The sequence below is a fragment of the Marmota flaviventris genome, chromosome 9 (assembly GCF_047511675.1).
Source record: "Marmota flaviventris isolate mMarFla1 chromosome 9, mMarFla1.hap1, whole genome shotgun sequence".
NCBI classification, from domain to species: domain Eukaryota; kingdom Metazoa; phylum Chordata; class Mammalia; order Rodentia; family Sciuridae; genus Marmota; species Marmota flaviventris.
This window is the reverse complement of record NC_092506.1, coordinates 12,621,164-12,764,311: the sequence shown is the minus strand read 5'-3', so window position 1 is coordinate 12,764,311 and position 143,148 is coordinate 12,621,164. Positions and strand designations below refer to the sequence as shown.

General features: G+C 41.8%; 6 protein-coding genes, 1 long non-coding RNA gene and 1 pseudogene across 10 annotated transcripts; 3 read left to right on the top strand and 5 right to left on the bottom strand.

Moving 5' to 3' along the window:
• Positions 1 to 6,983: 6,983 nt before the first annotated feature.
• Positions 6,984 to 7,913, bottom strand: LOC114099641 (olfactory receptor 10V1). Its single transcript, XM_027944001.2, has one exon. It carries the CDS (start codon positions 7,911 to 7,913, stop codon positions 6,984 to 6,986), a length of 930 nt encoding a protein of 309 aa, XP_027799802.1.
• A 26,098-nt stretch (positions 7,914 to 34,011) lies between these two features.
• On the top strand, positions 34,012 to 34,950 carry LOC114099804 (olfactory receptor 10V1-like). Its single transcript, XM_027944315.2, has one exon. It carries the CDS (start codon positions 34,012 to 34,014, stop codon positions 34,948 to 34,950), a length of 939 nt encoding a protein of 312 aa, XP_027800116.2.
• Positions 34,951 to 46,736: 11,786 nt separating this feature from the next.
• LOC114099806 (uncharacterized) lies at positions 46,737 to 58,492 on the bottom strand. Its single transcript, XR_003583955.2, has 3 exons — positions 58,272 to 58,492; positions 56,916 to 57,140; positions 46,737 to 48,216 (listed from the first exon to the last, which is right to left on the bottom strand). It is a non-coding gene; the product is annotated as an uncharacterized lncRNA (long non-coding RNA).
• On the top strand, positions 49,186 to 50,126 carry LOC114099803 (olfactory receptor 10V1-like; annotated as a pseudogene).
• On the top strand, positions 57,897 to 98,205 carry Stx3 (syntaxin 3). Its single transcript, XM_027944317.2, has 11 exons — positions 57,897 to 58,341; positions 73,839 to 73,922; positions 84,425 to 84,524; positions 86,207 to 86,281; positions 87,631 to 87,698; positions 88,755 to 88,863; positions 89,717 to 89,790; positions 89,961 to 90,095; positions 91,930 to 92,040; positions 93,814 to 93,925; positions 96,450 to 98,205. The coding sequence occupies exons 1-10, from the start codon at positions 58,312 to 58,314 to the stop codon at positions 93,892 to 93,894; spliced, it is 867 nt and encodes a 288-aa protein (XP_027800118.1). The 5' UTR covers positions 57,897 to 58,311; the 3' UTR covers positions 93,895 to 93,925; positions 96,450 to 98,205.
• Positions 98,206 to 101,060: 2,855 nt separating this feature from the next.
• On the bottom strand, positions 101,061 to 105,273 carry Mrpl16 (mitochondrial ribosomal protein L16). The gene is made up of 4 exons (XM_027944391.2): positions 105,091 to 105,273; positions 104,721 to 104,786; positions 102,978 to 103,126; positions 101,061 to 101,811 (listed from the first exon to the last, which is right to left on the bottom strand). Exons 1-4 carry the CDS (start codon positions 105,143 to 105,145, stop codon positions 101,326 to 101,328), a joined length of 756 nt encoding a protein of 251 aa, XP_027800192.1. The 5' UTR covers positions 105,146 to 105,273; the 3' UTR covers positions 101,061 to 101,325.
• A 6,343-nt stretch (positions 105,274 to 111,616) lies between these two features.
• Positions 111,617 to 125,459, bottom strand: Cblif (cobalamin binding intrinsic factor). 4 transcript variants are annotated; one of them, XM_027944736.2, is made up of 9 exons: positions 125,356 to 125,459; positions 123,441 to 123,617; positions 122,400 to 122,513; positions 121,854 to 121,994; positions 120,144 to 120,325; positions 116,659 to 116,836; positions 115,343 to 115,544; positions 113,406 to 113,524; positions 111,617 to 111,832 (listed from the first exon to the last, which is right to left on the bottom strand). In XM_027944736.2, exons 2-9 carry the CDS (start codon positions 123,568 to 123,570, stop codon positions 111,771 to 111,773), a joined length of 1,128 nt encoding a protein of 375 aa, XP_027800537.1. In that variant the 5' UTR covers positions 123,571 to 123,617; positions 125,356 to 125,459; the 3' UTR covers positions 111,617 to 111,770. The 4 variants fall into 4 exon arrangements, with proteins under 4 accessions (XP_027800537.1, XP_027800536.1, XP_027800538.1 ...); XM_027944735.2 differs by lacking the exon at positions 125,356 to 125,459 and adding an exon at positions 124,299 to 124,412; XM_027944737.2 differs by lacking the exon at positions 125,356 to 125,459 and adding an exon at positions 124,171 to 124,246.
• A 1,772-nt stretch (positions 125,460 to 127,231) lies between these two features.
• On the bottom strand, positions 127,232 to 139,153 carry Tcn1 (transcobalamin 1). The gene is made up of 9 exons (XM_027944593.2): positions 138,981 to 139,153; positions 136,431 to 136,598; positions 135,456 to 135,596; positions 134,432 to 134,584; positions 132,641 to 132,828; positions 130,117 to 130,303; positions 128,916 to 129,099; positions 127,568 to 127,686; positions 127,232 to 127,404 (listed from the first exon to the last, which is right to left on the bottom strand). Exons 1-9 carry the CDS (start codon positions 139,057 to 139,059, stop codon positions 127,343 to 127,345), a joined length of 1,281 nt encoding a protein of 426 aa, XP_027800394.2. The 5' UTR covers positions 139,060 to 139,153; the 3' UTR covers positions 127,232 to 127,342.
• Between the last annotated feature and the right edge of the window lie 3,995 nt (positions 139,154 to 143,148).

Below are 143,148 nucleotides of genomic sequence, written 5' to 3'. Positions count from 1 at the left end.
CACACACACACACACCCTGGCCATCTTTCTGTTGTCACCTCAGAATGGACCCACTTTGGGAGGGAGTGTCTTTCCAAGTCAGATGCCTAAGCCATTACTTATGAGAAGGGAAGGGTTACTGCTGCCCCTTTTGTTCATACCCAAGTTGTTCTCTTTTGTGTTTTGCTTGCTGATTAAGAAGGAGCTAAGGAGCTATTGCATCAGAGTTGGTGACACCATAGAAGCCTCCTTAGAACTGGCCAACACCTGGACAAAAGTAAATAAAAAGTGGGAGTTAAGTTAATAAATCAATGTCAGTGCTGGGAGATAAGCTTAAGTATTAGCAAACACAACCCTCTCATTTCCTAGTTACTGAGACTGAGGCTTTGTTATGGGCTGAACAGTGACCCCCGATGCATATGCTGAGGTCCTAACCCTCACTATATGAGAAGGTGTTTTTGAGATAGGGCCTTTAAAGAGGTAATAAAGATTACGTGAGATCATTAGGGTGAGCCCTCATCCAATAAGACCCGTCTTAGAAAAAGAGGAGAGTAGGGCACAGAAGTACAGCAGAAAGGCAGTGTGAAGACAGAGGGGGAACACAGCTGAAGGACAAGTGAAAGACAGAGACATCAGGAGGAACCAACCCTGCCAGCACCTTGATCTTGGACTTATAGCCTCCAGGACGGTGGAAAATAAATTTTTGTTGTTTAAGCCACTCAGTCTGGGGCACCCTGTTATGATTTGGATATGGTTTGAGTGTGTTCCCAGAGGTTCTTGGGTCAGAAGGTTGGTCCCCAGTGTGGTCACATGGGGCATGTGGCATGGACCCTTGCTCAGAGTAATTAGGACATGAGGGCATCACCTTTGGAAGAGATTAATGCAGTTCCTATGGGATCCCCAAGACTGGGCTGTTATAAAACATCAAGACTGGTCCCTTCTTGGTCTTTGGCTTCTTGCCTTGCTGTGTAATCTGCCCACCTTCCGTGCACTCCCTCAATGATGTCACCTGCCATGTTGTGATGTAGCAAGGAGGAACCGCATAGGTAGCCAAATAGATGGGGTTACCCTATCTTGACCCTATCATGAGTTAAATAAACCTCTTTTCTTTATAAAGTACCTAGACTCAGGTATTTTTAATAGCAAAAGAAAACAGACCAATATACAAAACAGACCTAGCAACCATAAAGAATAAAAGTGACTTTCCCAGCATTATGGTTCCTACAAACCATTTCTCCTGCATCTTAGTCCTATATTGTCCCATCCAGAGAAGCAATGGTAGATGAATCAGATGCTGTAGTGTCCAATAAAATCCAAGCTGAACTAAAAAATAATAAAATCATGGCATTTGCAGGCAAATGGATGGCATTAGAGCAGATAATGCTAAGTGAAGTTAGCCAGTCCCTAAAAAACAAATGACGACTGTCTTCTCTGATATAAGGGGGGTGACTCAAAATGGGATAGGGAGGAAGAGCATGAGAAGAAGACTACCACTAAATAGGGAAGAGAGGTGGGAGGGAAAAAGAGGGAGAAGGGGAGTTGCACAGAAGATGGAAGGAGAACCTCATTGTTATACAGAATACATATATGATGTTGTAATGAGAAAAAGAAAAAAAAGTGTGTCACATTAGATTGGATACAGAGAAAGGATGGGAGAGGAGGGGAAAAGTAGGGAGGATAGGAAGGGCAGCAGAATAGAATAGACAATATGATTGATGTATGTACATTCCATGTATGTATTATATATCAAAATGCATTCTACTGTCATGTATGACTAAAAAAATAAATAAAAATTAAAAAAAAGAATAAATATTATCTCCTGTGAAAAAAATAATAAAATAAAATCCAAGCTGACTCTTGGAATAACCCATAACTCTTTCATTTTGTCGTGCCTCATCCATTTCCACTGCTATAACAAAATACCTGAGACTGGGTATTTATGAAAGTAGAAATTTTTTTTATACTGTACTGGAGTCTGGAAAGTTCATGACCAAGACACCAGCAGACTGGTGTCTGGCAAGAGCCTGGTCTTCCCTTCCAAGATGATGTCTCACATGGTAGAAGGGATGGGAGGGCAAGGATTCAAGCTAGTTCCCTCCAGTTTTTTTTTTTTTAAATATAGCTCTAATCCATTCCTGAGAATCCTCATGATTAATCATTTTCCCCAAAGACACCCACTTGGGGTGGGGGGACACACACATTTAAACCATAGCAGTTACGTATCAGAGATTCCCCAAACATCTGCTTTCCTCTATCACCCTATATCCATCCATCTCTTTACCAAATTTATTCTTTCGAGTATCTTTTGACTCATCTCTTTACCATTGTTCCTTCCCATCCTGCTTAGTAGAATTTCTGTTTCCTCTCTTCTCCCTCCAAATACTTCAGTCCCAGGAAGGAGAGGATGTCTGTTTCAGACGGTTTTTCTTGGCGGTGACAGCATAGCGTGCGTGTCGACCTAGTTTTCTAGAATTAGTGGAATAGAGTGTGGCATATATATGACAGTAGCTCCAAAGCAGCTCTGAATTACAAATTCTCAAAACTTTCTGAGTGACTGAAGTTTTAAAAATCCTGCTAAAATTGGGTTAAATGTGTAATGGGTTCACTTGATGCTTTCACTGTATACTTTGTGGCTTTGAATCTTACATTTTTTTTTTCTTTTTCCCAATCTTGTTTTCCCTAAACTTCTCCTTGATCTTCTTTTCCCTAATTTATCCTCCCTGATCTTTTCCCTAAACAACTTCTTCCTGATCTCCTCTCTGATCTTCTCCTTCTTGATCTCTCCTCCCTAATCTCATTTTCTCTGATCAGCTCTATAAAAGCCCCCTGTTCCTGCAGATGGGCAGAATCACAGCCTTTGGGACAGAAGTTCCTTGTGTTTCTCCTTTGCTAACAAAGCAACAAACCTTCTTTTTCCCTTTTTTAACCTCATCTTTATTATTAGGTTGGTGCTGAGGACAAGGACTGAGCTTTTGATTACAAAGGTAGCAGCATACATGATCTTCCTTTAATATGTGACAATGATATTAATGTGATATATGATATATAAGACCCAATACTCTTAAATAGTTTATTGTTCCTCTTTGTATTTTCCACTAAATTTCTTAGGGAACAAAGCATTTATAGATACTAGACTCAAATAACACATTAAAAATTAGTACTAAAATGTTTATTTATTTTTATATGTGAGGCAAGTGCTCTGCCACTGAGCCACAACCCAAGCCCCTAAAATTGTTATTTTTAATGAAAATATGTTTTTTTTTTTTTTTTTTGACAAAAAGGAAAAAGAAGTTTATTGCTTAGCTAGCAAAGGAGAAACACAGGGGATTCCTGTCCCAGAGCCTGATTCTGTCATTAGGGGACACACGGGTTTTTAAAGAGGTGATTCAAAGGCTACACTCCCTGGTTCTCTGTCCAGAGTTGTAAATTGGGGAGATAGTAATGTCTGAGATCTTCTGGTGCCATTCCCAAATCTGAATTACTTTATTCCTGTGGTGGGTGTGCACTTAAGGACAGAGAACTCTGCCTGTTTTCCCTAAGATTAGGGAGGAGCAGGGAAAGAGGAAGAGAAAGAAACATATCTGTTTTGGGGGCCATAGTTACAACAATCTATCGCAGGTGGCATGGAGCAGATGTCTGTCTAACTGAACGATTCTCAAAGAGGTGGACAACCAGGTTACTCTACCTTCACCCTGTCCCACTCTACAATTTTTTTTTCCTCCATGATTTGGACAAAGGAAATAAAATACCATTGCTATTTTTTACAGAGCTAGGGTGAATAAAATCCATCATAAAGATAACTTTGGCAATTTTCATTACTTCACCCAAACCATAGAAGATCCAATTTATCAATGTTAAATAATAAGTCCTAAATTTATGCTACTAAAAAGCAAATTATGGTCAGGCAAAACAGAAAGTTATTTAAAAACACTGTATGGAATTTCAGTTGAGACCAAATTTATGAGTCTAAAGTGATCAAAATGAATTAAGAAAAATTAAGTTTAAGATCATGAACAGTGATGTTTCCCCAGAACAAAATGTTCTGCACATTATGGCTATTTTCTGGTGAAAACGTAGAAGGGTATGAAACTAGAGAATCCAGAAGTCGACTACAATAGTAAACAGGGTTCAAATATATGAGTTGGAGTACTTGCTCTGGAGAAGAAGATGAAGACTTGTAGAAGATACAAAATATGTTCTAATACATTTGAAAAGATTTTCTGTAGAAGAGAATTCTGGAGGGTAAATAGGACCAGTGGAAGAAAGTTGTTTGCAGGTAGATTTTGGCTCAAGGTAAAGCAGAGTACTTTAACAACTTGAATGGGCTAACAAGGAATGGACATCTTATGAGTTAATGACCTCTCCACCTGAAAGTCCAAGAGGAGTCTGGGTGACTATCCAAGAAGCCGAAAAAGAGATTCTTGACAAATATTCAATTGAATGATACCAACTTTCATCTTTTCCTATATCTTCACTTATTAAATGACATTTTCCTTTGTTATCATCTTTTTATGACTGCAGCATTCTTTAAAAGCTATGAATACTGTCATGAGTTTTTATTTTGGTTATTGAAACAAAATGTGTAAAGAATAGTTCCCCTTCCTGTTGCTAACTCTAAAGCTCTTTTGAAATTATACTAGTTATCATGTATTAATTGTACAAATCGGTGGGATTCACAGTGGTGTTTCTATACATATATATTGAGGATAGTGAGGGTTAATCATGTCCAACCTCACTACTCTTCTACTCTCAAACCCCTCTTCCTCAGCAGCCTTTCCAGGGCTTGAGTCCTTCTTAATTTCCTTCTGTCCCCCCTCACTCTTCCCCATCTCTAGTGACCACTGTTTCATTCCACACTTCTACCAGGTTGACTTTTTGGTTTCCTTAGATGAATGATGGTATGTGTTGCATTTCTCTTTCAGCCTCTGGCTTGTTTCACTCAACATCACGTTTCCCAGTTGCATACACATTACTGTAGATGACAGGATTTCATTCATATTTATGGCTGAGTAGTATTCCATTGTGTAAATTATATCATTCACCTGTTAAAGGGCATCCCAGTGGATTCCATATTTTGGCTATTGTGAATAGTGCTGCAATAAAGATGGAGGTGCAAGTGTCTTTTTGGTATAAAGATTTCAATTCCTTTGGTTATATATCCAGTAGTGAAATTTCTGTTATGTGATAGTTCTGTTTTCAGAAATCTCCATAATTTTTAATAATGCTGTACTAGTTTACTTTCCTACTAGTGGTGTGTAAAAGTTCACTTTTATTTACGTCCTGGCCAGCATTTATTTTATTATTTATTCTCTCTCTCTCTCTCTCTCTCTCTCTCTCTCTCTCTGGAATAAACTCAGGGTACACTGAGCTACATCTCCAGACCTTTTTATTTTTTGTTTTGACACAGGGTCTTGCCAACTTGAGGTTGGTCTTGAACTTGTGATCCACTGAGATGATATGATATCTCATTTAACTATCTCTAATGATTAGTGAAATTGAGTATTTTTGTGTGTGTGTGTGTGTGATTATTGGCCTTTTTTATGTCTTCTTTTGAGAGGTGTCTGTTTAGGGACAGTCTCTTCAATATATGGTGCTGGTAATGTTGGATAGACATATGCAGAGGAATGAAACTAGACTCCCCTTTTTCTCACCATGCTCAAAAATCAACTCAAAATAGATCAAAGACCTGAACCTTAAACCAGAAACTGCCAGATTTCTACAAGAAAGGAGGTGGAACACTTCAAGATGTTGGTGTTGGCAATGATTGTTTAGACAGAACTCCAAAAGTACAGGCAACAAAAATAAAAACAGACAAATGGGATTACATCATGCCAAGAAGCTTTTGCACAGCAAAGGGAATAATCAACAGGATTCCGACAACCTACTGAGTGGGAGAAAATATTTGCAAATGGTACTTCTGACATCTAGAATGTATAAGGAATTCAAAAAGATGAGCACCCCCCACCCCAAAAAAATCAAACAACCTAATTTAAAAATGGGCTAAAAACTCTTCTTTGCCACCTATGACCTTGAAAGGAACCCTTGGAATCTTCTAGTTCAGCCTGCTGCTTCAGATACAAGGGAGCTGGAGCCCAGAGCGATAGAGACACTTGCCTGAGGGTCGGTGCACTCCCACAGGTGGACAAGCCAGAGCAAGGAGAACAGGATGACGCAGAGAAAGCTCGGCCTTGAGATTGCCAAATGCTCCTGTTCTTACCCTTGAAATAGCTTTCGTTAGCCACTTCAGTTTTCTTTTCTCAAAAACAACGACGATGCTTGTTTTAGTTAGCTTTCTATCTCTATGACCAAAATGACTCTAAGAACAACTTAGAGGAGCGAACGTTGATTGGGGGCTCGTGGTTTCAGAGGTTCAGTCCACAGACAGTGGGCTCCACTGCTCTGGGGCTATGGTGAGGCAGGATTCATGGAGGAAGGGCTCACTGCAGGAAAGGTGCTCACGGCATGAGATTCAGGAAGCAGGAAAAGAGGAGAAGGAGCCACGAGGAAGATGCACCCTTCTAGGTCACACTCCCCAACTCCTCCAGCCACACCCACCTGCCTACAGTTACTACCCAATGCATTCAAACTAGGATGAGCTGATTAGGTTACCACTCTCATAATCTAGTCATTTCACCTCTGAATAACCCTGCATTAGTAGAAGTGTTGGGGGGGGGACACCTCATATTCAAACCATAATACTTACTCTGGATTATGTTGAGATTAGTCTATAAAGTGCAGGGTATGCACTAGCTTTCAAACAAATGTTGGACATCATGTTGGACATCTTGGACATCAGGCTGGCTTTGTTTTCAATAAGACAGTGGTATGAGTTTTTTTTTTTTTTTTTTCTGAAAGTCCCAGCATAACAGGTCATAAGTCTTAAGAGGACATTGCTGGCTTACACACATCATCCCAGCATAATTATTGATAACATCCCATTTCACTCTCAAAAGTATCTCTATTTTAAGTGAATCATAGAGTTTGCTTAAGAACGAAAGTTCTACCTAGGACTTTCTCAGTGTCTTCCTTAGGGCATCTTTCAGTTCCTTGTTCCTCATACTGTAGATCAACGGGTTTAAAATGGGGGTGATAAAAGTATAGACCACAGACACCACCCGGCCCATCTCAGGAGAGTAACTGGAACTGGGGGACAAATAGACAAAGCTGGTGCAGCCGTACTGCAGGAGGACCACGAGGATGTGAGAGGAGCAGGTGGAGAAGGCTCGGTGGCGCCCTTCTGTGGACCCGATCCGTAGAATAGCTGCCACGATGAAGACGTAGGAGACGGAGATCAGTGACAGTGGGATGCTTAGGACCATGAAGCTGATGACGTACAGGGCCGTCTGGTGAACACGTGTGTCGGCACAAGCCAGGCGCAGGACTGCGGGCATGTCACAGTAGAAGTGGTAGATCTCGTTTTTGTGGCAGAATGGGAGATGGAAGATTAAGATGGTCAGTGGCAGTGACAGCAGGAATCCCAGCACCAGGGACCCCACCATCAGCTCCACACACAAGGACCAGCTCATGATGAGGGTGTATCTCAGGGGGTAGCAGATTGCTATAAACCGATCATAAGCCATGACCGCAAGTAGGACACAATCAGCTCCTCCCAAGAAGACAAAGAAAAACATCTGAGTGCCACAGCCAGTGACGGAAACGGGGGTTTTGCCCATTGAAAGAAGGTTGGCCAAAGCCAGGGGGGCAATGGAAGATGTGTAGAGGATTTCCAGGAGAGCCAGGTTAGCCAGGAAGAAGTACATGGGGGTGTGGAGGGAGTGCTTGATCTGGACAGTGAGAGCAATTGTGGCATTTCCACCGAGGCTGGTCAGGTACATGGCTAAGAAAGCCACAAAAATCACCATCTGCACTTTGGGGTCAGGTGAGAACGGGCGAAAGAAGAATTCTATTCCTGCTGTTTTATTTATCCCTTCCATGGGTAGTGTGTGGGACCTACCTAAGGGAGGATGGCACGAGTGTCAAGGCGTCCCTTGTTTCAGAGTTTTCTCAGCTGTTCCATGTCAGAGCACTTGCTGAAGGGACCCTGGCAACGACAGGCAAACCTTCATGTTAGAGGAGGTCATTTCACCTTAGGATCCACACATTTGTCATTTCCTCATCTTTCCATTCCCCGCCCCAAGTCCCACAGATTGAAAAATCCTTCCTTATCTGTCCTGAGAGTGAAAAAAATTATTTTTACATTTCTACATTACCTCATACATCAGAATTCCTCTAGATTTCCTCTTTAAGTCAGGTGAAGTGTGGCGATTCTCATCTAATTTGTAAGCTAGTTGTGACTGCTAAAAGATGGTTCATGAAAAACATCTTGACTATAGATGCATCTGCATGGCCTGATGGACCCATGTGGTATAACTGTTTGGCTTGCCTGAAGAACCGAATAAAATCTTAATTTGGGGATTTTGATTATGGGATAAACAGAGAAAGAAGAACAGTGTTATAATTCACAGGCAGAGGCTCTGCCTGGAGCACAGGTATCTGTGATTTCTGGAGATGTTCACACTGGTTGTAGCAGAACCAGGGAGGACCTGTTGATACCTAGTCAAAGAACAGACTCCAATATCAGATGCATGCAAACAAAAACCATTTTTCCTTACAAGTCATTCTTTAAAAAAATTTTGTTTTTTAGTTGTAGATGAACACGGTACCTTTATTCTCTTTATTTATTTTTTTATCTGGTGTTGAAGATCGAATCCAGTGCTTCACACATGCTAGGCGAGTGCTCTACCACTGAATCACAACCCCAGCCCCACAAGTCATTCTTGAATAACTTTTTATACATGTGTAAAGTGACTCTCCTGGGTACTTTTTGGAAGAAACTCCTGTGAACATTTTTGGGCAACGGCATCCAGAAAAAAAAAAAAAAAAGAGCCAAAGCTGGATCCCTTTACTGTTAATATGTTAAATCATCAGAAGTTTCTTTTTTCCAAAGGCCAACAATGGCAACACACAGGGGATTTCACATGGTTCAACAGGAGACTTCTACAAGTGAACTCTGAGTGTATCATGTGAAACATTCAGATGTTCAAAAAAGTTACCACACTCCTACAGCAATAATAATGGTCATTTTTATTGTGCCCTCACTAGCATTGGTACAGTGTGCCAATCATTTACAGGCACAATCTCCCTTAAGGTGGCTCTTCAGTTCTACAAAACAGGTACTTCCATTATTCATATTTTTTTTTCAGACGAAGTTTTAGTGTTTAAAGACAGAGAAGGAGTTAATTTCTAAGTCAGTCTGAAATCAAGTCCGTTTCTTTTAAAAATTAATTTCTAAAGAAGTGCATTATAGTCATACATAATAGTGGGATTAAATGTGACATATTTATATGTGCACACAACACAGTCTTGTCCCTGTCTTTCCTCCCCTCTGCCTCCTCTTCCTCTACTCTCATGGTCTCCCTCATATTGTTATGACATCTAACCTGATCTTTTCTCCAATTTTTTCTCTCTAGACAAGTCTTTTAATCACTAAAATAAACTGTCTCACTAAGCAATGCACCAGGTGCAAGGCTGAATAATACATGTCTGAGGGAGAGAAAATTCTTTAATTGCAATTGTCCTTTATGGACAAACTGTCACTACAAATGGGGTGGGCCACCAACAACCCTGAATCACTATGAAGTCACCCCAATTTGTAATATCTTTTTTTTTGTTCCTTTTTCTTCCTTTCTCATCACATACGCAATCAATGACATTTATTTTAATATATACCTTTGACAAAGCTTTATGAAGGCCCTACTCTATACAAAGCATATCCTTTGTTTCTGGGAGAAGAGGGAGAAATGTGGAAAATCAGAAGGCTCCAACTTGAATGAGAAATACGGTAATAAAGTTGAATTCAGTTAAGTGCTGCCATAAAACAAAGATGTACTAGGAGAACATGGGCAATAATGCCTTTTGAAAAATCATATAACATTACAATTATTTTTTTACCTTTATATTTATTTGTTTATTTTTATGTGGTGCTGAGGATCAAACCCAGTGCCTCATACCTGCCAGGCAAGTGCTCTACCACTAATAACCATCACCCCAGCCCTACAATCATCATCATTATTATTATCTTTTAGTTGCCAATGGACCTTTATTTTCTTTATTTATATGAAGTGCTGAGGATTGAACCCAGTGCCTTACACATGCTAGAAAAGCGCTCTACCACTGAGCCACAACCCCAGCCCTACAATTATTTTTAATGCATAGAGTTTCCTACGTGAAGGAAACTTCTGGTCCTTCCTTTTATAACAGAAGTAGATAGTGTTTTTTTTTTTAAACATCTACAAAGTTGAAATTTGGAATGATGGTTACATTTTAAAAAGTTGAAGAGTCCTTAGAATCATATCTCTGTATCAGAGCTGATTAGTATTGAGCTCTGGTTATCTGATTTAGAATGTGATTCTTCTGACCTTTCTGAACAGACTTTTCTCTGCCTCACGTCCCTTTACTGTTAATATGTTAATAGTTTGAAGATCAAGTTGGAAGAGGGTTTCACAGTATGTATTCTTGAATTTCCCTTGAACTCTCTGGATCAAACTCTGGTCCTAAATAGGAGCTGGACTTTGACTCTTACTACAAAAATTCCAACTTAGCCTCTGCTATCTGCCTACCCCAAACCTTGGCCTAATTACAGAGGATTTTTCTAATATGATCTGAGGTCTAGGAGTAAATTCTTACCTTTGGATGGGTCCACATGAACTTCAAGCCATTGCAGATTTACATTTATCCTTTGCTGAATGCAGGCCTCCAGGGACCTGCCTCAAGGTCCTACTGTCCTTAGGAGATGTCCAGGTTGAGCATGTTGATTACTGTTAGATCTCACATGGCTGATTCAGGGTACTATGTTGAAATGCTTCTTCAACCAGATCTGATTCCTACTAGATCAATTCTACCCTTTTCTTCTTTGTACAAAGTGACAGGCAGGTTTTACTTATCATCTCTCTGTAGCTTGGAACTTAACCTTTAAAGTTGCACTGCTATTCAGACTTAAAATTATCATCAAATAATGACATTTGTAACTAACCTGAACAATGAGTCATTGTTGGTCCCCTGAGGTGACTGAGCTCTGTTTGGGAAGTGTAAATCAACAAGATTAAATACAGTGTACCTAAGAGTGAAAATTGCATCAGGATTATTCCATTGGTACATCTTCCCTAGGGGCTGTATTTTAGTAAGTTCTTCATGTTTTCAGTGATAAGGTCAGTTGGGGGAAAGAAAAAATATTGTTTTCATTTGACTTATCTAGAAATAATTTTAAAAAGGAAATTTCCACACATAGCCTTATTTTATTTTATTTTGTCATAACCACAGTATCTCCCACACTCTGGGAAATAATTTCCTCCTAATTTTACTTCTGTCCCTCTGATATTCTTTCTTAGTCTGCTTTGCTGGCTTGTTCTACTTTCGTAATTTCTACCCAAGCTGGGGCTTGGTCCAGGGTCTTTCTTTCTACTTGCATATGTTTGTAGGTGATTCAACTTAGTTTTTTTTTGGCTTAAAATATAACTAATACATGTTTCTTCTGCCAACCTCATACATGGACTCCAGCTTGTATGTGAACTTGTCCATCTGACATCCTACTTGGGTTACTAATCAGTATCTCCCATTTAACAGACTAAAGTAGAATTTTAAATCCATTATTCCCTTGAGAGTTAGGTATTGGGCCATTCAAATCCCGACAGTCATCTCCAAATAAATTTGTTAGTTAAAATTAATGAATACTAATGCTTCATTCAATTTCATAGAATTTTATGGAAAAGATTCGGAGAGGCAGTTTTTCTTTCAGTATTTCTTGGAGAAATGATAGATCATCTTAATCTCCCCCCCCCTTTCCTAAGTCATTCATGAAATCATAGAATTAGAAGGAATTTTAGAGGTCATCTAGTGATTGCCACCTTGGATCTCCAAATTTTACAAGATCTTTAATATTATTAAGAATTTATTAGGCTCTTCAAGGTAATTTTAGTTCAAAAACTACTAATAAAGTCATACATTTTCCTGAGATAAAGATATAAGTATGTACAATACTTATTATTATTTGCTTTTTTGTTTGTTTGTTTGTTTAAGAGATTCTATTAGAGCTGGGTGCGGTGATGCACACCTATAATTCCATTGGCTTGGGAGGCTGAGGCAGGAGGATCATGATTTCAAAGCCAGCCTCAGCAAAAGCGAGGCAATAAGCAATTCAGTGAGACCCTGTCTCTAAATAAAATACAAAATAGGGCTGGGGATGTGGCTCAGTGATCGAGTGCCCCTGAGTTCAATCCCTGGTACTACCCCTGACCAAAAAAAGATTCTATTAGGAAGACCAATTTTCAAGAACACAGAGGTTTGAAGCAATGTAGAAGAATGGCAAAAATCCCTGGTCTGAATTCAGGATGATTTAAATTCAGACCTTGTCTCAGTCACTCAGTGGATGTATGCTTTTAAATTAATTAACCTCGGTATCCTGATCTGCAAAATGAGAGTAATAGTACTGTTTTTCACTCATGGGGCAGTTGTGGAGGTTGAGTGAGATGATACATGTGCAGTGTTTATCACAGTATTTCACAGTTTCTTAGCTGGATCACTATTAATGTGGGGTTCACAGAGAAGCTACCGTCAAGTCTGAATGGTGCAGAGAATGCTGATAGGTGCTGATATAGTTTAACATCAGTAACAATAAGTCTCTTCATTCCCAATATTTTTGACAGGTAGAAATCAACTACACTAGATCATTAACCACAGAGAAAAAACTAGGAGGAAGCAAAGACTTCATCCTATGGAAGTAAAAATACAACTTCGGGTATACATTTAATTGTCTCTGACACATTAGGTTTAATTTATCAATATGCAAATTTGTTTGAATCAGGAAATCAATCCATCAAAATGTATTATATCAACAAACTCTCAGAATAAAATATTGAAGAGATATGGAAAAATCTATTTCAGTGAAGATTCTTTACAAAAGCTCTGAATAAAATAGAAATAGAAATAAACCATTTAAGTATATAATGGTTGACTTATAGTCAATTCTGTAAATTATTTATCCAGTGCTTATTATATGCCCCAAACTGGAAATGCAATGGTGAGTACTTACAAAAAGATTTCTGCTCTTCTATTGTTGTTGTTGTTGTTATTATTATTATTATTATTATTATTATACTGGGGATTGAATCCAGGGGCACTTGACCACTGAGCCACATCCCTAGCTCTTTGAAATATTTTATTTAGAGATATGGTCTTGTTAAGTTGCTTAAGTTATTTCTAAGTTGCTTAGGGCCTTCCTAAGTTGCTGTGACTGGTTTTGAACGGGAGATCCTCCTGCCTCAGCCTCCTCAGCCACTGGGATTAAAGGCCTACACCACCACACCTGGCTTGTGTTTATGTTATTGATGGCTTCTCCTAAACAAGGACTCATCTCAGGACTTCATTATCATCCAGTATTCATGATTACATTGTGAAGTAGGTACTTACCCTCATCCTCCTGATGAGGGAGTTGAGGATGCCGAGGTTAACTTGTCCAGAGTCACACAACTTACAAATAGTGGCACCAAAATTAAAAGCTACACCATCCACTCTGAAGAAGGAGTGAGCTTCCTACAGCCCCCAGGCCAGATCTGCAGACTGCTTGCATGTTAGGTAAGGTTTTAACATAACCTCAGTCGTTTCTGGACCTGTTGTCTGGGGCTGCTTTCATTTACAACAGAGCTGAGTACCTGTGACAGAGACGGTATTGCCTATGAAGCTTAAAATCTTTACTCTCTGGGACTTTGCAGAAAAGTTTGCTGACCCCTGCTGTAGAGTCAACCCTCTGTTATGTGTGGACTCTTCATCCTGGAAAGACTGTGTTAAAATCTCAGGATAGGCCTTGCTTTCAATGGGGAAATAACCAAACCATACTTGTAATACATCAGGTACTAGATAGGACACCCTTCATTACCATGATTAGTCCACACGTTTTTAGAGAATCTAAACAATACAGTAAGCCAAGAAAAGGGAATCACTGGTCTCAGATGATATGATTTTATACTTAGAAAGAAATAAGGAATTTTAATCAAGAACCATTTTATTTATTAATTAGGTAGGTTTTGGGTGAGGACTGAGACTCTGCATCTGTATCAAGCTCCCAGCTGATGACAATACTGCTGGTCCTTGTAGCATAATTTGAATAGAAAGTGTGTCCATTGCAAAAATGTGGTCTAGAGTGTAGCTTTGAATTTCATCATAGAATTCTCTATTGCTTTTTTTTTTTCCTACTTTACTATTTTTGATCAAGTAGTTTGACTCTGGAAGCCCCAGTTTCATAAATGATAATAAGTACATGGAATTAATAATGAATAATACAGGTGGCATGTTACACAGATCTGCCTATAATAAATAGCACCCAGTAGCTGTCAGCTCTATTAATACCTCTGACAGGTCAAATTTCCTTTGGATTTCTCTGTTGGCAATCAGAGGAAATGAAGAATTCAGTAGAAAACACCCAAACTACCTGCATTTTTTACAACCCCAGTTAGACAGCAATCTGTTATAGAGGAGCATCACATATATTTTTTCTTGCCTGTATGCAGACCTCCATATAATTGAACTTCGATGGGGAGGTGGAAAGGTGGGTGTGAGGAGCAGGCCAAGTCTGATTCTGGGGCCACCAATCTTCCCTATGGTGTCAGGCCTCCTGTTTCCTTGCCTCACTTCTTCTGGGAGCCATTAGCCAAGTAGGTATGACAATTTCCTTGCCAGCGTACCCCATGTTGCTTAGTGGAAGGACTCGTGGAAATAGGACATTTTGCAGTGACATTGCATGTAGTGACCTTGCTCAAGGACCAGGGCGGATCCGGGTTTAGGGCGTTCCCGGTTTAGGTTCCAGGTTTAAGGTTTAAGGTTATTCCTGCTGGGAATAGGGCGTATCCTGCTGCCTGTGTTCCCCTTGAGTTCTCACGGGATTCAGACAGTATTTTTTGGGAGACAGAAGCCAAGTGGATGTGGATTTGGGCAGAGAACGTGGATTTCCCCAGAACGTGATTGTAGACGGCTGGTGTGAGTTCGGGAATAAAGAGTTGCTGTTTGAATCTACAAGCTGTGTGGTGGCTCGTGATTGTGTGCCCAGCCAGACTGCGGCACACTTCTGTTCTGCTCTCTTCTCTGCACCATAGTTGAGTGGTCTCCTTACACCACAGGCGCTAATGTATTGCTCTTCTTAAAACTTCTGGTGGTTTGCATAACACTTAATAATGGATTCCTGAATTCTAATTATGGCCCTCAATGTCCTGCATGACCTCTGCTGCCCTCCTCTCTTTCATCTCTCCCCATTGCCTGCTCTCTTCCATCTACCTTGCTCTTCCCCTGGTTCGTGAAACTGCCAACCAATGACTGATTTCCTCAAGACCATTGCACAGGCTGGTCCCTCTCCAGCTCTTTTTTGGCTCTTTTATTTTGTATTTTTCATGTCTCTGTTCAAAGTCATGCTCCTCCACAGGTATCCCCCAACTCCTTTTGCTAAGGTGGCCCCCACTCCATCCCATCACTGTTCATTCTATTGCTCTGCTTTATTTTCTACACCATCCTTATTGCCTAGAATTATGTTATTAATTTATTTTTCTTACGTATTATCAGTTCTCTCTCACTGGGATGTAAATTGGCTTCATCAGGTCCAGGACTTTTTATGTACTTCTTTATCTCCATTCCCAAGATCATACCAGGAACATGAAGTCTCAATGAATTAATGTTAAGTAAATGAACGCAGTGGAGATTCCTGTGAAGGGAAAATAAGATGTGGCTAACAGCAGGCTGCAGCAGCCCTCAGCAAGGATATGTTTCAGGAGACTCCAGGTCCCCTAGATAGTGTGTAATGTGCTAAGCTCTGAGGGAAATAAATGTGTAAAAAAACCACCTGGCAACTTAACCTCCTTGTGATGCTCAACCAGCCTGAGACAAGGTTCGGTTTCTGTTTGGAAAAAGCCTCTCTGATAATAGGCAGCCAATTTTTTTTTTTTTTAAATTAGGCTATCCAACAAATTTACAAAAAATTACTAAAATACATGCAAAGAATTTGTACAACCACTCTGGAAAGCAGGGTGGAGATTACTCAAAAAACTAGACATGTAACTACCCTGTGACCTAGCTATCTCACTCCTTGGTGTTTATGCAAAAGATCTAAAATTGGTATACTATAGCGATACAGCCACCGCAGTATTAATAGCAGCACAATTCACAATAACCAAGTTATGGAATCAACCCAGATGCCCATCAACAGAAGGATGGATCTAGAAAATGTGGTATATATACACATGGACTTTTACTCAGTCATCAAGAAGAATGAAATAATGGCATTTGCTGGTAAATGGATAGAAATAGAGAACATCATGCTAAGGTGAAATAAGTCACACTCAAACTCAAAGGTCGAATGTTTTCTCTTATATGTGGAAGCTGGAGCAGAGTAAGGGAAAGAAGCCAGTGGGGGAGGGGTCGGATATCATAAAGATATAGGGAAGATCAATGGAGTAGAAATAGGAGAAGGAGAGGGCAGAAGGAAGGGAAAGGGGAAGAAAGATGCAATGAATTTAGCAAGATCATGGGAGATTCTATATAAAGGTACCCAAGGGAGTTCCACCTTTATGTATATGTAGAAGAAAGGAAGTTCAGTAGAGCAAAGGAAGGAAAATAGGGGGAAGGAAGTGGGGACTGAAGTCAAATTCCTGGCAATTATGAGTTTGTCCAAATGAACCCAATTACTATATATAATTATGATACAAAGGTAAGTACATGCATAGGTACTTACTTCTCTTAACAACACATACTCATAACTGTCTGTGGCCTCTTACATCCTTGACTTAGTTACAAAGATGTTTCACATCATTATGACAGTGGTTAGTATTCAGCTTTCCTGGCTTGTTCCTAAACTGAAATTCCTTCACTTACACTTCCCATGTCTCATTCTGTCTTCTTTTTTCTTTTCTTTGTGATTGCCTTTTCATTCACTGAATTAAGGCACCATGTATATTTAATTTTTCCTTAGCATTTGGATATTTTAGTTTTTTCTGTGTCATACGACTTGCTTCTTTCTTTTAGATATAGAATTGCAGCTAGAAATAGCCTTATATAAATACTTTTTATTCTCTTCACTTGCTTTTTTAGAATTGGTTCCCAGACATAGGAACATTCAATGCATGAATTTTTTTTTTTTTTTTTTTTTTTTAGATTTCTTGTTCCCAGCTGGTAGGTGATGTGTTTTTTCTTGTAGACAAAATGTGCTAAGTAAGTCATTGCTCTTCTGCAAGTCCATGTGCATGAGGCTGAACCTTGCCTAGGTGACAGATGTGGGGATGTGATTATGTCAAACCAATGTGGAGTAGTCACAATCTGCAGTCTGTGGCTGGAGTGAGAATCTGTGACTTGGTTTTCTCACCTGTAAAATGAGGGTAATAATAACACCTACCTCATGAGTTCATTATGAGAAGTGAATGAGTTAAGTGGCAGAAATGGTGTCTGATATCCATAAACATTAGCACTAAATTTGTAATGCATGAAACATCAGCAGACACTCAATATGTAAGTTAGTAGAATTTTTCACATTTTTTTCCCCTACTGGTTTTTGTTGAGCTGATATAACTATTGAAAGAAAATTGAGTCGCACTTAGTATATGCAAACAGTGTGTGATCGTGTATAAAGGCAAAATACAAAAGCATTTCTTAAGGAATGTAAAAGTGTAAAATATAGCTGGGGAGATGTAGACGTATACAATGACTCAAGCATGCATGAGTGACAGGGAGAGTGACAGGGACATGCTGACCGTGTGCCAAGTGTCAAATAGCCAGTTTTAAGTTTCCATGTCAGTTTCTTATATGAGGTGCATGGTGCTATGGTGGCTTTGGTCTGGCAGTTTCCCTGAAAGAGTTGGAATGTAAGGGTTATTGCTCTGTAGTGGTTATTCAGGGAAAGTAGGCTGTCTCGAAAATAAACTTCAATTCCATGTCAGGTATAATTGGTGATAAACTACTTGAATGAAGAACCAGCTGTACATTCCAACAGTGACACTTCTCTCACTGAAAATAGAGTGGTTAATTGTGGAGTAGAAGAATGCTTTTTAAAATAGATTCTGCATATTCACAATAGCCAAGCTAAGGAACAAACCTAGGTGCTCTTCAATGGATGAATGGTGTAGAAAATGTGGTACATATGCACAATAGAGTATTACTCAGCCATAAAGTTGGTAGACTATCAAGCTAAGTGAAATAAGCCAGTCCCCAAAAGTCAGAAATCAAATATTTTCTCTGATATATGGAAGCTAATCTAAAATAAGGGGAGGGAGATAAAAAATAGCAGAAAGGGGGCTGTAGCTCAGGGGCAGAGCACTTGCCTAGCATGTGTGAGGCCCTGGCTTTGATCCTTAACACCACATATAAATAAACAAATAAAATAAAGGCATTCTGTTCAACTACAACTGCGATTCTTTTTAAATTTAAAGATTAAAAAAAAATAGAAGAAAGATCAGTGGAGTAAGGGATAAGGAAAGAACAGTGGAATGAATCTGACTTAACTTTCCTATGTAGATATACGAGTATACCACACTGAATCGCACCATCATGTTCATCCACAAGACACGAATTATTAAAAAAAAAAACAACTAAGTAAATAGCAGAAAGATCAGCAGAGTAGAGGGAAGAGAACAAGGGAAGGAAGGGGAAGGGGAGGCACTGGGACTGAATTAGAACAAACTGTATTTCATGCTTTTATAATTTTGTCAAAATGAATCCTAATGTTAAATTAATCCTAAATAATATAAAGGATTCTGTATAATTTGTTTACTTTGTTCTAAAAATTTGCAAAATGCCATACTTCATAGTTTGAGGATAATACTTCTTATCTTTTTATCATATGTTTGTAGTGAATTAAAATTATAAAAGTATTGATATTTATTAAAGAATATTGAAAAATACCAAACAGGGAAATATCTATCAGGCTTATCATTTGAAGTCTGGAGTCTTGTGACAGTGTGATTATAATCTCACTTTTTGCTTCCTATCATGTCATACATTTTCATGTTTTGTGTTGTCAAAATTTTTAAGTATAATTTTAAACAATTACACAGTATTTAATCAACTTATTCCAGTATATTGGTTTGTTTTCATTATTCCCTACTAAAGTCATGGTGTGCTTTTTACCTTGGGTGTAATGCTTTTGTTGTCTTGTCATCATTGTTATATTTTGGATTCATATCTAAGCTTAGACTTCTGACTTGTAATGGCCAAATTTAAAGTCAAAATGCTAACTTCTTATTTGGGAAGATCTCAAACCTACATGAACAAAAGCTCAACATTTGTTAAAGGGTGGTATACTGAATGCAATCATTTCCTAACTTAAAATCGCCAGTCTATTGACAAAATAGGAGTGTTTAACAAAGTAATTTTCCTAAAGCCTTGATCCTTCCCCCTCTACCAGTGAGCTTATGAATGCTTGTTTCTCCTCAGCTTCACCAGCACTGAGGATCTGTATTTCTAAAGGTGCACAGAATTAAAACTTGGCTTACTTGGTCAATAAACAAAAATGGTGCTTTTATGCTTTATTTGTGGCTGCTACAAATCATGTCCCTCTATTTCAGCACAATAAAGCTTTTGGACTGGCCTGGTCTCAGCATCCTCTGAAAATACCAATACAAAGACCACTGTGGATACCACCTTTGTCCATTTGACCCTAACAGAGAAGGTGACCCATAAACATAGGATAGTGTTTGCATTCACAGACAAGTCTATCTTGCCTCAGATTAAAGCTCAATCACATTTAAAGATCAACAGAGGTGTGGCTAGTGACCTGAGGCAGTGAGTCATTTCCTGAAGTCATACCCCCAGCAGGTTGTGCTACTTTCACTTATAACATTGTTTTGTGAATCAGACTTTAATCATTGAAGGTGATGCTGGCTGAATAAGAGACTCCTTTGCTTTTTAAGCTTTTGGTCAGTGTGCGTCATGTGACTTAAAGGAGCATCCAAGGGAGATTAAGGGATGGTAGGCCTGGTTGGTGAGAGGGGAGCCATGCATGAGGGGGATGAAAATCCTAAATTGGATACTGTGATTGCACAAATGAAGGGAAGGTGTACATACAAAGAAGGTGAAATAAGGTAGGGTTCATATCTGACATAACAATAGAAAACAAAGCAAAACTGGATTATTGAGGTTTAACAAAAAAATGAAGCTGGTCATTGTGGCGCATGTCTGTAATCCCAGCGGTTGGGGAGCCTGGGACGGAGGCTCATGAGTTCAAAGGCTAGGCACTAAGCAACTCAGTGAGATCCTGTCTCTAAATAAAATACAAAATAGGGCTGGGGATGCGGCTCAGTGGTTGAGTGCTCCTGAGTTCGATCCTTAGTATCAAAAAAAAAAAAAAAAAAATCCCCCCAAACAAACAAACAAACAAACAAACCCAAAAAACCTAAATTCTGAGTTTGAAGAGTGTGGAGGACAACAGTGGGAGCTGTGCAACTTCTCGGGGGCTTTCTGCTTCCACATTTGTAACGTGGGGAAAGAGGAGCCGTGTGGGCTGTTTCTGGACTCACCATGAGAATCATATGACTTTTGCAAAAATGCCTCAGCTGTTCTTAGCGTCAGTGGGTAATCATAATAAAGAAGGGATACAAGCATGATCAGGGGAATTTGCTATTGAAAAAAGGAATGAAGATCCAGGAAAGAATGGAAATAGGAAGGAAACATGGGAAACTACAGTGTTCCTGACACTGGGCTTGCTGCTTTCAGACATGGGTTCTCATGTTGTTCTAACCACCACCCCGAGGAGGGTGCTACCCTCTTCCCACCATTACAGGGAGAATGCTGAAGTCCATAACTTCTCCAAGGTCACATGGCTAGTAGATTAAGCAGGGTGGGTAACAAAGTAACATTGACTGAACTCCCACAGAAGCCTGAGGAGAAGACCTCAGTGACTGCGGATTGTGTTTTAACACAGTGGACCTGTTCCAGGCTCAGACACAGGAGGGTGACTTTGCCCAGGACCTCTTTCCTTATACCAGGTCTACTGGAAGAGGAAAACTAGATAGGGGTGCTGCACTTCCTCTTCTTGCCCTTTTCAACAGATCTGACAGTGGAATCCCTTGTATTTGTGGCATTCTTGCTGTGGCCTGGGAAGCCCCATTGGAAACCTCACCATTGGGCTCACAGTTTGGCAAGACCCCTCCCTCCATACCTCAATGCACGTCTTCCTTTTGAAGCCAGATTTAAAGTTAGGTAGTCAGTGTAGTTAGATAAATCGGGTCTAATGCCGAGTGAAATCTAAAATGGAGGCCATGCGGAGAATGACTCAGGGAAAACACAGGACAACTCATGGAATGTTAATGAAGTCCCGGAAAGGCCCTAGGCCAAAGTCCACCCCAAAGAAATGTTAATGAACAGCCCCCAGCAAAAAGGTGCTGACTCAGAAGTCCTTCCAGACCAGATTACTTCTTTGGCCCACCTGTGTCCCACCCCTCGGGCCTTCCCACCTACATTCCAACACTGAAAGAACTATAAAAAGGGGAGACAACATCCCTTCCACGGATTCCACCTCTTGGGTCCCCTTCTTCCTCCGGGAGAAGTCTTTTCTGCTGTCCTTTAATAAACTTCTAATTTCTACTCTGACCTTGCCTCGGCGTGCTTCTTTGGTGTTATTTTTCAACATTGGGGAAGCAAGAACTCGTCACCGGTCAACAGCGGTAACACTTTTTGCATGGGCCGAGTTGGCAATTAGCTACTCCGTCAACATTGCTTCATTTACTCTGGCTTTTTGTGGGGAAGATGTTTGTTTCTCTCTCTCTGGCTCTGGGGCCCAGATGATGTTCTTCGTCCTTCTGGGGAGAGTTGAATGTGTCTGGCTTGCTCTCATGGCCACTGACAGGTATGTGGCTGGCTGTCATTCATTGCATTACAACCTCATCTTGAGTTGGCTGGGATTCCTGTTGTCATTGCCTATGACCATTCTAATCGGCCGCCTTCCATTCTGCGGTCACAACAGAATTTGTCACCTCTGTGTCATACCCACAGTCATGTGACTGGCCTTTGCAGACACCCCACATGCACGAGGCAGCTCTCTTTGCCATTTGTGTGGCCACTGTGGCCGACACTTTCTCCTTACCTGCTTCTCATGGTTGCACCGTGGCCACCTTCCTGAGGATGAATTCTGCAGATGGAAAGTGCTAGAACTTTTCTACCAGTTCCTCTCACCTCCTTGCAGTTCTCCTTCAGTAAGGATATTGCACCCTCATCTACATTTCCCCCCTCTATAGCTACTCCCCAAAAGAATCCCCAACTTCTGTTGTCTCCTTTTCTTCCCAGTGCAGAACCCCTTAATCTACAGCATAAGGAACCAAGAGGTAACTAACGCAGTAGAGACTTGTGGCAAAAATTTTCTGGGTCAGGAATCCAAAAATGTCACTTCCTTGAAAAAATAATCCTCAAACCAGGAGGAGGGACATGATCTGATGGAGAGGAAACTCAAAAGATTAAGGAAGGAGCGGAGCAGTGACCATCTTCATGTCTACCTCAACTGGTGGAATGCTCATCAGCGCTAATTCCTCCATTTTTAATGAGATTCTAGTGATGAAGACCTGAGTTGATTACTTCCACCTTAACCAGCCTCCTTTGCTCCCTTTGGGCTTAGAATAAGGAGTGGCGCAGGAAAATCAGCGAAGAAAAGAAGGGACAAATGTATGATGGTGATGGCAGGTAAGGCACGTAGACCCAACGGACTCACCTTTCTCTTTGTCATGTAAGGCCAGCTCAAGTCCAACCATCTTTGTAAAATCCGTCTGACCACTCTGCCCAACAGTGAACTTTTTCTTTTCAGTGAAATCATTCTTCTTTTTTATGCAACAGAGTTTCATACGTTTTGGTATTACCTCATTCTTTCTTTGCATCTTCCGACACAATGCTAGGCAAAGAGTAAGTGTTTAGCCTTAGGATCTGGGGCATGAACATGAGCCTTAATGTTTTCTTTGTGTTGAAAGGGGATGATAATGATATTGACAGATCTCCGAATTCAAGGGATTGGAATGATAGTCAAATGAGATAAAGGATATGCAAAACTATAATAGGAAAGTACACAAAAAGCCATAATACATTTCTGCAAATGTGCAAATGTATATATGTTTCCTTGGAACCAGGAAAAATGCACTTGCTTGTAGTCTCAGATACTTGGGAGGCTGAGGCAGAAGCATTGCTTGAGCCTAGGAGTTTGAGGCCAGCCTGGGTATAGTGAGACCCTGTCTCAAAACACACACACACACACACACACACACACACATATATTTCTTGGAGGTCCTCAGTCATTGCAACAGAGCAGCTCTCACTGAGTTTTTCAGGTCCGATTTCTTTAATAGTCATATCAGCTGTTCCCCAAAAAAGATAGTAGAGTCAGCTGCTTCTCATTGCAAGACCTCGGGTCCTGTGATCCTTGCAGGGGAGTCCCCAAATCACAAGAGGCAATGAGCGGTACCATTGGAGGTTGGTGGAGAGGACTGAATGGAAGATTGTGAGCAGGGAAAGGTATTTCCAAGATATTTTTCTTAAAAAGATAAAAGTGAAGAATCTCATTCTCTTTTAGATGTTGCAAATGCAATGGTATAGTAGGTACCAAAAGACACTCTGTCACTTATTTGATTGTGCAACATATAAGAAAGTGGAAGAATGAAGAACAATATGGAAACTCAATGGGAATAACTTTTGGGGTCTTTAGCCAGGCCGTAACATTAAGAATTACAGGACCATACAACTATTTTCATTAGTGTTACTATGCAGGAGATCTAGTAAATATTTTATTGGTAGCAATGGTATTTGTTGAAATTAATAAATTATTTGTTTTAATTTACTCTAACGCAATATCCTTACACAGAAGATTTGAAACAACTTAAAAATACATCTAGTACAAAATTTAAAAACACAGAGTCAAGAAGATTGGGGTAAATAAAAAATTCAGACAGGACTATAAAAATATAGTAACAAGATTGCTATGCAAAAATGCTTCTCGGGATGGGGTTGTAGCTCAGAGGTACAGTGCTTGCTTCCTATATGTGAGGCAGTGGGTTCAATCCTCAGTACCACCTAAAATAAATAAAAAAACAAAGGTATTATGCTCATCTACAACTAAAAATTATAATTTTTTAAAAAAGCTTCTCTGCAGTTTTGTAGAAATCACCTGTCTGCTGGTGTCTGAGCTTTCTAGTAGTCAAGGGCAATATAATTAAATTTACAGAGTACAGAGTTCATGTAACAATACACAACCATATTTTTCTTGGTTAGGGCTTATATTTAAAAGGATCTTTTCCCTATAATTTTCAAAAGAGGATACAGCATATGTATTAACACACTGACAATTATAATGACATTAGATATCATTTGTTAAGCATTAAACTATGTACCAGACATTGTTTTAGCTGCTTAGTACATGGTATCTCACTTGATAACCACAAAATCTTATGGGGTAGGTGCCATCGTTATCATCAATTTAGACACAAAGAATTGAAGCTCAGAGTGGTTAAATAATTTTGCGACATTACCTATCTATTGAAGTGCTGGTGCAGACATTGCACCCTAGAGCCTGTGACCTTAATCACCACAAAGCACAGAAAATATGAAAGGAATTTTTTGGGGGCGAATTCAATATAGGCTGATGGTGTGACATTGATATGCGAGCCACTTCAAGTAGTTCTCATGTCCCATCACAATCAATAAAAGGATAAAATTCTTTGATATTCTAAAGAGATATTAAGTAATAAAACTAAACCATGAGCACCTAATTAGACAGCATGTCTTCCAGAATTGCTCAACAAATATTATTTTACCCAAGAGGCATTTCATAGGAATCAAAGTAGAGAAAGTTTCCATCTGAGAATTGGAATACAAATATTTTGTAAAAATAACAAGTCATGTTATTTCACACTTACTGTACAAGACTTGGACAGGATTGGTTTTTATTATTTCATTACACATCCATTAGCATGCTCCAACTCATAATGGAATCATAATGGAATTACACTTGAACAATGCAAAATAATGTCATTATGTACTGATTCAATTTACTCATAAATAAAATTATTATTTGAGCCTGATGGAATGACTCTCAGTGGCATTAGCTTTGTGAAGGAAATAACATACTGGCTAACTGGTTTATAGGAGATAGATATTTATCAAAACTGTTTAAACAAAAGGCATCAGGCAGGCTGTAACTCAGCATTAAGTAGGCCCTCGTTGACACCCAAGGTCTCTTCTTGCTAGTCATCCATATTGCTGGAGAAGGATGAAATATAAAGCCAAAGGCTTGGTTTCAAATCCCGGATTAGCTACCCACCAGCTGTGCAAATATGGACAAGCTGATTTACTTCTGTGAATTGTGGTTTCATCATCTGAAGAATTATTAATTATTAATATCAATTATCAATCACTGCCCAATGTATTCATTACAGTATTATAAAATTAACATGAAATATAAATGAAACTTTGTAAGCATTAAGTTATCAAGCAAATTATATGATCAGTGTCACCACCGTCACCATCTCTTCCTGCTCGTCACTTTGTCCTATGTCTCCATCGTGGCTGCCATCCTGAAGATCCATTCTACAGAGGGAGACACAAGACCTTCACCCGTTCCTCCTGCCTGACTCTGCTCCTCCTCCAGTTTGGATGTACAGTCGCATCAGCTTTTGCCCTGGTTCCAGCTACTCTCCTGAGAGGGGTCTGTAGTGTCTGGTTTACACATTCAACACCCCAGGCTGAACCCCTTGATCTACAGCATGTGGAATAGAGAGCTTAAGGATGCTCTTAGAAAAAGAAGAAATTGCAAGATTCTTGCTGCTCAGAACACAATGGCTGTTTCTGGAGAGTGTTGATCAAGCAGCTACTTTTCCACCGAAAAGAAAAATGGATGGATTATACAAAAGTCTAGAAGCCAAGGGGTAAAAAAACTGCTAAGTTTCAGGAGTTGTTGCAAATTCTGTCTCTCCTCTTTTTCTGCTGTGGTTGCGTTTTCTGGCTGTGCAAACTCAGTCCTTCATTGCTAAAAGTGCCTGCTTGTGGGGTTTGTTTAAAGGATCATGAAGTGAGATTGTGATGCAGCTGACATCAGGTGCTATGTCAACTGCAGCATTTGATCTTTGATAATCTGGATCTCCTTTTGATAATATTTCTCCCTAGAAACCAAATCTGTTTCTTGCTTTTCCTAAAATTTATTTACATTCTTTAGATGGCTACAAGCTAAGATAACCAGTGTGCCAAGTTCCAATGACACAAAGATTGCAGAGTTCTCAAAGGCTGATCACGTGAGATGGTGTCATTTCTTCTACAATAGCAGACACCAGCATTTCCTAAAATAATGGCTGATTTTCAAAGACTACTTCGTTTGGATGTCATGAAAAAATGAATTCCATGGTTAAGAGTTGAATAGGCGACGGCTCCACTGTGTTCTTGAAGACGTGCAGGTGCACTACCTTGGAGGTTCTAAAGTGGAACAATCTTAGGAAGGCGTTTGATCACGTGGAAGTTTTCTTTCTTTAATACTTACTGTCTTAACCCAATGAAGACAACCTTCTGGAAACACTCACAGGAAGGACAACAGAGAAGACCTGTGGGGGTGGCACTAGGTTGAATGATCTGTCAGATGAGTTGTGTCCCAGCTAACTTTGACCTAGAAACTAAAAACACATGCAAAAAACATAGCAAAATTCCAATGATGTAATCATTTTTGTAGTGAAATTAAGGGCTCATTATTCCTGATTTTTGCTTTTAGGAAGGGGACCAAAGAGCTTTGGGGAACATGGCATTCTATGGAGCATCTCAGCCTACAGAGGTAGGTAGGTGCTCAAGGCCTCAAGGAGCAACAGAAACATTGGCCAGCCTCCTTGGGTCATAGAGATACAGCACACACCTATCTACTCTGCCCACTGTGCCAAGCGTGGTTTGCAGTTTGCATTTGAGAGAACCAGATTGAAATACTGGGATTGGCCAGAAGCACACAGTGAACCAGTGGGCAATGTGGAGACTGCATCCTGGGGGAGAAGGATGCATTGGTTATAGGAAGAGCCTCATGGCCTCCTAGGACACTGTCACTGTCTCTTGCAAATCCTTTGGAGTCTGATTCTAGAAGATCCACCAAAAGATAGCTATAGGCTGCTACTACCTGCTAGGGAGTCAGCAGATTTTTCTCCCCAAAGCTTTTAAAAATGAATATTTACTCAGCATCAATAAGGTATGAGGTAAACAACCTAGCTGCACTTAATAGATGAATGGATAAAGAAACTCTGTTACATATACACAATGGAATATTACTCAGCAATAAAAGAGAATAAAATCATGACATTTGCAGTAAGTGGATGGAGGTGGAGAAGATAATGCTAAGTGAAGTTAGCCAGTCTGAAAAAACCAAAGACCGAATGTTCCCTCTGATAAGTGGATGCTTATCCATAATTCATATCCATAATAAGGGTGGGGGAGGAGCATGGGAAGAATGGAGGAACTTTGGATAGGGCAAATGGGAGGGAGGGTATGGGAGGGGATTATGGGGGTAGGAAAGATGGTGGAATGAGATGGACATCGTTACCCTAGGTACATGTATGCAGACAGGAATGGTGTGACTCTACTTTGTGTACAGCTAGAGACATGAAAAGTTGTGCTCCGTTTGTGTACTGTGAACTGAAATGCATTCTGCTGTCATGTAGAACAAATTAGGACAAATAAAAAAATTAATTAAAAAAAGAAGGTACGAGGCAATTAAGTTCAACAAATGTAAAACCATACTTAGTGGTATGAGAACTAGGAAAGAAAAACAAAGAAATGGGAGGGGGAGAGAGATAGCATTCCTGGGAGAGAAAAAGTGAAGGACTTAAAGAAGAGAAAGCACACCCCCCCACACACCCACACACACTTGTGTTGGAATAAATAAAGTACTGTCAATATTCATTCACAAACAACTGTTACTATCTTGCCAAACGACCTTAAATTTAGAAAATAAAAATGTGAGCAATGATTAAAGTACAGCTAAGGCTAGTGGCAATTAAAACAGCTTAGACTATCACGTCCCCAAACAATTCCTGTTTGTGTTCAAAGTCCAACTGGGGATGGTCCAGTTGAAAGCCAAGTCAGCCTCCTGGGGCTTGGTGGAGTCGGAGTGGGCAGGGAATTCACAGCAAGGAGATGCAGGGTGAGGCCCAGAGTTCCCAGCCTGCAGGTCCCCAGTCCGGCCCTCTTCCCTTGTGCAGAGGCCACAGGGAAGGGGTGACTGTGCCTAAACGTGTGCTGTTCCCAGGGAAGGGGGTTTCTCAGAGAGTCAGCTCCAGGGTTCCCTAGGTGGTAAGAAGATGATCACAGCTCGGGCTTTGCTCAGTCTCAGGTAAGATGTGGCTGCAGCCCCTGTGGGCAGGAGGGAGGAAAGGCATGAGGAAGACCTGCCCATGGAGTGCTGTGTGCTTTGGAGCCTGGGGCATGGCCTGGGATGCTACCACCTGGGGATTCCTGATCCTGGGAGGGGCTCCTGGCACTGAGTCCCACAGGGAGTGGGGCAGCAGGTTAGCTCTGGAGCCAGTGAGGTGTCACTACTTATGCCAATGATACTCACACTAGCAGACGTTCCCCCTGCTGAGGATGAGGACAGCTCTGTCTCTCCCTGGAAAGGTGACCAGTTTTCTAGGTTGCCTGTGGGTAGTGAGAAAGGGGTGTGTACCATCTCTTGCAGGGGTTAGGACACCCAGCAAATATCCTGTAAGATAATCAGTTTCTAAGTTAGACACCCCAGCACTTTCTGGGTTGGGAAGGGGTCCCTGCACAGATGTTGACCAAGTCTTTGGAGGTAATCCAGAACCACAAAAGTGACCTATCAGAGGATGACACCTTCCTGAGGCCTGCCATTTCCTGGGTAAGAAGAGACCTGGAGCTGACCCACCCAATCTTGAAGTAGCAAGCAATTGCACAGCAGCAGAGGCAGCCTAGGTGCACAGGGAAGGGACCGCTGGCTGCATCAGAAGCTGTCAGCATTGGCACTTTATCCCACTGAGAAGAACTCAGAGGAGGAGCATGCTTGAGAGTGGACAGTGGGGAGAGTTCTCACTCACTCATCAATGCCTTGGATGAAGACCAAAATGGCAAGAAGAAGTACAATATCTTATAATAAAACCCTAAGAGCCAAATCAACTGCATAGAATAAAATGGACAAATTAAATACAAATGGTGACATCTATTTAATTTTTAAATTGAGGCTGAGGATTATTCATTAATTAAGTATCAAGCTTACTGTTGGGCTTCCTAGCAGCTAAGGCATAAAGGGAAACATGTAGCATTCATGGTCAAGAAGGATGATATCCATGTCTTCACTCAGAGACAGGAACATATATGTGTGGGGGCTGAAGTTGGAGGCAGTGTGTTAAGAACTCAGGATCACATCCCTTCTGTAAACAATGCACTGGTTTAAACAAATGGAATTCACTGAGGTTTTCAAGCATTTCAGACATATTCTACACAGAATTTTTTTTTAAAATTTGAAACATACTTGAAAACTTGTCGATGTTCTAAAGAAAATCTGGTTGACTCTCTAGAGAAGTACGTGTAAGGAATGTGGCTTCCTGGGGCAATAGTCCAATATGCACAGTGAGCTTTGAGACACAGGTTCATTGTATTTAAAGATGACCATGGACAGACACTGGTATTTTAGAGTGATGAATTAGAATTCTTCGCAAGATCTCAAAAGGCTGGAGTGGTGAATCAAACCTCAAAAAAGTTCATTTAAAGAAGAGGTAAGGCTAAAGAAAAAAGAGAGAGGGAAAGAAGGAAGGGAGGGGGGAGGGAGGGACATTATAAGCAGCAGCTTGGATGGCATCATTTTCTCATCATCATCCAGGTTGTGTGGCCATATCTCCATGTTAATTCTGGTTCTGACAATTAATGGTTCTGCAATTACTGGGACGTTTGTGTCCCTTGCTCAAATGGGAGTTTAAAATGTCAATAACATTTTTATGACTTAAAAAAATAAACAAATGTTCTTTACAGAAAATTTGAACAATAGAGAAAAGTATAAAGAAAATATCAATCTCCTAATTCTCTCTAAAATGCTAAGCGTGGAGGGTGGGTTTCCTTTTGGAGGGATGACCTCATTGCCGACACCCTATGTGCCACTTTGTTTCCTCGTTCAGCATTACGTTATCAGCACTTACTTCATTAAACCTCTTAAGTGGAACAATTTTAATGGGAAGGTAGGAGCTGATCATATGAATACCCCACCATTGCCTTGAACTTTAACTCACCGTAAAAACTGTTAAACCATCTTGGACGCATCTTAATGCATTTGGGTCCATGTTCTGGTCTGTTTTGTTGGGACAACTTTTAATGTGGAGCGTTGGTTTAATCATGGAACATTCAAAAACTCTTCTTGGAAGTTGCCAATTCTCTCCTCAGAAAGGGTATGCTCTAATAGTTTCAGAGGTAGAAAATAAAGATGACCTTTTCTATTTTGAACTTACTGATGTGAGTCACCGGTACTACTAATCTCAATAAAACCTCAGTGTTTGCGTCAGAGCATAATTATCAAGTGCCGGGCACTGATGTGGGTGGGTCCTGGGTATTAGTGAGGGTGAAGTGGAGTCGGTGGCTACCCCATGGAGCTTGGAGACCATGGAGGGGACAATTACAAAGAAGTGAGCCCAGAGGTGAACGCAGCACTGTGTTAGAGATAACGATTCTCTTTCTAGTCCCCGACTTCCCCCTTCATGTTGAACTCATGGAAGTCAAATGTTTGGGGTAAAGGGTCTGCTGGGCTTCTTTACTTACCCTGGAGACAGAGACAGTAAGAGATAGAGATAGAGATAGAGAGAGAGAGATAGAGATAGAGATAGAGAGGGAGAGAGAGGAGGGGGAGGGGGAATGTGCTCCTGCCATTGCTCGCAGGAATGCAATTTCACCTCTTCAGGAACAACGTACTCTTACAAACTTCCATATGGAAATTGACCAGCCATGAAGGAGCCGATATTCTATCCCACTTGCCCAGGTAAGGCTGTGCCAAAACACTGCATCATCAGATGAGAGCACAGAGTTAGAAGCACTTCGGAAAAAAATAAAAATAAACATTTTACTTGCAAACTGGGCATCGAGAGCTAGTATTTAGAGGAAAAGCTGCCATCAGCAGGAATACCAAGCATGACTTATTCTGTGTGAGAAGAAGCAACAAAGAGGTTAAGGGATCATTATGTGTACAAAGGTCACGGCGTATCTTCAGACAGGAGTAGAGCAAAATTCAGTCTTTTGGGGATGATCTGGTCACTGCAGGGTGCTAAGTGCCAAGTAACATTTTTCCACCTTTCATGTCATGTGAGGTATGTTGCGGTCTCTCCTGCTCAAACTCACGTTAAAACTGTAGCTCCCTTTGTGATGGTCTTAGGAAGTGGGGCATGTGGGGAGTAATCAGTTTCAGGGGATTCAGCATGCATGTCCCTTGAAGGGTTTAGTGTCCTCATAGAAGGGGAAGAGACACTACAGCTTCCTCTCACTGCCATAAGAGCATACAGTGAGAAGGCAGCATCTGCTGTCCAGGATGAGGGCCCTCACTAAGAGCCAGTTTTGTAGCACCCTGAACTTGGAGTTACCAGCCTCCAGAACTGTGAGCAATGAAAGTCTTGTCTAAGCCACTCAGTCTGTGCTATTTTAAAATAACACTCTGAACTGTTTAAAACAAGTGTTTACTCTTTAGAACAAGGATAAGTGTCAGGTTAGTTTTCTCCAGGGGATATGGTGTGTGCTTGTCTGTATGTTTGTTTTTGTGTGTGAGTGAGTGTGTGTGTGTGTGAGTCTAATTGTTTTAGATCCCATAAAAACTTGCTTAGAAATGCATTTCTATTGATCATAAGTGGTGCAAAGAAAAAAAATAAGAGATTTTATCTTTTTGGAATTGGGGAATGAACACAGGGATATTATCACTGAGCTACATGCACAGCCCTTTTTGTTTTATCTTATTTTATTTTGGGGGGTACCAGCACTGAACCCAGGGGCACTTGGCCATTGAGCCACATCCCCACCCCTATTTTGTATTTTATTTAGAGAAAAGGTCTCACTGAATTGCTTAGCAAAGCCTTGCTTTTTTTTTTTTTTTTTGAGTTTTTTAATATTTATTTTTTAGTTTTCGGCGGACACAACATCTTTGTTTGTATGTGGTGCTGAGGATCGAACCCGGGCCGCATGCATGCCAGGCGAGCGCGCTACCGCTTGAGCCACATCCCCAGCCCCAAAGCCTTGCTTTTGCTGAGGCTGGCTTTGATCCTCCTGCATCAGCCTCCTGGGGTGTTGGGATTACAGGCATGCACGACCCTGCCTAGTGCTCTTTTTATTTTTTAGTTTGAGATAGAGTCTCTCTTTGTTGCCCAGGCTGGTCTTGAACTTGTGATCCTCTGGCCTCAGCTTCTGGGATATAGGTGTAAACCACTATACACAAGAGACTCTAGAATGAATTAAAACACAATATTTTTTTCCCTTTAAGCATTAAATAACTATTGTTAAAACCAACTGTATGTAACAAGTTGTGGACAGGCATCAGTTTGGGACCATTTACGGGGGTAAGGGCAGAATTCCTGGAATATACAAGGGGTGATGAGGCACTCAGGGCTAGCAGTGGTGGAAGTGACACTGTGAGGGAACTGAGCCCAGCTGTACCTGGTGCTATGGGGGTCAGGCCACCCACCCAGAACTGCTATCGTAGAACCAATAGGGAAGAGGGAGGAGGAGGTGGCATGGAATGCATGGGATAAATACCCTGCCATACTGTTCTTCATTCTTCTGCCTGTTTCTGTCCTACCAGAAGCCAGAGAGTGAAGGAGCCCTGATGACGTAATGCATGGGGACCAGCCTTTCAAGGGGCAGAGCCGGGCAGAGAATGGATCCGGGGGTGAGTGGTACATAACCAGCAAAACCTTCCTTTGGTGAATCACCAACAGGAACAGCAACCTCTCCAAATTTGGGGAATAGAGTGTCTAGAGGGTAGAATAGCATCTCAGAGCCAAGGACTGAGGAATTTTCAGGAAAAGGGAGCGCCACTAGGTATATATGCAACAGATTATTGGATTCAGGAACTTGGAAGTCCTTGGTGGTCTTCTTTAAAGTGGTCTAGGGAGCTGGAGGGGTGAGGTGGAAGCTCACGGCCCATGATGAAGGAAGGACAGCAGATGTCCATTCTGGGAGGAGCCAGGAGGGTGACATAACCCTGAGGGCAGTTTCTTTATACTGGGGGAGCTGAGGGTGCTCTAGAGTGGGGGGGCAGAGGTAGGTGTTGGAGCTTGAGCAGTGGATCTGTGGAGCAAGACCCCAGAGAGCCCAGCAGGAGGCCAATATTTAGGCCAAGGAGGAGGGACGTTCCCACTGAGGCAGGTGGGAGTGTGTGATGGGCAGCCGGGTCAGCAGACACTGCTGCAGGCCCAGAGCTGGTGAGCATGAAAGGAGAGCTGCCTCGGGGGCTTCTGTTCCTTCTTTGTGTGTGTGTGAAGTTGGAGCCGGAGCATGAGGGAAGGGGGCGGGTAGAAGAGAAGGGCAACGAGGTGAGGGACTAGCCTTGGTGAGGACTGGAAAGAGGGGCTGACTCGGGGGCTTGGGGAGGGTGCTGGGGTTGAGAATGCCAATCTCTGCTGTGGCACCAGGGGACAGAGTTTTGTGGTCTTTTTCAGTCACGATCAGTTAGGATTAGAGACAGGGGACATTACAGTATGTGTTAGGGCTCACAGAAGGACGTGAAAATGGCAAGCATTGGTGGAAGACTAGTGGAAAAGAAGCATCAGACATCTTTGTAAGATGAGAGAGAATAGAGCCCAAAGGGGAGTTCTTTGGGGAAGCTGGAAGCATCAAGGTGATCTGGAAGAGGTGGAAGAAGAGTGGTTTTCAGGATTACTAGCATTCATGAGAGCTTACTAGGGAGCCGCCACATTTAGTCTCCTGAGGCTCTTGAGAATGATACTGTCCTGTCTTTATAGATGAAGAAGCATCTGATTGACATTGATCTGTCCTCAGGGGCAGCGCCTGGGCTATCAGCAGGCCCAATGCAGAGGACACATGGAGGAAGCAAACCAAACTGGGATGATCCACTTCCACTTCCGCCCCTTCTCCCGACTCCCCGAGGTGCAGGTGCTGATTTTCGTGACCTTTCTCGGGATGTACCTGGTCAGCATCACTGGAAACCTCTCCATTTTCCTCACCATCTGGATGAACCGCTGTCTCCACACCCCCATGTACTTCTTCCTGGCAAACCTGGCAGCTCTGGAGGTCTTCTACTCCTCCACCATCGCCCCTCTGACCCTGGCCAGCGTCCTGTCCACAGAGAGCACCCTCATCTCCCTGCCAGGCTGCGGCACCCAGATGTTCTTCTTCATCTTCCTGGGCAGTGCGGACTGCATTCTGCTGGCCGTCATGGCCTATGACCGGTTTGTGGCCATCTGTCACCCTCTGCGCTACACCCTCATCATGAGCTGGCGCGTGTGTGTGCAGCTGGCTGTGGGGTCCCTCGTGCTGGGGTTCGCCTTGGCCCTGCAGCTGACTGTGCTCATCTTCCGGCTGCCCTTCTGCAGCAGCAAGGAGATCAGCCTGTTCTACTGCGACGTCCTCCCTGTCATGAGGCTGGCCTGTGCCGACACCCACGTCCACGAGGTCACCCTGTTTGCGGTCAGTGTCATTGTGCTCACCATCCCCTCCCTGCTCATCACCCTGTCCTATGTCTTCATTGTGGCTGCCATCCTGAAGATGCGCTCTGCAGAGGGGAGGCACAAGGCCTTCTCCACCTGCTCCTCCCACCTGACTGTGGTCCTCCTGCAGTATGGGTGCACAAGTGTCATCTACCTGTGCCCCAGCTCCAGGTACTCTCCAGACAGGGGCCAGGTGGTGTCTGTGGTTTACACATTTGTCACCCCTGTGCTGAACCCCTTGATCTACAGCATGAGGAACAGGGAGCTTAAGGAGGCTTTGAAGAGAGCATTGATGAGGTTCCTTGTGCTCTAGCACAGTGAGCACTCTGACTGTTCTTCCCCAAAACCTCCCAGGGAAGATTGACAGGTGACCAGCACCCCTGCAGGGTAGATTCCTGCTGAGGAGGCAGGAGCTGCCTGGGAAATAAAAAATCTGAAATAGTTAGTAAGAAATAAAGACAGAGCCAGAAATTAGATTCAAAGAGGAGTGCCTGATGGGTCCTCTAGTCCTGATGGGAGATGGAACTGAACAACTAAAAAAAGGTTCTGATTACTTAAGGGGGAGTACACCAAAGGCAGGGAGAAGGTTTCAGGGGGAGGAGTCTTGGCTAGGTGATTGCTTTCCCGCCGGCAGGGGTCTTGCTGTAAAAAGGTTGATTGGCATTTGGCAAGCCACACCCATCTCTGGGAGGCTCCATGGGGGCACTCCCATCTCCTGGGCTATGCAAGAATTTGAGCTGGAGCTAGGCAGGATGCTACATGAACCAGGCATTCTCAAACCAGCAGGATTCCTACTGGGAGTTCCTGATACCAGGCTTTCCTGCCTAATGGCTTCAACATAGCTTTAGTTCATGCACAGTTCACCATGGCTTCCCGCAGAAGACCACAAGTCAACTGCAAGAGGAGGAGATGGGGGCTGACGGGGCAATGATTTCATACTGTTAGGCTTCCTGATTGCAGTACTTTGAAATATCATTTTTTTTTTTTGTCGCCTTCAGTTTCTTCATCTCCAGAATGAGGACTAATAACCTCCCGGTATGTAGCTATGTTAGGAGAATCCCCAGATACATTAAGTGAAAATACTTCATGACTTTTAAAGGGAGAGATTGCAGTGAATGTGGTTATTACCACCCCATATAAAATCTTGTCCTTTCTTGGACTTATCTCCTGTTGTGGTACTCAGGTTCTCAGCAATCTCAAACACACACTTTTTGAAAATTTATTTATTTTTATTTACTCTAATTTGTTATATATGACCATAGAATGCATTAATATTCATAGTACACATATAGTGCACTTTTTTTTATATCTCTGATTGTATACCAAGTAGAGTTACACCATTCGTGTCTTCATACATGTACTTGCAAATTGGTGCAGCCAATATGGAAAGCAATATGGAGGTTTCTTGGAAAATTGGGAATGGAACCACCATTTGACCCAGCTGTCTCTCTCCTCACTCTAAAACAGCATACTACAGGGACACAGCTATATCAATATTTTATAGCAGCACAATTCACAATAGCTAAACTGTGGAACCAACCTAGATGCCCTTCAGTAGATGAATGGATAAAGAAACTGTGTTACATATACACAATGGAATATTACTCAGCAATAAAAGAGAATAAAATCATGGCATTTGCAGGTAAATTGATGGAGTTGGAGAATATAATGCTAAGTGAAGTTAGCCAATCCCAAAAAAACCAAATGCTGAATGTTTTTTTCTGATATAAGGATGGTGATTCATGATGGGATTGGGGGGCAGGTATTGGAGGTTTAGATTAACACTAGATAGGGCTAAGGGGTGGGAGATAAAGGGAGAGGGAATGGGGGTAGGAAAGACAGTGGAAACATCACACTGTTGAACAGAGCAAAACCAGGAATAATATGTAAATCAATAAATCAATCTGGGAACATTTCCACAATCCTCTTATGATTACTGAGTTTGTTTTTCAATTATTAATCTTGAATCTTAATTTATCTTTCAGAAAGATGTTCTAGGGGACGCACTAGAGTTTAACAGTTTTATAGATTCTGATTTTTGATCTTTACTCTGGAAATAATGTGTGTCCATGTTCATCTCTATCACTCTGCTTCTCAAATTCTCTGCATGTGTGCTTCTCCTCCTCCTCCTCCTCCTCCTCCTCCTTCCTTTTTCCTTCTCCTCATTCTTCTTTCTCTGTCTCATAAAACATCTCATGGGCCTATCCTTTCTCCTGATGAGTGTGCCTGACATGGCAATGTTGCTTTGGTAATGGAGCCTCTGTGGGTAGCAGAAGGAGCGTGTGGTTTGGTCTGGATTCAGGTCTGCCAGAGTTAATTCTGGGATGACACCGACTAAAGTGCGAGGCAGGGAAAGGACTCCCTACCATGGCTCTGTGTGGCCTGAATAGAACGATGCTTGCTGTTTGAGTCTTATTTGCCTCCCAACATGGATGGCTTAACAACATTTCCTAAGGTGGGGCAAGATCATTCATTCTTCCACCTACTGGTATTTAGTGATCTATTCTTTCAGCAAGGTTTGGCAAAGCAGCAATCATGTATTTATTGGACTCCACTCTGTATTATGTACCATGTACCCAGGTGGGATGAGTGGAGCAGGAAGTGGGGACATAAGCCAGTAGCAACCCTGTTTAAAGGAATTAGAGGTCTGGAGGAGTTTGTGGACTCAGCGATCAATTACCAATAATAAATTTTGTGATGCCACAGAGGAGAGACAGGGCATTGAGGTGATTTTGATGGTGGGAGGTTGTATCTGAGCAGTGCCGTCACAGGTCTCCAAGCCTCTGGACTTGCAAAGAGGAGAGGGAAGGGCATTCTGCAGAAGGGAACCGGAAGGACACAGAAATAGGAAATTCTCTCCCTGGGTCTCTAATTCTTTATCTGTTAAAGTATAAAAAATATGGTGCCAGTGAAGGGAACAATTAAGAATTTGAAAAGAAAACCTACAGAATGGGGAATATCCTTGCAAGTTACTCTTCTTACAGAGCATTATGACCTAGGAGATAGATATATATATATCAAAAAAATAACACCCAAACCCCAAAATAACCTATTTATTTATGAGCAAAGGAACTAAACAGAGAAGATTTAGAGAAATGGTACTATAGATGCTCCTCAACTTAAAACGTGTTTGCATTACAATAAACCCATTGAAGTTGAAAATATCACAGTTGAAAATGCTGAAATACACCTAACGTACAAAACAGCATCTATTAGCAACAGTACATTGTAGAGCTGCGGTGGGTTACCTTCTGGGTCATGTGGCTAGCTCAGAGCTGAGGCTTGCTGCTGCTGCCCATCTTTCTCAGAGAGTGCTGTATTGCACATCAGTGGCCCCAGAAAAGATCAAAATTCAAAACTAGAAGTAGGGTGTCTCCCAGATGCATGGAGCTCTAGCATTCCTCATGCAATCATAAAATTGTAAGTGGAGCCATGGTTAAGTGCGGATCATCTATAGATAGGATAAAACTTTTGTTTCCAAATGAAATGAGTCTGTTGTTATAGAAACCAGACTGTAACAGTCAACATGTAAGCCATTTGAAAATGCAGCCCTTTAGATTCTGGTCTTCTTCCCCTTCCTGAACAGAAATCCTTTCATATATATTTAAGGGTTCAAAGAAAGATAGTAAAAATGTAATGATTTGCTGATTTTCTTTTTCATGGCAGGGATTGAACCTAGAGTGTCCTGCATGTTAAATACACACTTTACCACTAAGTGATTCTCCCAGCCCTCATGTTTTTTTTTTTTTTGTAATGAAATTCTGCACTCACTACTCTGATCTATCCTCTTAGCAAGGAAAACAAGGATCTTTGTGGACGCACAACATTTACTGCAGCATCTCTCTGTTTACTGTTCCTAGAGAAGAGAGAAGTGGGTTTTGGTTAAGGCTTCATCTGTCAACACCAAGACAGGCTGATCCTGCCCAGGCCACAGGGACTCAGCACATACATGCCTACTGTGCACAATGTGGTCTGCAGACGAACTTGGGAGAACCAGGTTGAAATGCTGGGGTCAGTCAGAAGCATACAGTGAGCCAGTGGACAATGTGGAGATAGCATCCTGGGAGAACAATGGTGCATTGTTCTAGAAACATCCTCACGTTCTCCTTGGGCACCATCACTTTCTCTTGCAAACTCATTAGAACCTGGTACTAGAAGATAGACCAGAAGATGACTGTAGGTTGGTGCCACCTGCTAAAGAGTCAGTAGATTTTTCTTCCTGAAGCTATAAAAAATGATGTCGCAGTCCGGCTGCAGCAAAATAACCAGGGGGGTTACGAACAACTTGTGTACGTTGATACAGCAGGAGTGGGAGCCTTTTATTGTAGGACAACAGAGGTATTTATCCATTCCACACAACTTATCTTAATTAGCATAAACTAGATACAGCAGTCAACCAATAAGAAATCTCCACACTTAATGGCTCGCTGGTGTTACTTCACAAACCACTCCCTCTGGCATTTTGCCAGGCACCATCCAGACTTGTTTACAGACTCTAACAAAATGATATTTACCTAGCACCTATAACTTATGAGGCATATGAAATTCAGTGAAAAATCATAATCAGGGATGTGGGAAAAAGAAGAGAGAAAGAAATGGATAGAAAGAGGGAGGGGAAATGGAAGTGGTAGGAGAAAACTGAAGACCTTAAAGAGAAAGGTTAAAAACATTTTGTTTGGATGAAATCAGTAAAATACTGCATGTTACTGCAACTGGTGTCACTCAGAGGAGACTTGGTCTTGCTGTAGTGAAAACGTTCTAGAGTCCATATAAATGGAGTCCCAACTCAAGCCCATCAGCTGCTATACATAGCATCTTACAGCTCTGGGAATGACCATCAGTCTGCTAACAAACCATCTGAAAACCCATCCACAGTTTCTTTGTAATGTGTGAACGTGTGGACCAGCAGTTTGCAACTACTACTCTAGGGCAATACAACCATTGTTTCTGGTCTTTCTACATGGACATCTGACTACCTGTATTTTCCTGAAGTATGTTCCAGATCAGGATACACATAATTAGACTCTCATATGGCTGGTAACTATTTCTTCAGTAAAAGGGCTGTGTTTTTCTTTCAAGATGACTCTGACAAACTGCCAAGTTCTCACACACACACACACACACACACACACACACACACACACACATATACACACACACACCCTGAAGGCCTTCTCTTCAACAAAGATTCCAGAGTTTTCAGTAAGTAAATATACTGAAATTGAGTTTTAGGCGATAGATGAATGAGCATTTCAACATTTTTTTTGTAGTTATATAAAAGTGACTGATAAAGATATATGACTAGTACAAGAATTATACACATTACCATGTCATATAAAGTGAGTGAGCTGAATTTAAGTCAATAAACATATTAGGTAAATGTATATCCATTACTCAGATGAAATATAAATCATGAAGTTTGTTTATGGATAATCAAAGTTTTGGTACTGAGGATTGAACTCAGGGACACTCTGCCACTGAGCCACACCCCAGCCCTATTTTGTATTTTATTTAGAGACAGGGTCTCACTGAGCTGCTTAGCACCTTGCGGTTGCTGAGGCTGGCTTTGAACTCAAGATCCTCCTGCCTCAGCCCCCCAAGCAGCTGGGATTACAGGTGTGTGCCACCTGTAATCCCAAGTCCAGCTGGAAAAATTTATTTTGTCTGTTTTAGACCATCCTTGGCCAGAATCAATATCAGCAGTTTGCCTACCTTGCTGAGGCTGGCTTTGAACTTGCGATCCTCCTGCCTCAGCCCCCCAAGCAGCTGGGATTACCGGTGTGTGCTACCATGCCCAGCTGGAAAAAATTATTTTGTCCATTTTAGACCATCCTTGGCCAGAATCAATATCAGCAGTTTGCCTATGCACTGCTGGGGAGTGAGCTGGGGAGGCAGCTCGGTGGTAGAGGGCAGGCTTAGGATGTGCAAGGCTCTAGACGCTCTCCCCAGTGATTTTTCCTTGCCAAACAAAATTCCCCACAAATAACCAAACCTAAATCACTTCATTTATAAGGGATGTGGTTGGGTTTGGAACAACATTTGGTGAATGAATAAAGGAGTACAATCAATGAATACTGGAGATATGCCCTGTGCTCAGCATCACACGAGGAGCTTTGATGCAATACCTGTCTGGACCAGTCACTCAGGACCCCTCCTACTAGGGGTGGAAGAAGAGATGCACAGTAAACACCCCAGAGAGTGATGACTGCTGTAATTGGGATAGCAGAAAACCACCATGAAGCATGAAGTATGGAGTGATTTTTCCTTTCTAGAGGTAAGTGGGAGAAGTAAGGTATCAGAGTAAGGCTTCATCAAACAGGTGGCAGCTAAAATTTGGAGGATTATAAGGATTTGCCTAGGTGCAAAACTTAGTCTTTACTTGAATAAATTAAGATGCCTATCTTAGCTCGGTTCTTTGATGCCCACCTGTAACTGCAGCTACTTGAGAGGCTGAGACAGGAGGATTGTCTATTTGAGGTCAGCCTCAGCAACTTAGCAAGAACTTGTCTTAAAATAAAAAAATAGAAAGGACTCCTCTGACAGAGGATTAATGTCTAGAATAGATAAAGAGTGCAAAAAACTTTATAACAAAAAATCAAATAACCCAATTAAAACATGGGCAAATGAATTCAACAGACACTTCTCAAAAGAAGAAATACAAATGGAAAAAAATACATGAAAAAATGTTCAGCATCATTAGCAATTAAGGCAAATGTAAATCAAAACTACACTGAGATTTCATCTCACCCTATTCAGAATGGCAGTCATCAAGGATACAAGAAATAATAAATGCTGTAGAGGATGTGGAGAAAAAGGAACACTTGGTGGGACTGTAAATTAGTACAACCACTGTGGAAATCAATATGGAGGCTCCTCAAAAGACTAGGTATGGAACCACCATAGGACTCAGCTATACCTCTCCTCAGTATTTACCCTGAAGAATTAAAGTCCCCATAGTACAATGATACATGCCTACCCATGTTTACAGCTGCACAATTCACAATAGCCAAACTATGGAACCAGCCTAGGTATCCATCAATGGATGGATAAAGAAAATGTGGTGTATATGCACAATGGAGTTTTATTTAGCCATAAAGAAAAATGAAATCATGGCATTTACAGGAAAATGGATGGAACTAGAGACCATCATGTTAATCAAAATAAGTCAAACTCAGAAGGCTAAGGATCCTATATTTTCTCTTATGTGCAGAAGCTAGAGGGGATAAAAGAAAACAAAGTTGGGGTGGATCTCCTAAAAATCAAAGGGGGATCAGTAGCAGAAAGAGACCAAGAGGTGGGAGGGGAGGAAAGAGGGCGGAAGTGCTGGGGAGTGATACTGGACAAATTGTATTGCTATATTGTGTGGGTGTACAAATATGTAGCAACAAAGCCCCTCAACATGTACAACTATAATGCACCAATAAAAATGTCGAAAAAAATTGAAAGAACTTGGGATACAGTTCAGTGATAAAGTCCCCTGCGCTCAATCCCCAGTGCCAAAATAAATAAATAAATAAATAAATAGTATCTTGTTAACTTCAGTTAAACTTGGAGAATAAAATTTTAAGCAATGATTAAAATACAGCTACAGCTAGTAACAATGAAAACAGCTTAGAATATCATGTCCCCTTGTGTTCAAAGTCCTACTGGGGATGGTCCAGTTGAAAGCCAAGTCAGCCTCCTGGGACTTGGTGGAGTCGGAGTGGGCAGGGAATTCACAGCAAGGAGATGCAGGGTGAGGCCCAGAGTTCCCAGCCTGCAGGTCCCCAGGTCTGGCCCTTTTCCCTTGTGCAGAGGCCGCAGGGAAGGGATGAGGTGTCTAAACGTGTGCTGTTCCCAGGGAAGGGGGTTTCTCAGAGAGTCAGCTCCAGGGTTCCCTAGGTGGTAAGAAGATGATCACAGCTCGGGCTTTGCTCAGTCTCAGGTAAGATATGGCTGCAGCCCCTGTGGGCAGGAGGGAGGAAAGGCATGAGGAAGACCTGCCCATGGAGTGCTGTGTGCTTTGGAGCCTGGGGCATGGCCTGGGATGCTACCACCTGGGGATTCCTGATCCTGGGAGGGGCTCCTGGCACTGAGTCCCACAGGGAGTGGGGCAGCAGGTTAGCTCTGGAGCCAGTGAGGTGTCACTACTTATGCCAATGATACTCACACTAGCAGACGTTCCCCCTGCTGAGGATGAGGACAGCTCTGTCTCCCTGGAAAGGTGACCGGTTTTCTAGGTTGCCTGTGGGTAGTGAGAAAGGAGTGTCTTATAGGAAGAATATTTGTTTTGTTGGAACCACCAGAAAATACTCTGTGATCGTCTCAATTTCTAAGTTACACACCCAGTGCACACATAGTAGCAGATGCTCAATAAGCATTCCCCAGATGACTGAATGTATGAACAACTGTACTGTTTTCCCCCCTTGAGGGAAGGAAGAAGGAAAGGAGAAATGGGAAGGTCCTTCTGGGAAAAGAAGGGCTCTCTGCACAGATGTTGGTCAAGTCTTTGCAGGTAATTCTGGAACCACAAAAGTGACTAATCAGAAGATGTCACCTTCCTGAGGCCTGACATTTCCTGGGTAAGAAGAGACCTGGAGTTGACCCACCCAAGTATCAAGCAAGTGCACAGCAGCAGAGGCAGCCTAGGTGCACAGGGAAGGGACCGCTGGCTGCATCAGAAGTTCCCAGCATTGTCACTTTATCCACTGAGGAGAACTCAGAGGAGGAGCACGCTTGAGAGTGGACAGTGGGGAGAGTTCTCACTCACTCATCAATGCCTTGGATGAAGACCAAAAAGGCAAGAAGAACTTTTTTTTTTTTGTTTAATATATTTATTATGCTTTGAATGCTACTAAAAACAGAATACCTTGCACTAAAGCTTGAGTCACAATGAGATCAACATTAACTGCACAGGATAAAAGGCAAAAGTTAAATAGAAATGGAGATACTGGAGCTGAGCATAAAGCTGTGTTGGGCTTCCCAGCAGCTAAGGCAAAAAGGGAAGCAGGGACTGTGTATCATGCCTGGTCAGGTAGGATGACATTTGTGTGTCCATTCAGAGAGAAGAATGTGTGTTTCTGGGGTGGAGAGTGTGTTGAGAACTCTGCACTCTTCAAATAATTCAGACATATTCCACACAGAGAGCCTTCTCCCTCATTTTGAATGTTGTGTGAAACCTCATTGCTGTTCCAAAGAAACTTGGTAGAATGTTTGAGGGATGTGCTTTCTTGGAGCTATGGTGCAATGCACTGATTTAACTTTGGGAAACATGTTCATTAAATCAACAGACCCAATGGGAAGAAAACTGCTATTTGCTAGAATAAAGGTTTAGAATTCTTTACAAGATTGGAAGGATCTGGAATAGTAAGCTAAACGTTGAGGGTTCATTGTAAGGAGAAGTAAAGGTAAAGAAAAAAGTTAGAAGGGAAGGGAAAGGGAAAATAGGAAGAAACAAGACCACAACTACAATCTTATCCAAAGCCAAGATCAACTTGTATCCATAAATAAATACAAATATCAAAATTATCTAGATTTAGTTTGCTCATGGATGGCCTGATTGCCAACTACAGGGACTCTGTGGCCATATCTAGGTGTTAAATCTGACTCCAACTATAACAGCTTGTACACCTGGTGGTGTATATATTGCACTAGCCTAGGCTCTCAATGGGAATCGTAAGCCAATGACGTTTTCATAATTTCAATAATAAATACGTTCCTGACAAGAAATTTAAAAAGAAAAACAGGGAAAAGCATGAAGACAATCAAAATCTCATTTTTCTCTCAAAAGCGTTATAATTTTAAATATTTATTTTAATTTTTTTTTAGGTGGACACCATATCTGTATTTTTACGTGGTGCTGAGGATTGAACCCAGTGCCTCATGCATGCTAGGCGAGCATGCTACCACTTGAGCCACATCCCCAACCAAAAAAAGCGTTATAATTTTAATTATCATTTCAATGGTAATATAATAATCGATGATATGAATACTTGATTATTTCCCTTTAGAAAATGTTGAACAGTACCGCACATATCCTTTATATATTTGGTTTCACGTTTCAGATTCTTTCTTTTTTTGGGGGAGCGTGGTTGGGTACTGGGGATTGAACTCAGGGGCACTTGACCACGGAGCCACATCCTCTGCCCTATTTTGTATTTTCTTTAGAGACAGAATCTCACTGAGCTGCTTAGCACCTCGCGGTTGCTGAGGCAGGCTTTGAACTGGCGATCCCCCTGCCTCAACCTCCTGAGCCCTGGGATTACAGGCGTGTGCCATTGCGCCCAATTCCAGATTATTCCTTTAGAATAACTTCTCTAATGTGGAGTGGATATTCAGTGCATTTAACATTTTAAAACTATTCCAGAAAATTGCTGATTTTCTCTTGAGAAGGGAGATGCCCCACTGGTATCAGAGCTCTAAAATGGTCTTTTCCACTTTGAAAGGACTGAATGTGAGTCACTGGTCCTATCAGTCTCACTTAGTAGAACCTAAAATTACTGCATATCAATTACATAGGACGGTGGGTTTCATTGTGGCATACGTGTGTCCATAAAAACATAATCTGATCAATTTCACTTCCTAACACCTCAACGCCCCCCTTCCACCCTCCTGGTCCCCTCCTCTACTCTCATGTCTTCTCTTTACTTTCATGGAACCCCTTTTCCTTTATTTCTTTATTCTGTCTTTCCCATGTGAGTGAAAACACAATAATTTTCTTAGTCTGACTTAATTTACTCAAAAGTATGGTCTCTAGTTTCATCCATTTTCCTGAAAATGGTGAATTTTTTTCTTCTTATATAATAATATTTTTTTTTAATATTTATTTTTTAGTTTTCGGCGGACACAACATCTTTGTTTGTATGTGGTGCTGAGGATCGAACCCGGGCCGCACGCATGCTAGGTGAGCGCGCTACCGCTTGAGCCACATCCCCAGCCCCAATAATTATTTATTCTTGGCTGAATAAAACTCCACTGTGTATTTAGACCTCATGTTCTTTATCCATTCATCTGCTGATGGACACCTAGGCTGATTCTGCAAACCAGCTATTGTGGATTGTGCTGTAGTAAGTAAACGTGGGTATGCATGTACCTCTAAAATAAGCTGACTTCAGTTCTTTTGGATAAACACCAAGGAGTGGTATAGCTGGATTTTTAGCTTTTTTAGGAACTATTAAACTACTATTAAACTACTATTTTTAGCTTTTTGAGGAACTTTATACTGATTTCCAAGATGGTATTAATTTATATAAATGTTCCTTTCACCCTCATTCTTGCCAGCATTTATTGGTGTTTGTATCTTTGGCGATGATCATTCTAAGTGGAATGAGATGGAATTTTAGTGTAGCTTTGATTTGCATTTCCTTAGTGGCTAAAGATATTGGACAATTTTTTTTCATATAATTGTTGGCCATTTGTATTTCTTTTGAGAAGTGTCTGTTGAGTTCATTTGCCCACTTATTTGTTTTTTTTAAATTTTGAGTTTTTTTAAAACTCTCTATATTCTGACAGTTTATCTTTGTGCATGTCAGAGCATGATTTTATAATTCTAGCCACTGTTTTCAGTCCTGGGTATCAATGAGGGTGAAGTCAGAGGCTGCCTGAAGGGAGCCTGGAGACCATGGAGGTCACAGTAATGAACACTGAGCATAGGAGTGAATGCAGCTCTGAAGGAGCAGTAAGGGTCCTATTAGAGGCAACAGTTCTCTTTCTAGTCCTTGAATTTGCTCTTCATATTTAACTCATGGAGGTCAAATATTAGGGGTTAAGGGCATGCTGGGTTTCCTTACTTACTTCTACACACATGCATGAGAGAGATAGAGATAGAGAGAGAGAGAGAGGGAGAAAGAGAGAGAGAGAGAGAGAGAGAGAGAGAGAGAGAGAGAGAGAGAGATCCTGCTATTACTCCCAGGAAGGCAATTTCAACAATAAAGGAACAATGTACTCTTAGAAACTTCCAGATCGAAATTGACCATCCATGAAGGAGCCTATGTTCTAAAACCCTCTGTGTTATCAGACAATAGCACAGAGGTAGAAGCATTTAGAAAAGGAAAGGAAAATATTTACTTGCAAATTAGGCAAGAGTCAAACACTAGAAGGACTGGCTTGCTGGACACAAAAGTATAGCAAGTGTTTAATGGAAAAACTGCAACCAGCAGAAATACTGTTTGCCTCATTCTGAAAGGCAACAATGCCCTTATGTGATTATCCTGTGCACACAGGTTCTGCAGACATCCACATGGAAAAAAATAAACAAAGGTGCATTCTACTGGAGGTGATTGTTTTGGTTTGCTGGGTGACCTCAGAAGCAAAGTCCAAAGTAGTATTTCCCCTTCTACGTGCAAAGTGTTTTATGACTGAATGTTTGCCTTCCCCTCCTTTAATCATATGTAAAAATTGTAGCCCTCCAATGAGACGGATGTAGGAAGTGGGGCCTATGGGAAGTAATCAGGTTCAGACCAGGTCATGAGCATGAATGTCCCATGAAGGGGTTAGTGTCCTCATAGAAGCGGAAGAAGCACCACAGCTTCCTCTTCTTGCCATATAAGGACATAGTGAGGAGGCAGCCAGTGCTTGGGGACCACCCTTCCAAAGGGCAGAGCTGGGCAGAGAATGGATCTGGGGGTAACTGTTGCATAACCAGCAAAACCTTCCTTTGGTGAATCACCAACAGGAACAGCAACCTCTCCAAATTTGGGGAATAGGGTGTCTAGAGGGTAGAATAGCATCTCAGAGCCAAGGACTGAGGAATTTTCAGGAAAAGGGAGCGGCCACTAGGCGTAAATGTAACAGAGATGAAGTCAAATTATTGGATTCAGGAACTTGGAAGTCCTTGGTGGTCTTCTTTAAAGTGGTCTAGGGAGCTGGAGGGGTGAGGTGGAAGCTCACGGCCCATGATGAAGGAAGGACAGCAGATGTCCATTCTGGGAGGAGCCAGGAGGGTGACAAAACCCTGAAGGCAGTTTCTTTATACTGGGGGAGCTGAGGGCGCTCTTGAGTGGGGGGCAGAGGTAGGTGTTGGAGCTTGAGCAGTGGATCTGTGGAGCAAGACCCCAGAGGACCCAGCAGGAGACTGAGGCCAGTATTTAGGCCAAGGAGGAGGGACGCTCCCACTGAGGCAGGTGGGAGTGTGTGATGGGCAGCCGGGTCGGCAGACACCGCTGCAGGCCCAGAGCTGGTGAGCATGAAGGAGAGCTGCCTCGGGGGCTTCTGTTCCTTCTTTGTGTGTGTGAAGTTGGAGCCGGAGCATGAGGGAAGGGGGCGGGTAGAAGAGAAGGGCAACGAGGTGAGGGACTAGCCTTGGTGAGGACTGGAAAGAGGGGCTGACTCGGGGGCTTGGGGAGGGTGCTGGGGTTGAGAATGCCAATCTCTGCTGTGGCACCAGGGGACAGAGTTTCGTGGTCTTTTTCAGTCATGATCAGTTAGGATTAGAGACAGGGGACATTACAGCAGGTGTTAGGGCTGAGGGAAGTCCAAGGAACTAAAAATGGTGGGCACTGGTGGAAGACTAGTGGAAGAGATGTCGGATGTCTTGGTGAGAAGGGATGAGGATATCATCCAAAGGAGACTTCTTTGGGGAAGCTGGAAGCATCAAGGTGATCTGGAAGAGGGGAAAGAAGAGTGGTTTTCAGGATTACTAGCATTCATCAGAGTTTGAAAGGGGTCAGGCACTTACATTCTACTGACAATGTCAAGTGGTGTCTTACTGTCATCTTTACAGATGAATTCAGTGAAACAGAAAGCTTCAAAGGGCTGCCCAAGGTCATAGAATTGGCCAATTAGATCAGGAATTAGAACCTAGATTCTCCAACCCCAATAGTGTGACCAGAGAAAAGGTTTCAAGGAAACAGAGGGACTGTGGCTTAGGAGTGGTATACTATGGTTTAGGATATACAATAGCCGAAAGTAGAAACGCTACATTGTCCATGAACTGATAAGTGTATATACAAAATGCAGCATATACAGACAATGGAATATAATTCAGCCATAAAAATGACATAATTTTAATATGTACTAAGACATGGATGTACCTAGAAAGCATTATGCACACTCAAAAGAGCCAGTCAGAGAAGGACATAAATCATCTGATTTCACTTACACGAGGTACCCAGAATGGGAATGTGCACAGAGACAGAAATAGAAGTAGAGATGAGTAAGGGGGTGGGAGAAGGGCATAATGGGGTTATAGTATAACGGGCACAGAATTTTGGATGGTGAGGAGAAGAAGAGGCCATGGTTGTATGACATTGTCACTTAATACAATGGGACTGTACACCTACAAATCCCTAATGTGATAATCATGTTATATTTCTATTGTTATTATATATACTCCCGATACAAAGGTGAATCATCCAGACATAGTTCAGGAGTCAAGTACTTCTGGGTGATGACAACAGAAAAGCTATATAGGAGAGTTACTAATTTCAGATTGGTTGTAAAGACAGTCAGACCTGTGATCCAGGATGGTGAGGCCGAGATTTGGGTGAATCATGCAGCAGTAGCTTCTGTCCTGACATTGATCTGTCCTCAGGGGCAGCGCCTGGGCTATCAGCAGGCCCAATGCAGAGGACACATGGAGGAAGCAAACCAAACTGGGATGATCCACTTCCACTTCCGCCCCTTCTCCCGACTCCCCGAGGTGCAGGTGCTGATTTTCGTGACCTTTCTCGGGATGTACCTGGTCAGCATCACTGGCAACCTCTCCATTTTCCTCACCATCTGGATGAGCCGCTGTCTCCACACCCCCATGTACTTCTTCCTGGCAAACCTGGCAGCTCTGGAGGTCTTCTACTCCTCCACCATCGCCCCTCTGACCCTGGCCAGCGTCCTGTCCACAGAGAGCACCCTCATCTCCCTGCCAGGCTGCGGCACCCAGATGTTCTTCTTCATCTTCCTGGGCAGCGCGGACTGCATTCTGCTGGCCGTCATGGCCTATGACCGGTTTGTGGCCATCTGTCACCCTCTGCGCTACGCCCTCATCATGAGCTGGCGCGTGTGTGTGCAGCTGGCCGTGGGGTCCCTCGTGCTGGGGTTCGCCTTGGCCCTGCAGCTGACTGTGCTCATCTTCCGGCTGCCCTTCTGCAGCAGCAAGGAGATCAGCCTGTTCTACTGCGACGTCCTCCCTGTCATGAGGCTGGCTTGTGCCGACACCCACGTCCACGAGGTCACCCTGTTTGTGGTCAGTGTCATTGTGCTCACCATCCCCTCCCTGCTCATCACCCTGTCCTATGTCTTCATTGTGGCTGCCATCCTGAAGATGCGCTCTGCAGAGGGGAGGCACAAGGCCTTCTCCACCTGCTCCTCCCACCTGACTGTGGTCCTCCTGCAGTTGGGTGCACAAGTGTCATCTACCTGTGCCCCAGCTCCAGGTACTCTCCAGACAGGGGCCAGGTGGTGTCTGTGGTTTACACATTTGTCACCCCTGTGCTGAACCCCTTGATCTACAGCATGAGGAGCAGGGAGCTTAAGGAGGCTTTGAAGAGAGCAATGATGAGGTTCCTTGTGCTCTAGCACAGCGAGCACTCTGACTGTTCCTCCACAACACCCCCCAGGGAAGACCACAAGTCGACTGCAAGAGGAGGAGATGGGGGCTGACAGGGCAGTGGTTTCATACTGTTAGGCTTCCTGATTGCAGTACTTTGAAATATCTTTTTTATTTTTTTGTCGTCCTCAGTTTCTTCATCTCCAGAATGAGGACTAATAACCCCACAGTATGTAGCTATGTTGAAGAATCCCCAGATACATTAAGTGAAAATACTTCATGACTTTTAAAGGGAGAGATTGCCGTGAATGTGGTTATTAGCATCCCATGTCTAGCCCTACCTTGGACTTATCTTCATATCCAGTTATTAGGTTGTCAACAATCTCAAACGCTGTACATCCTGGGAGGGATGTACAACCAGCAATAAGATGCAAATCACACTGGGAACATCGTAGCCCCTTTCTCTTGATGTGGCATAAACTCTGAACTGTTAAAAAATATTAATTTTCACCCAATTTATTTTCCAGGGAACGATGCTGGGGAAAGCTCTGGAATTTCAGTGCTAGCAGTTTCACTTTGCTTCTTTTAATCCTGGAGCCAAGCTGCTCATCCCCGTCTCTAACTCTGTTAGTCGCCCTTTGGATGCTGTCCTCTGAGTTGTTCAGTACCATCTCTAGTCTCTTTCTCTCATATTCCATATTCTCCTTTCTTTTTGTTTCTCCCTAGCTATGTATGCACAATAGGATAAATTTGTTTTATTAACTGAACCTCTCTGGGGGTAGAAGAAGGGAAATATTGATTCAAATAGATTCACATAGAGCAAAGATAATTTTTGAAGAGAAACAGACTGGACACATTGAGGAGGGAGAGGAGCTCTTTGGTGTGTCTCTTTATGGGGTGGTAGTCATTTACCAGATGACCACTTGTCTCAAGACAACAGTGTCAGAACACAGATGTATCAGAACATCTTTTTCATAGTTAAGGGGCATGCATTCCTTCCCCTACTCTTTGATGATTTTTTTTTTTTTCATGCAACAAGGCAGTAACCGACTGTTTATTGCTCTCTAGAATATACTATGCATCCACTTGTGGCAAGTAGAGCAGGAAATGGAAAGGTAAGTAAGAAGCAGCTTCTGTCTCAAAGCAAATCTAATGTGATTGAAGAACTCAAGGGACAGTTACACCAAGGGTCAAGTAATACACTACTTTGAGACTTCAGAATAGGGACAGGAGGGAGAAACGGCAATAATGGTGGGAGGTGGTGTTTGAACTGCATCATGACAAGTTTCTAGATCTCTGGAGTAGGAAATGCATTTCTGAAGGAGGGAACTGGCAGGGCACAAGGATGGGAAATCATCTCCCTGGGTCTCTGTTTCCTTATCTGGAAAAGTATAAAAAATGTGCTGCAACATTTTATTTTTTGTAACAGGTTCATAAGCTTGATCAATAAAAAACAATGACCAGAATTCATTTTACATGGAACTGAGATTTTGCTTTCTTCCTTTGATAGACACGAACCCTAAAGGATCTCCTTTTGTTTCATTTGTAGTCATTTGCTGCTTCTTTTAAGGTCTTAATATATACTTATATATACTTAATATATAATATACTCTGCTAGGACACTAGTTCTTTGGCTATTAGGTTTTTAGGTGGAATAAATGTTATGTGTTCAACTAGTGTGAAGGACATTGTGCTTATCAAACTACTATTAGGGGTTTGCTGCAGGTTTTCTCAGAGACTGCAGCATGAAAACCTGAGTCATGACTCTCAAAGATGAAGGATGAGAGGTGGGCTCAGTGGCACAGGCCTGTAATCCCAGCAGCTCAGGTAGCTGAGGCAGGAGGATCATGAGTTCAAAGCCAGCCTCAGCAAAAGGGAGACACTAGTGATACCCTGTCTCTAAATAAAATACCAAATAGGGCTGGGGATGTTGCTCAATGGTCTAGTGCCCGGGAGTTCAATCTCTGGTACCAAAAAAAAAAAAAAAAAAAAAAAAGATGAAGGATGCATTTCACCTTATTTTTTTACTTTCTTTGAGTGCCTTTTTAAGTGTATTATCCTGTTGAAACCTCTTATGAAAAGTGCTTTAGTAGCTGCTGTTGACTTTTCAATACTAAGAAGGTTATTTCATACTTGATTGAAGTATTACAGGCATTTCTCAATTCCTCATGTTCTTTGAGAAAGTAGTGCAGTTATAATGGGTTAGTTAGTGTGGTCTATTCCAGGGATTGAATAAGGGAAGTGATGATTTCCAACTGTTCACACATTTGTCTTCAAAAAACCCCATGAGATGTGTATAACTATTATCTTTGCTTACAGATGAGGAACATGAGGCCTAGGAAAGTTAAATAAATCCAAGATCACAGAGCAAGTAATAACAGAACTGAGATTTGACCTGGGCAGTTTGGTCCCACAGCCTGGGCACGCAATCACAAACTCTCATGGCATGCTATAAGTACCTTATGTGAGCTTGGAAAAACCATCTTATTTCTCCATACTTAATTTAATTCACAATAAAATGGGGACAACATCCACTCTACCTCACCCCCAAGTTATTGGGAGATATCAAGAGAACTAAAAGTAAAGTAAAAGATTCAGCATAGCTATTCAAATTTCCAAGTTGAGAAGTACTCACACTATGTGACTTACCCTTTTAATTAGTAAAATTATCCCAGTGCCTCTTTCCTGTGCTTCATTACGATTATCCTGCTAGTCTTGACATCTATTCAAAGTGCTATAAGAAACAATCTTGTCTTCAGCAGGTCAGAAATAACTATAGGCTTTTTGTTCAGAGTCTTCCTCACCAAGTCTTCACATTTTCCCTACCAACCTCTTTGGTGTAGTACTTTGTGGCTTTATGGATGCAGGGTCTGAGGATTTTATGTAAAAACACAAAGCAAATTGTGGCACAAATAATTTACATTGAAATTCATAGACACAGACCTATAGTATATGATGTTTTATGTAAGGGAAACATCTGAACAACATGATATAAAACATCTTTGTCAATAAAGCATATTATTTTAAATCTAGAATTCAATTCAGCAACACCAAATTCATCCTTTAAGTTGTGTGGAGTTGCAATTGCATTTGGTTTTAAGAGCCAGAATCCAGGAAGGGTTTTTCTTTCCTCCTTAGGGAGAGGGGAAGGATCCCCAGACCTATTTCATGAGAGCTATGGAGGAAAAATATCCAGTTGTTACTCACAGTCAGTTCACGGTCAATCTAGAGAAATGGTTATGTGAAAAACTAGGTTCAAGACAACATAAGATTTTTTTTTTTTTTTTTTTAAAGAGACTTGAACAAGTTGGGAGGTTGTGTACAGAGACAAGTATGGAAACCACCTGGGTAAAATGCAGAGAGCCTCTGTCTTGGAGGAGTAGGAATTTGTCAGACTTGACGTGGAAGAAGGACATAAGAGGCAGAGAGAAGTGGGACCTCATGGAAGGATGAGTTAGGTTAAGAGAAGAGGTGATGGTTTGCTGAGGCTGATGGTGGAGCTGTGTGTCTGGGGTGACCTTATGCAAGGCCTTGGCCAAATTGGGCAAGACCTTGAATGCAATTCCAAGAAGAGTATGGACTCTCTCTTGGTAATGAGAACACAATGGTTTTTAATATGAAAGATGAGAACCACATTTTAAGAAGTTTCATTTAATAAGTTTAGTAAACATTTACTGAGTGTCTAGTACGTTTTGGTCCTCTGTTCAGGTCAGATTCCACATCAGTGAACAAGAAAGACAAGTTGCTCTCCTGTGGACACAAGTGGCCAGGTTATTATCCAATATGGAAGGGTGCAATGGAGGAATCTAGGGTGCCAGAGAAGCACATTCGAGGGACACCTAACTTCCTCCTGGGGAGTAAGGTGTTTTTTCTTTAGAGCATTCTACTCTGAGGTCTGGGGACTGGGTTGGAGTTGTCCAGGTTAGATATGGGGGAGAAGAGAGCTCTAAGAGGTGAAGTTGCAAAACTCTGGCATTCATTTGGGATTTGAACTATGTCAGGCAGCCACTGAATTGGCTCCTGGTCTTCATGCCCTTGTATGTTCCCCTTGCCTTGAGTGTGTGCTGAAGCTAGTGACTCAGTTCTAATAATAGAATGCAGCAAAAGTAATGGAATGTCACATCTGAGAGTAGGTCTCAACAACTCTGGGGCTTCTCTTTCTTTCTCTTTATCCCTCTTACTTTCCTACTCTGGTAGAAAGAAGCTAGCTGCCATGTTGTGAGCTGCTCTATGGAGAGGACCATGTATCAAGGAACTGAGGGACTCCTCCAACCAATCACCAGCAAGGCCTTCTGTCCAACAGCACTTAAGGAACTGAATTCTGCCAACAACCATATGAATAACCTTGGAAACAGGTCCTTGACCTTGAGGCTGAGCCATCCTGCCAAGCTGGACCTGGATTTCTCAATTGCAGAAAATATGAGATAATAAATGTTTGTTGTTTTAAACAGCTAGGTTTTAGAGCAAATTCTTAGGTAGCATCTGACAACTAATACAAACTGTAAGAAGGAGGAGACTGTCAATCAGGAGGTTTATTCTTCCTCTCTACAGTGGGGAAGAGAAAGGACCTTCTTCTTCAATTCTCCAGCTCCCTTTATCTCTTTCTACTCAGCACCAAACCCTGCAGACACTGCCTCAGGACACCCCAGACAGAAATGGTCTCACCTGTCTCACAGCAGCTGTGGCTGTACAGGTAGGGTTAGGTTCAGTCCTTTTCTTCAGTGGGAAAGACACTGGCTCAGCAGGAAGAGAAGAGAGGAAAGTGGAGCCCCCAAACTCAAGAGGCTCTCTTGGGTTTGTTTGTAAATGTGAAATTAAATATTGATGGTTTATGAATCAAAATGCAAACACTTGAATTAATCCTGACTATTTTTTTTTCCAGTGGGGAAACAGCTGCACTAAGACCCAGTAGGTGGGAGACCAAGTACCATCATAGGGCAGAAAAATACAAATACATCCAAGAGAGGGAGCTCCTACTGAGCACTCCCTACTCCAAGATCCTGTGGACCAGCTGAGTGCACTATCAGTCTTCCTGACCGGTCCGTGGACCCCTTCCTCCATCCCTTGTCCCACAGTTACTTGACTTTTTTTTTTTTTGGTACTGGGGATTGAACTCAGGACCTTGCACATGCTAGCTAAGTGATCTACCACTGAGCTATATCCCAACCCCAGGCCCTCTCCATTTTGTAAAAACTTGAGACAGGGTCTTGCCAAGTTGCTCAGGCTGGCCTCAAACTTGAGAGAGACCTGGGAGACCTCCAGTCTCATTCTCCCATATAGCTGGGACTACAAGCCTGAGCCACTTTGTCCAGAATTACTTTTTTTTCAGTTTCTTGCACAGACAGTGGAATGGAATCCACACTTCTGCCTGAAAGAACAAGTATTAATATAAAATTAACAACTTAGAATTCATGCCTAGCAGGAGTTGTAGGGAAGGGTCCAAGTTTTTGATAACTACCTTCCAATAGAATGCCATAAAACAAACAAACAAACAAACAACAACAAAAAAAAAAACCATGTGCCGATGGGCTTCTCTCTCTGGGTTTCTGGATTTTAATTGCAGTTAAGAGGGCTCTTTATGGTATTTTCAATGTTTAAAAACTTTCAGAGAAATATAGACATTTTTGCTATAGCCACATAGAGTGACCAAAAAGATTGTTTTTACCCCCCATCATGGAAACATTCTTTTATAAGAAGCCAAGCTTCTTATTATAGAGTCTTGTTATATGGTATATATATTTTCTGGGGATATGGCATTTTTTTAAAATGAGAGATTTATAAATAAAAATAATGATTATATGACAGTCTTGACTTTGAACAGTTGGGAATTATTAGTTTTGGTCAGTACCCTAATTTGACAGAGGAGAAAATAAGCTGTGTGATGTCAAGTGACAGCTATTTCGTGGTAACTCAGGCCTCCTGGTCATGTGCCTGGGAATTGTGCTCCTCTCCTATAGCAACTCTCCCTTCATGGAAAGACCATCATGTGATTGAATTTCTTAAGTGTTTGCACAAAGGCCAGGAGCAAGAAATAATGGAAGTTACAGGGAGACAAATTTTTGTTCTGTATAACAAAGAATTTTACATATAATTAGTGTTAGGTAACACCATGGAAGGTGTTACCTTGGGAGTGTCTGCAAGAACTGGAAAAATTAAAATGCCCTCCCCCCAAAAGATTATTGAGTGTTCTATGGCATGTATCCTGTGATGGACTTATCTAATGCACTTTTCTGGGTTATTTGATTTTTATAATGGTACATGCCTTGAACGGTTATGTAGCTATTTTCCAATTCTGTAAGTTAAAAATATGGATAGTAATGCAAATGATTCTTGTCCATAGAGACGCAAATAAATTTTATCAGGCAGAAGTACAACTGATCCCCCACCACAGAAACAGTTATGCCTTTATTATTATATTCATTTCAGCTTCCCTACTGCCTGTGTATCTGTTTTTTGAGTTCTCCTCTACACAAGTTTAAGTCCTTATTGGTTCCTTCATTAATTAATGAACTAAATAAAATATTTGCGTGTTCATTTTATATTTGTACAAGAGCCATGATTTCACTCTTTTGAAAGCAATTATGTTTTAACAAAAAGCCTTGAATGTGTTATGGTGGAGGATGCATGGCCACTTCTTGGTTCCTGCTATGGAATGGAATCCTTACTCTTGACCACTATGGTCCTTTTCAAACTTCCAATGTAGAGTTCTTCATCTCTCTGTCTCCTGTAGGAGACCCAATTTTCGGCAAGTGCAGGAACCTTGCTATCCCCACTAACAAAAATCAAAGGAAGGAGGTGTTGTATTGTGATGTACTCACCTTTTCCTTTTATGACCACCAGGGGGCATGGAAGTCTTCGTGGTAAACAAGACTCCACCTAAAGAGCGCTGGAGGCAGAAGAATATTTGCTGGACGTCATGGAGAGGATTAGAGCTTTGAACCGCAGGGCTAGTTCAAACAGCCCAACCCCTGTCATACAGACTATCTTTATGGCAGTCGATGAAGTCAGCGTGAAGCATGCATGTCGCAGAAGAGGGCAAAGTCCTGTTAGAATTGCAAAAATATTTATAACCTTTTAAACTGAATGCATAGAGGAACTTCTTTCCCTAAATTGAGAATTACATCTTTGGTTCCTTAGTCCCATTTACTGAGTTCTCTTCTGCTCAGTTTGTCATTGGTTTTCCGTCCCCCCCCCCCGTCCCCCCAAAAAATAGCGAAGGGAAGAGAGGGAGAGGGAAGAGAAGGGATAAGGAGGGAGGGGAAATTAGAACAGGTCCATCTTTTCATAAAACACCCGGGAACCTCTACACTTGGTAGGAAATGAGTAGACTTGTAGATATTCACAAGTAGACCAAGTAGATATTAAACGGCCAAATAGATATTATCTCTGACTTTACAGATATGGAAACGGGTCCTCTTGAGAAACAGAGCTTTCCCAAAGGTATACAAATTATTAAAGGCAGGTGTCAGACCTCAACTACTAACAGCGTAAAAACCCAAACTCCTGGCCGCAGCCTCCCCCTCCCCACCTCATCTCTAGTTATTCCTCTGGGACACCCCGGGACACCCCTTCCAGCCCGGGCCGCGCTGCTTCTGGTGCTTGGAATGCCCTTCCTCCAGGGGGAATATCTCTTGAGTATCATCAGAACATTTTCCTCCCACCGACGGTGGCACAAATCACATTGTCTTAGTTGCTAGTTTCCAGGAGATTGTCCCACCCTAGCAATGAGTCAGCCGGGGGCTGGATCCCAGTCTAGATAATGAATGGCTGTGGAGTAGAAAAGACGTAATCGAGGCCACCCCCACGGTTCTCCTAGCGGCAGGGTCCACCAGCGCCAGAGCCTCCACTTCTTTGAGGGACCAGGGGTTAGAGGTGGAGTGAGAGGCGCGAGGGGGGCCGGGCAGCGGCCGGGCGCGGGCCCTTTAACTAGGAGCGCGGGCGCGGCCAGGTAAGGGGCGGGCCTGCGGGCGGATGAGCGCTGCGCGCCGGCGCCGGCCCGGGAGCCGGATTTGGAGCGCTCGGCGGCGGCGGGGGCCGGAGGAGGCGGCGCGGCGGAGCCTCGGTGGCCTGGGACGCTCCTCCTAGCGAGGGCCGCCGCCCGCCTCCGCCTGGAGCTCCCTCGCCCCGGCCGGGACCGGCCGCCACTTCCGGCGGTTCCTCTGGGACGCGCTCACCTGGGACGCGTTACCTGCCTCCGGGCACCTGGGCTGCAGGATGAAGGACCGGCTGGAGCAGCTGAAGGCGGTAAGTCCCGCGAAGCCTGGGGCTGCGGGGCGCGGCCGGGAGGTGGAGCTGCGTGGGGGGGGGCTTCTCTTTGCTCCCCAGGTCCAGGCTGGAGGGCCGCCGAGCGCGAGGCCTGCCCTCTCCAGCCCCCGCAGCATCCCGCGCAGGTTCCTCACCCTTCCTGGTCCTGCAGGGTCATGTGCTCCGTGATTCATCGTCCAGCAGCGATTTCCCTGACCGCCTCTAACCTTCCCACCCCCAGGTGGACAGGCGGGGGGTGCTCGGGCCGAGCGGGGCTCGCGGAGAGGTCCGGAGGGGTCACCCCACAAGTGTCAGGCACCATATCCATAACTGGTCTCCTTCGCCTTCCTGATTCCCTCCTGGGGGACACTGGACCATGTTGACTCCTTCCCTGGGAGCAGCTCAGATATTCCGGTGACCTCCCCAGCTGTGGGCCGGTTCCAGCTCCTAGCCATCCGTTGGTGGTCTGTATTTAACCCGCACCTCCCGGCTCTACCCCACCCCCCCCACCCCGCGGCACTCCCACCCTCTGCCCCCATTCCTTGGGACAGCTGTGGTCAGAGTAAAGGATCCTAAGATTAACCGCCGTGGGCGTTGCTTCACAAAAACTGAAACCAGGTGACTCTTGAGCCTGTTTCCTTGTGTGTCAAGTGGGAATGTTAGAAGTTTGTTTGAGGAGCATAATGGGACAATATAGAGAAGCATTAAAACATGAATTTTGGAGTCAGATATTCACTGACTCATTCAATAATTATTGAGTGCGTTCTATAGCACGGGCCCCGTGTTAAACCTTGGAGATTCAGTGACGCAGGCTCTACCTTAATGGAATTTCAAATCTTTCCCTTGATACAGTGTAGTCCATCTAATTGGAAGCAGCACATTAGACCTCAGTCTACACCTGCAGAATCTGATTCTTTATGAATCTTCCCAGGTGATTTATGAGCACATTAAAGTTTGGAAAGCACTGAACTGGGTGATAAGTGGGGCTTTCTCCTGCCCCCCGCTCCCCTGCTTACTGGCGATTGCTTAAAGTCCAAGCCTAAGTTATCTGTAAAATGAGTAGTTGTGAAAACTAAAAGCAAGAGAGTATGCAGAAGCACCCTTTGTATGGTGCATGCATATAGAATTTATAAATGGTAAGTATTATGCTAATAAGTGTAAATGTCTTTTGGAAAATAGAAGTGTTAGGGTGTTGCATTTGTTTTTTTCTCCTCCACCTTTGCTTGGATGAGATCTTCATGACCCTTTCACATGCACTGGGCAGTAGGGCTGCAGAGGAGGCCAGGCAGCAAGAACAGGGGAACAGTTGCATACTGTGGGAGCTGTGGGTGTGAGCTCGCCCCTGCCCCAGACTTGCTCTTTGTCATCTGAGCCTCAGGGCATCCTGGTTACTTACAGGGCAGAATTTATTGTCCCTATTTTATAGATGGAGAAGCTGGAGCTGGCCCTGGGTAGGAGGGATGCCCCAGGTCATAGATCTGGTCAGGGCACAACCAGGCGAGGAACCCAGACTTCTGATACTCTTTCCTTTGAAGCATGCTGGTTGAAGAGGCAGAAAGGAAAGAAGGCTTTGAAGAGTTTTGTATGTCATAAAAAAGTGCCAAACTGAACTGCAGACAGAGGTGACCCCCTTCCTTATTCAGGAAATCCATTTCCAGAGGAAGATGCCCCCTGGCCCTTTAATAGCTCATTGTCAACAGAGTAAAGAGTCTTAACTGAGCTTTGAGTTCCAAGAATAAATGCAGTTTGCTAGTGAATCCAAGCAGGTCCCTTTGCCTCTGTGCTTTGTGCTTCCTCTTACCCTCTATAAAAGGAAGCTAATGATATGTTTCTTCCCTTTACCCGTTGGGAGTGTAGTGAAAGTGAGACTGTAGAAGGTGCTGTTATTGTGGGAGTATTGTTCTGAAATCACAGGGTGGTTGCTGTTAGGTTTTGGAGTAGAGAGATGCGGGGCAGCACAGGGCTAAGAGGGACTGGGTTGCAGGTTCAAAGCCTTCTAATTGTGACCATGTTATTAATTAGCTGTGTTGCTTTTGCCACTTTACCCTTCTGCTTCTTGATGCTTCCTTTGTAAAACGAGGACTTTAGTTGATCCCAGAAGACCCTCCTGGCATTATTAATGGTCTCTGTGGAGACCGTCAGGATTTGTGTGTGTTCTGGTCTGGAGTCCATCTCCTCTACCCGCTGCCCCAAGAATCACCTTCACTGCAACAAGATATGTCAGTGTCTTTCTCTGGTTCCTTTTCTCAACCAAAAGTGTTTGCTAATCTTCATGAAACAAGAGTAGCCTGTGCAATGTCTTTCTAAACCCCAGGAAGGGAGGTGGTAAGTGCCTTCAGATAGCAGGAAGGTTGGCATGTGAATGAGATTAGCTTTGCTCTGTGTAGATACCAGGGGAAAGTGTGGGGTGGGTGGATAGAAGTCAGGAATTGGTAAGAGCAATTTTACTGTTCAAAGATAGGGTAGGCTGACTGGAGAGGTGGCAAACCCTCCAGCAGGGTTTCTTTCCTAAGAAGCTTGTTGGGATGATAAATGCTGCAGGAATTTGAGTATCTTTTTGAAGGGGAGAAGGTGAACCAGGAGATTTAGGCCTCCACGAACCCTGAGAATGTATGATCCCATAAGATATTTTATTGTGAGCCTCTCCTGAGCTTCACTGTTTGTGATGTGAGTCTGTCTCAAGGCTTTGGAGACCATAAGGGTTTTCCCTCAGAATGGCACCTATAAAGTGGACCTTTATCCTTTTTCCCTAGCATCATTGTGGGGGTGAAATGAGATAATCCATGACAATCACCAACCACAGTAAATGTGAGTTCTCTGTACTAGGCCCCCTGAGAGTAACATCCACACTAAATTAGGGCATACCTTCCTAAGGCCATGGTCACAAGCCTTGGTGTACCTTATCTCTTGCGCTGCCCCTCCTGATGGGCTCCCTCAGGAGCTTGCTTCTGACCTGGGAGAGGCTTGCCAAGAATGTACAATGCCCACATCCAGCCTTTCTTAGTGGTTTTTCTGATTTCTCTGTAGGTGAACTTTGAACTTGCTGAGTCTGGACAATTCCCAGTCTAGGGACCTTCTTGTCTGGTCCTCTTTTCACTCAGCAAACATTCACTGAGTCACCACTATGTTCTAGACCCTGCAGTTAGGTGCTGGAGTGGAGTGGCAACTAACACCTATTTCTGGCCCTTAGCAAGCTCATGGTCAGGTGGGGAGACGCACAAGAAATAGGCACTGTGATACACCATCCTTGTGGTAGAAGCAGCCACAGGAAGACCTGACTGGCTGGCCTCTGAGATGGGGATGAGCAAGGAGGTGGGATTTCCAGAAGTAAAGCTTTTGAGTTCAGGTCCTTCTTCAAGTGTAATCTACTATCTTCAGATGCATGTAGAGTCCTTTAGGAAGAAAGACCAGGAGACTCTCAACCACTCTCCCATGGGTGAGTGCTTCATGTATAAACCATCAAGAATATAAAAATTCACGAAGCATTCACACAGGTGCCTGTGTATGGCAGCCACTGACTGCCATGGTCAGAGCCTTTTGACCTTTATGTGCTTTGCATCCTGCTATATATGACATTAAGCAGAATTATTGTACAAAGTCCTTGTCTTAAAGAGTAAATGGCCATAAAGGGAAAACAAAGAAATGTATTTCGTGAAAGAGAACAAAACCCAAAAAGTCAAAGGTAGATAATGGAGAAGCCAGTGATGTATGGAAAAGAGGTCTGGGACTTTGGATCCCCTTGGAGACTGATCTGTGGAGTGCCTTGGACCCTCCAAGATCAGCACCAGTGGGCACACTAATGAAATCAACTCCCTGGGGCTCTAAAGGGCAGATTTACTTTTATTCTCTCTGTCCTGTCTTGTGTCTTGCCCCTTTCTAGTGGGCTGTGCTGTCGTCCTTCCCCAGTGAAGCTCAGGATGGTGCTGATCCCTTAGAAGCAGGAAGCTGTGCTTCCCCTCTACCTGACTTCTTCATGTACATGCTTACTGAGCCCCTACTCTGAGCCAGGTGCTTCGGATCATCACCTAATCTTGACATACCAACCTACCCCTTTGTTGGGATTCTGTCCTTTAGTGATAAGATTTCTTATTAGTCAGGATTCCTTCCTCCCCTCCTCTGTCAACCTGGGAGGATTCATTTTCTGGGAGAGATGTTTTGCTGGGAGCAGAGCTGGGATGAGGGTGACTGACGGGGATTGAGAAGGGATTACAGACCCATCAGCCCGTGGCCGAGAGAAAATGCTTGGATGAGAGAAGGGGATTAATTTTATTTTTATTCCTGTAAGTGTGGGGGAGGGAGGGATTGGCAGGCGCCAAGGCAGAGATGTTATGCAGGATCTTGTCCTCTCTTCCCTCCAGCACTTCCTTCCCCTCTTTGGTCAGCATTTATACCCATCTCCCCAAATTCATTCTTTATAGACAGTGCTCCCCAACTGCAGCCTAGAATGCTCTCCCTCCGTCCTGCAGTTTGTGTTGACTGTATGTTGCTTTACAATTAAATACTTTGAAGTCAGTCTGGTTTTTACTACCATGAAGTGGGTTTGAAAACCACCTTCTACTTTTTTTTTTTTTTTTTTTTTTTTTAAAGATCTGGACTCTGTCTTTAACAGTTGATCTTCTGTGTTGAAGATCAATGATTGTTTTTGTTGTCACCATATCAACTACAGTAATAATTATAATTTATTGAGCAGCTACTTTCTATTGGGCAGCACTTGCGTTAGGTGCCTTGCCTACCTGATCCTCTCAATCCAGCAAGGCAAGGCAGTCTTATGTATTCTTCCCATTTTACAGGTGAGGGAGTTGAGGCTTATGTTTGACAGAGATCCCCAGCTGGAAAGTGGTGGGATCAATAATTGAGTGAGTCTCTCTTATATATTTGTATCATGCCCTGTGCTGTACTATGATCATTTCCCTCACCGCACTTTATGCTCCTCAGTACAGTGGCAGATAATGATATCCCCCTGGGTCTCAGGGCCTAGCTCTCTTCCTGGTAGGCGCGTGTTAAACATTCGTTTGTTGGCTGATCAACAGCAGCTTATGCACCCTTATGGGCCTTATGCACCTCTTATTCATTATTAGGACTGTTTTTTGTGCTCTATTCCCTGTGGGTTGGTGAAACTTTACCTGCTTAAAGTGGAACATTTACTCTGGGAACCCATAAATTTCCTAATGAAGCCAGAAGTCACTGTCCATCCCCAGGGATGAATGAGTTCCAATGTACCTACCCTTACCTAAACCCTCAGCCCAAGATGACATGGAGGGTTGCCTCTTATTGGAAAGACAATGAAGGAGAAGATGTAGGTATCTCAGTGAAAATCGACCCTATCTTATTTTCCCCTGCAAAATCCTACTTGTCCTTTAAGGCTGGGTTCCAGTATCATCACTGTATGGACGTTTCCCAGGCTGACCACATTGACCATACCTTCCCTGACCCCCACTTGATTTTTTTGTTGATATATAAAAACAGCCTCATTGATATTGCAAGTTCAGAAGCTGTCTGCCCTGTTAGGTCCAGGACTCTGGAACAGAGCACAGCCCCCACACGCCTCCTTCTCTCCAGCCCAAAGCTTGGAAGACTGAAAACCAGACCATTCAGGGGATGAACGGGGTTATGTTGTCAGTGGATTTACCTGCAGATTCTGTAGTCCCTGAGGGGCCTTATCTCCAGCCTCCTTTATTTATTTATTTATTATTTTGTGGTTCTGGGACTTGAACCCAGGGCTTTGTCCATGCTAGACAAGCTCCCTGCCAACTGAGATAAATCCCCAACCCCCTTTTATTTTATATATGACCCCTTTTCAGGTCCCTGACCCCTGCTTTTAGGCATTAACAGGCTATTTCCAAAGCAACATTCTGCAGTCTTTGTGTGGAGACAGTCTGAAGTTCAGCCCCCTCCTAAAGAGACTGGTGAAGCGTGCACTATTTGGGTATGTTCTGCTGTCTGGGTTAGGGCAGGGCGACTTGGTGTGATATCAGGTGCCGGTGTTTTTTTTTTTTTTTTTTTTTTTTAAATCTTTTTGTTTTGGACTATGTTTCGTTTTACAGAAAAGTTACAAAGATACTTCAGAAGTTTTTGTCTACCCCTAGCTGGTTTCCCCTATTATAACTGGTACATTATTATTCATTAAATGCCAGGCTGTATTTGGATTTCACTCGTTATTCCACCAATGCCCCTTTCCTGTCCTAGGATCCAATCCAGGACACCACATTGCATTCGGTTGTCATGTCTCCTTAGCTTCCTCTGGCCTGGGACAGTTTCTCAGTTGTCCTTTGTTTTTCATGACCTTGTCAGTATGGCACTGTTTTATGGTGCTTTGGAAGTGCATTTCCTGGGGCCAGTGCTGCTGCAGCTGGGGTGGGGGTGGGTTAGCTGCTAAGAGTCATCACTCCTTGATGGTTGAGAACAAAGGCTCTGGGGCCAGCAGCCCGGGCCCTCTCCCAGCTGTCCACAGGATACCTGGCATCTTTGTGCATTAGTTTTCTCAGCTGTAGGATGGGAAGTGTCCCCAGAAGATTAGCTTGGGGATTAAACGCCCTGGTAAATATAAAGTGCACGTCTTATAAGGATCCTTAGCTTACTGAGAGCTTTCAACGAATGCTTCATGTTTTAACTGTGATTTAAGTATTCTAGAAGGGCCATGTGGGGAAGGGAGTTATGGGACAGGATGAAAGGAAGGTTTGAGGAGAGGTCTGAGAAGGGTGTAAGACAATGTTCCTTCCTTCCTCCTTCTGTGTCCTTAAGCTGAATGCTGAGGAGGCGTTGGGGGGGCCAGGTTTGGAGGGTGGAGGAGGAAGAAACTAAAGGGAAGCTGAGTTCTCCAGGAGGAGAAAGACGATATTATTTGGATTTGTTTGAATGGCTCCAGGGGTTGTTAGGAGCACCTGGTTAAAGAGAATAATTCTGTAAAAAGGGCCCATTGTGCTGACCCCCACATGCCTTTTTTTTTTCTCAAGGAGCAATTTACCTGCAGCCCTGCCTGGCCTAAGTGAACAGAATAGGTCATATTCCTCAGCAAACTACTTGTTAACTGCAGGAGAAATGTAGGCCTGAGATAAGTTGATAAAGAGGAACCCAAGTTACCCTGGAGGGGGACTTTTGTGACCAGATCCTGAAACTCTAGGAGATCAAGATAATTCCTCCTGACCATAAAATCTGTAAGAATGTATGGTTAGGAATCCAATTAGAGCCGTTCAGCCTCCACCAGGGTGACCTAGAATTGTCATGGCAATTGGTACCTGAAAGTCTGATGTCATCTTGCTCTCAGTCAAAAGTCAAGAGTTGGACATGAGTAGGACTCTCTGGAAATTTTTTGGGGATCCCCAGTGAGACTGGAATGTAGGAGAGGCATGTTGTCCCTTTCCTCTCTGAGAGGACCCACTCTCTCCCTTTAGAGGGTCCCTTTTCCTTTTTACTATGCCTTCAATAAATTCATGCCTGTTACTCTGAAAGACATACCTGAAATCTTTCTGACTTGATCATAAGAATCGGGGTGTGAAGAGGGATCTTCTCACTGCCTCAGTTTCTCAGACAGCCCTCAGCTCTGTAACAGGGTGAGAGAGAAGGCAGAAAGAAGATGTGGTCTTTTTACCTGCAATGGCCTTCTTGTAGGTTTTCTTGGAGTAAGTCCATCCAGTTTTCAAAATTTCCCCAAGGAGCTACCTCTGCAAGGATTCTCTGATAGGCTTGCATCTTCCCTGGCTATGCCTTGTGTCCAGGTGAGGTTGGGCACCTGTCTTCTCCTGGGTGTGCTTACATTTTCCTTGTACTGTGTGATGTCATCACTCACCAGGTGGTGCTGGAAGGGCCTGTCGGTCCATCTGCCATCTGAGACAGTGAGATCCTGGAGAGCTGGGGGTGTTTGAGGGTGTTTGAGTGTGTTTGTGTTTTTCCAGCGTCTATACTATGGCTTAACAAATGTTAGATGTTCCATAAATACTGTTGGATGAGTGAACAAACACATGAATCTGTTACTTGGCATGGAACCTTCCTGTGAGTGAATACTGGGGATGTGGTGGTTGAGTTCCCTCTCCAAGTTGATGTAGCAGTGAATCTTGGATTGGGCCAAGAGGCTCCAAAATCAGCTCTTTTTTTCCCCTCATGAGCTGGGTAATCCTGGTTGGATTAACCTTCCTAACCCAGATTCCTTGTTGGTAAAGATGACATCTACCCAGAGAGTCTCTCCCAATCTTTTCATTCCTTGTGTTCACTGCTTCTACCCAGATCTAACTCACGTATTGAGAAGCAAAAGCAGGTAGGAACTAAATGACATGTGGGGATGGAATTTGTATATAACAAATATAATGCAAGTTTAAGAACTTTTTTATTTTTTTATTTTTTGGTATTGGGTTTTGAATCCAGGGATGTTTTATCACTAAGCTATGTCCACAGCTCTTTTTATTTTTTATTTTGAGGCAAGGTCTTGCTAAGTTGCTTAGGTCCTTGCTGAGTTGTTGAGGCTGGCCTCAAACTTGTGATCCTCCTGCCTCAGTCTCCTGAGTCTCTGGGATTGTAGGTGTGAGCCACCACACCTGGCTGAATAGAAGTTCTTTCAAAAGACACATAGAAGAATAAGAAATAATGACCCTGTATTAAGACAAAGAAAATGCATAGACTACAAGTCATGTATTCTCGGACAGAGATGTAATTAGGAATCACAATACAATAATAATCCTTCCCAGCTTACCCACCTTGGAAATTTCAAAACACCTTCCCATGTAACTCTTGGCTTAAAAATGAATCAAAATAGAAGTGACACTCTATTTAGAAGTGAATGCTAATGAGAGCAGTAAATATCAAGTGGTGAGAATGTAGCCAAAGCAGAATTTGGAGGGAGCTCTAGTTCTTTAAAATGACAGTTTCAAAATAAATGAAGTAAATTCCAGTAACTACGTGAACTTCCCTCTTGCTGAGACACTGGCTATTACCTTTTGAGAACTGGCAGTTTTAAAAGCAAGGCTCCATTCTCTACTTAAGGTGGTGTGAACTTGGACGTTTAACAGAGTTTATGTGCCCAGAGTTGCTCTGAGCATTTCACATTTAATAGCTCATTTAATCCTCACAACAATTCTATGAGCAGATTATTCTGATCCTGTTACAAAAAAGGAAACTGAGTCAGAGAGTGATTAAGTAACTCATTCAAGAGGACACAGCTCCTGAGTGTCAGAGTCAGGCTGTGAACTCTCAAAGTCAGATGTATCTCTACATACATGCTCATTTATAGGATTATATGCATCAGTATCTTTTTCATTCACTCATGTAGATTAATTCAGTTTAGATCAGTAGACGCTGCAGCGTCCTCTGAAATAAGCTAGGATGTGTTACCTGGCCAGACTGGGAGGTGCCTTCAAGTAGCATGTAAAGGTGTAAGCAGGGGCCCTGGGCTACCACAGAGCAGCCTTTGAATCCTAATGATGCCATTTAGTAGCTGAATCACTTCAGATAAATCATTTAACCTAATTAAGCAATTACCTTATCTGTAAGTGGGAAATTAAAATTTGTTCCTCATAGGGTTGATGTGAGAATTAAATAATTTATTTGAAACCACTGCCCCCACCCCCACCTCCACCCCACACTCTGTCTGCTATGATTTGTTATGGCAGAATGGGTGGAGGGAGTCCTCAGGGACTCTGGCCCGCATCCAGTTGTCCACTGACTTAATCTGGTAATGAGTTTATTCCTCAGCATCTTCTCCCACGCAGGGTGAGTTGCTTGCCTTCAGTCTCTCAGCTAGAACAGAATCTTCAAAGCCAAAGCTGGCTCACCAGGGTCCTATTGTCTGTCATTTCCTCTTGGTTCATCTGACTAGGGTATTGTGGACGGTAAGATCAGCACAAAGGGGAAGTGTTCCTTTGGGGAGGGGGTTTCACTGCAACAGAAAACAGTGTCATGGGGAGAACTGGGCATTGGAGAAAGGTCATCTGACTCTTTAAATGGGAAATGGATTATACCCGGTGCTTTTTGAGAGCCCACGTGCTCACTCAGAATTCTTGTCTATAGACCAAAGAAGAGGGACTGGAAATCCCAGATGTAAGGCAGAGGCAGTGTGTGCATGGCGTGTGTCCATGTGTGTTGGAACCCGTGCAAGGAAGCGTGGTGTCTTGTCTTTGACCCACAGACCCTCATCCTAGAGAAGGCAGGTGGTGGGTGTGGGCAGCAGATGCTGTTGTCCCTATGAATCAAGTCTATCAGGAGAGTCTGGGTTTATTAATAAGTCTTTGTTTCCAGAGTGAAGAACTGTTTCAGGGTGGGGAGGAGAAGGCACAGCATTTTTGGTCACCTGCACATGGGTTGGGAGGTTCCCGTCTACCACTTCACAGTCCTTTACTATCCTGCTGTGGGATGTGAAGGACCAGATGTCCCCTCCCCTGTGTCCTTTGTTTCACCCAGAGACTCCTTCCTGGGAACTCGTGGCCTTCTGGCTTGTCCTGCCACCCTCTCCTTTGGGGGTCAGGGCACTGATGGGAAGAAGCAGTCAGATAGCTGGTGAAGGAGGTATTCCTCTTGTGGGGTGACTTCCTTTTTCTTTCTTTGTCCCTGTCCTGTCTTTCTGCTCTGATTTGTAAAATCCTTAATGAAATGCTGGAGATTTAGACTTGTGGGGCAGCCCTGCTTTCACTTAGGGAGGGGCAGGAATTCATCTCCTCTTCTCTCTTCTGGAGGGCACCTATTTATCTGCTTCAGTGGTTTTTCTGTTTTCTTTCTTTCTTCCTTGTTTTGACAACCGGACACTTTCTTAGAATGAAATCTTGTATTCACTGTATAAACAGGTAAAAGTGAAGTTATGCAGATTAGAGAGGGAGGAAGACCCAGGAGCCCTGCCTGTAGGCCTCCCCTCCCCCTGACTCCCCTGGGTGGCTTCTGAGGCACACCTGAGGCATCTTGGGGTTTCCCCAAACCACAGTAGAAAGCTAACCTGACTTGCTAAGAAACTTGAGGTTTAACAAAGACAAGTATTGTCCCCAAGGCCCGCAGCTCCTGTCTCCCAGCCCAGGGTTCTTTCTGCAGAGCTGGACTGCTGCTCTCCTGGCCCCTGGCTGCTCTTGTGATAGGCTTTGTGCGGGGTACAGTGCCCTAAGAGGCCCCGAGACAGGCGACCTATTCCTGAACCTTGACTCTGTCGGCAGCTGGGAGACCCTGAATAAATTACAGCTTCTCTGAACTGCAGTTGCTTCACTATAGACTGCAGATAGGATTGGATGACATGGTGTACAGAAAGCAAGGAGGGTGTTGTGACTACCCAGCACTTTGTAGGGGCCCTACAGGTGGCAACTCTTTTTATTAACTGAGCTAGTGAAAAGGGGCCTGTGGTCAGATGGACTGAGGATGATGGAGAAGGCAGTTTGAAAGGCAGCACTGAGTGAGAGGATTGCAGGTTAAATTGCTTGAGCTTGAATTCTGGGCCCCTCAGTTCTTCCCACTTTCTGTGCAGAGGGAAGGTCATAACCTTGGCTGTGAATTCTCAAACTTGGTGTACATTTGAGGGTCAAGTGTGGGGAGACACATCCCCAGCTGGAGCCCAGTGTTGCCTAAGTCATTCCTAATATCTCCCATCTCTTGACATGAGAGGCGTCAGGAGGCTGGGCAGGGAGGAAATGGGTGCTGGGCTCATGTTCCCCTGTACTGACCCCTTACCCCCACCCCCTCGTGGCTGATCTTGCAGCTGTTGTAACGTTCCTATTACCACATACTCCGATTCTTTGATAATGATGCTGAAGTTCTCTTCTCAGCTAATCCCAGTCATAGGCCTGAGGATAAAGGGCATTGTGTGCTTTCCTTGCCTTTGGGGTCCCCAATGCCCCTTGGTCTGCAAGAGCCACCTGTGTCAGAAAGGAAGGAGCCCCTCCTGGGATCTGGTAGAGCCCACTCTGTAGGGGATCCCTGGGGGTAGTTCCAGGCTCATGTGACTCCAGATAACAAGTGATGATGGCCTCTTCCTGCACATCTGATCTGGATTAAATGTTGTTTTCCACTTTTGGAAATAGCATGCTGCGTGAGGGGGAAAACTCTAGGAGAAGATAGAAGCTATTCTGTGTGTGTCAGTAACCCATTGTTTGGTCCATTGGGTAAGAACTTTAAAATATTATTTAATCCTCAAATAAGTCCTGGCAGGCTGTTTTTAAAATACACATTTATATATATGTAAGTTATATATGTATGTGTGTATTTATATGTATGTATGCTATATAATTTTAATAGAGGAAAGAGGCAGGGAAGAGGAGGGTGGCTTTTCAGTGATTCTTCCTTGTTGGCATAAAACCCAAGAGTAAGTTTTGGCAGTGTTAGTAGGCATGCAGGCAGAAGGTGACAGGCAGGTGACAAGTCGATGTATTTTTTATGTGCCAGCCTTGTGCCAGGTGCCCTGTAGCTACTAAGTCCTAAGAGATACTGTCTCTGACCTCAAGTTGCTTAAAATTGAGGTCAGAAGTAGAGATTGCAACCCATAAAACTCTTAGATGAAAATCCGGGGGCAGTTTTGTGGGGTAGATGTGATCAAAGAGAGACTGTGAAGATAGAATTTGGTTAGCAGAGGAGGCTAAGAGATGTTCCAGCCACTGGGTATTTGTAGTGGCAGAGAGGGTGCACAGAAAGCCCAGGAGCAGGAATGGGTGTGATGGGTGCAGAATACAGTGAGATCAGGTGGAGGGAGAAGGCTCCTGGTGGAGAGCAGGGGTATGACTCTAAGGCATAAAAACGCTAGTTTCCAAAGAATCTTGAAAGGCAGGCTGAGGCCTTTAACTTGACAAGTAACTATCATATATGGAGAAAGAACTATCATATATGGGGATATAATGCGATTAGAACAGAGAGATAACCAAATGGGTGGGAGGCTGTTGCAATGGTGTGGGGCCCAATGCTCAGTCAAGGTCCAGTGACATGCTATTATTTCTGTGTCACAGATGAGGAAATGGAGACTCAGATACAGAACCATGTGTTTAAGTCTCAGTGACCAGCATGTAACAAGGCAGCAATGCCTTGGAATGGATCTTATTGACACATACTTGAGGTTTTCCCCTTCTGTGTGCGTCTCCAGATGACCTTGGAAGAAAGGACACTCAGCAAAAGCTTATTAACTTTCCTTTCCAGAGGAAGACAGGTTCCTGCTTTTTAGTAAGAATTGTAGAGATCTTATTGGTAGAGGAACCTGAGGAGGCTGATGAGAAGCCTGAGTGTTGATGTTTGACCAAGGGAACATTTGTCTCAAACTTTAGAAATGATGGGTAAGTCCAGGCTGCTGAACTCTGCTGAAGTTAATTATTTATTCAGTTAAAGTTAATGCAATTTCTGTTAAATGCCTACTATGTGTTAAGTACTCAGGGACTATGTGGGATCAATTAATTCATGACAACTACAGTGCTGAATTTTAATTGCAAGGGACAAAGCCAGCTCTGGCTAATGAACAAAATGACTGCATTGGGAGGATCCTGTTCAACTCACTGAGAGGATACTGCGGAAGATCTGCAGACCCTGCTGAAAGCCAGGGGTCACCCTGGACAGGAAGGAGGGTGGCTCTGTTGCATGCTGCCATCGGTTGGCTCAGCTCTATTCACTTCAGACTCCTCTCACAAGTGACATTCCTCTGGGTGCTCAGGTCACCATCGATGGCCTCCCCAGAATCACATGGGATGTGATTTAGAGGAAGATTTATTGAATGGACAGACAGACACCTCCCCCTCAAACACACACAAAGAATCTACTTTAGCAGATACATAAGGCAATTCTGAACCACCAGGAGTTTATCATTAGAAAAAATAGATAAATAAAGGAATAAAAATAATAGGCTGTGGCGGTTGCTGTGTAAGCGTTGTACAAAGTACTTAGGGAGGTTGTAAATTTTGCATGGGGGAGGCATGTGTCAGGTAAGGTACACAAAGGTTGTCTGAACCAAGTTTTAAGGGAAGAGTAAAATTTTGCCAGTTGGACAAACGCCCTTCAGGAAGAAGCCCTTGGGTGACAGTAGTGATGTGAAAAAGAATGTGTGCAGGAAATACAAGGAATTCTAAATGTGTAGACCATCAATGTGGGTGGGGCTGGATCTTAAAGGGCCCTGTGTGTTCTCGTAGGTATTTTGGGAGTATTAATTCTAGCGGATTAAATAACTTTAGGTGGCAGAGGGATGTGATCAGTTTCGTTTTAGGAAGATTATTGTGGAGGTATTAGATCCTACTCCCTCGAAAGTGCCTATTAATCTAGGGATGCTGGTTTTTGCAGAGCAGTCAGAGAGTGAGATGCTGCGAGAGACAGTCACGAGACTTCTCCAAGGTTGGAGAACCCGATATATCTATGGGAAATCCCAGTGACTCCTTGTGTGTGTGTAGGGGGATGGTAGTGGGTACAGGAAAAAGGCTCCTGGTGGTCTCTTTGCCTGTGGAGTTCTGAGTGTTTAGGTGACGTGTCTTGGGCCATAGGCTGCTGAAGGTTGTGCAGAAGCAGGCATAGGGGATTCCCCTGCGCCACCTGCACCCTCAGTATCCAGTTTGCTCTTTGTGTTTATAAGTTTGCAGTGTGCAGTTCAGCAGTGGACTGGGGAGAACAATCCGGAAGAATGTAGAAATAGCCCGGGCCCTTGTTGCGGGGTGGGAATGTAATCATTTCCTTAGCCATTTGGTGATTCTGCAGAGGAAGGTGAATAAAATTGAGAAATCTTGGGTCCCCAGAGGTTGCTGGGGCCGGGGAAGGGAGGAGAGTTTCCTTTTTCCTTTTGAACAATAGCTGACAGGGGACAGCATAGCACCATTTCCTTTGTAATAGGTGGTGTCTAAAAACAGGAAAATTTTCTTTACTCCAGCTATGAGAATCCAAAGTTCATGCTTTGGAGGAACTGTAGCTAGAATTTTCTCAAAGGGTCCAGAACCAGTAGATGGGTTAGATAGAATCTGCTTGTCGTTATGTGGTAGCTGGGTGGCTTTTGGCCAAGTTACTAAGCCTTCGTATATTTTAGGTTCGACTAGAGTGAGTTGTTCAAATGCCATTATTCATACCGTCACTGGCAGTAGCAACAAGACCTAGCACTGGGCTGGGGGTGCATCTCAGTGGTAGAGTGCTCCCCTGGCATGGGTGAGGCTCCTGTTTGGTTCCCTACCTGGGTTCGGTTATCCCATCTGGGTTCGATTCCCCAGCACCAGAAAAGCAGCAAATCATCAAAATAGCAAAAACCCCTAGCATTTCAGTGTGTCAGGCCTGTGCAAAAGTGTTTTATATCCCTAAATTCTGTGAGTTGGGTATTGTTATTATCAGCATCTAACCGATAAGGCAACCTATGCCTAACAGGATGAGTAGCTTACTTGTTTTTCCCTTCTCCCCGTCTGTCATCCCCTGCAAAAAGTCAGTAGATTTCAGATAGTACTACACCAGAGTTTTAAGACCTCATAGAGCTGCTGTAAGTTTTAAAGGAAATGATGTATAACAAGCTTAACATAGCTCTTGGGCCTTAGTGAGCATTCAGTGTTCACTACTTACTGTGTTTTTCTTCTCACTTGGCTCCTTTTTGTCTTTTATAGAAGCAGCTGACACAGGATGATGATGCCGATGAGGTGGAGATCGCTATTGACAACACAGCTTTCATGGATGAGTTCTTTTCTGAGGTGGGCAACCTTCCTGCATTTTTTGGGGGGAGGGGGTGAATATACATAAGGAAACACAGCTTCCTCAGTAAGAGTTAAAAATCTGGGCTCTTTCAGGGGTGGCAGGCAGTCTTTTGTTGGGGTGAGAGGGCTGAAAATGTTAGAGGGGAGTCTCCAGTTCTTGTGAGAAACTGGAATCTTCGAGTCATCAGAGGGTAAATTACATGTAATTGAGGATATGCTTTTAAAATTGTATGCTACATGACAGCATTTTAATGATATCCTTTCTTGCCAAAGCACATAATTTAAATACATCAACCATAGGCTCACAGCCATGAGTGTTAAAATTGAATTTCATCTCGAGGCCTGATTCTGATAAATCAAATTTGTTGTCTCTAAACATTTTTATGGTCCCTTTGACCATAAAATTAATTTAATTAATTTTAGCAGTAACAGAGAAACCAAGAATCTAGCAGTTTATTTTTGTAAAGTTTAACAGGGGCCAAAATGGGTTGCCCATGTCTACAAATTCACCTGCTTGTTGATCTTGAAGGCCTTATAGGGATGTTGATAGGTAGTGATGGAAAAGCAGTGGCTTTGGAGCCAAATGAACTTGGGCTCAAATGTCAGTCTGCTTCTGTCCAACTGTTGATTTTGTGAGCTTTCCTTAACATGCTGAACCCTGGTTGGAGTCTGTCCTCATCTGTAAATTGACATTGATAATATCATAATTCCTTATAGGGTTATCATAACAATTGAGATAATACTTAGAAAACATCCAGAGTATCATCAGGCATATGTGTGCTCAATGAATAGTATGTTAAAAAAGAAGGGGGAAAAAAACCCAACAAACCAGAAAGCTTATTGTTGCTGAAGTTTCTGCCATTGTATAATGGTTTCTTTATTTAGGTCCCCCCCACTCACCCCCCAAAAGAAAAGAAGAGGCATTGTGTTTTTTTTGCAGGGAAAATTTGGGCACTGCCCATCATCTGGATTGTGGATGTGGAAACGTAGCTTCCAGATCTCCTCTAAATGCAGTGGAGTGGGGCTTGACAGTCATGCCCATTCATCTGCTAGAGTAATAACCAGGCTCAAGAGCAAACTTGAGCATGTATGTGCTGACCTGATTGGGAAGTGTGCTGTAAACCTCCACAGCTCCACACCCAACTTGTGGGTGGGTCTGTCCCTTTGGTCGAGGAAGTCATGGTGAGATCAAACAACGCTGGGCTTTTGTGAATCCAGTGTTATTCCACTTGTGGATCATGGAGGGCAAATGTCCTCTGTTCATTGGGGGTTGGGTGAGAGGAGTAGCCTTCAGGAGACATTTGCAGATTCTGTAGTTTGTCCCTAATTCTTGCCCTGGAGAGCCACAAATATTAAAGAATGTCTTCCCTAAGATGAAGAATCTCCTCTAGTAACTTCTTGCTCTTTCAGTGGGTGGGTGGGTCCCTGGGAGTCAGTGTTCCTTATGAGGTGGGAAGATGGTGGGCTTTGACTTGTGAGGCATGGTTGGAGTCTGTCCTCAAGCATTTTGTAGCAGTGTGATCTTGGTTAAGATACTTAACCCGTTTTAGCTTTAGTTTCCTGCTCTGGAAGTCCCTTGACTTGTCAGCCTGTCCCTCTCAAGGCTGTTGGGAGAGTCACATGAGCTCACGAATCTGGCAAACATTCTCTGGACAGAAAAGTGCTCCATGTGGAAGAAAGGTGTTTGGAAGAGGCCCCTGAGAGAGGTAGTGTGACCACCTCCAGGGCTGTTTGGATTCCTATTGCTTTCTTTGTGTTAAATGCTTTTTGATCACTTAGGAGAAAAAAAACAAAAACAAAAAACAAGGAAACCCCATCATATTTAGGGCAGAGAAGGGGACTGCATGGTGAGGTGAAAAGAGCACGGTGTGTCAGGAACTGTGTGATATTGGTCATGTTCCATAAGGTCTCCATGTCTCAGCGGGTTTATCTGTGAAACGGAGAGAAAAATATTCCAAGCTTTGTTGGGCATGAGAAGAGCTGACACTGGGAAAGAGCTTAGAATGGGGTTAGGCAGTGTTGCTTCCCTCCTTTCTCATTTGCAAGAGCCCAGAGAGGAAAGATGCTGGGGGGTGGGGGTGGCACAGAGGCGGGAGGGAATGGTCACTGGAAGAGATCCTGCAGGCAGTGGTGAACAGATCCTGCTCTAAATCTCAGCTCTGCCCATTGGAAAAGTTGTGTAGCTACTTTAAACTCCAGTTTTCTCTCAAATGGGAATAGTACTGCAATCTACTAGTTGTTATGAATATAAAATGAGAAAGTATCTGGATGTACCCAGCACAGTGCCACCAAATTTTAGTCCTCATCATCCTTTTGTCCCCATATACTCATGAGTAAGCAGACCATAGAGTTCATTTTATAGAGCATGGCTTGGAAATATCCTTCATATTGGGATAAAGTACTTTGGATAATAGGGATTTGGGGAAGTGAAGGAGTTTCCCTCTGTGTATGACTGAGGAACCTGCCCAGTGTACCTTAGTTAGACATAGCTAACAAAGATAGCACTCTTGTGATAGACTTTGCTTTTTGGATTGGTGCCAACAGGACACCTTTGATTAGGTCCTTTGCTGAGAACTCATAGTGCAAGTCATGGGTTGGTCATAGAGGCACGTGCAAGATGCAGATGAAATCATGGACCTCAAAATATATTTTCAGAATGTGCTTTGCAGTGTAAAATTTGAGTGGCTTCTCTGTCTTCTCAGTTGTTAAAGAATTGGCCCTTGGGTTTTCAGGCTACTTTGGCCAATCAACCCAGGCCTCGTAAATTATAAACCCTGGACTTTGTCTAATCTGCAGTTTTCTGTATTTCCCGTGGTCGTTTGCTCAGTTGGCAGAGAAAGCAAAGTTTTGGAGGAAATAGACCTGCCTCTGAAGGCAGCGGTTTATTGTTCTGTGTTCATCCAACCATGCTGACCACCTCCTGATGGTGTAGTAGGTGCTGGGGTGCAGTATTCTGTGTGACAGGTCCTTGCTCTCTGGTGTGTTTCTATCTGGTGAGGGTGATAGAAATTTTAAAAAAGTTATCATATTGTAGTGGAAATATCAAAAAGACATTGTGGGAGCACAGAAGAAGGAGTGTGGCCTTCTGCCTGGAGGAAGGTGGGCTTCTGGGGCTCTTATCTAGACTTGCACCTCAGATCTGCCTGGGAGCTTATACACACCCATGCCCGATTCATAGAGACTGGGATGGCTCAGACTTGGATTTTTCATTTCTTGCATCTGATTTTGCCACCTACTGCAGCAACGGACAACTGCAGAGTGGTGGGGAGACTTGGAGGGTTGTAAGTAAGGAAATAATGGGATCGGAGTGTGTTTTAGACAAATCAATCTATGGCAGTTTGTGGAGGAAAGGAAACTCCAAAAACAGAAATACCAGCAGATTGGCCGATGCAGCAAAGCATGGGGAAAAGAGTCGGGCTTTGGTCTGGATCTGTCAATCTGAGCAGTAGCATGGGGCATCATTTAGGGATGTTTTGACTAACTGTGGCTTAAGCAGTAAAGAGATGTAATTATTTCACGCGTGAAGAAGTTTCCTATTAGGGATGTATTGGGGCTTCAGGCCAGCATCTCTGTGATCCTTTGGGATTTTCCCTTAGGGTTAAGAGAACAAGTCTGTTCTGATTATCATTGCTTTATAACAAACTACCCCAGTGTTTAGTGGTGTAAAACAACTATTTTGTTATGCTGACAGATCCTTTTGATTGGGTATTTGTCTAGGGCACAGTGGGTGGTGTATCTCTGTTCTACAATACGTGGAGCATTGGTTGGGAAGAATTGAACTACCAGAGGCTAGAATCTAATAGAAACTTCAGTATTCTAATAGTGGGTGCCTGGACTGGGGTGACCAAAAAGAAAAGCTCAGTAGAAACTGTCAACCAAAGCCCTCAAACGTGGCCTCTGTGTCTAGTGTTCCTCATAGCATGGAGCACTCAGGGTTGCTGGACTTGTGACATGGGGTTCAGGGATGCAGGGCCAGTGTTCTGGCAATGAAACTTACGTAGCGCAGTCACAAGCCTGCCAGATTTGAGAGAGAAACCCAGGGATCCTACCTCTCAATGGGAAGAGCATTAAGGAATTTGTGCCCCTGTTTAAAACTACCCAAGAGTCAAAGCTCTGTTTGACATCACCCAGCGTCAGCATCACTAGCAAAAAAAAAAAAAAAAAGGGAATTGCTAGAAAAGTCTAAGAATTCTTTTTATCAGGGAGGAGAGCTATCTAATGGTCAAACTGACTTCCTCTGTGGCTTACTCGCTATCACTGGGTCATGTGGTCATGACCATCCCTAGTTGGAAGGGTGCCAGGAAAATATGTACTTAGTAAAGGGACAAGATTACCAGGATCTCTGTAGTGCAGGTCAAGATCCATCATCTCGGGCTGGCAGCATAGCTGCCAAAACAGAATCAGAATTCTGTTAAAAAGAAAAAGAACAGCAGTCGAGGGGCTCGCTCTTTGGTGGGTCAAAGTACTTGTCTTGGAACACAGTGTGGGATGCAGAAAGTCTCTGTGATGAAGAGTGTTTGGGATTCCTGTTCTTCTCTCTTAGAAATTTAAAATGCACATTAACTTTTCAAAGCCTCCATGAAGTCCTGTTGTGAGGAAACCTGCTCACCTTGGCTAGCCCAGCATTGAGTTTTTCACCCTTTGTGACATGGAACTTCTGTTAACAAGGATGAATGAATACACTTTGGAAAATGCTATTAGAGAGTTTTCTTTTTTGGATTCTATCTTAGCTTGGGCTCCTGTCACAAAGTACCATAGACTGTGTGGTTTATAAAGAAAAGGAAGAAAGAAATTTATTTTCCACAGTTCTCGAGCCTGGAAGTGTGAGCTCAAGGTGTCAGCATGACTGGACTCTGATGAGGGCCCTCTTCTAGACTGTGGACTGCTGACTTCTTGTTGTATCCTCACGTGATAGAGAGCAAAGCTAGCTTTGGCTTCTTCTTATAAGGTCTCACTCATGAGGGCTCCACTCTCATTACCTAATTACCTCCCCCTCCCCATATATGATCACATTAATTAGGCACCAACATGAATTCACTGGTGTGTGTGTGTATAAGAAACAGTGAATCCAAAATAGGTGCACTTAAAAAAATTGGAGACTGTTTTACAGGAGTATATGAAGCATGTTTGTCTCTTGAGGTTGCTTATGTTCATTTATTTATTCAACAGACATCTACTGAGTGACATCCATGCTTGACAGACACAGTGGTGGATATCAAGTAGTCAAAGATGAGAAACCCAACGTCCCAGCTCTGGAGGAGGTCCAAGTCAGGATTAGAGAGTGTGGGCAAAGTGCTACAGAGCCTAGAGGGGGGTCCAAGGTGGGGTGGGAAACTGGAGCAATGCCTGGCTAGAGGATCTGCCAGGTGACCAGTCTTGAAACATAGAGATTTGCTAGTAAGCTTGATTTTTGTTAGAACTAAGAATCTCCAAGTGGTTGGAATAAGAAATCTAAGCATTAGATTGCACTCAGCAGGTTAAATATTTTTAGCATTTTAAATAGGATTTTTGGATGATAGGGACCAAACGAGGCAAGCGGGCACGCTCTTCGTTTCTGGTCTCTTTCTGTAGTCAGGCAGGAAGCCCTGGCCAGGCATTTGCCTGTGTGCTCTCAGGCCTATCACCCACCCTTCCTGTGCTCTGTTCTCTGTTGCAGAGAATTATGTTTTGCAGGTTCCTTCACCAACTTGCTCTTGGTATGTTCGACCGAGGGCAGTGCTAGGGAGTGAATATTTGTGCTCACCCCATTCATATTTTGATTTGGGATTTCCTAGCCTCCAGAACTATGAGAAGTGTGTGCTTGTTGTAGAAGTCATCAGGTCTAGGGCATTTTTGTTATAGGAATACTAATAGGTTGGACAGGGAAGTGCTGGCTGTGTCTTCTCCCCAGACTCTGCCTCCATGGCCCCAGTTCTGGTGGACTCCACCAAGGTCAGGCTCTCGTGGCCCCACCGTCTTTGTGCCTCCAGCTGTTGCTGCTTGTTTTCAGAGTGCCTCACCATCCTCTGTTGGGCTTTTTAGCCTTTGTTCCCAGTGTAAAAAACTCCCTGTATTATTTTGGCTCAAATAATTACATAAGTTTTTGTTTTCCTGACTGAATTTTGAGTAACGCAAACCCCAGATATACTTAATTTGAGATTATGGTCTAAGAAAACTTGTTTTTGCTGGTCAATATAACTCTGAGATCATTCTTTTCTTTTCATTCATAAAAAAACAAGTTGAAACACTAGTCCCAGTCTTTATAAAACCCCCTCGGGACTTGACTGTTTGTTGCTTGTTTGACTAAGGTGACTTCTCCCTCCCTTCTCAACAGTGTTTGTTTTCTAAAGCAAAGAAGCAAGGCCGGGCGTGGTTGTGCACCCTGTAACCCCAGCTGCCCGGAGGCTGAGGCATGAGGATCATAAGTTCAAGCCCAGCTTGGACAATTTAGCAAGACCCTGTCTCAAAATAAAATGGAAGAAAGGGCTGGGCATGGAGCTCAGTTGAAGAGCACCCCATGGTTCAGTCCCCAGTACCAAAATCAGTCAGTCAGTCAATCAAACTTAACAAATCCAGAGGACTTGACTGAGAAGCTCAAATATAAGGATTGTTTTGGATTATGCCTTTTATTTTTGATACCAGGGATTGAACTCAGGAGCACTCGACCACTGAGCCACATCCGCAGCCCTGTTTTGTATTTTATTCAGAGACAGGGTCTCAATGAGTTGCTTAGTGCCTCACCATTGCTGAGGCTGGCTTTGAACTTGACATCCTCATGCCTTGGCCTCCCAAGCCTCTGGGATTACAGGCATGCGTCACTGCACCTGGCTTATGCCATTATTTTTGAGGAAAAGTAAAGGTGTATGAATTGTAAAAAGGAGGGATCATTTATTTGACTACAGCCATGCTACTTTTGTCATCTTAGAATGGGTACAAAGTTAAATTTTCAGTACATAAAAATGCATGAATTAATACCCACCTAAAGGTACAAGATACAGGGGCATTTAGGGGAAGTAGAGACTAATTCTAGGACCAGAAACAAAGCTTTTTGCTTCATCTTCCACCATGCAACCTGCTAGTTTCCAAAGCAGCACTTCCTCTGCTTTTCATCGCCTACCTGGATCCTACTGGTTAATTAAGTCCAGAGAAAGGCCATCCATGCCTTCAAAATAAGTACTTCCTTTTAGCTAGATGATAGTGGTTAGTATAATATGGTTATTACAATTGGCAACACCCAACAAGTGATTGACTTGCTGCCTTTAGATTTCCTTGAGTGGCTATCGATGACATCAGTGCCTTGTTAACATTACGATTGTCGAAAGGATTAAACGAGACATGCTTGTGGCTGGCATATAGTAAATATACGGAAATTGCTGGCAACTTTTGTAAAATATCAGTCATCATCTAACATTTATTGAGCATGGTGTGGGAGTGGGAGTGTATTTTGTGTTAAGAATTTGACCTAAGCGTGGTCAAGGACATAAAAATGCTGAAAGATGGAGCCAAAACTTGAACCTAATCTGTTTGATGATAACTTATTTTCTTCAATCCTATGTTATCTGGAGTCCCATATTACTGACAGAAGGCATTGGAAACGTATTAGCTGTAGCATGGTGATCAAAAACCAAAACATGGTGATTAAAACAAACAAACAAACCCACTTTTGGATTGGTTCCCTCCATCAGCAGTGTTTCTTGAAAGCTCATTGTGTAAAAAGCTCTCTATAATGAATTTTTCAGGACAAAGAAGTAAGGCACATGATGTCTGTGAAATGTGGCTGAACCAGTCTCACAAAACACGGGTTGAACATGCATGTTAACCTGATGTAAGTGGAATGCACGTGGACCAGGGAGAGAAGAGGAGCCTTCTATAGTGGTTCTTGCAGGCTTACCTGATTCACGAGACAGGGTTTGGTACCTAATAGATGGCTGGGTTTAAACCTTAGTTTTGCCTGTTTTTGTAGCACGGCCTGGAGTATGTTTCTCTACCTCTTTGAGCCTCAGTTCTTGTGTATGAAAAGGAGATAGTGATGGTGACCTCACAGAAGTACTGTGAAGGGCCAGAGTTGTTTCTGATAAGCGTGTGTTCAGTCAATTCTAGTTCATAAGTACATGACCATGCAGGGAATGTCAGCATGCTCAACTCCAAACAAAGAGCTCTTAGGCTTTTAGATCTGGCACTTGTCAATTTCCTACTAGGTCTCTCCTCTCCCCCATTCTCCTCATAATTTTCTGGTTATCTGGCAACTGCACAAGAGGAAATCACATGTAGCTGCTGCTGTGAAATACCCAGAAAGTCATCTTTGAGAAAAACCAGCACTTCCAAGAAAAAACAATGACACTCAGTTCAGGGGCGAAAAATCAACAGCAACAAAAAACTCCTCTGGGATTAGTCACATCCTGAAGACCCAGAGAGGTTTGTGATTACTTGGTGAACTCACTAAAGCGCTGTGAAATCAAATGCTTCCAAATGGTGAATTGATGAGGACAGAAGAGAGAGCAGTGCAGTGGGTGAGGACTGGGGGGGCGTGGTGTATGCTCCTGGGGCCTGGGACGTCCAGTAGGCAGGGAGAGGACGGAGGAAGCAGGACCCAACACTCCTGTCCATAGGGCTGGATGAGCATCTTCCATCCAGTTTCCATAGGCCTGAAGTGACTCTGAACCTGAGGCTCTGCAGACTCATTCCAGCAACTTCCCAAGTCCTGTCTTTGCTTTGAACCATTGACCAATGTTTGGGCCAGGGCACTCTTAAGTTCATTAAGTGATTTTTCCAGAAGAGATTTTGTAAGATAACTGGTCCATTGGCCATGCAAATCTAAGGTATTGTGATTTGTTAAAATTTTGTTAAACTAATTTTAAATTGGTTAGTGCATTTTGTTCTAGAAAAACGTCTTTCTCAGTCCCGTGAGTACCGTGTAGTTTCTTTCGCAAACATCCATGTGATGGAAGTGGAAACTTGTGCCATTTTATGAGCTGTAGGAGGAGCCTGCATTTGAGTGACAGAAAAAGGAAGAACAGGTGGAAATTTCTGGATGTGATTATAACTTTAGAAACCACCAGTATTCATGATGGTAACACGGGCCCTTTTTAAAGTTGAGTAGGCTTGAGATTCTACTAGAACAGTGTAGAGAATTAAAAAAGGTCTGAGATCAAACTGAGATCAAATGGACAAAGATCCCAGATGGATCCTGGAGGGAACTGTTGGGTGCTGTCTCTACCACCAGCTATGTGACCTGTAACTTCTTTAAGCATTAGTTTCCTCATTTGAATAATGCTACTAATACAGTCTTGTAAGTTATTTAGTCAGCTGTTAAAGATCTTCACAAATATTTAGGTAGCTACCTAAATGTACATCTATACTATGATGATCTTACATTGAAATTTTATTCATCTTTAAGCAAGTGATTCTGTTGTCAAATTGTGATACATTAGAGCCAAAATATTCATGGAGGGGAATACTCCTTGCTTCAGTGGCAAAAATATGAATGAATTTAAGGGTTAGAGCTCAAGTTACATTTCTTCTATTTTCTGTCCAATTTGGAAAACTGTGATCAGGTTTTTAAAAAAGGGGCAAATCATCTCCTGGAGGAAAGGGACACTGGGAGCTGCATGTACATGGAGTTGTTCTCTCGTTGTATCCAGATGTTAAGATCCTCCTGCCTGTCAGTTTACAAGCTTTCTGTTGGTTGACTGCTGCATGCTGAGGGATGAGGTAGATAGACCCTGTGGGTGCTGCTCTCTGTACATCTCCCTGCACTGAAGAGGGGCTGTGTACCTTGAGGAGGGAGCTAAGTTAGCACTTACTGTGCACACGGCGGTGCCTGGTGATGGTGTTCTGTCCAGGAGTGACGTGCTGCCGGAAATATTTCATGACACCCCGTTGAACAATCTAGAACTTTAACATGCACAGAAATGGTCCATGGTCCTAGCTTCTGAGCCCTGATCAGCTGCGGGAATCGGGTTGAGAGATCTTTCACTGGAACCCGTGCCCAGGACAACCTCTGCTGTCTCCTGAGACAACCATCGTTCATTCTCTTTCTCTCTCCCCTCTCCATCTGTTATCTTTATCTGTTTCTGTCTTTTTCTTCCTCTTCTTCTCTCTCAAAGTATTTTCCTTGCCCTTCGCTTCTTCCTTTTCTTCTCCCCACCCCCACCCTTTTCTGTCCTCACTTTTTGGGCTAAGGAGGGATCTGCCTGATGAGGTTTGCTGGTATCTTCCCTCTGATGTTCTCATGGATTTTCCTGATCTTCTTGACTCTGGCCTGAACCATGCCATTCAAGAGGGGTGAACACTTCCCTTTCAGGGAGAAGGAGGATGGATTTTTAATGACCGTTCTGTTGAGACTAGTTTCTCTCTCTATGGAAAGGGTGCTCACTGGGCAGCTAAGACTTGAAGTCATCATCTCCTTCCCCAAGCCCACCGGGTGACAGTGTCACCAGTAAGCGCTGCTAAGCATTCACCTCAGCCATGGATGTAGTCTTTCTCTTTGATGATGAAGGCTATTGTCTTTCTGATTGTAGATCGAGGAGACTCGGCTCAACATTGACAAGATCTCAGAGCATGTGGAGGAAGCAAAGAAACTCTACAGTATCATTCTCTCTGCACCAATTCCAGAGCCAAGTGAGTGTTTACTCAGCTGAGTCACCCAGTGGTGACCTTTTGCATCCGGGCAGAGGCATTCCTGTTTTCCTCGCCTCTGTGAACAGCAGGGAGGTGTCCACATCTCCCTGGACTAATGTCCACATCATATCACCTCTTTGATTTCTTTACCTTATCTGAGTTCTCACTGCCCAGCCGTCAGCTCTTCCCTTTATGGTCCCTTTTGAACCACTTACCCAGTCTCTCCTCTGCTTCCCAGCTGGACCCTCCTGTGGCTGGCAGTGACTCTTACTGCTTCCTACATACTCCATGCTCTGTCCCCCGTCTCTGCCTTCATTTATACTATTTCCTCCACCTGAAATGCTTTTCCCAGCCCCCTTTCTCAATCCCACCAGATCAAGTCCACCTTTCCCATGAGGTGGTCACGTAGGGTTCAGTTTCACAGGACTCCTGTTCCTAAGCTTTTTTTTTTTTTTTTTTTTTAAACCATCACAGAGGCAAACTTTTGTTCCTCTTAATAGTAGGGGGAATACATTTTGAGAGTAAAATTTAGGGCTCCATTTCCTGTTCCTTAAGAACAGGGGCAAGCCCAATTCTGTCATTTCACTCTACTTTTTTTCAATGACTATTACCTCAAGATTAAAGTTGGAACATTTTAGCAGAGCATATGGGAGTCGTGCCGGTCGGGTTCCTGCCCTCCTCTCCACCTTTTGTCCCACCCTGCATGTTCCCATGTTACTTATACTTTAGTCAGACTAAATTCTGTTCTCCAAATATTTGTTATTCCCTCTTGCATGTTGTGCCTGCTCCTTGGGGCTCCAATGCCAATCACCTTCAGTACCCGGTTAACCCTTAGTCCTTCTTTGAGACTCTGTCCTACTTTCCTCATCTTTAGAAGCTTTCCCAGATCCCTATCAATCCCTATCTGTGCCAGGGAGCCCTTTATAACCACCTCGTCAGAACTGCAGCCTACTCCAAACTGTATGTCAGGACTGTTAGTTTATTTTGCTCCCACCCCTCTCTAGACTTTAAGCACCTTGGAGGCGGATTCTACATCTTCTTTCTGATTCCTTAGTTTCTAGCCCCATTCCAAGCTTGTAGTGGGGTGCCAAGGACGGTTTTTGAATGAATGGTTATAGCTAACATCTATTTTGCTCCATCCATCCCAGGATAGTCCTGGACATGGAGTAGGTGTATCAAAAATACTTGCTTCATTCTAAGTTGATGAACCTTGACTGATATCTCTTTCACCTAGAATTCCCGCAGAATTCTCTCCTACCCTGTGAGATTAAGCCCTCATCATAAACCAGGTGGTTTCCTCCAAAAGAAACGTTCTCAAAACTGACTTGGGGAGGTTTGCTGAAAAAGCAGATTCTGGGGCTTAAACCCTGGGTATTTTCTTCTGTACATCTGGAAAATGGTAACTGGAGAATGCCTTTTATTTTAATCAAATATTAATTTTGGGGGTTGCAAGGGATTGAACCCAGGGCTTCATGCATAGGATCTAGCGTTGAGCTATGCATTCAGCCTGAAAATGCTTTCTAAACACACGCTCTCTGATTCTAATGATAGACTCTGGGAAACACATTAGGATGATACTGTTGAGAGCAGTGGGTGCCTAAGCTCCCACACCCTTTGCTGATGGTTGTAAAAGAAGTTAGTCCTTCCTTTTCTAATGGCTTCTACCTCCTCTGTTTACCCAGAAACCAAGGATGACCTTGAGCAGCTCACAACCGAGATCAAGAAAAGGGCCAACAATGTCCGGAACAAACTAAAGAGTAAGAAGGGAACAGGGGAACAAGCTGACCCCTGCCACCATCCACTCAGCTCCCTGCATGTACCTCCTCTGAACTGACAGTCACCTGGATGAAGTGACCACTTGTCCATGTTTGCTTATGGTTTGGGCACTGTCCCTGGAGTGACCTATGGCAGCCCCAGAAAGTCCCCTTCTCTTGAATCCTGACTGTAGTTGAAAGAGTCCAGAATTGAAGTTAGGAGATGGGAGCTGGAATGTGCTTCAGCTACTGGCCTGGTCCTTTTGCTCAGTCCATGGGTGTATTCTTATTGGTTCTGTTTCCCCAGCACCCAGCCGACATTGGAGTAGTAATTTTAGACATACATACATGCAGGATTTATTCAGTTCACAGATGTTTCTTGGTGGGCACCTCCCATTGCTGCCCACCACCTATTTCAGAGCATAGATCCAATTCTTTTGGGGAACAAAGGGTTTCCACAGTTCCATGGCTGCAGTCTGTATGCTCGCTCAAAGTACTTGGTGAGTACGTGCACTTGCTCAGATGAGAAAGCAGAATCACTGAGCCTAGCTTGTCATTTCTTCCCCCCCAAATAAATTACAGTAACTATTGTAATGGGTGTGGAAAGGGGGTTGTTGGAAGCAGCTTCCAAAAATAATAATGATAGTGTGGCTACCGCTGTGCTAATAAGCACTTTATGTGCATTCTCATTTAGCCTTCACGTTGGTCCTGTGAGGAATGTACAAGTTGAGCTTCCCTAATTTGAAAATCCAAAACCCAGAATGCTCTAAAATCTGAAACATTTTGAGCACTGATATGACCCAAGTAAGAAATTCTACACCTGACTTTATGTGAAGGATCCCAGTCCAAAAACAGATGCACTAAAAATATGATGTAAAACCCTTTAGGCTGTGTTTATAAGGTGTGTAAGAGAGAAAAGAATTTTGTGTCCTAACCCCTAGATATCTCATTGTGTGCAGGCAAATATTCCAAAATCCAAAAAATCTGAAATCCAAAACATTTCTGCTCCTAAGCATTTCAGGTTAGGGATACTCAACTAGTATTGGCATTTGTGTTATTTTATAAACAAGAGAATGAAACATAAGAGAGTATAAGTGACTTTCCCAAAGTCACAGAGCTGGTCAGCAGCAGGGCAAGGATTTGAGCTAGTCTCTTGGTGACCAAGACTCAGACCTGGTATTGTGTGGTAAAGGCTAATGAAAGCAGGTCTGTGGCTCACATGAGCTGACCTTGAGGATTACTCCTTCCTGTCGTTCCCCCTTCATGGGTGTTGTGTGTGAGCATGGGGGGGAGGTATGTTTCTTAGAAAGAAGAGGAGATGCATTGCCGGAATGACCTTCTTCTCATTCCAGGCATGGAGAGGCATATTGAAGAAGATGAAATCCGCTCATCAGCAGACCTTCGGATTCGGAAATCTCAGGTAAAGTTGTCCCTGATCTGACAATCATCTTCTCCAGTTCTTATTTTCTTTCTTTTTCTTAAGCTGTGGAGTCTTTTTTAACAAAAATTACAATTCTTATTTGGAACTCGATATGAAAAAACTGCTAAAGTCGAACTATCCAGGTTGAAGCAGGGGTCATGGCTAGAGTCCAGCCCCTTTGGGCCCTTTTCTCACACTCTCCTTCTCTAAGGGGGGCCTTAAGAACTTCCCAAGACTCCCCAAAGCAATGTTAGTGCCTCCTTGTTTCACAGGCAAAGAAACTGAGGTCTTTTTTGAAAAGACTGTTAGTCATTAGTTCAGTTTGGAGCCAGGAACTTGGGGGATCATCTGTATCCTTCAGGAGCTGCATGACATTCAAGTGGCCGTGGAACAAGTATCCAGCTGGAAACAAGTGAGGAAGAGCAAGAGGCTGGTGAATCTCTAGTCAGTTTTACCGTGACTGAATTTGCCTGGTGGTAGTGGATTTGGATAAAATAGAGATAATGGTGATTTTGCAAAAGGCAAACAAATAAGGCTTATTTCTGAGAGGTAGGCAAGGAGTAAAAGTTATTATGAAGGTTTGAGCTGAAGCATCCAGGGCTACTAGAGAATGTATCTACCAATAAGTAAAGAAAGTTGAGGTGACAAGTTAAAGTAAGAACTCAAGGATCTTCGGTAGCATGACCTGTGGGAAGGGAGGCTGACAGCTTTAGAAAACAAGCCAGGGGTGTGTCAGAAAACTTCTACTAGTCCAGGTAGTTGTAGGGCTCCAGGATTCCCAGAGATGGTCTCCTTTTGCCTCTTAATTACCATGTGAGGTCAGGAGGATAGACAGATACTGCAACCATGCTTTGGAATAGCAGTAGACTTATCCAGTGATCCAAGCTAGGAAGTAAAAAAAAATATCATACTTGGTCTTTTGAGTCCCAGCCTAGTGCTGCTGTAGATGAGGCTGTGGGGGGTGGGGTGGGGAAGGGAAGAAGCTCTATAGCAGTTGTGCACCTTTTCCCTCCCTCACTTCCGGGGGACATAACTCATCTAACATTGTTTCCACAGCACTCCGTCCTCTCTCGGAAGTTTGTGGAGGTGATGACCAAGTACAATGAGGCTCAGGTGGACTTTCGTGAACGCAGCAAAGGGCGAATCCAGCGGCAGCTTGAAATTAGTATGTGTTTAAGGTTTGGCGTGTGACCCTCCTCCCTCTTTTCCTACTATGTGATTGTCCATTCCAAGTTGTGACACTATAGGAGAACAAGCAGCAAGCACCCCTGCTTGTGGCTTCTGCTTGATATTTTGTGCCCAATCTCAGAGCAGATGTTACAGCATTGGCACATCCTGCATCTTGGGAAAGGTGGCACATGGTTGTCAGGTCCAAGTCATTTTATCCCAGTGGAGTCCAGCACTTTTTCATCCTAGAGGGGAAGCACGCACCTGCTTCCCCTCGTTTTTGCTGTCAAGTAGCAAAGCACATTTGTGAAATAAGAGCGTGGTGCAGGTTGCCATGAGGAATAAGGACATGCATAAAGCTGTGCCCTTTAGGAACTTGTGATATGGAAGGCAGGGCCCCCTGCAGGGTGAGTGTGCTTCAAGTGGGATGAACTGTATGAACAGGCATGCATGTGTGTTTAGGTTGTAGGCCATCCGGGGTCTGGGAAAAAGGGTGTGTTTGGAGTGGCAGTGTAAGGTTAAGATGGTCGAGGGAAGGCTTCCCGTGAACTGTACATTGTAAGGAAGGCCTTGTAGTCTGTAGCGTAGAGCATGAGGTTAGTACACAGCCCGAACTGGGAAGTGATGTGAGCACCATGATCTGTACTTTAGGAAAGGAGCTGCTATTTCTGTTATGGATGGATTGGATGAGGGGAGGAATCAGAAGAAAAACATCGGGAGGCTTTGGGGGCAGTGTTGTAGAGATCCTGGTCTTTAGAATGAAGCAACCAGATTCTTAATTTTCAGGAAACTTTAAAAATGGAGTTGTGCTTTGATCTTGAAATTGATGCTCTACTTCTTTTGTTATAAAGCTGGCAAAAAGACAACAGATGAGGAGCTGGAGGAGATGCTAGAGAGTGGCAACCCTGCCATCTTCACTTCTGGGGTGAGTCATGTGGCCTGGGAAGCTTCACCTGGTCTAGCAAACACAGGATAAGCTGCAGTTGCAGGGACATAGGGGATGTGAGGAGCCCACCTGGGTGTGTATGAGGGCAGCTGCAGGGGCAGCCTTGATTGCAGGGGAGGCTGATGGCCTGTCTGTGTGGCCTGTTGCAGATCATCGACTCGCAGATTTCCAAGCAAGCCCTCAGTGAGATCGAGGGTCGGCATAAGGACATTGTGAGGCTGGAGAGCAGCATTAAAGAACTTCATGACATGTTTATGGACATCGCCATGCTGGTGGAGAACCAGGTAACTGGCAGGGACGGAGGAGAGGAAAGCTCAGGTTCCCCCTGAGAACAGCGGAGGAAAGGCGTAGTGGAAGTCAGGTGAGGAAGGGTGAACCAGGGAACTGCATAACAGGAGCAGAATTCCATAGCTCAAGGAGGTGCGCATTCTCATCAAATGCTGGCGCCTTGGGCCGCCTCAGCCTTATCTTTCTTGTCCGTTACTTGACTTCACAGTCATTGCTAGCTGACACAGAGTCTGATATGTTATATCAAATGCCTAGTTCACCCAGCCTCAGGATTTTTTTTCCCTCTTTTTTTTTTTAATATATTTTTTTTAGTTGTAGTTAGACACAATACCTTTATTTCACTTATTTATTTTTATGTGGTGCTGAGGATTGAACCCAGAGACTCACACGTGCGAAGCGAGTGCTCTACCGCTGAGCCACAACCCCAGCCCCTCCTCCTTCTTTTTTTTCAAATTAGAGATAGGGCTTCTTGGTGATGGCTTAAATAGTCTCCTCATGTGAGACTAATGACGTTGAAAATGTGTTCTTTTATCCAGTTAATAGTGACAATTTAGTGAAACCTAAAGAGGATTTTGTTCTTTTTTTTTTTTTCACCTGTGTTTTTCTGAAAATTTGGCAATTTTTTTGTTAAGGAACAAGAACAAACATAAGGGAAAAAATAGTAAAAGAATAAGAACAGAAAATCTTGGAAAACTCAGGGTGCTGAGTTTGGTAGGGTGCTGAGGATTGAATTCTGTATTACCTGCATGTGGGGTTAGTGTCACAGCACCAGATGGTCCCGAACTCTTAGGACACAGATATATATGCCACAGGGTCATAGTGCTGTGACACGTTTACCAGGAATTTCCAGATGCTCTGCCACCTGGATAGGATTGGAGACTGCTTCTTAGGAAGACAGTGCAAAACCTAGGTGAAGCCTGAGTGTGTCTAGCTATTTCTGACATCAGTTCTCTGCTCTGGGCCTGATTCTTACCCCCACTTCCTTCTGGTTTTGAGACCATTTCTCAAGTCCCTTCCTCCCCACTTTCTTTTTTCACCCCACACTGCCTTGCCGAGGAACGGGTTTGAGATTCAAGTGATGGTAAGTGCCTTGCTCTGTTCACAGTGGGCCAAACGTGATGGGGTTACACTGAGGAAGTCCTGGGGAAATGAGGGTAATTTCCATTCTCAGACACACAGGAATTAACCAGAATGGCCAAACATCCATGTCAGGAAGTAATAGTTGGGCAACATTTGAGAATCTTATTATGAAACAACCATCTAGGAAGGAAGATATACCCAAACAGCTTGGGTAAACCCGGTGTCTGACCTTAGGGACCTGGGGATTTCTCTTGGAGAAAGCAAATGTCTCCAACCTCATACTTATTGCATACCTACTGTGTGCCAGGCACTACTCTACAATATTGAGCAAGGTCAGTGTGTGCTGAATGAACTTTCAGGTCTGAATGACCAGGAAGAGGCCAGTACCCTGGTGATACTCTGAAAACATGAGATATATAGCTCCTCCCCATATACTTAATTTAGAGAGAGAGATATGGGTGAGGGATCCCTCAAGAGTATATTCATATGTAGTTAACAGGCATCTAGACAGTCTGCTGCACATGTCCAGCACAGTGCTGGTTATAGAGAAGTAGTTCAATGAACGTCCCTTGAATGAGTGACACCCATCAAGGCTGCGAAGTATAGGTAGTCACATGGGAAATGCAAAGATGTGACCTACAGAAGGTGGAGTTTCAAGGTTTCTCGATGCTCCTCTTCCCTAAAGGTTCTAAGTGGCTAGGGATGTTCTGGACAGGTTAACTGGGTGTGACTAGTGTCTATTCTCTGCAGGGCGAGATGTTAGATAACATAGAGTTGAATGTCATGCACACAGTGGACCATGTGGAGAAGGCACGAGACGAAACTAAAAGAGCTGTGAAATATCAGGGTCAGGCCCGAAAGGTGAGATTCTCCTGCTACCTTCAGAGAAGGGTCCATTTTGTTCGCTGTCTCTCGCTCTTTCTCTCTTCCCTCCTCCTGTCTCTGTTTCTGCTGCTGCCTCCTCTTGCACCTGGGGAAAGGGAACCATGATTGACCGGATTGAGAACAACATGGACCAATCAGTGGGCTTTGTGGAGCGGGCCGTGGCAGATACCAAAAAGGCTGTCAAGTATCAAAGTGAAGCTCGGAGGGTGAGCGCCTTATCCTCTGCTGGTGGTACTTGCCTCTCCTCTCTGGTCACCCCCACCTGTGTCTCTGGGCCCGTGCCTTTGAGCTCTGTCCTTGCCTCATCATACCCTCCTTCCCTCAGCCTTTCCTAGAGACTAGCTGCTCACCCTTCCTTCCTAGTGTGCCTTGCATGGATCTGGCTCACGTGCTCTCTACCCAAGAACATGCTCAGCAGGCAGCTCTGCAGGACAGACGCATGGTCCAGGTCTTGCTGCTAGTCCTGTCCTGGATGTAGCTCATGAACTTTTCAGACACTACACTTGCCTCTTCTGTTCTTCTGACTCTTTTCATTGTCTTCCACTCCAGTAGCCCAAGCCCGGCCCACTTTTCTTTTTCTCTGTCTCATACCTTGCACTGTGCTAATTGCTACGTACATATCTCATAGCTGTGGAGGCGTCTATTTTTTCTACTTTTAGATGAAACAATTGAGGGCCAGAAGTTAAGTAACTGGCTTCAGGTCATCTAGTAAATACAGGAGCTGGGTCTCAGATTCAGATCCCAATCATGCTTTTTCCACTAAACCTTGGTGTTTGCCTTCTCTTCTGGGCCTTTGCTGCTCAAGGACTTATAAGATGCTCTACTCATTGAGTGTGGGTATCCAGTTTGGGGAGCTTCTTCCATTTACTAATTTTATTTCTCATGGGCTCTGATATTTTTGTTCTCCAATGCCTTTTCTTCCAACTGCATCTATTGCTTATGCTGGTACTTAGGGAGCTGGAAGTTATTTTATGTGATGAACCCATTCAGTATACTGGGTCTGATAGGTAGAGGTGGACTTTAGGGGACAGATGAAAAGAAGTTAGAAATTAGGATTAAGCCAGGTGTGGTGGCACATTCCTGTAATCCCAGTGGCTCTGGAGGCTGAGGCAGGAGGATCTCGAGTTCAAAGCCAGCCTCAGCAATGGCCAGGCACTGAGCAACTCAGTGAGACCCTGTCTCTAGATAAAATACAAAATAGGGCTGGGGATGTGACTTAGTGGTTGAATGCCCCTGAGTTCAATCCCTAGTATTAAAAAAGAAAAATTAGGACTCTATAAAAATGTGTTTATACTCCTTAAAAAGGAATGCTTAGTCACTTTATGTCTTGGATAATTGCTACTTGGAGACCCCATGGTGGTGTCTCTTACTACATTTGTCCACATTTATAAGACTGTAGTGTGAACTGAGAGCTAATACAAGCTCCATATTTCCATCTGCTGGCATTGTTAGTCTAGAAGTAATTTAAGATATCCTAACTGATATCCTTATATAGAGTTGTAAGCTGCTGCTGCTTCTTTCTTCTTTCTTCTTTTTTAAAAGGAGAAAGAAGATTTATTGCTTTGCTAGCAAAGGAGAAACACAGGGGACTCCTGTCCCAAAGGCTGTGTTACTGAGATGTAAGCTGATAATTTGGATTGATAAGATAGATGCTTTCTATCAGAGATGAGAGGGGTTGGGTTTTAGATGAATTGCTTTTTTTTCCCTGTAATAATGATTTGTTTTTGTTTGTCTTATTCCCTTCTCCAGAAATTGATAATTATCATTGTGATAGTAGTTGTGTTGCTGGGCATTTTAGCATTGATTATTGGACTTTCCGTTGGGCTGTAATGAGTGGCCTGCGGGGCTGCTGCACTGAAATGTAAGTAAAGGGGTGGTTCTCAGGGACTCTGAACTGGCTTCCCATGAGGAAACTGGCCTGGGACTTCACATTCCTCTTCCTTCCTCTAATGACTGTCCTTGGGCATAATGAATTTTCTAAAACTTTTGGTAGCCTGTGGATACTTTCATCTCCTTAAAATTCTCTTCTCAGATCTGGCTGCATCAGATGGGTCAGGTCTCCTTTTGTTCCTGTTCTTTAAACTGTCCCTGTCTTCTGTTTTCTCTTGAGTGTCTCCCGGCATACCTGAGCATCCCATTAACACCCAGGTGGATGTGAGGGAGTCTGTGTCTTGGATCTGGGGTCTGTCTTCTGAATTCCTACTGAATTCCTACACAGCTCTTGGGCTTTGCTTTCTATATCCTCGTCACTGTGAATGAAGCTTTGTATTGGGGTTTGGATCCTGTAGTTTTGTTTGTGGCTGACTGGTTTGATCTTGAATGAGGTTATAGCTAACATTTCCCAAGTACTGAGTTGTAGCAAACAATATACTACACAACTTGTCCGTGGATCATTGAATCTGTAGGATACTCTCATGGGATAGGTAGTGCTAATGTGCACATTTTAGAGAAATTGAGTCTTAAAGAGAAGTAAAGTTGAATAGCACTAAGTTCACACAGCTAGTAGTGGATCTAGGAGAGTTCTTTATTCTTTACTACATTTTACTTTGTCTTTGTAAAATAAGGTAGCTATTTATCATTGTCTACAAAGTCTGGAGAATTTTTCAGAGTGACTTTAAAATCAGTGCTATTAATTTTCTTAAAAATTTGTTTTTAAAAGATAGGGCTGATCATTAAGTAGCAATTAGCATGACAGAATGATCTAGTTATGAAGACTCTGTGACTTTTAAGATTTTTTTTTTCTGAATAAAATGTAGCATGTGTAGTTTTTTTAAAAGCCTATAAAGTATAGAAGAAATGAAAATAGCTTTAATGTTATTGCTAGTAACCCTGTAGCATGTTCACACACATACTCAGTTTTATACAGTTCAAACTATATTATCTATTATTTGTGCCCAGTGACAAAATCATAAGGATCGTCCCCCACACAAATCTCTTTGTAAATCTAATCTTCAACATGAGATTGTGGATATGCTTTCAAATAGTTAACACTTTCTCAACATTGGAGTTTGATTTTTTTGTTATAACGCAGTGTGACTAACCTTATGTAACATTTCCCCCCTTTTTATTTCTTCCTCATTGTAAATTCACAGAAGTTGAGTTTCTGAGGTAATAGAGAGAAACATTTTTCAGACTTGATGCATACTTCCTTATTGAGACCCAGAGCTGCCCCTTCGTGTTTTTGTACTTAGTTCCAGTGTGTTTCTTCATTCCTCTTTTTTCCTTGTGACGAGCAGGTCTGAAAGTCAGATTATTAATCATATCACTAAACATACCTCTTCTTGAGAGAGAAACAGTAGCTAGGTGACCGGCTTCTCAGAGGCACTTAATTATTGGTGTTTTTTTTTTCCTTTTTTCTGACATTTGCCATGTAGTCCTTGATGGCTTCTTGACTGTAAAGATATTGAGTTTTGTCCTGAATCTTAACTATCTCATTGGAAAAGATGTTTTTTTTTTGTTTGTTTGTTTGTTTTTAAAAAAGGTGTGATAGCTATCTTCCCATATCCTTGGTTGATAGATGCCTTCCAAATTCATGGTGCCCCTTGCAAATTCATGCCCATTTCCAGGAGTCCTGAATGTAAATGAATAATTTTTGAGGTGACTTCTCATGGATAGGAGACTAATACATTGTTTCTAGTTGACTAACCCCTTCTATAAGATGCTAATTTGCTGAAAAGTTGCTCCTCATGGTTCATTCCATATTCCCTAACAAAGTCAACACTTACATTACCTAGGTTTGGACACCCTCATCCTTGCCACCTGAGGGGACGAGGTCTCTGAATAGGAGGGAATGAAGGCAAGCTGGGACTATGCTCCCTGGACATAGATCAGCTATAGCTCTAAGATACTATCAATATCCCCAATTTAGATGGGGAAACTCTTTGAAGCTCAGTGAAGTTAAGAAATTGGCCAAGCTTATGTAGATTATAAGGTGGAGCAGTCATAATATGACATTAGAACTTTCCCATATTCTTTTCATTTTGCCCTTCTGCTTTCTAAAGGGCATAGAAATTCGAGTACCAGAAGGCTCTGGAACCTAGTATTCAAGAGGGGAGCCAGAGAACTGATGTTTTTAGCCAGCAGTGATTGCCCCCACCCAAGTCTTCCCAATATTGTGACAGCCTGTCTCTCTCACACAGACTTATACAAGGCCCACAGAATTTGCTTTCTGTTGCTCCCTTAGTTGGGATCTTTGTTCTTTTGCAGTGGAATATTTAATCCCAGGCCCTATCTGGGTTTGTTGGTTGGCTTTCTTTTTTTGTATTTTTTATATTCTTTTGCAGTTGCTTCTGATCATTGTACCTTCCAGGGTTGTGAGTGGTTTCTCCTGTTGCTCCTCCTCCTCATATGGTACGCTGATCAGCTCCTCTCCCCGCCTCTCTTAGAACCTGATTTCACTCCAGCCTGGTGGGACCACCTTTATCTTCAGATGGGAATGGAGTCTGAATGGCCTTCCTGAGAGCAAAGGGAACCCGTTCCTTTGTTTCCTTGTAACCATCCTTGGACCTGACTCAGCAATCAATCTAGCCCTGGAGGAATCTAACCTACCTGATGCAACCCCAAGTTCTCCTCAAAACCAACTCCTGCCCCAGCAACTGAAGTACCTTTCCTCCTGGACCATATGAACTGACCCAGATTTTTCCCTCCTGTGGTGTGTCAAATTATGCCTTGCACCTTGGAAATCCCATGTGAGACTATCCCAAGGTGCTGCATCTTCTACCTCATGGAGTATACTCCCAGAAATTACAGTGTATTTTTCTAGGGGAGTATCTTTAACAAAGCAGATGGATTCTTCTAAATTTGGCAACAATAGGGTTTAGATGGGAGACTTCTGCATGGCAGGATGCCAGTCCTGTCGGTCCTGAAAACATGAGTGACTGGCAGATGCCATTTTGGTCCAAAAAGTTGACTTGCTTGAAATTCAACTTCAAATTAAGCTTTTAATAAGATCAACCTGGGGGCCAATTTGGTCTTTCTCTAGGTTGTGTTCTCATGTTTACTCAAAGAGGGACCAAGATGATAGTCATCTGAGGTTGCCATTTTCCAAGGCTGAGGATTTGGAATATTTGTTTCCCTATGAATTTTGGAAACTGGCTTTTCACCTTTGGAGTGACTCTTTGTGAAGCTGTTGCCCTGAGGCCAAAATTAACCAGGGATTTAAAATTGGGCTGGGGACAAGGTGCTAGAGTCTCAGACTCTGAAAAGGTTTCATGAGGCTGAGTGTTCAGTCACTCATGTGTTCAGGTGTATTTTTAAAAGTGTGTATGTGAGATGCATGTACATATATATGTGTCTGTTTCTCAGGAAATAGGAAACTAGAAAAGAAAGATACTATGACCTCAAAAATTAAAAAAAAAAACTTTTTTGAGCTAGACTAAAAATTAGATAAGTTGCTTTTGTTTACTTGCAAATGAATCATTGTAGAAATATGATCATCTTATGTCATCAACAAAGTTGTTTTCTAGAAGAGAACTGGGAGAATCAAATGAGATATTCAGACTGAGGACTGAGTTGATTTCTGGTTTCTGTGCAGCAGGTACAGGTGTAATGGTTTGACACCTCTCCCCATCTGTTACCTCCACTAGGCTTTCCCTGAGAACATCCCACAGCAATCCACATGACCTATGGGATGTCCTGTCTTAGATGGAGTTAGTTGGGAGAGACCGGAGACTACCTGCTATTGGGTGAATGAGCTTGACAGGTTCTTTGTTTTCCCCAGTTCTTGTCACAGAGGAAGCAACAGCCAGGAAATTTTCGTGTAGTGACTGCTAAGCTGTAGGTAGCCCCTAGATCCCTGTCAGTCTCCCTGATTTTGGGTACTAGCTGTATTTCAGCTTTGACAGTAATGCTTTCTAAAGAAGAGAAAGCACCCTGATCCAGGCACTGCCTATTAGCTTCCTGTGCAAAGGCTCCTCACTTCTCACTACCCAGCACTCAGACAGAGCCACAGGGATGCCCTTCTCCCCATGGCTATGATGTTAGAAGACAGGCTGTAATCTCAGGCCTTTACTGTCATCTGAGACTGAGGCCTGGGGCTTAAAGTTTGGAATGCAACACATGAAGGGTTTTTGTATTTTTTAAATGTAAATTTGATTATTTTATTGCTAATTTAAAAATAAATGACTTTCTAATGATTGCAAATCAGTTCTGTCTCTTATCTCCCTGCAAACACTTGGTGATCTGGTGCCACCATGTGGTGGTTTCTGTTCAGGTTTTGGGACTCTGGTGGTTTAGAAAGTTCAATTTTTTGAAAGTGGCTTCACTCCCAAAGAATGCAGTGTAACTGCACTTGAGTTTCAGAGTTGAGGTCCTGCCCACAAAAGAATTTGTTCATTCGTTCAGAGCACCTTGCTATTTTTCTGTGAACACTCCGGGTTCCAGAAGCCAGATCCATCACTCTTCCCTTCTGCTGCTCCTTTTCCCTTTGTACCCTCCTCCATGTTCAGAGGCACCAGTCTTCCTTTAGTCAGAACTATCTCCTTCACAGTGATGTCATTGCTCATGTGCTTTTTCTTTCCTTGTCTGGATGAGCAGAAGAAGATCATGATCATGATCTGCTGTGTTATCCTTGTGATCATCTTGGCTTCCACCATTGGGAGCATATTTTCCTGAAAAAGGTGAGCTGTCATCGGGGAGGAGGGTCAGGTCTGCTTTCACTAAACACTCTTGTGTTCGGGAGCATTCACTGTTTGTTGCCAGTTTCCCTAATCTGTGTGTGATAAGGTGCTAGAATAGGTAAAGAGTAAACTAAGGAAAAGGATGTTTCAGATAAAAATGAGTGGAGCTGGTAGCAGTCAGTGGGAGAGCAAGGAAGAAAGGAGGCAGAAATCTGTCCCATAACTGCACCTGGGAGCAGAATGCTTTGTACAGGTCAAATTGTTGATTCCTGCTGTAAAAATTGAGCCTTGGTGTCTGGGAATGGCAGAATGAGAAAGAATTAGCTCTTGCATTAGGTGGACCCTGAACTGGGGTTAGGATAAGATAGTATAACCTTGTGAATACTGTCTTACCCCTACTGAAGAGGGAGTTATTTGAAAATAAAATACCATGCTCTACAATCTATGATTTTTTCCCCTCCATTCTTCTGTTATTTCCTTCTGCCCTCACAGATGGATCTTCGTGGCATTTCCAATCCTTCTCCCACCTTTGTGGGGTCATCACTTCACTGCAGACTCCTCATCAGCTTCACCTCTTTCCATTAGGCAACTTATTATGACACAAGGCATCAATCAACTACTTATTACGTTATGCAAAGGGAGAATATATGCAAATATGAAAATGGGAGGGGGAAGGAATGAAGGAACAGAGGGCACAGCAATATGTAGTTGGTTAGGCAAATGGTTTAAAGGAAGGGCCTGCAGGGTACATCAATAGGCATAATGGGTACCTGCTTAGGAGATGACGACTGGAGCCCACACCAACAGGATGGCTGTGGAGGCAGTTCCTGTAGCACACCCAGTTCAACAGGGTCTTCTGTGAACTGCTGTGAACTAAGATCAGCACATCTGTTACTTCTGCTTTTAAGGCTCTTCTAGGTCTCACCCTTGACCAACTATATATCTTCTTCCTTCTTCAGGGTCCAACAGTAGTCTTCAAATTGGGAGGTACCAGGCCTTGTCTTGCTCACTGCTCTGTCCCCAGTGCTTAGCACAGTGCCTGCCACTCACAGGTGCTCAAATATCTGCTGACTCAGCGATCTATTATTAAGCTGTGATTCCACTCACGGATGAGTGCATGGGATTGACTCTTTAAAGGCATCAATGGGAACCTTTTAAAAATTTTTTTACTTATTTTTTTTATTGTCAGAAGCTGTGAAAGCTGACAGCCACTGGGCTGATACACTTAACAGCCCCCCCCCCCCCCACCGCCCAGTTTTTTTTTTGTGTGTGTGTGTGTGGGTGGTGATGGTGGAGTCCTATTAGTAGCCTCTTTCCATAAAGAAGATGGTTGGTTGCAGGATGGCAGTTCACTAATAGACCCCCAACAAAAGAAACATGTTTATATCAAGACTGAACCTCCAACAGTCAACATACCATGCTCTGTAGTCCACACAAACAGGTGAAGTGTGAGGTAAGAAAGGAGGAGTAAGCGGTTGCTTGCTTTACTTCTTCGTGGTATGTATTGCAGGCTGAAACTGTTGGTTGGAATGCACCAGCACAGAAGTGGTCCCGAGGCTGTGTCCAACTCAAGGTTGTTCTGTTCCCCTTTAAAAACTATGTATATGTGAGTTCCAATATGAATGATTTACTTAGTGATTACACTGCAAAAGGATCACTAAAAATACATTAAAAATTCATAGTACATGACTTGTTGAGGACCACCCAACTGTGCAGATGTATACTTCTGAAAGTCGGTGATAAATTCTTATTTTCTTTTCTGGAGATGTAATTTTTTTTAAGAAAATGGGATAAAAATGACATTTTTATCAGTGTGCTTTCTATTAATTTTCAAAAGCAAATGGTTTAACATTTCTTGTAATTTGTGTTTCCTTTAGTTTGAATAGGGGCTATAACTGGCTAGCTCTGAAATATGGATTAATCTTGTTATAAACAGGGTGCTGGAACCGTGGGAATTTGAATCACATGGGGTCCTCATTCACCCAGCAGTGGTAATTTGTGTGCCAGATGGCATACGGCACTGTGCTAATCCTGCAGAGACACAAAGAGCCTAACACTCCCCTCCTTGGAGACCTCCAGACTAGGAGGCACCATGTAATTTCAACTTTTAAGTTCCTTTGCTAAAAGCTTTGTTCCTTGTCATATTGTCCAACATCCCCTCTTTCCAGATTCAAAGAAGATGGGTAGATGGCACCAATAAATATCTCTTGAATCCATTAACCTATTAAGTGTCATTATTTTCTTTGTTACTACTCCAAAAACATTTGTATCTCTAACTAGTAAATGTCATGGAAACTAGTTCCTGAAGTGTGTACACATGAAAGGCAAGGGCGGACATTTTAAGTCAGACTTTCATGAGTGATGAAATGCGAACATCTGTTTCATTCCTGAAGACATTTATTTCACAATCCACGAGAACCAAGAACTTTGTTTTTAATAATCATTCTTAATTTCTTAAGGGATTAAAGGTGACCAATGAGAAGTTATACCCTCAGGTTACACTCTAATTTAAAAAAACAGATAACACACTGCTTCTTAGATATAACCTAAGACATACCCGGAGTCTTTAATGGTCAGGCTGTAGAGAAGAAAAGTGCAGATCCCCCTCTCAGCAGCTCACGTGCATACATTCCTTGTGCTCTCACTACACCCGTTCCGGCATGTAGAATTTGCCCCAGTATCGCCCCTTCTGGGTCAAGTCATATGGGCTCAGTACTTTCCGTATCCCAAGCATGTTGGCAGTGGCTATACGCTCAAAGGTCCAGGGGTTTTGGTTGTTACGTTCTCTTTCTTCTTGATCTTTCCGCATCTTCTCTAGGGTCTCACGACTCACAGACTTTGCTGGGAAGGGCAACTTGTGGGCAGCCTGGTTCAGGAAATGCTGTACCTCTCTGAATTCACATCGCCCACCCATCTCGACTATGAGGCGGCCAGCCTTCACGGGTGTCACATAATGATCAATGGCACCTTTGCCTCCCCCCATGCGCTGTCCAATTCCTTTGCGGGTAATGGGCTTGAAAGGGGCTGGTACTCGCCATATGGCAAACATATTCTTGGGGTCCATAGAGCGGTTGATTGTCAGGCGCATCATTTCAAAATGGCCCCAATGGAGATAACCACCTCCCAATGCCTAAAAGTAAATGAGAGAATTAGAAACACACGGGAACTTAGATGTCTTTAGTGGGTTTTATTATGTCTCCCTTTTTTAGAAACCATGCCTCAAAGATACATATGAAAATGTAAGTTCTTACTAAGAAGTACCATGGAGGAAAAGACTAGCATATGGTAATAAAAGAGTATGGTAGACCCATTCCAGTGGTGAGCCAGGGTAGGCCTCTGAAGAAGTGACATTTAAAGCTGAGGACAAAATAATAAAAACTAGTTAAGGCAAGAGAATGAGTTCCAGGTAGAGGAACAGTTTATGTAAAGACCTGACAAAGTGAAGAGCTTGCTGAATGGGAGTAAAAGCCAGGGTGGCTGGAGAAGTGGGCATGAGGTTCTAAGAGGTCAGCAGGGGCTATTCATGCAGGCTGATGAACTTTGAAATGTCTCCCTGCTGGATGAAACAAAGCCCAGTGCACCTGTTTGTACAGCTACTCAATTAGTTTTTATGGAAGTTACTCAACAAATAAAGGAACAGCTGCCTCATAGCTGAAGTTGTGGATAGTTTTATTTTTACTAAGAGTGTGAAGAGATCTCATGGTCTGGCTGGGCAAATTAGTCTCTTTCCTGCTTTTATATTATGGTAGTTCCCCCAACTCCTTCATAGTTTCTCTTTCTGTGGTTTCAGTTATCCACAGTCAACCACAGTCTGAAAATATTAAATGAAAAAATATGAAGTAAACAATTCATGAGTTTTTAAATTGCACGTTGTTTTGAGCATCAAGATATCCTTTTCCACTCCATTCCACCTGGACATGAATTATCTTTTGTCCAGTATGTAACTGTGCTAATTAGGCCATCTATTAGTCACTCAGTAGCCCTCTAGGTTATTAGATGCACTGTCATGGTATCACAATGCTTGTACATAGGGTTCAGCACCATCCATAGCCTCAAGCATCCAGTGGGATACTAGGAATGTATCCTTCATAGATAAGGGAGAACCACTGTATTTTCATTCTACATTTAAAAAGATATATGTATACAGGGTACCTAGTAGCCTCTATACATCTGTTTAAAGGGCAGCTAGTATGTGGCATCCCTGTGAGGCACTTCTAATACAGACTGGAGGAAGAGACTAGAATTGAAGACTTTGAAAATTTTGTTTGTTTTTAATCTGTAGCTTCCTTCACTCACCAAAATTGCAAAATTGCCTTCTGTGAACTCAGTAGCTTCAGTTGAAGGTCCCCGTATGTCACTCAAATTTTTAGGTTCTCTTCTTACTTTTGGCACAAGTGGTACCCTTTCAACAAATTTAAGCTTGGACTTTTCAGGGATGGAAATATCTAAAAGGAACACAGACAACCAAGAGTAAGTAAAGCTACATATCTCTAGAAAGAGTTATAACAGTAAATGGTAACTCTTAAGGAGTTACCTTTGGATAATAATTCCAAAGAAATATTACATTCTTCTTGTGAATGCATTTAGTAAAACTGCATTCTTCCAGCTATTGACAATGGTTAACACAATTGCTTCTAAGTCTTTGAAGATAGCAAAGTTTTAACCTTGAAGCTAATGTGCATTTTTTAACCCCACTCAGGGGTTAACACCTATTAAAGGAACTGTTTGGAAATCATTATTTCTCTTAATCTTCACAACACTTTTATAGCCTTGGTATTTTTTTTTTTAAACATTTAACACACATAAAGGTCAGTTAACTATCTGAAAATGAATGCATGAGACAAATACATCACTATCACCCAGGTCAAGAAATATAATTTAAGGTAGAAAGTGTTTTTAATCTCTAATTTATAGATGAAGAACCTTAGGCCTGGAGATGTTTTGTAATTTGGTCTAGACTATCCAATTAAAACAGCAAAGCCAGACAATATGATTCTTTTTTAAAAAATAGTTTACTGCATCTCTGGATATTAATGGGATAAAAGCATATTTTATTGCATATAAAAATAACTAAGTTCTTCATCTCTGCCACGTTTTTGTTGGAAAACTTACAACTTAGGAATCTTATCAATCAATGTACTGTCTTTGATATATGTAGAGGCTGTTATGCTGAGACCTGCACAATTCCTAATCTGTGCCCCAGTGTACTGGGTGAGGTTGGGTGGGCACAACCTCAGACCAGACACTTGACTTCTTTATCCTCTTTCCTTGGCAATTTGAGGGGTAGGGAATCAAACATCTTGTCATTTATGTAAAAAAAATCTGAGTAGTAAAACAAGTATGGCTCCATGATGGAATCATAAAACAGAGGAGACCTCAAAGAATGATATTTGATATAATTATCAGTGGAATTATAAAATTATCACTATTCCAGGTTATAAAAGCTGCCTCCCAGCTTTCTCATGCAGCTAGAAATGAACTTGGTAATGCTTTTGACTGCAAGTCAGTATGTACTTCCCAGAACATAAAGTGGTTTAACAATTACACGTTGAAGACCTTCAGATAGCCACATGCCTTTAATTGTTCTGAGATTTCCAGTATATTAAAAAAGAATGGCAAATTAGTTTACAAAACTGAGGCTTATTGTAAACTTTTATATTTAATACATTAGCACTTTACATAATATTGTTAAATGATTGCATACATGCAATCACCTTTGGAGAGAACATGGAAAGTCCAAATTTGAGGCCAATTAGTTTTGGCTGATTGGACCATGGGCCACATACCAAGAATAGGCTATAGGGGAACCACCCACTGGCTTTTTGCTCCATTAAGAGCAGGGAACTTTTATGGCCCCTCATTATTTACCTCTGGTGTTTAGAACACCGACAATATAGTATGCCTTCAACGCATTATTTACTGAATGAGTGAATGGGGACAGATGGCACAAGGACACCCAATGTCTTCTATTTTCTACTGGGTTCCATCAGAGAAAAGACCAAGAGGAAAGTGATAGACAAGTGATAGACAAACTCTCACCTTCAAAGGATGGCACCGGAAGCAGAGTCTTTAGGCCAGCACTGGCGGGCAGGGCTGCTCTAGGATCTACAAAGACAAATAAAGTTGAACGAGGCGACAAAGGCAGGGCCAAAGGTACTTTTAACATCGTCTAGAGGGTTCCATTAAATGGGCGCTCAGGCTTCCCTGAAGAAGTCAGCCGGGAGCCACCCCGCCACATGGCTGTGCCCCTTTGGTACGGAACCCTAGAGCGGAGGTGGCGGCGGGAAAGGGCAGCCCCCAACCAGCCGCAGCTAGCAGTTTTTTGGATTTGGAAGAGGCAACATTGGAGGGCGCGGGGGGCGGGGGAGAAGGGGGAAGTCTTCTTTAGGGACCCAAAGGGACTTCTGACCTGACACGGACACCCGCAGGAGCGGCGCACTGGCGCGAGACAGCAGCCTCCACATGGTCGCGGGCAGCCAGGTTCCCTCCGCTACCACCACAGTTTCGTTCTCCCGGGTCCGGAGCGGCGCCTTAGCGCCAAACTAATGTGCTCAGGATACTGCTTAGCCCTACCGGAAGTTGTGTCCACGCAGGTCCACTCCGCACAGAGTCCCGCCGGAAGGGAAGAAACCCGAGCCCGGGAGCTTCGTTCCGGCGCTGCTGTCTGCGGGTCAATATGAGTCCAGTCCAGCAACTTGCGCGCGTTTTCTTGGCTTTGTGGCGGTATTCTACCCAATCCCGCGTCTTTTCCAAAGGCGGAAGGGCTCTGAGTGTTCTCCTTTGAGTACCTCACCGTTCAATCCTGGGGTTCGCTTAGCAGTCAGCTCCTTACTACTTACTGCGTTACGCCCCTTCTCGAGGGGAACCCTGGGGAACCACCTTAGGAAGATACCAGGGACCGGTCTTTGGTTTACCGTTTAAGAGTCTTGCAGTGTGTCAGACGAGGACATCCTGTTGTATTAGTCCTCCCAACAATTCCCCGAGACGAGTAAGTCATCCTTGCTTTGCCCATTCCATCCCTAGAGTCAAAGGATTTGCCTTTCTCGGGGTCACACCACAGAAAAACAGCCGAGTCAGGATCTGTGAGCCCAGCGATCCCAGGGAAAGGACAGTAGCTTAAGTTAGTCAAGTTACGGTGAAATAACGTGTCACCGTTCTGGGAGAGTGTTGGGTCAATTATTTTTACGAGCCCGAAGCTGTCTAATAATTGGAATGAGAGAAGATCCTTATCCAAGCTCCTAGGACACAAATGGGATTAGCAAATGGAGACTGATGTCTGTTGTGCTTAAATCATAATAAATCTGCGTGTCGCCTTCCCCTGAAAATTAATGTCTCAAGGAGCAGCAGGTAAGACTCGTCATGCCTGTGGAAGTATTGAGAGGACTCTATTCACAGTTTGATGGACCTGCACGCTGAATCTGCTTCCAAAGAGTTAACAGACTTTATTACAAGCACCCCATGACCTCATTTTAACTTGATTACTTCTGTAAAGACCCTGTCTCCAAATAAGATCACATTCCGATGATGGATTGAGGTTCAGGACTTGAGCACATTTTTGGGGGACACAATTCAGCCCACAACAGATGCCATTCCTCGGAAGTCACAAATAGTGAGAGAGATCAGGGGCAGACAAGATCTTCCTTGACTGATAAAAGCATTAAGTGGGGGAAATAGACACCCCTTGCCCATTTTGTTTTCACTACTCTCTACCTAAAGCAGGATTGAGCTGGGGGAGGGTGGGAGCTTTGCCTTTGAATGGAATTCATAGTTAAGAATATTACACTTTTGGACATTTTAGGAACTGATATGAGAAAGTTTTCCTTGACTAAAAGTAAAAAAAAAAAACAATTTTAAAGTTTAATTTTAAGTTGTAGAGTAATGAGAAAATGACAAGACACAGCAACAAAAACTAGTCTGGCAGAGATGGTTGGCTAAAAGTAGTACACTGAAGTTGATTTTCATTAGCATTTTTCTAAGTCCCATTTACTTTAATTTACAAATTGGTTATAGATTAGTTTTCCTTTTTAGAGATGACTAATATCAAGCTTTTTCTCATGTCTTTGATTTTACCCCCCCCACCTTTTTTTTTTTTTGCAATGCTAGGGATTAAACCCAGGTCTTTGAGCATACTAGGTAAGTACACTATGTCTAAACTACATCCCCATTGTAGTTTTTGCATTTGCAATTTGCTTGCTTGTATGTTTTGTCTATATTTTAGTCATACTGTTCATATTTTTTCTTATCAGTTAAAAACTGCTTATTATTTGTTAAATAGATTATCTTCTGTGTGGTTGTGATTATTCCAATTTTCTTTTCATTTTGTCTGCAAAATGTTTTTTAAAATTTTGTTTTTTAAAAGGTATAACCATTTCTTTTTCTGCAGTAAAATCTTCCAGTAATTCTCTTAAGAGAATTATACCTCTGCAAGCATTACAGATTTTATTTTACTGACACAAAATAATGGTATGTATTTATGGAGCATGATTAATTTTTTATATTAAAAGTAAGACCTTCTCTTCATCAAAAGAAACCATTAGAAAAGTAAAAAGGGGAACCCATTCACTGTGCAGAAAATGATATTCATAACACATATACAACAATATATGAAAAATTGCTCAACATAATCAGAAAAAGGATAGACAAGGGAAAAATGGGTAAAAACCTTACTTTACAAAATTGTCAATCTGTTGGAGTTAGGTCTTTTATAGACTCTTATGCATGTTAACACTTGATTTTATCTTTTTAATCGATGTTTTAAATTGGTGCCTTACAGTTATACTTAAAAGTATAATTGATTGTGACATGTTTATGAACGCAAATGACATAATTTGGTTTATTTCATTCTGCTGTTCCTCCCCTGTCCAATTCTTTACCTTTCCCTCTCTGTTCCCTTTCCTTTACTTCACTGTTCTCACTTCTATTTTCATGAGATTCCCCTCTCCCCTACTTTTTAAAATTTGTTATTTATCTCTTAACTTCCACATACAAGAAAATAGTTGATCCTTGCTTTTCCCCCATATCTTCACCAACATTTACTGTTGCTTGTATTCTTGATAATTGCCATTCTGACTGGAGTGAGATGAAATCTTAGAGGAGTTTTGTTTGCATGTTAACACTTGATTTTATCTTTTTCCTTTAATTGCTAAAGATTTTAAACATTTTTTTCATATATTTGTTGATAGGTTGTATTTCTCCTTCTGTGAAGTGTCTGTTCAGTTCCTCTTAGCCCATTTATTGATTGGGTTATTTGGTTTTTTGGTATTAAATTTTTTGAGTTCTTTATATATCCTGGAGATTAGGAGCTCTATCTTAGGTGTAGGCGGTAAAGATTTCTCCCATCTGTACATAAATGTTTATAGAAGCTCAACTCACAATAGCTAAACTATGGAACCAACCTAGGTGCCCTTCAACAGATGAGCAGGTAAAGAAAATGTGGTGTATATACACAATGAAATATTATTCAGCTTTAAATAAGAATGAAATTATGGTACATGCTGGTAATGGATGGAACTGGAGAATATTATACTAAGCAAAATAAGCCAATCGCCCCAAACCAAAGACTGAATGTTTTCTTCAATATGCAGATGCTAATTTGGGGCCGGGGCTAGGGAAGAATAGAAGTACTTTGGATTAGAGAGAGGGGAGTGAAGGGAGGGGAGAGGAGAAGGGATAGGAAGGATAGTAGAATGAGTCAGACATTAATACCCTATGTGAATATCTGATTACACAACCAGTGTGATTCTACATCGTGTGCAACCAAAAGAATGAATAGTTATACTCCATTTATGTATGATGTGTCAAAATGCATTGAAAAAAAATTCAGGCTTTACCACTGGTGGCCAATAGAGGTCACAAAAGTTCTTTTTATAGTCACTGCAACTTAACCTAAAGCATTAAGAACACACATATGTGATTATGAATGGAGGGGGCTGTTACTTTTAATTCATAACCCACTTGAATCAAATTGTGAAATATGATATATCAAGAACTATGTAATGTTTTGAACAGCCAACAACAACAATAAAAAATTAAAAAAAAAAAAAAAAAGAACACACATATGTGATTATGAATGGAGGGGGCTGTTACTTTTAATTCATTCTTTTTTTTTTTTAATACAGCTAGTGTGTTTGGGTAGGGAGCTTTTTATAAACAATATACATATCTTCAGGAATACAATTCTTAACCCTTTTCTGAACTGAGAAAATTTTTGAGATGCTTCTAGGCCAGACTCCCCATTTATAGATGAAGAAATTGAGTTTTTAGTTCATGAGAATCTGTCTTGTCCAGGTCACTCAGCTTACTTGCTAGCATGTACAGAATGATTGCTAAAAATATTTTGATTCCATATCCAGATTTCTTCTCACACCATATCTTCAGGCTATTTTTTTTTCCATCTGGAAGTTATCTTTTCTGATCTGAAATAATCAATATATATTTTTATGCCAGGAACTGTGCTAGTTGGTGGAGATATATTGTGGTTCTTTTCTTGTGGCACTGTGAGAATGTGTGAGTAGGAGTAGTACAATAGTGAGAAGAACCTTGGAGGAAATGTCAGGTTTTCCCCTTTTAGATACTTTCTGTATATGTGCATCTAGTCTTGATTTTTTTGTTTAGGTTTTTCAGTAATTTTGTGCTACTTTCTTTTTTTTTAAAAAAAAATCAGGGATACTAGTAAATCCCTTGATTAACTGTTTCTTCTTAGGTAATTTACTAGTGTTAAATGACCAAAAGGTAGGAGTCAGCGACAGAAGACAAGAGCGTCATTGCTTGGAAAAATTCTTAAGCTGAATAATTATCTCCAAAGGAATAAGAGTAGAACTCTTTCATCTGTGAGATAATGACAAATGGAAACCAACTAGAAAATGCATTGGCAACCTAGAAAAGACCCCTGAAATGTCTTGAAAAATCGACGTATTTTATAAACTAAATTTATGTGACTTCCTGTCTCAAGGTACTCACAGGTGAATATATTTCACAGTATTTTCACACTTTTCATTACTTATAGCAGTCACCTTATTTTTATAGTGAATATACACATGGGTAAATTTTAAGCACTTTGTCAAAGCAGAGCTGCAACTTGTGATAGATTCAATTCATTCCTCTGCTCCCAGTCTTGCCAATATACACACACAGATACACATACAAACACACAGGGTTTTTTGGTTGCCCAATTTATTGTTAAGCAAAAAGATGCTTTTGCTTAAAATATTTTTCCCAGGTTCCAGTTGCTCAATTATGTGTTAAATAGCTAAAACTTAGAAAACAGTAAAAATAATAAAAAAAAAACCCCAAACAACTAGTAATTATCTCAAACAGAGCCACCAAAACACTGGCATGGATGATTCTATAATGTTGTATAGTCTGCTTCGTTCACTTGACTCTGTATCATGAATGTCTTTTCAAGTCAGCAAGTATTGAAGGTGAATTATAGTAACCTTTAGTATCCTATTATGTGTCCTATTAAAGTTTGTCTGTCCACGGCCCTATTGTTGGATGTATAGATAGCTTCTACTTTTTTCATTTATGTACATTACATGATAAGAGAGACACTTTATTCATCATTCCTGAAGTTTCCTTCTATTGCAATGACTGTCCTGGCATTTTTCTGGGACAGAGTGATTTACTTAACAGGTGCGTTGGGGATGAGGACCTGGGTCTGTGTGGTTGGTTCACATCTCTTTCTTCTGGGAGCCACACTGTTACCAGTGAGCAGTTACTTGTTTTTAAGATGCCAGGACAGGAGGACTGTGGCTGGGAAATTCAGTCTGTCTCATGCTGGGGTTCAGTGTCAGGCAGTGCATTGTGACTGCACCTAAGTGTTGTTCTCCAACAGTCACAGTTGATATTTTGATTCTTGTGTATCTTTGTGTCCTCTTATGATTCTTTTCTTTGCATAAATTTCACAATTGGGATTTTGTGTCAAGTTGAGTACAGTTGTTGGCCCTCAATATCCTCAGGGGATTGGTTCCAGGACCCCAGGGTTTCCAAAATCTGTGGATGCTCAAATCCCTTATATACAATAGTGTGGTATTTGCATATGACCTATTCCCATCCTCCTGTATGCTTTAAATCCTGTACAGGTTACTTATAATACCAAAGACAACATGAATGCTATATGAATAGTTGTTAATGCTATGTTGTTTAGGGGAGAAGAGTTGGTACATATTCCTTACAAATTCAACTGAAAGTATTTTGAATCTGCAATAGGTGGACTCTGCAAATGCAGAGCCTGTGAATATAGAGGGCCAATTGTATATTTTAGGCCTTTTAATACAAATTTTTATATTCTCTAGAAAGTTTGTACCAGTGTTGACTCCTAAAGCAGAAGATAGAATTATGATCGTCACATAATACGTTATATATTTTTATATTATATGTTGTTATAAATATGAATTATATCTATATACTAAATATATAAAATTATATAAAACATATATTTTGAACCTGATTTTACCCAGAGCAAGTAATAGAAATGGAAAGGGGAGTTCTGAACCATCTGAGAGTTTTTATATGAAAAATTTTGGCCATTTCATGTATATTTGCTGTACCTACAGGTGTATGTTTATATTAAGTGATTTGAAAAGGAGCATTTGGTACTAGAAACACAAATAGGACGTTTTAAAAATATATCATGAGAGGCATTGGGACTGATTTAGAACAAGATATATTCCAAGATTTTATAGTTATGTCAAAATGGATTCTGCTGTCATTTATAACTAAAAAGAACCAACAAAAAATAAAGAAAAATAAAATAAAAACATATCATTTGTAGAATAGGGAGTGCATTATTTAGTTAATCAAGAAAATCAGAATGATCTCCAAGAAAAGTCAGCTGGACCCTTCCTATCTCCTCAGGTTTAAGTGAGGGCTGGTGGTCATTTTATTGGGAAACAGGAAATTTTGTTTTCATGAGTCAGGAATGTTCAGACTCTGGAGAACTTTGCATCATTTATTCCACAGAGTGTTCTTTTGTGTTTTCACCAGAAATAAGAATAGCATTGTAGGTATCCATTTTTTTTTCTGAAACAAAGTGGAAAAAATTCACCTAGCCTTTGGAGATGTTCAGTAGAAACTAAGCTCACCTCCTTCTTAATACTGAGTGAAATTGGCTGTGATGTGCTCGTTGTTGAAGGGAATATAGTCAGCAACTCCTGGAAAAAAAGAATAAAATGGGGTCATCATGGTGCATGTAATCACCCCTACTTCCCAAATGATCAGCCCATTAAATTTATTTGAGGAATAAAATAACCCTAGTGAGAAGTGGGCACTTTGTTAGTCTGGAAGAAATATGGAATTGGAATTTGGGGAGTTCTTGTTTCTAGTTTCCAGGTTGGTATTTTGTGGAGCATGTCTTAAGATGTGCCAGCCTCTTTTTCGCCCACAAAGAAAATTTTGTTAATAATATTTTCTTTGAAGGGTTATCTTCAAGATTAGAAATAGTGACTGCTGGGTGCCTCATACAGGACCCAACACATAATAATTATACAACAAATGGTAGTTATTATTAAAATGGCTTATTTCAGCCAAAATTAGGGCATTCAAGAAGTATTTCACTTTTTTTGGGGAAGATTTTGTAAGAAATAGGGATGGGCAGTGGGTTGAGAATTTTGTCTTTTAGGACAGGGAAGATAAAAAATGACAGCATCCATTATCTTCCAGGTGCATCATTATCTTCCAGGTAGTTCAGGCAACAGAAACAGTGACAAGTTCAGGCCCATTTTTTTTGAATCTCAGAGACCTTTCCCTTTGTCATCCTTCTCTCAGAGAAAGAAAGTAATTGGTAGACAAAAAAATCAGTCTAATATTAGTTCTCAGGGCAATTTTCTGAGATAAAAGAGGTAGGAGAATTGATAATAATAATTACCACTTTTGAATACATGTCATACAAAAGGCCCAGTACTTAAATACATTATTCGTAATCTGCACAGTAACTTAAGAAATTGTTATAGCCATTTCCATTTTATAACTGTGGAGACTGGTCCAGAGAAGATTCATCACTTGCCTAATGCATGTCTTAAATGAAAGAAGGGGATTCTTGCCAAGGCCTGTGCAGCTCCAGGATCTTTGTTATATGCTATGCTACAGTCCTACAAATTCTGACTGGCCAGATTTTGTTAATTATACGACAGATGCTAAGAACAACAGCTTTCCCATTGTGATACTGGATAACAAAGCCTTCTTATCAAGCCACAGCCTTAGCACTGCTGTGACTTTGGCTTTCCATCCCTCTGCATGTTGACAGTGAACATTAGCTTAACCAGGTAACATCATCTTTAGACAAAACCATACACCAGTGCTCTTTAAGTTGGAGGGTATATTAGTATTTGGGCAAAGACTAACTAATGTTAAGGTTTTGCTGGAGTGTGAGTTTGGAAACCTGGGTTTGATTGTCTTCTTTCTCACATGCTAGATGCCTGCCTCGCACAAGTCCTTTTAATGTCACTAAGATTGTTGCTCCCACTGTAAAAAGAGGGCAACTAACACTTAAAGAGTTAATGTATCTATCGAAGGGCTATATATATATGTATGTGTGTGTGTGTGTGTGTATATATATATGTTTATGGATATACATATCATATCTATATTTATGTAATTATTGTATAAATTATTATAAATACATATGTAGTCTCACATTTATTGATTAAATGAATGAACGAATGAAATAAAATAATGGATGTAGCCTCCCAACTACAGAAGATATGCTCATCCCTTTTCTTCTCTCACCTTCATTCAAAGGTGTTTTGTTGCTGAGGAATTGCCAGTATGTTTTGTGATTAACATTTTCAGCAATATTGTTGATGGAAGAGACAACAAGGCCCCAAGATGTCATTGTGGTTTCAAATCTAAGAATAAAATAATACATAATTAATACCTCACTTTAGGTCAGGCAATAAGTGGAGGTAAGATAAGGGGACAGATAAATTCTAAGTTCTTTTAAAGATCAGATAAAATCCTGCTTAAAAGAAAAAGATGCAAATGACTAATGAATATGAAAGTACTTTGCCTGAAATCAAATGAAATTAAAATGAATGGATTTTTAAAATCAAATTTAAAAAGTGTAAATGCCCGCAATGGGTAAAAAATTATATGAATGATGGAATGAATATCTGAGATTGGATATTTGAAAGTTATGAAAATAATATTTTTCAATAATTTTCAGCAAAATGGGAAAATAAGCAATAATGCTAAATGAAAATATGGGATTCATATTTTATAGAAATATCTGTTCCACTTATAGGATGATTACAACTGTTTGTAATACGCATAGAAAAAACAAAATTATAAAAAGTATTAACAGTAGTTATATTGTGAACGGACTGTAGATTTGTTTTCTTCTTTATGCTTTTTTCCCTCCTAAAATTTATTATGTGTATTTATTATATTTACAATCAGAAAAAGAAAAGTCAGGCAACATTAAAGCTAAGCTTAGAGAAGAACAGTATATTCAGAAGGTTTGAAAATTAATCTCCTTTTTTCTTTCCATGAGTGGGCACTTTCCCTTGGCTCATCCTAAACAGACTTACCTATTTTTCTTTATTGTTTTCTCTTTGCAAACTGTAAGTATTCCCCAAAGTTTAGCTTTTTCCTCCATGATTTATTCCTGTATTCTACTCTTCCCTGACAGGGGAGTGGAAAGAACATGAGCTTCAGAGTCAGTCACACCTGAGCTTAGCTCTCCATGCTGCCAGTTACGCATTATGTGATCTTAGGAATGTTCCTTAGTTTCCTTGGGCCTAGGGTGTCATCTGTAAAATGGGAAATTTTAGAGCTGCCTCATGTTTTTTGGGGGGCACGCGTCTGCCACCCACTGCATAGTTCCTTAACTTTGTCGTCTCTATCAGATTATTTTCCGATCTCTTTTGCCTATCTTCGTGTCTTTTCCAAGGACTTCCTCTAAATGTCTCCAGTGTTTCGAGTTGGAACACATATTTTTTAAACCAGTCTGATTTTTTTCTGAAAGACATTATTTTTGACACTCCCATCAATAGTTTTGGGGCGTTCTCTTGCCTTCCACTTTCTGTCACTGCACAGTCTTCCTTGGTGTGGTTCATTTACTCCAGGTGAGGTCCTTGTCACTTCACAGCTTCATTACTGTAGCCACCATAGGTTTTATGCTTGCCTCCTCTTCTCACAGTCCAAGTAACATTTTACAACACGAGTCTCCTTACACAAAAACTTGTAATGCTTATCTACAATATCTACAATATGAAAGCTGATCTCCTTAGCCTGGGACTTCAGACTTTTTACACTGTCATCCAACCTATCCTTTCAGATGTCACTTAATTTAGCCCTCTATTCTCTCCTCTATGAACACCAGTCTACTCACTAACCCCAGATTGTGCACTCCTATCTCAAATGCTTTGTTATAGCACAGATTCCACATCTTCCTAAATAGTACCTAGTTGTTGGGGCCCAACAAAGCCATGGAGTCTGAGTCTTCTAATCCACAGTGGACTCTCCTTGACTTGTATGACTTAACATTGACTCATTTGACTTATATTGACATGTATGATTTAAATTTTCATGAGCTCCTCAAGGGGCTATTATAAAAGCATATTAAATTAGCAGAAGGAATACAAGTAAGGATACGGAAGGGAGAGAAAGAGAAGGTATTTGAGGGCAGGACTAGGAGAATGGCAAGCAACACTTGCAGCACTCACTTGAACATGGAATTTTTGCGCTGTGCTTCTTCTAGGACAACCAGTAACACTGATCCACTTCTCACACTAACTGGGATGGTCACATTGAAGAGCAGCTCTACCCCTCTCAGCTGGTTGTTTATGGTATATGTGACAGTGATATTAGATGCTGAGGTTGGGACAGGGAAAGGGTAATTGGGTAGAGTTGGTTGCGCCTCATGATCTGTGAAGAGTGAAGATATAAAATATGTCAAAGTTTATGGGGTTTCTATGGTTGGTGTGAAGTCTGTTACTGACAACTTATCCCAGAAACATTTCAAGCAAGTAATAAGTTTCAGACCATTTAACAAGGTACTTGGACAACTAGCGTAGAATCCTGGCAAAGACTCTATGGCCAACTTGTTAAAGTTGGGAAATCATTGGGAAACAGCCCAAGGAATTAGGTGAGTGTAAATATTCAATATGGTTGGGAACAGTTTGCTTAATTTTGGTCTCTGTAGATTCTGTGTTGAAATGGACAAGAAGTTTATAATCTCTTCTTGTCTTAGGAAGTTAATTTAAGAGAATAATACTTTATGTTGGTATTTGACTAGAAAGAAGAGCTAGAAATCCATACCAATACTATCTCTGGAGTATACAATTTTAATGAAGGATCCCTACTTTCTAAACACACATTTCTGCAATATTTGAATTTTATGTATTTCTGTATTGTATTTATGATTGGATAAAATAAAGATATTTCAAATTAAAAAGTAGCATGCTATGTTTCCACTCCATCCCTTTGGTGTTCTGTGAGCATCAAGCTTTTGTAATTAGATGGCTAAAATGTCAACTCTTTTATCTTAGGCCTCCTAAATAAAATCAATAATTGGTCATCTTTTTTTGCTTTTGCACTGTGTATGGATTTAATTTCTTTTTATTATTTGTTTTATTATTCCAAATATTATAGTTTTTGTGTATTTGTCTCCTACTCTGTAAAAAGCAGATATGATAAGATATGCATAATGTTTGGCGGTACATTTGTCAAATGAATGTGAAGCTATTTGGTTGTTCAGACTGTAGCCCTCCCTTCTCTAGCATCCCACAAAATGCTTTGTCCATAGTTGTTTTCAATAAATGTGTGCTGAATGAAGTAGACATGGGGCTGAATTCTGAGGGTTGAATGGTATGGCTGTATGCTAACATATGCTTTTGGGAATTTTAAGACAGATGTGGCTCTCTTCATGTGGGAGGAAGACATACAAAGCCTACATGCCACTTAACTTTGACCTACATTTCATCTTGACATAAGGTGCTGACTTATGACATAAGTAGAGGTAGATATTAAGAGTTCTTACCAGGACCACAGGTCACTTGGGGTACATCTAGGTATGTCTTGCCTTTCAGAGAAGGAAGGATTTGGGCAATGGACATGGGGTTTTGGAATTTCCCCTGCTTAATCTCATCCAGTATTATATTCATAGTCTTCTCACAGTCCCACTTCTTGTTAGGTTGCTCAGGTGTCACTGAGAGGGCCTGGGACAAGAGGGAGAGAGGGGAGGAAGAGAGGAACATGGGGAGAGAGGGAGAACGAAAGAGAGAGAGAGAGAGAGAGAGAGAGAGAGAGAGAGAGAGAGAGAGAGAGAGAGGTTAGGTATAGCTTTACTTACATGCCTTATAAGGGATACACAGCTCTGGGAACTATATTTTTCTTCCTCAGTGCTACACTTCTACCACTTAGCGCAGTATCTGTCACATATTAGTCACAAAACAAAGACCGGTGAGATGGTCAGATTCAAGGAACACCAGTAGGGCTGCCATATTTATGAGCAGACTTTGGGTGTAGAGTGAGGGTGAGAGTGGGCAAAGCCAACTCCATTGGGAGCTGTGATTTAGAAAAACCTGGCCATATACATGTAGCCGACTTCCCTTGTTTTGTGTTGTCATGTGCACCCTCGGGTGGACTTTCCCTATAGCTCATAACTGTCAGCACTGCCAATCAGAGGCTCCACCATGAAGGCTGTGGGTGGGTTCGTGGCCTGGGCTGGGATGATCTCAATGCACCAACACCTTGGGGACAGTGACTGGTGGATACATGAACTATTTAATCTTTCTCTGACATATAGGTAGTTGGGGAGAGAAACACTTCTTTTTCCTGTTGGGGTTTTTCAGCTGGGACTGTGTGAGTGCACACTGAGTCATCATCTTCCTGAAATACTTTGAAGAAGCCATGTAGTAGGGGAGAATGAGGGAAACCATGCTGAGATGAGAAAAAAAGGTGGTCCATGATATCATGGTTTGAACCCTTTATTCTGATTATTCCTGAGACCACCTAATGTAGCCTTGGAATTCCAAGTGTATATGATATTCCCATTTTGTTAAGCAAAATGATTTGTAGTTCAGTTTACTGAAAAATGAGTCTTGATTAACATACCAACCAATTCACTTAACATTGTTGAGTTTTTTATCTAATGGGTTAAATAAAAGCACAATTCCTGCTTGACAATTTCAAATTGACATTTGAAATTCTATGGGCTAATATTTAAAAGGATTTTGTAATGTGATGTACAAACTATCATTACCACATTCCTTCCTTTACAGTTGTGCTGGCTAGGGCCACCAGAGCACGTTAAAGGGCTGGGATTGCTGATGACTGGTTTGCCTGGAGCTGGTTATGGGGAATGGAAGAAGGTAGAGATGAGTCAGAAATGGTTCTCTCAGCTAGAGAGAGTGGTATGAACACTTAGACAGTTGTGACGTGTATGACCATACTGTTATCTTTGGCAAGCATGAACCATAGATCTTGCTGCAGGTGACTTTACAAAGCAGTTTGGTTTAAGAAGTATCAGATAGATACTCCTCAGTAACAATATCCCCCCAAATTCTGCTAAGTAAGAGTCACCAATGCCAATACTCTATATTGTTAAGCTATTATATGTCATTAATAACTATCATGAAGGGGTTTATGAGATCCCTTATGAGTGTAAGTTCTATCTGAGGAAGCTTAAAGTGATAGCATTTAGAGAGAAATGTTGGAACAGAGGAAATGCCTTGAGAGTGCCACTGGGAAGGGAGAGGGTAGCTTGAGCAATGTGAAGGGAATCATCATCTTGGAAGAGGGAGAACAAAGGCTAAAAAGATTTAATATTATTAGCACTGCTGTTCTTCTGGGAGAGACCATGAACAGTGAGCGAGCGTGAAATTGCATCTGTGATTTTTTTTTTTTTGTACATCACATTTCTTTTAACTTAGTTGCAATTTCGCTATTGTAGATAAAATGAAATTCCAAGAAATTCAGTATTTGTTCAAGATAGTGGGAAGATCTGGGATTCAAACCCAAGTTGTTATAGCTGCAGAACCCTTTGATCTCAATACCAGAACATTTTAGATTAGATGGAGGTTATATATTAGATATCTGCTGACTTCAGATAGAGTCACTGCCTGAGTAAACTCCAGGTGGGCAGCGTCTTAACTGAGAAACCCACATGGTCTGTGGTGTTTGGGTTTGGAGGAGGTCCTGCCTTTCCACAGGAAAAGCTTTAGTTCCCAGGTACAGCTTATCAGAGTATAACTAACAGATGATAAGATCTGAAACAGAATTCATAAGGCAAATTTACAAAATAAACACTTCTCTATCAGGCATTAGGTTGAAGCAAGATTATTTTAGTTGAGTCATGACTTTCTTCCCTCTACCCCCACCAATTCTTATGCTCATTTCTTTCAGACTACCTGTTTTCTTTCAAGGAGTTTTCTAGACCTGAGTACTGGGGATTCTCTTGTATGATTGACTCAACCATGGAAAATATCCAGTGCTTTGTATAGTGACAGACTCTTATTAACCATGACATGAAAACTGACTTGATTCTTATTTGTCAATACTAAACATTGGAATGGGAATTTGTTTTTATTCTTATGTTTAACATTAACTGATACTTAGGTTGTTTATGTCCTTTACTAATTTTTAATGTCTGGAGAATACCAATATCAGCATTTATTTTCTCAGGAGACAGTTTCCTTTTAGTAGCAGTCCAGAGCTAGATTAGGTTTAGTGCTGGCATCCTAACTCCAGCATTCTCCCTTTCCTGACTTGGAGAATTCATGTGCAGCTTTTCTCTTAATCCCATAAGATATTTTGAGACTTCAGAGCATAAATTTCTCAGTATAGATCAGAGGATTTAGCCACAGGTGGCTTTTTAATATCCTGAGTACATCTGCATTCCACAGAGGATGCTGCCTTAATCAACTAGGGTAGGGAGAAGGTGTTGTCGGAGCTATCAAGCAACATCTTACCAAACCCAAGTTTGGAAATATATACTAGGGAGTGTAGGACTGAGTGTGGGCTTGGTAACAGATAGACTGGCTCTACCATTTATGAGGGAATTTTTTGAGTCAATTTTAGATTATTTTCATTAACCATTTAAAATGAAAATTGACCTTTTTTGGATCAAGACAAAGGGCAAAAAAGAGCATTTGGCTGGCAAGATTGAATCAGAAAATTCAATTTTTTTGAGGACCTGCTTTAATATTATTATGTACACATCAAACTTTAAATCATTATTACTATGACTAGTAAACTTGTCATTTCTTGAATTTATTTATTTCATTTTTTCCCAAGGAAGGAAAATAAATTCATATAGATTTGTTTTCATACTTTATCTATGAGATAAGGGAGAATTAACACTTACCTGCATTTAACCAGTGGAGAAACTGAGGCACAGGTGCCATTAGAAATCTACTTCAAAGTTGGGCTTTTCCAGAGATGTCAGCAGACATCTGATCTCTTGATCCTACAATCTGGGCTTATTGGCTTGGACTCGATCAAGGGCATCCAAGACGTATTTACCTGCATCGCAAGGCCAGTACTGTAGATGTCTCCGATGATGCCATTGTCTTTGATCCGATTGCTGATGTTCTCCACAATATTCTTTAGTACCTGACCAAACAGGGCTCTATAGCTTTCATCGGAACCTACAGGGATCTTGTTGTACATGCAGGTCAGAGCCAAGGTTGCCACTGCTCCCGTGTCTGTGAATCACAGAGGGGACAGACCTACCACCATCATTGCCACCACTGCATTTTGAACAGCTAACATTTACATGTGCTCATGGAGTTCTAGTTACATGATTTCACTTAGTCCTCAGGATAATCTGTGGAATAGGAAACTGTACTTAACTTCCTTAAGAGATGGGGAAATGGGGGGTCTGAGAAGTTAAATAACTGCCCAATCCTACACAACCAGTAAGCAGCAGGGCCACAACTTGAACCTAGATCTCTGCACCTTTACAGCTCATACTTTCCATTAATGTAGACTGGTGGTATGTTCAATCCCATGCTTTTTGTCCAGTTTTTATCTTTCCAAAAATCCACCATTTTTGAAAATCTGACCATCACCACATTTCAGTGAAGTCTTCTCTGTCAGTTGCAGCCTCTTTTCTGAACTCATTTAGCATTTGTTGTTTTGCCTGTTCTGCGATTTCAGCACCCTCTGCTGTGTTTTGTGGCTGTTACGCTCTGTGAACACTTGAATGATGGGAACTTTGCATCCCCCAGAGCACTCCGCCCAGGGACTTTGCCATTATTAGTGTGTGATAAACCTGTGTGGACTGAATGAGGAAGCTCTGATGTGACAAGACCAGAACAAATGGAAAACTTGCCAGATAACATTTTTTTATTTTACTGATCTTTTCCTCCTACCCCAATCTCCACCTGAAAGTCATGTAACTTCATTCCGGGTGACAGTGTTATTAAAACCCAGAGGCAAAGAAGTCCAGAGTTTCTGGGTTGGCTGAGATGCCCCAGAAATGTGTGAAGTTCGAGGATGAAAAGGGAGATGCGTCTGTTCTTGATCCAGAGAAGGGCCCAGAGTACATTTACCTGCTTGTTGATAGAAATTGATATGTGACAGGTTTCTGATGAGGCATGAATAAAGGGCAAAGCCTGAGATAATGCTACTGATGAGAGAGTGGCAGAGGGCCATGACGGTGACCCCTACAGAGAAGAGATCATTACACCCTGAGGAATGGACCAAAGAAGGATGTGCAAGGAGAAAGCTTCCATGCACTAGCAGCTGAAAGCTTTCAGAATGAAGGAATAAGATGGTCCCAGTGTTTCTTGAGGCCGGGAACATTATGGGTTAGACAGTAGCTGTTTAATAGAAAGAGGATATTTGGATATAATAAGGAGAAGCATTAGGAAAATTGAGTGTGGAAGCATTAGCAGCAATTAAAGATGGTGCAGGGCAGGGCTGAAGCAATGCATCACTTTGGAAGTAACCCCTACACTTGGGTGACATGTTTATTGTTCCCAGTGGAGGTTCTGTAGCTGCTAGACATTTCAAATATAGTAACGTGTTTCTACGTGTTACTATCTCCCCTTCCTTCATTATTCCCTAACTCACATATCCAACAAACTTTGCTAAATGTCTCCCATCTGTACAAGCTTGCATGGTTCTCAGGTTCTTCAAGGTCCTTACTTCCTTGTCCGGCTCCATCACTAAGCACATTGTGCCTGTGATGTTCTCAGCTTAGGGCAGTGTCTGATGGTGGCCACTTACCCACGTTGAAGGGAGAGGTATTGGACAGCAGGGTCTTGGCAAAGCGGACTGCTATTGGCAAGGTTGATTCTGAGTTCTTCTGGCACAGTGCCAAGATTGCCAGACTGGGCCCATAGAAAGCTGTCACTTGGTCATTAGGGCCTCAAGAGGGAATAAAGAGTCTTTGTTAGACTAACATTCCTTATGCTCGAGACATTTATGAAGAAGGAAAAACTGAATTTTTAAAATAGAAATTGCTAGAACACTTCTCCCTAAAGAAAGAGTATTGGCAAAGGGTAACTTCAGTGTTTTTCAGAATATCATCTGGCAATTGAACAGAATAAAAGGGATGATGGGATGATGCTGTTTCCAATGAGTGTGAACAGTCTGTTGACTTTCTAGTTTTTTTTTTTTTTTTTGACTGAGGAGTGAATCTGTCACTGGTGGAATTATCAGAGAAGGTGACAGTGTAACTCTCCCCACCTCTACTCTTTTCCTTTCTGGGTTTAAAATTTTCAGGAAAGAGACTCTGTGCTCATTCTCCCCTCCCTTCCCATGAGGTCTTACTTGAAGGTGCCCACTTCTCCATTTGCTTTTGCAGAACTGACACTTTACTCCCAGGGTCTCGGCAGGAGGAGGTGAGGGCCATAATGGTGAGGGCGAGCTGCCCAGTGGTTAGGTCTGCAGAGGAGCAAACAGAGCAGTGACATAAGGCATCCTCAGGGGAGGGATCACCAGGGGTAGGGCTGAGCATATCCAGGTCATTTTGATTTTTTAAACTTATGTACTCACATAATTTTTTGATATTTCTGAAGAAATATATATGGAAAAATACTTAAGGGAGTATTGAATCTAGTATCTTTTGTGTGATCCATGACTCTGCCAATAATCCCTGGTATCTAGTTTAAAAAGCAGCAAGAACACTCACACAAGTTTCTCTATGAAAATATGGAACTGCAGAATAATTTAAAATTTGTTATTGAACTTGGGCCTTAAGGTGACTCCTGTGAGGTAGGCAGAAGAGACATTGTATTGTCATTGTCATTGCTATTAGTTGTGGCATTATTGTTATTAGAGGGTGAGGTGAGATTGAGTCACATTCAGTGATTTGTTCAAGGTCACAGAGTAGCTGGCATGTGATGGCTCATGCCTGTAGTACCAGTGACTCAGGAGGTTGAGGCAGGAGGATTGTAAGTTTGAGGTCAACCTGGGAAACAGACCCTGTCTTAAAAAAGGGCAGGGGATGTAGCTCAGTGGTAGAGCACTTCTGGGTTCAATCCCCAGTGCCCGCCCCCCGCCAAAAAAAAAAAAAAAAGAAAAGAAAAGAAAAAGAAACTCAAACTCAAGGTCACAACTGGTAAGTGGCATATTCAGAACTGCTCTCTGTGCGTCTAGTTGGGAGCTCTTTCTGGTTCACCGTCTTCCTCCATTAATGTTCTCACTTCACACACATTTCTTTCCAGGTATTTATCAGTGTGTAAGGAAAAGTGATCAAGGTACAGTCAAAGGCAGCATTCAGGTGGTGATGGGGTGACATAAAGTTGGTATCTGAGAGTGGCTAGTGGTGTGTGTGATTGTGAGGGTGGGCAAGGGGCTCACATATCTCACCCGCAGTGTCACTGGCCATGAGCTCATAGGTCAGGAGCTTCTGGGCCTCCAGGTTGTAGGTCCCAGCCAGATTCATGGCAATCAGGATGCTGGGGTTTGGGTAGGCTGATGAGATCACTGAGTTCTCCATGAGTGCTTGTAGGCCATCAACCCAAGGCTGTTGTTCTGAGGGGACAGCTGAGAAGAGAAAAACTACTTATCAAACCTCTTTCCCTTATTCTCTCTCCTCAGAAACATGATTCCCATGTTTTTTTTTTTTAATAGAAGATTTGATTAGCTTTGGCAACTTAAATAATTGAAGAGAAATGCAGAAAACATTGATTTTTTTAAAATGTAATTTAGTCCTTAGATTTTCTTAAAAACTCACATTTGGGGTTGTAAAAGTTATTTTTCATTTACTATGTTTAAGTGATATGGCTCATGGACATTTCACATGACTTCTGGTAACTTCTTAAAATTACTGTTTGCCTTGCATCTATGTTCACCCCACTCTTCCATGAAGAATATTAAAGATTTGGGACAGTATGTGTCCTCAGTCATTACCAAAACCTCCCACTACCTCCCTGGTAGTGGTACCAGGTCTCAATGGCCACTAAGTGTCTGTCTTGTACCAGCAAGCATCATTCCTGCAATAGTACTTCAGCTCATCTTAATAAAAAATGCATCAACTTGGCTCACAAGTTCTTTGAGTCAGGAATGATGAACAGCACACACTTGCACCCTGACTCACCCACTTTGGAACTCTTACAGTGATTGCTATTCCAATCACTTTCTCATCAGCAGACTTTTATCTGAGGTCTTTGCCTCTTCGCAGGGTAACTGCTTCCCTGGCCATCTCAGAATAAACAGCATACTCACAGCACAAGCTTCGGGTCTGGGTACTAGTCCCAGCCATAGCCCAGAGAAGGTTTAGGAGGTAGAGGGCAAGCCAAGCCATTTCACTCTCCTGTCCTGCCACGTTTCCCTGTCCACAGATACCAGTGTTTGCAAGTGGAGTGTTATTCTACCTTCTTTTATATACGCTTATCTTTGTAAAACACTCTGCTCCTGACCCAGCCACTCCTAACTACTTATGCTGACTTTTCCTGATATAACCAATTTCCATGGCTTATCTATGTTTACCCACTGTATAGACCCTCCATGGTGTCTGAAGGTGACTTCTAGGCAGTACAGTGATACAGAGAATTGGGGCTAGGTGTAACAAAGACAGTGACAAGAAAGTAGCCTTTACCAAGTTTCTAGGTCATTACATTAGAAAGTTTGGCTAATGTGTGAGTATAAAACAAGACTTCTATTCCTTACTGCATCAGTCGAATAACCTACTGAATGTTTATCTGCAGCCACTTTGTTGAGGTTTGGTTGATCTATGGACATGAGCTCATTTATGGTCCAAGGCCCCTTTTTTGGTTCTCAGGTGGGGATCTTCCAGGTGAAGTTTGGCTTTATGCAATTAATCAAGTTAACCTGGACCTGGTTCTGGCCCAGATTCTTTGAAGATTTTTAAACAAGACCTCTGTTTCATAAAAAAAAAAAAAATTAAATTTATCTTTCTTTATCTGGGGATGACAACAGTCTCCAACACCCAAGCCCTTCAGACAAGTAATTAGATAATAAGGCATCAGTTAACTAGATTAAGTATATATATATTAAGTGTGTATATATATATATATATATATATATATATATATATTAGAAATGTACCCATTTTATAAATCAAAGAAAACTCCTCTATAATACAGAACTGGAACTAGTATTTTGAAATTATGAAGGAAGGGGCTGATTCTTTTCTGCATTTTAAGTAGCTGCTTTTTGGGGGGAATTGTCCAGTGGCTCTCATCTTAAAATAAAATTCAAAGTCTTTATGACTTACAAGGCTCTATAAGATGTGGCTTCTGGGTTTCCTTTAAGTCCTTACCTCCAGGATCCTACCCAGGACGCTCTTCTAGATATCCTTGTGGTGGCTTCTCACTTCCTTCATCTTTTTGTCCAAGGGAAGCTTTTAGAGAGGCCTTCCAGACCATCCCCTATTAACCTCACCCCCACCAGCGTCACCACACCCTTCCCTGCTGTAACTTATGGCTGTCACACTGTGTACAGTTGTCTACTGTCTTCCTCCCCATTAGAATAACTACTTCAAGGAGGTAGGGGTTGGTTTGTTTTTCTCACTCCTCAATCCCCAGCACTTGTGACTTGAATGAGTGAATTAGTGAACTAATGTAAGACATGGGCTCTAAAGCACTACTTTCTCAGGGAATGTTGGTGGTTTTGTGAGGTGAGAACACAGGGTACATATTGGGGTGTGCTAGACAATGTCTAACGTGAGCCGGTGTCTCCACTTCCTGCTATCCCTGCCCTTGTACAATTCCCTTCTGCAGAGTATGGGATAGTGTGCCAGTTCTAACATTTTTTTTTGGATTTGTCTTCTCAAATTACTATCTTCAGTGTATAGTCTAGACCTGACAATTGCTGTCTGTACTAGCAGCACCACTAGGGCCTGGAAGGTCTTACACCTTTCTCCTGTCTCTACTGTTGCTTTCAAGGTAAGTCACAGTAGCAAGAGGATAGAATCCACTGCAGTCTAATAATGGGGACATGTGTCCCTCTTGCTCCAAGGAATCTCCAAGTTTTCTCCATTATGAACACCATAGCTACCAACTCCTGAAAAGAGGACAGGGGAGAGTTGAACTGAGAGTTGAGAATCAGTATCAGAAAGTGGTATGTAGGAGTAGGGTTCAGCCTCTATGAAGCAGGGTCGCAGGTGGAAGAGAGGAAGATTATCATGAAGAAAGTATGAGGAGTAATTTAAAATATTTTGATTCTACCTGAGGATATCTTTCTTCTGGGAGTTACTTGAAATGGGCTATTTGTGTGATATGTGAAACACTTTCCACCCTTTGACATCTTTTTTTTTTAAAAAAGTTTTATTTGTTCTTATTAATTATATATGACAGTAGACTGAAGCCTTTTGACATCTTAAAGGTACTTCTGGCTCCTGACTGTATCTGTATGCAACTCAGGTACTTGGTATACAGTACAATTCAGTTCATGCTGCCTAGACACCTTTCACCCCCTTTTTAAAATGTTTTTTTTTTTTTTAATTTGGTGGAAATGGACATCAGAGGTGATTTTTTTTCCTCCCCTTCCTCTCTCCTGCTATTCTCTTTCCACTACTGATCAGATGTGATTTTTTTGCATGCATATTTAACATGAATACTAGGGTGAATTTATGGGGAACTAAATGGAAAATAAATGTGGGGGAAGAACAAATGGAACCAAGGGAGACAAACAGAGGAGGTGATAGTATTGTTCCTCAAACTATGGACTGATTTCTCCTGTATGTTTCCTTTTCCACACAAGTTTTTCTCTCTACTCACTGCCTGTATGAAGTCAATGACACTTGGGTTCCTCCCTTGCTTTCTTCAGAGAGATGTCTCCTTGTGAGCTTTTCATTGATCTCATGATTGCTGCTGCAACTTTAGACCCTAGAATTTTTTAAATAATTTTTTTAGTTGTTGATGGACCTTTATTTTATTCATTTATTTATATGTTGTACTGAGAATCAAACCTAGTGCCTCATACATGTGAGGCAAATGTTCTACCATTGAGCCACAACCCCAGCCCTAGATGTAGACTTTAATTTTCCCCAATTGCCGAAGATCCTCCAGATAGTTGGGGAAGCTTGAGCAGAACCCAGCTTATTGGACATGTGGTCTAATCTATTCTTCTTTAGGTGATCATCCCTGTAATAACTTATAAAATCCTTTTGAAAATTAACTGATTAGAACATGCTCTTCTTGTACAGACATTGATCTTTTATTGAATTGGAGGGGGGAGTGTTGGGCTAATTTCTTCATAGAATTCCACTCCAAAAGGTACATTCATAAGAGGAAAGTCTGGGCTTATCAGTATTTGCTCCAACGAATCTCCAAGTTTTCTCCATTATGAACAACATAGCTACCAACTCCTGAAAAGAGGAAGAAAGAGAGGTCAAAAGATTTGACCACTGAATCCATTGGATGCCATCTTGCCCAACACTTTGGCCCATTTCCAACAAAAGCTTATGCCCTCCCATCTGAGAACTTTGGGCATTTATACTCCATGGATCTTCTTGGTACATCTCTTCTTACCTTGGCTCAATGATTTGCCTCCGCTCAGAAGTTCCCAGTAGGTTCTCTTATTGTTGCTGGCATACAGACCCTGGACAGAAGTAATGTAGGGGCCCCATGCGCTCTGCTCCATTGTGAAACTGTGGGGACAGTGAATGAGTTATAAGAATTTAGAATTTTCAAAGGAGACCCTTTAATGTTTTTAAGTATAACTTGGAGATGTAACCCAAAATACAGATTTCCTGGCCCTATACTCAGATTATTTGATTCTTAGGTCTGGGCTGGGGACCGGGAAGCTGCAGGTTTTATCAAAAGTCCAGGGATTCTGATGCAGGCACTTCACACTCTGTCAAAGTGACAATGTGATGCCCATGGCTCTGTCTTCCCCCACTGCCATTATACACACTTTGCAATTAACTTTTTCAACCTTCCACCCTGGAATAGTACCTGTTGAAGATACTGGAGAAGTAGAAGAAAGTGTTAACCTCATGTTAACCTCAAGGCACTGCAAATTAGTGGGTTTTCTTTTAGAAAAGACAATCAGGAAGGAAGGATTGATATTTCATGTGATGTGTATTACAAAATGACAAGGTTGTTATCTATTTCACATTCCTTAGTCATATTTCATTATCTGCTTGGAAGCTCTTGAAATCAGTCTTTTAAATATATTTATTATATATGTGTATATATATATATATATATATATATATATATATATATTACACATATATATACACACACACAATTATTCAGATTTTCTCTACAGTACATGTTGCTAGACACAATAAATAACTTTCAACTAGATTTAAGGAGTCAAATAAATCATACTTTTCAGGGGCACAAATATCTTAAATTTGCTATTTGACCTCTCTAGGCCAGGGAACCTTAATTTAGGGGTCCATACATCTCCTGAAAGGGGGAAATGGAGAGACTTAAGTGCATTTGTGAAATTACCAATTGAAATGTCAATTTTTTTGGTGTTAATTTTTCTGAGATGAGCTTTCATTACATTCATCTGATTTTCAAAGGAGTCATTGATTCAAAAGTAGTTAAGAACCACTCTTCTAGACACAGATGTCTGATATAAAAGGTTCTATTTATTCAAGTTTTGCTGAAAAAAGAAAGAATCCTGGGATTCATTCATTCATTAAGTGAACATTAACTTAATACATATTATGTGCTTTGAGGTGAAATAATCTTCCTAGCATATAATAGGTATTTTTAAACCCTGCTGTGAGGTATACATGGATAACAAAAGTACCAGTACAGAAGTGTCTTAAATACACTTTATATTCAGGTACAGATGTACCTTAATGAGTCTTTCAAAATTACAGTAAATACATTAGCATTAGGTTATGGTCAGACATACCGAAATGCCGTCCAATTCTGTTTTTGAGCTTCTTTCATCACATCTAGGAAGACTGAACCATTTGGCACGGTGATATTGATAGGATATGTTTCATTGATTACCACAGAGTAATGGACGAGGATGGATGAGGATGAGTTAGAAGGTGTGTTAGAGTCAGGTGCATCATTGGAAATGTTGAATTTATCTGACAGAGACAGAAAAGCAGAGATAGATATGCAGAAGAATAAATATGGTGTCAGAGTTTGCATACCATTCTACCCCTGTCTAAGGATTCCTTTCCTTTATACAGAGATGAATTTGCTACAAGGAGCAAATGTCATCAAGGGGAAGATCTCTCATGTGACTAAACAGAAATGAAAACAGAGACTACCCAGCCTGTGAATGCTGGCATTGGGCTCAGCTCCCAGCTGTTTAAACAATTCAGTTGGCTTAATGCCCGTTTTCCCCAGACAGTCCTGATTTTTTTCCCCTTTGGTACAGAATCCAGCAATGCTTATCTTTCCTCTTTTTATTTCTTAATATTTACTAAGAACATATTAAGTGCCAGCCATTGCAATAATCATTTTACATGAATTAGCTCAATCAGTTCTCACAAAAACCTGTGTGAGGTAGTGTTACCATTTTCTACATTAGAAATTACTTTAGCTTAGAGGTTAAACATTTGCCCAATGCCCCTAAATCCGTAAGTGGCTGTACCAGGAATGAAGGGAGATAGAAGAAAATGACTCCTTTCTACCTTATTTCAAAATAATCTGTTTGAATAAATAATTCATACTACATTTGTCTAAGAATACTGCCATATTCTTTCCAACCATGTATTTTTTCACAGAGGAATAATGGAAATTATTGTGTGAATAATGAAAAGTCAGAAATATAATATTCACCTTCTATACTTCGTTTAGAATGGGAATGATGCTTTGTCTAGGATGGGAATTTCTGTATCTACAATCAGAAAACATCTCTTTGAAGACAGACATCACTTATCTATGTTTCAATCAAGAATAAGGTCTGCCACCCTGAGAACAAGTCCTCAGGTGGTTGTAATTCCTGATGATGTAATGAGAACTGAATTCTGTCTAGAAACTTCTATGGCTTAGAGGCTTATCCTCTCACTTTCAGTCCCTAAAGACTCCTGCCTCTCACATCCTTTGGGTGTTAGGCTGAAAGGCAAAAGAGTTTACCCTTCCTTCAGTGCTTATACCTAAATCAGAGACACAAGGAAAGTTTGTAACATTCAAGTAGGTCTTTCCCATTAGGGGAGGTAAGATCTGGGCCGCAGCAGTTGGATTATCAAACATTCCCCGAGAAATTTCCTTGAATATTGTATTCAGAGTTTGTTGGCAATTCCATTCACTTTCTTCATAATACTTTGATGACACAAAGAGGGCCTAGTGAGAAAGAAAGAGTCAGAGACACTTCAAATAGGGTGGAAGGTGGCACCTAACTAATTCAGTAAGAATTTACTGAACATTGACAACATAGGAAGCACCTTTAAGTTATCTTTCCCACTATATGGAAGGTTATAGATTAGTTTGAGTGCAGGGGAATTGTGTAATGCAAGGTACAATGATTCCATTGAAAATAGACTTTCTCTGCCATATTTACTCCTGTATTTTAGCTCTAGAATAATACCTATCATAAAGATGCACTCAATAAACATAATCAACAAACTATTGTAAAAGGTGCCCTAAATGAATGCCCTAAGAGAAGTGCCTAGTGACATTGTCTTTCAAAAATGGAGAGGGTTTCACATATATGTAGTGAGTCTGAGGAAAACTTCATTGGAGGAGGTGGTATTGGAGGTGAGCCTTGGCAGCTTGGCAGTATGAGGCATGTTGGAAGGAGGAAAGAGGAGGGGACTCTGAGCTGAGGGAGCAGCATGAGCAAAGGCCTAAGGTAGGAATGGGGAGCACATGGCCTTGAAATGATGAGAGTGTTTGCATTTTGACCAGTCCCCAAGGGATGCTTCTGAAAGTCCTCTCACCCGACGTCAGCCTGGCAAATAACTATTCATCCTAATGACTCTGCGTTTTTTCCCTTCAAACCTTCTTTTTTTTCTATTCTTGTATCTACCACTTAGAGTTCAGTAAGTCAATGAAAGAATGTAGAAAAAGTGCCAGACCTTGAGGAATGTGTGCATGACAGTATAGGTACTGAGTGAGTTTTGAGAACAACTGTTGAGGTCCATCCCCATCCATAACACTTTCTGGCTTTATAAAATTTGGCAAGTTTACTGACACTCTGACTCATGCTCCTGTTTAGGATAATCCTTTCCTCATGATGTTATGTGCATTAATTTATTTAATAGGACACAACAAATACTGACACTATTTACTACTACTATCACTACTAATGCAGCAGTAACATAATTTGGAAGAAAGATGAACACACAAAACAACAGTATGTGGTAAAGTGTGAAATTACATGTGATACAACAAGATAGGTTGTAGCAAAATTTCTAATTTCATAAAGAAATTGTAGTTAGGAAAAGCTTCATAAAAGCATTGGATATGAAAAGGTAAAGATTGAAGGTGAAAAGAATATATTTCAGATGGTGTTGGGAAATCATGTAAGAAAAATAGTGTAGGAAACATACTCCTCTTCCTCCTCCTCCTCCTCCTCCTACTAGTACTATACACACACATCAGATACAGCACTAATCTCTAGATTATATAAAGAAACTCAAAAAACTTAACACCAAAAAATAAATAATCCAATCAATAAATGGGCCAAGGACCTGAACAGACACTTCTCAGAAGAGGATATACGATCAATCAAAAAATATATGAAAAAATGTTTATCATCGCTAGCAATTAGAGAAGTGCAAATCAAAACTACTCTTAAGATTTCATCTCACTCCAGTCAGAATGGCAGCTATTTTGCATACAAACAACAGTAAGTGTTGGCAAGGATGTGGGGAAAAAGATACACTCATACACTGCTGTTGGGACTGCAATTTGGTGCAGCCAATATGGAAAACAGTATGGAGATTTCTTGGAAAATTGGGAATGGAACCACCATTTGACCCAGCTGTTCCTCTCCTCAGTCTATACCCAAAGGACTTAAAAACAGCATACTACAGGGACACAGCCGCATCAATGTTTATAGCAGCTTAATTCACAATAGCTAAATTGTGGAACCAACCTAGATGCCCTTCAATAGATGAATGGATAAAAAAATGTGGCATATATACACAATGGAATATTACTCAGCAGTTAAAGAGAATAAAATCATGGTATTTGTAGGTAAATGGATGGAGTTAGAGAAGATAATGCTAAGTGAAGTTAACCAATCTCAAAAAACCAAATGCCAAATGTTTTCTCTGATATAAGGAGGCTGATTCATAGTCAGGTAGGGAGAGGGAGTGTGGGAGGAATAAATGGACTCTGGTAGGGCAGAGGGGTGGGAGGGCAAGGGAGGAGGTATGGGGTTAACAATGATGGTGGAATATGATGGATATTATTATCCAAAGTACATGTTTGAAGACACAAATTGGTGTGAATATACTTTGTATATAACCAGAGATATGAAAATTTGTGCTCTATATGTGTAATAAGAATTGTAATGCATCCCACTGTCATATAAATAAAAAAGTAATAAAAAAGAAATAATAATAATAGTAATAATAATATCATCATCATCATCTTAGGGGTCAACAATAAGGGATCAAGGTATTGTTCTCTGTGACTCCCTTTTCTGTCTCCTATTTTTACCCTCTGACTTACCTGCATAGCTATTCCTGTACTAAATGTGTTTCCAATGAGACCATTTTCTTTTTTCTCAGACAGAATTTTTTTTACCAGGAACCTTATACACTTATCAATTTTTGTTAAATTCTTTTCTGCTTTGATCTGCTCATTTGTTAGACTCCTGTTCACACATGTCAGAGCCAGGACAGCCATTGCACCAGTATCTGTCAGGGAACAAAACATTGGTAATGGGTTGACCAACCATTCTTTGTCTTAGACTAAGGGATTTCTGGGGAGATAGGACTTAGAGTCAGTTAAATGGACAAATTTGGAAAAACCAGAATGTTTGGTCATTCGGATTGATGACAGCAGAGAAGGATTTCAAGATATGGCTGATCATCTTTCTAGGACTATGCACTCAAATTTATTTCAAGATTTCTTCCCTATGTTGAGTTGTCATGTGCACATATATAACATATTATGTTATAGCCATAAAACCATATATGGATTTGTAAGTCCATATTCATGAACAGTTTTCCATTTTTGTTTTATTTTACTGGTGCATCATAACTATACAAAATCTTGGGATTTGTTGTGATATATTCATACATGCACATAACATAATTTGATCAATTTCATTGCCCAGGACCTCCCTTATCCCTCCACTCTTCCCTCTGCCTAATCTCTATACTCTACTGATCTCCCGTCTATTTTCAGCCATTGCACCAATATCTGTCAGGGAACAAAACGTTGGTGATAGGTTGACCAACCATTCCAGTTTGTCTTGGACGGAGGGATTTCCAGGAATGCAGGATTTTATTGCCCAGAACCTCCCCATTTCCTCCGTTCTTCCCCTTCCCATCCTTATCTCTACTCTACTGATCTCCCTTTCATTTTTATGAAATCCTCTGCCTGCTTTTTCCTTTCTAGCTTTCACTTTTAGATCTTGATTGCTCTCATTTTTTTAAATCTTTCTTCAACTTTTCAACCACATTGGTAAGGGAATTGAGAAAATCTAGGATAATAAAACAAAAGAAATATCTTTGTGTGTTCCTAATCAGTCCATTACACTGAATAAAAATGGCAGTTAACAGAATTGTTCCCCAGTAAATCCCCTCAAGGGACAGGATGAGGCAAAAGACGGGAATAAGGAAGGATAAGGACTCTTTCTTTGATGCTTGATTGCTCCTTGGTATGGCACCTTCTCTCTCTTACAAGAAAAGGAATATGGGAAGTCTCACATTCTGTCCAGAAATACTGACTGGTGTTTTGCTTTGACCTTTTAGATGAAGATGAGCCCATGTATCTGGATCCATAGGAGCTGAGCACCAATACTAGTTATCTAGAGGAGTCTTCTTTTGGATGATTAAACTGACACAGTGGGAAATTGGTTCTTCTCCTTTACTTGATCAAAATATTGGACTTTTCCCTAGGAGAGGTTGTGTTGTTCAAGTCAACCAACATGTCCACATTGTCTCAGTAAATTAGAGAAAGAGGAAGTGTTAAATTAAATGACTTGCCTTGAATTTTATTTCTTAAACTCTATGCTTTCTAAAATATTTTGTATGTATATTCTCATGTTCCATCCTTATTTTACAGATTGTAATATTAAGCCGCACTAGGAGCCAGGTCTTTTTATGGTACCACACATCTGGAAAGAGGCTTAACTGCCAACCATTATCCATGATTTTCCCCAAAGAATATTCTCTTCTGAGGGTAAAGAAGATAGGAAAAAATATGATTAATGTTGGTACAAAACCCCAAAGGGCAAGAACTACTGGTGATTGTATCCTTGGAGCCAAGGGAATTGGGTTAAGTGACACTCACCTACTGAGAACTGACCACCCAAATAATAGTTTTTTGTATAATTGAATAATTCAGCAACTTCGGTGGTTGAGTAGTTCCCCTTGAAGAGACACAAAGTCAAAACGTCCAGGCTGATCTGGTAGAAGTTGGTCAGTGGATTGCCATCGTGTGCTTCTGGCAGAAAGAAAAGGATAAATATTTACTCATGGTACTGGGTAAATATACTCCTTTCAACACACTCCTACTTTCTTTATTGTCATTCTGTATATTTAAAGAGAGGAAAGTAAGAGAAGGTAGAGATCACCCATAGGATGAGCAAATCCAAGAAATGTAAAGACTTTTAAAGGCCACCAAATCTGACTTAACTCCTTTCATTTTAAATCTGAGGAGAGCCAACAGTGAAGAGATTAAAGGACTATCCAGATATTCAGCTGGTTACAGAGTTACGACTAGAACATAGATTTCCTACCTCCAAGCCTCTTGCACTTGTAACAGTAAGCTGAGAGGCTTGGGTTGGAGGCACTTCAAAGAAGGTGGGATTGGAGGAAGTTAGTAAATAATAGGATATATATTAGGTGGGAGTTTAAAAAAAATAATGCATTTCACTAGTAGCCGTGACTGTCAACCCTTTTTTCCCAGTGATAAAGTACTCTGGCCACTTTTAGCTCTTATATTAATTTTGGATGCTTTGTTACTTACAACTCAGTGTCCTGTGTTGTTCAGCTGTTTCTGGTGTTACTCATTATTTGTCTAAAAGCCAAGCTCGTGGAGGACTAAAGAATTGTGTGTGTGTGTGTGTGTGTGTGTGTGTGTGTGTGAAGGAGACCTTGACATAGGTATGGCAGTGCTCAGTTGAACACAATTTGGAAAGAAAAAAATGCAGGTTGCACAGTGAAAGAGGGAAGAGGGGGAAGTGACCTGCAGGGATGCCACAGGATGAATGGGATGAAGAGGAAGGAGGACACAATGGAGGGACATTATTCAGTTCTGAATCAGTAGAGGAGAAGTCAAAGTTGTTGAGGGTTTCTGAACATTTGATTCTTACTCATATTTTCAATTTCGTCTTGGAATTTCTTTTCTAGATGACTGAGCAGATATTCATTATATGTAAAGTTTTCACCAGTGGTATGACATGCTTCCAAAGCCAGTATAATCACAGCAAGCTGTCCCGAGCTTAAATTTAGATCTGAAAAGAAAAGTGTTCAAGTTTAACGAGACACATGCTTGTGATTTTTTTTTGCTTCCTGTCTTCCTTGTGGCTTTATATTGCTTATAACTTCTTTTTCTCCATTCTACTGTACACTAAAATTTTTATTGTTCTCTTTTTTTAATCCCCAAAGCAGAGCCTTCTAAGGCTCTGCTGTATCAGTGCAAGCTAGGTCTTAGTCTTTTTCATGAAATAATGGGATCTTTTTGAAATCATGCAATATTTACAAAAGATGAAAAAAAGATAAGAAAAGTAGATAAATACTAAAACCTTTGGATTTTCTATCTTCATATTGCCATCTTTCTAGGACAGTAATAATTGATTTTTATGTTCTGTCTTAATAGAGTAGCAAAACTTTCAGACTTCTATTATAATAATATGAAGAGGAAAGAGTAGCTTCATTTCCCCCTTATATCAACTCAAAACCTGAGGCTCAGTATTAATGTGACTAGCTCAAGGATAATCCTGGACTTGAACCCACTTCAAATTTTTATTGTTCCACAGATGCTGCTCTACTGTGAGCTTTTTTGTTTGTGGTTCATATCCTTATGTGTAAACTCATCTAGTTTACAACACCATATTAAGAGTCTATATATTTTGCTTTACTTTGTGGTTCTGAAGGATCCAAAGAAGCATGACCTACCTCTAGAGTGAGTGGATTTGATGCTGCTAGGCACTGTCACTTCAGGTTTTATACAGCTGGGACTGATGCATCAGAGGTACTTTGGACACGTAATTTTTAGAATTTGTTGGAGATAATCTCTTTAGATAGGTAGATCGTTTCTTAAATATTTCATAGAATATAACACTCACCTTTCCCTTCCATAGTTCTTTCGACTTGTTGTTTTAGGGTTTTGTCCTGAATTCCAACAAGGCTGAGGGACAACAGGACATTTGCAGATTGGGTTTTGCTTGTGTATTCTGAATTGATCATTGTATTCAACAGATGGTTCAGATAAGAGTAGTTTTCTTTATTGACCTCTATAGTACAGAAAGGAAGAAATAATGTGGCAATACTATTATGAGGTAGATCAGGATGGCTTCATTTCCCCCTTACATTAACTAAAAATGGAGGTTCCGTATTGACATAACTGGACCAAGCCTTGATGGGGACTTGAACCCAATCCAAATTTCTATTGCTCCGTGGTTGATTCTCTAACATCAACTTTCTCAGCTGTGGTCCACAACCCTCTTTGTTTCTGAACTTAGCAAACTTATGTAACAGTATTAATGCTCATAAAACATTAAGACTAGAAACAAGGGTTATATTAAAATATTTACTAATAGTTATGGCCCAGACCAAAGTCAACCCAGTAGTTACTAGCTGTTGGTGAAATAATACAGAGGTGGGTCTGGAGCCCTCCTCCACTTCATTACTTCTGTGACAAGTAGCATTGTAGTATTTCAGTATTTTAACAGCTTGTGAATCCGGTACTGGCATATCAGTCCTGCCTGGGATATCTAGTATCATTCCCTGGAGAAATGTCCTTAAAGAAATTTTCATAATTGGAAGGTTAACTGAAACTAGAATACATGTCTTCTGACTCCTATCTATTGCTCTTTCTATTTTTTCTATCTAGTTTCTTCTCTTTCTTCTAACTTTATTGGGTTAATCCTGAGAACATTCATTCTAAGGCAAAAATTCTATTACATTGATGATTGACCCCCAAGTTGCATTATCTGATTGCCCAACTGGCCAGGCATCAAGATCATTACTTAGCAGCACACTCCCTTTGGAATGTCCTCTAGTTTTAGCCTATAATATCCCCAAATTACAGTGGAGAACATGAAAGGAAGTTCATTTTATTGCGGAGGTAAAAGAGAATCCAGAGGCCCCAAAGATCTGGAGGAAAATAAGTAGAGTTAATTGCCACCTAAAACATAAGACATTTTGTTTACAATATTGAGAAATATCCCCAAATTCTTCCCATCTCCATATAGTCTCATGGGTTGGTAAGACAGTGAGAAGAAAACTAGTCCTGTGTTCAGCACCTTTTGATGGTCTCTTTGCTCCTTAATTTATGACCATGGGTAAGTTATGTAACTTTCCTGACCCTTGGTTTCTTCATTTAAAAATTGTGGATATTAACACATGGTAAAATGCTCCATATGTTCCTATTTACAGTGCAACTGGAGTTCCTATTGTCATACTTAGAGACAGGAGATGTGATTTCTCTTGCACATTTTGTTCACTGTAATAAACACTCAAGAAGATCTGAATGGAGTGATTGTAGGAAGGTCACAGTTTGTTGCAGGCATAATAGGACAATTGTGAATCATATTTCTGAGGTTTGTGGAAGCATCCAGTTCAGCAGATTTTCTGGCATTAAAGCAGACTTTTTAGTTCCTGTTCAACAACTCTAATCAACTTCCTTGATCACTAAAGACAAATTTAATTATTCTTTGCAATGAATTGAACTTCAAAGCCTCCCTGGAAGTCTCCTATTCTCTGGATCCGGTAGGGAAACTGACAGTACAGGAAGAAAAATGTGAGTTGGAAGATTCTATGTTTTAGCCTTGGCTTGAATACAAGTCTGTCTCCTATGGTGTTGATCTCCTCTTGCTGGCTAGAGTACCAGGAGTATGTAGCTGCAGATGGCACAATCTAGTCATCCTTGGATTTGTTTAAAGCTAAATTCTAGAATACAGATTCACAAAAGAGAAATCATACACCTGAGGTCTACTCCAGACTTCAAGAGATCAAGTGTTTCAACAATTGGCCTTCATTATCCTCCACTTAAGGGGTCAAACTAGACCCATGCCTGGATTTCCTTTCTCCCACTTTACTTTTTTTTAATAGAACTTCGCAGTCTCCGGAGCTAATACTCAGAGATGACGAGGTTCTAACCTATGTCCTATAGAAAGAATGGAAGGATGGAAGATACGCAGCTTGAAATATCTAAACATAAACAATGACAAGAGAGAAGACTCATTGTTTGAAAGAGCTTATCATCATTATTTTTTTCCTGTGAGTTACAAAGGGTTAAACCAAAGCCATGGGTTGAACTGCAGAAATAGATTGCACTTCAAAATCAGAAGATCACTTTCTATGATCCTGAAAAGTTTCTGAGATCATGAATTTTCCATCACTGGAAATGAACAAAGTAGAGAGTTACTTGGTAGGGGTATTGTGGTAGAGAGGATTGGAGCTTAGGAAGAACAGGCAGTTTAATACAGAATCTATGATCCCTCTTGTGGAATTTTTCTCATCATTTTTTAATTACCCTTTCCATTCCGCATGGAGTCAAAACACACATAGACCTGATATAGGGTCTTTTCTTAGTTACCTCTACATAGAGTGCTCTGATAATAGCTTTCAGAAGACTATCACACTGGAATAATTTTAGCTGAAATTGTACTTACCACAGATCTTGCATAGTTGGCTTGGAATAAGAGAAAACAGTAGGAGCCCCACTAAGGGCAGCTGGTATGAATGCCTCATCTCTCCAGCAGAGTACTGGAAAACTGAGGGCTTGGCTGGATGATGGGCAGAGGGCAATGAGAGCTCCTTCTCCAGTTGTCTCAGCCCCTCTCACTCAAGCAAATATTGAGCAATGTCAGGAGGTGTGGTCAAGTGTATTTGTCAAGTAATGTGACAAATCAGGAAGAAGACTTGAAAGGTATGGTCAGGGAGAATGAGGAAATATTTTTTTTTGTTTCCTGTTCTACACCTTCAGGATTCACATTTATTACTTGTTTTCAGCCTGATGGACATAAATCAGTCCTTTACATTCGACTTAGTTTTCATTATCATCGTTTCCACTCTACTTTGGTTTTGTTTGATTTATTTTTCCTGAGAAATCAGATTTGATGGGACAAGGGCATATAACATAAAAAAAAAGAAAGTAGAAATTGTAAGTCAAAAATTGGAGCAGGCAAGATTAGGGAAGCAGGGTTATGAGGCAGTCTTTGGTATGGTGGTTTTTAAGCTAAGATTTTCTCTTAGGGTTCATGATGTCCAGAGAGTTTCTTTGCCCAAGAGAAAAACCAGAGAGATATACATCAAATATCAATTTCAGCCTGCCAAAAAATTGCTACATATTATATGCTATATGTGAGTTGTGTTGCCTATTGTAGTTCTTTTAAGCACTATTAGAAAATATTGTCAATCTACTTCCTCATGACTTGTGACATATCATTGGCATTGTATCTCTGTGTTTTAGTCAGCCTTTGTGTTGCAGGGACCAAAAGGCCTGACAAGAACAACATAGAGGATAAAAAGTTTATTTTGGCTCACAGTTTCAGAGGTTCAGTTGGTGGTCAGCTGAGCCTGAAGCTCTGGACCCAAAGTATAATCGTCAATTTGAATTGTCAACTTGATTGGATTAAGAGATGCCTAGGATTATAGGTGTGTTAATGGAGGTGTGTCCAGGAATGATTGGCATGTGGGATAGCCACCTGAAATTGAGACTCTCCCTAAGCATGGGCAGCACTGACCAATAGGATGATGGTTTGGGTGGAATAAAAGTTGGAAGAACAAGGAAGCAGCAGCAGATGCAAGCTTAATTCTTCTTGAATGGGTTCTTGGTTGCTGCTGCAATTGTCTGAGGATATTGGACTCTCCCTTCTTCACTCTTGCAAAGCAGGCTCTGCCAGTGATTCTCCAGAAGCCTTTGGTCTGGGACTAGGGTAGCACTGTTGATCCCTCTTGTTCTGGGGCTTCAGCCTCTTGGATTGTGCAGCTACTGGTTCTCCCAGCTCTCTTCAGTGTGAAGATGGCCATTGTAGACCATCCAGCTTCTGGTCATGTAAGCCAACCTATTTAGTCCCCCTTTTATAATTATACTTCCTGTTGATTCTGTTCCTCTAGAGAACCCTAACACAAGGTAAGGCAGAAAATCATGGAGGAAGGACGTGATGGAGGAAAGCAGGTGAGGGCATGAAGGCTAGGAAGCTGGGAGAAGTGCTTTGCAAAGTTATGTCCCCAGTGACCTAACTCTTCCAGCTATACCCCACCTGCAAGTAATCACCCAGTTAATCCATATCAGTGGATTAGCCCACTGATTATGTTATAGTTCTCACAATCGAACCATTTCAACCCTGAACATTCCTGCATTGTCACACATGAGCTCTTGGGGGACAGCTCATATCCAGCTGTAACACTCTGATGGTTAACTTTCTGTGTCAACTTGACTGGCCATGGGGAGCCTGGATGAAACATTATTTCTGATGTGCCTGTGAGTGTATAGCCATATAAGATTAGAAGGGACTTCTCACTTCTCCTGGGAAGTCCTTGGATTGATTTATACCATTGGATTCTCGGGTTCTCAGGACTTCAGACTGAGATTGAATTATACCACTTGCTTTCCTGGGTCTGCAGCTTACAGACAGCAGACTGTGGTACTTCTCAGTCTCCCTAATTGTATGAATCAGTTCCGCATTCATTCATTCTGTCCCTCTGTCTCTCTCTCTTTCCCCTACTGTTTCTGTGGAGAACACTGACAATACAATTTCTTTGTATAGCACATGGTCCAATCCATAGAAGACATTCAGGAGACACACATTGACTAAGGTTTCCCATGGAAGCTGGGGAATATTAAGACAAGGCAAATATGCAAAGATTCAAGGCCTAGGTTTCTTAAAAGTGACACTGTTGACATTTTGGGCCAAATAATTCCTTGTTGTGTAAGGTTTTCCTGTGCCTTGAATGTTATTTATCGGTATCTTTGGCAGGTAAAAACTATCCCTCATCCCAATAGTCATGAAAAAAGATACCTCCATGGTTCCTGGGAATTTGCCCTCTGCTCCCCCTGCCCCAAGATGGGAACTATTCTTCAGGTTTCTAAGAAGTTTAGGTTTTGTGTGGGGATAATCTCATACTTACCTTTAATATATAGTTTGACCTCCACCATGCATAGGATCAATGTATTGTCCCTTTCTTACTAGCTCACCTAAATTTATCAGTGTAGACTGATTTCTACAAAGTGTGGGACAAATAGCATCATCCTTTTTTTTTAATTGTCTCATCTAAATTTATCAATATACTTTGGCCCTTACCACATTTAGGGCCAATGATATTGCCCTCCCCTTTTTTTTACTAACTCTTATTCCACTCATGTCCTCAATTCTGACTATATTTAGATAACTTTCCAAGATTCACTACAAACACTTCCTTCCATTACCCTCAGTTCCTTGGTCTCTCTGATTATCTAATGGTGTAAGTGGAGGCACATGTAGTGCAGACCCATGTAAAAATTATAAATTAATTGAAAAAACTGTTAAACAAGATAAGTTTTGCCCTCCTATTTGGACAACCAACTTTCATGATGAGCCGGAAAGGCGGATTTTAATTTAGAATTCCAGAGTTCTACTCTGGGACATTGTGGTAAGAACCAGCAATGGTCACCACGCAAATCCCTTCCCTTGTCCATGGATGTGGCTAAATCCATTCTCTCTAATCCCACTCTCACTTGCATTGTATGGGGCCTGCCCGTGCAGGTGTGTCCAAGTTGCATCTATATTTCCAGTAGACAGTTGTCCCTGGGCTGCCCCTGGGCCCAGGGCTACACACACCTGGGAGGACAGACTCAGTGGGGCTCAGGCAGGCCTTGTGTGTAAGCTCAGGGCTATTTGGGCAGTGAATTCTGGGGAATTGAGATCTTGGTGGCATGTTCCTGTGGCCCAGCACACTTCTTTCCCCCAGAAAAGGGCGTGCCAGTGGAGAAGGCCAGAGTGAAGCTGTATAAAGTGTGAGTTCCTGAGCAGAGCTCCTTCCTTCCCAGACCTGAGGGTGATAGAACACGGCATGCAGCAAACTGATTTGTCTCATCTTTTTCTCTTTTTTCCCCTGGTATAATGTATAAGTGTGTAGAGGAAGTGAAAGTAGGAGGGAGGTATGAAATGATGTGTTGGGTGAAGGGATTTCTGGAAACTGGGTCAACATCATGAGAGTTGGACTGGTTTCTGTTTTTTTTTTTCTTTTTAAAAAGTCATTCCAGATCCTTAAAAACTATGATTATTAGAAAAGAGAGCAAAAATGTTTTGCTAAGTTTGTGTCATTTAAGGAGAAATGTATGATAGGAAATAGGATTTGGTCTTATTTTACCTTCTTTAAACCATCAGAGATGCCATTTAATGAGTGATCCCTAGACACATCATATTTCTTATTTAAAATCACAAACTTTAAATAAATGGAGACTGAGTGAGTTAGCATCTGCATATCAGAAAACATTCAGCTTTTGTTTTTTTGGGGATTGGCTTATTTCCCTTAGCATAATATTCTCTACCTCTACCCATTTACTGGCAAATGCCATAATTTCATTATTTTTTAAGGCTGAGTAATATTCCATCATATATTCATTTATCTGTTGAAGGCCACCTAGTTTGGTTCCATAGTTTAGTTATTGTGAATTGAACTTCTAGAAATATTGATGTGGCTGCATCACTGTAATATGCTGATTTTTAAGTCCTTTCAGTATAAACCGAGAAGTGGATTAGCTGGGTCAAATGGTGGTTCCATTCCAGGTTTTCTGAGGAATCTCCATACCACTTTCCATACTGGTTGCACCAATTTGCATTCCCATCAGGTATG

Bases quoted from the DNA above. Each gene is read 5' to 3' on its own strand.
- Tcn1 (XM_027944593.2), bottom strand. From the start codon at position 139,059: ATGAGGCATTCATACCAGCTGCCCTTAGTGGGGCTCCTACTGTTTTCT. The intron at 135,597-136,430 runs GTGAGTGTTATA...TTTTCTTTTCAG, and splicing joins AAGAACTATGGAAGGGAAAG to ATCTAAATTTAAGCTCGGGA. The intron at 130,304-132,640 runs GTAAGTCAGAGG...CTTTCTCACTAG, and splicing joins GTACAGGAATAGCTATGCAG to GCCCTCTTTGTGTCATCAAA.
- Cblif (XM_027944735.2), bottom strand. From the start codon at position 124,377: ATGGCTTGGCTTGCCCTCTACCTCCTAAACCTTCTCTGGGCTATGGCT. The intron at 122,514-123,440 runs GTGAGATATGTG...GCTCCTCTGCAG, and splicing joins CATGGCCAGTGACACTGCGG to ACCTAACCACTGGGCAGCTC. The intron at 115,545-116,658 runs GTAAGAACTCTT...CACTCTTCACAG, and splicing joins CCAAGTGACCTGTGGTCCTG to ATCATGAGGCGCAACCAACT.
- LOC114099804 (XM_027944315.2), top strand. From the start codon at position 34,012: ATGGAGGAAGCAAACCAAACTGGGATGATCCACTTCCACTTCCGCCCC.
- Mrpl16 (XM_027944391.2), bottom strand. From the start codon at position 105,145: ATGTGGAGGCTGCTGTCTCGCGCCAGTGCGCCGCTCCTGCGGGTGTCC. The intron at 103,127-104,720 runs GTGAGAGTTTGT...TGTTCCTTTTAG, and splicing joins TCCGGTGCCATCCTTTGAAG to ATATTTCCATCCCTGAAAAG. The intron at 101,812-102,977 runs GTGAGTGAAGGA...ATTTACTTTTAG, and splicing joins AAGGCAATTTTGCAATTTTG to GCATTGGGAGGTGGTTATCT.
- LOC114099641 (XM_027944001.2), bottom strand. From the start codon at position 7,913: ATGGAAGGGATAAATAAAACAGCAGGAATAGAATTCTTCTTTCGCCCG.
- Stx3 (XM_027944317.2), top strand. From the start codon at position 58,312: ATGAAGGACCGGCTGGAGCAGCTGAAGGCG. The intron at 73,923-84,424 runs GTGGGCAACCTT...TTCTGATTGTAG, and splicing joins TGGATGAGTTCTTTTCTGAG to ATCGAGGAGACTCGGCTCAA. The intron at 90,096-91,929 runs GTAACTGGCAGG...TATTCTCTGCAG, and splicing joins CCATGCTGGTGGAGAACCAG to GGCGAGATGTTAGATAACAT.